Source organism: Ziziphus jujuba, chromosome 1 (genome assembly GCF_031755915.1).
Source record: "Ziziphus jujuba cultivar Dongzao chromosome 1, ASM3175591v1".
Lineage (NCBI taxonomy): Eukaryota > Viridiplantae > Streptophyta > Magnoliopsida > Rosales > Rhamnaceae > Ziziphus > Ziziphus jujuba.
The window spans coordinates 29,372,255-29,516,433 of NC_083379.1; the positions used below are offsets into that span (position 1 = coordinate 29,372,255).

Sequence of the window (144,179 nt, forward strand, 5' to 3'; positions counted from 1 at the left end):
GTTATAATTTTGTTTAAAATAATTCATTCGAAAAATTTACACGCATTAATGGTAATTACAATAGTGAAGGATAACAAGAAAAAAATAATTAAAAAAAAGAGGGCTACGCCGATGCTGGTACATGTCAAATGTGTTGGCTTTGGTATTTTTCTAATTTTTCCAACATTTTTTTAAAATTTTTTTTTTAAATGATTTTCTTACTTTTCTTTAAATTCCTTTATTATAATTTTGTCTAAAATAATTCATTCGAAAAATTTACAAGCATCAATGCCAATCACAATAGAGTAGAAAGGATAACAAGAGAAAAAAAAAATTAAAAAGGGAGGCATAAGCCGATGCCGGGATATATCAAAAGCGTTGGCTTTGGTACTATATTAAGTTTTTCAATTTTCTTTTAAAATTTTTTATTTTTTAACGATTTTCTTACTTTTGTTTAAATTTCGTTGTTATAATTTTATCTAAAATAATTCATTTGAAGAATTTACAAGCATCTATGGTAATTACAATAGTGAAGAATAACAAGGAAAAAAAAAATAAAAAAAGGAGGCCTAAGCCAACGCCGGTAGATGTCAAAGCATTGGCTTTGGTATTTTATTAATTTTTTCAATTTTCTTTCAAAATTTGTTATTTTTTTAAATGATTTTCTAACTTTTGTTTAAATTTCTTTGTTATAATTTTATCTAAAATATTTCATTCGAAAATTTACAAGCATCAATGGTAATTACAACAGTGAAGGATAACAAGAAAAAAAAAATTAAAAAAGAAGGCCTACACAAGAATAGGACGCAGTATGAAATAATGGCCCTGTGCCTGGTGCAGGTGAATGAGATCGCTGCTGGTACATGCCAAAAGCGTTGGCTTTGGTTTTTTTTTTTAATTTTTTTCAAAATTTTTTATTTTTTTAATGATTTTCTTACTTTTGTTTAAATTCCTTTGCTATAATTTTGTCTAAAATAATTCATTCAAAAAATTTACAAGCATAAATGGTAATTGTGAAGGATAACAGGAAAAAAAAAATTAAAAAAAGAAGGCCTATGCCGATGCTGGTACATGTCAAAAGCACTGGTTTTGATTTTATTTAATTTTTTCAATTTTCTTCCAAAATTTGTTATTTTTTTTAATGATTTTGTTACTTTTGTTTAAATTCCTTTGTTATAATTTGGTCTAAAATAATTCATTCGAAAAATTTACAAGCATCAATGGTAATTACAATAGTGAAGGAAGGATAACAAGAAGAAAAAAAAAATTTTAAAAGGAGGCCTAAGCCGATGCGGGTACAAATTAAACACGTTGGCTTTGGTTTTTTTTTTAATTCTTTCAATTTTCTGTGAAAATTTGTTATTTTTTTAATGATTTTCTCACTTTTGTTTAAATTCCTTTGTTATAATTTCTCTAAAACAATTCATTCGGAAAATTTACAAGTATCAATGATAATTACAATAATGAAAGATAATAAGAAGAAAAAAAAATTTAAAAGGGAGGCATAAGCCGATGCCGAGACATGTCAAAAGCGTTAGCTTTGGTATTTTATTAATTTTTCCAAATTTCTTTTAAAATTTGTTTTTTTTTTAAATGATTTTCTTACTTTTGTCTAAATTCCTTTGTTACAATTTTGTCTAAAATAATTCATTCGAAAAATTTACAAGCATCAATAGAAATTACAATAGTGAAGGATAACAAGAAAAAAAAATTTTAAAGGGATGCCTACAACGACGCTGGTACATGTCAGAAGCGTTGGCGTTGGTATTTCTTAATTTTTTCAATTTTCTTTTAAAATTTGTTAGTTTTTTTATGATTTTCTCACTTTTGTTTAAATTCCTTTGTTATAAATTTTTCTAAAATAATTCATTTGAAAAATTTACAAGCATCAATGGTAATTACAATGGTGATGGAAAACAAGAAAAGGAGAACAAAGCCAATACGTTTACATGTCCATAGTGTCGGCTTTGGTGCATTTTTAATTTTTGGAGTTTATATATATCTATATATATATATATATATATATTTAATGATTTTGTATATTTATTTAAAATTCTTGGTCATTATTTTGTCTAAAATCATTAAAACAATTTACAAGATAAATGGAAATTACAATAGTGAAGGATAACATTCAAAAATAAGTAATAAAAAGAAGGGGGTAAGCTTTCACATGTCAACAACATCGGCTTTGTTGATTGATTTAATTTTTTGAATTATTGTAAATTTTGAGGTTTTTTTAATGGCTTTTGTAACTTTTCTTTTAAATTCTTTGTCATTATTTTGTCTAAAATCATTAAAAAAAAATTTACAAATATCAATAGAAATTTCAATAGTGAAGAATAAGAAGAAAAAAAATAAAAAAATAAAAAAACAAAGTGGTCCAATTTTACATGTCAATAGCAGTGGCTTTGGTGTACTTTTTTATTTTTTGATTTTTTTATATTTTATTTTTTTAATGATTTTGTAACTTTTGTTTAAAATCCTTTGTAATTATTTTGTTTAAAATCATTAAAAATTTTACAAGCATCAATAGAAATTACAATAGTAAAGGATAACAAGAAAAAATAAATAAAAGAAAGTGGGCTAAAATCGATGCTTTTATATGTCAAAAGCATCAGCTTTGGTGCATGTTTTTATTTTTTGATCTTTTATTATGATCTTGTAACTTTTGTTTAGAATCCTTTATCATTATTTTGTCTAAAATCATTAAAAATATTTACAACCATCAATGGAATGAGTGATGGTTAGACACAACATATTTACATTTAGCTTAGACACGATATATTGTGCTAAACAAGTATAATTGAATGAGTGACAAGATGTTAAACCATTGTATTGCACGTTTTAAATGCAACATTTATCAATATAGCTTGTAACATTAACTAAACAATCAATCTAGCTTAGACACAATAATTTTGACAAATTATAAACACCATGCAAAATAAAATTAAAAATTAAAAAAACAATTAATAAAGTAAATAAAAACATAGATTTTATCAAAACCGACGCTTTCAACATATAAAAATGTCGGCTTTAACACAATTTTCAAATTTATATTCTTTCTTTTATTTGCTTGAAAACCATCTTTATTTCTCTTGCATCTACCTAGCTTTTAAACATACCATATTTGACAAAGTTTCAAAATCAAAGTCATGGAAAATATATATATATATATTAGGGAAATCCAACACAAGCGTCAGCTTTAGTCGTTTCATGAAAAAATAATAGGAAAAAACATTTTTATGTTTTACTTCGAGTTGCTAAAATTAATATACTTAAGTGAGTAACAAGATGTTAAACCATCTTGAATGAGTAACTTGCCCCCTCCATTGTGTTAGAGAATACCCTTTGTTCCTGGTGGATCCCATAGAAATTGAACAATTGCTTTACAGTTGCATTGAACCTTACCAAGTGTATCCATTAGTACCCTTTTCTATGATTCATTTGGAATTGCCAACAAATAGAGTTTCAACAAAATAAGTCATATTTTTGTGGGATGCATATGGTTCTTAACAAGCACATAGCAGCATATAGTACATAATTAGTTTACCAACAGACACATATATGGTCACTTGGTCAATAGCCAAACATTTTAAACAAATGAAATAATAAAATTACAGCAACTATAATAGTCTTAAGGTCATATTGGTGGCTCCTTTTAGTATTCTTTTGAATTGCTTCAAGAATATTATTAGATTTTTCCACTTGCAAAGACAAACGATGAATTTCACCCATAAGTATATCCATTTTCTCAAGCTTACGTTCTCCTTCTGTTGCCCAAATGAATTTACCACATAATTTTTCCTATGTCAATTAAAAATATAAAATGTAATTATTTGATAAGTGAAAACAAATGAAAATTCAACACATTAACAATTCTGTACGACCTATTCTTCACTAAACATTTCCAAAATTGACGATTTGGATTCTTATCTATCATTGATGTTTTTAAATGCATATTGTCCACATGAGCACATCCGGATCGGTTGAATTTCACTATTACTTGTTGACATGCTTACACAATTAATCTCCAACTGACTTCTGAAGAAGACAATGCAAGATTTAATAAGCTATTGGTTCAAATTAAAAAACAAAAAAAACAAAAACAAAGGCTCACAATAACTAACCTTTAGGATTTTCGAGGAGAAGGCTCGGGCAGTGGAAACAAAGAATATCTAGGAGTGGAACTGATACGAATCTAGGACGATCTGTGCCTAAACCCGTATTATATTAGCCCAGATCTAATTATGTTCAAGTTCTAATGGTCACCTTGACCCCTAACCAACCTATAATTAGAAACATTGGTATATAATGAAGACGCCATAATAGGTGAGGAAAGACATATTGATAAATCAAACTAAAACATTCATTCACCAATGGTGTTTTAGATGTTCAAAAGAACAAAAAGAATTCAATCTCCCAAATAATTTTCTGTATAAAATTCAAGCTTGATTTCTCATTGAAAATAAGCCTTTAAATAGGTTTTGAATGAACAAAATAAAACCCTAAAAGGATTAGAAAATTTTGGCCAATATAGATTGATTAATTCTCTTATTTTGAATTAGGAATTAATTAATTTACAATAAAAATAATAAAATAACAACTTTCCTAAACTTATTTGTCCAGCAAATAAATAAATAAAAACCAAAAGTAAAAGTAATTTCCTAAAACAAAAAGTATAAATCAAATTAGGAAACTAGAATACTAGCTTTTTAAGTAAGTTGACTATGACCAATCTTTTACCAATTTAAACTCCAAATCAGGTTCTATATGCTTTGTATGATACCAAATAAGATTATTATAGAGTCCCACATGTTGCCTTTGCTTGGAGGAAAGAGAAAAAGGCAACTCAGCAAAACCGGCCCAGCTTCCTCTTATGCGCATACCACCTGTTTAATTGTCTTTGAAGCTGCCTTGACTTGATTCCATGGCCTCTTAGAGATATGTATTGAATCCATAAAGTGTTAGAACCATTTCATGCTGCTCGAACTCCATAAATGCACCAAAACAGCTATTCAGGTCCGTATCAATTTCCACCACTTGTATGCTCAAAACAGATCTTGGATCTTCGGGTATAGACAAGCCCTCTTGAGAATGAATTACTCCCTTGATTAAAGCAGCAAGGTTGTCCTTAAACCTCTTGGCTTGAGCTCTAATAATCGGTTCGGTCTTCATCCTTATCGAGTCAGCACCCCAGGGGGTTATCGGTTGTGCGAATATGGGCGGATTCGCATCAAGAACGGTGGTGAGAGCAGGAAATGGTGGATTTTATTTGGGAACTTCGAAATGGTGAGAGATTGTGAATTTGAATGGGAATTTCGAAACAGTTAGAGATTGTGGATTTTATAGAAAATATTGAAATAGTGAGAGATGAATTTGGAAATTTTGAAATGGTGAAATCTATAAAACGGTGGTGCGAACGGAAAAAGAAATGATATTTTAAAGTGGGATGGTTGTAATTTTATCACGTGTAATAAGGAAGTATCTAAATCGTTCATTGGATAAGTTGAAATCCAATGACTGAACATTTTTCCACGTTTTTGGACCGCATCCATTTTAATTAGATCGGTTATCACCTTAGAATCTCTCTCTCTCTCTCTTTCTCTCTCTCTCTCTAACTTTTTGTAAAGGAAAAAAGAAATTACTAATTATGGAACAAAAGATATTTCATCAAACAAAAAGATATTTCATCATTCATAAAGATACTTTCCAGTCAAATACAAGAAGTTTTAATTCACAGAGTAACATAAAAAAAACAAATAAAACCATGGCCCGGTTCATCACTTCTCTCCTGGTTCTCCATTCCTTTTGCAACATATTTTATTCAGAAACCTAATCACATATGAAATAGCCAAACAACACCATAAATATGATCTGCTTGCTCTTCATGTAAATGTGTGACCTTGCCATGGGTCTTATACTAAAGCCACCTCCTAAGAGGAGTTCTTCACAACCCATTCAACCAAAGTTGCAACGCCAAACCCTGTAGCGGAGCGTTTCTTGTCGCTATAGACGGGACCAGCAAGGTCAATGTGCATCCATTGAACTTTTTCATCAACAAACTGCACATAGCCATAGTTTAAGTTACAAATTTGCGAAAAACAATTCCAAGAAAATTTCATTTACAAAGTGAGGCACTAGCAAACTAATCATCACAGACAAAAAATTAAGGGTTTCTAGTCGATAAAAATTGGAGAAATGGCTTCTAGATTAGTTCTTCTGGCACTTAAATTTGGAAAACCAATTTATCACCCTTTGATATAATGCTATAAATCTAAATACCATGCCAACCCAACCCCCTTTCATCCCACTCCTAAAAGCACATAGAAATCAAGTAGAATCCACTAAAGTATCCTCAAATGAAAAGCCAGATGATTAATATAATTCATATGACCTGTTTCAAGAAGAGTGCTGCAGTGATTGCACCACCTGGACGACCGCCAGTGTTGACCATATCAGCTATCCCTGATTTCATTGACTCCCAATAACTCTCCTCCAATGGCATCCTCCAAAATTTCTCCCCACTGATCTCTGAAGCAGTAAGTACCTCAATTGCCAGGTCATCACTGGGCGTAAAGACACCTAAAGGGAAAAGTTTTACCATTGTTAAGCTGCCACAACTCTTAAAAGCTTAAATGTTTTAGATGTAGCCCAACTATCAATATTAATCAAACACGTTAGACAGTTTTTCACATGATTATAATGTAGATGTCGTTTACTACAACTGTAGTTCTTTGAACATGCTATACTAATATTTTAATTCATCTGTTGCTTAAAACCTCAAACAATGCAACTTTGGAAATTCCTGATTTCTCAGAACTTTTTCCCAATAGGACATGAAAATGCATAGAGAATTCAATGTGATGGTTATAAGAGTATGCACATACCTGCGATTGATGGTCCAAGAGCGACAATGCAAGCACCAGTCAAGGTAGCAAGGTCAACAACCTATAGAACAGTTTGTGAAGGTGTTGGCAGAAATACAAAATAATAGAAAGAAACATAGAATGCGATTCATATTTTTCTCTTTAACTCTACTTTATATATTGCAAAAGCAGAATTCTGAAACAGCTTGTTGGTCCAAACCATAAACAAGGACACTTATATTTAACCAAGAAATAACATCATCAGATAGTTTTGAGTGAATTTCAATCTGATACAGATATGACATAATACAACCTAATACAATACAATTACTTCTGGGCGAATAATCACAAGCCAAGCTTATCCCATGGTCAATTTAAGTCAGAAATTTGAATATTTGGAAAGAATTACCAATGAGAATACCTCCCCCCGCCCTCTTTTTTTTCTTTTTTTTCTTTTTGCCTTTTTTTATTTTGTCTTTCTGGTTTTTGAAGTTGAAAGAGCACATAAAAGATCTCAAGAAGAGTACACACTTGAATCTGTTTAGAGAGCCATAGTAAAGTATTTCAATGTACCTTCTCAACACCTTGATTACAAGTATATACCAAAGCATCCGCCAGTGTAAGTCTGCCTTCAGCATCAGTGTTATTCACCTGAGATTTAAATTAAGGCCAATATAATATTTAAAATTATAACCAAAATATGCATAAATTTATAGTTTAAAAACAAATATGGGGAATTCAAGGACAGGGACCAGAAAATATAATCACTACTCTTAAGGGTGTAAGACAATAATAAAAAGTAAAATGCAACAGGAAGGACAGACTGGCATGAGCCAAGTCACCAGATCCAAGCCAGATATTTAAGCTGGCTATTATGTTTCAATATTCTAATGAAGCATATTAAATGAAAGTTTTGCACAATTCTAGAAACTTGCTGTCTCACCTATTCAATTTTAGTCCCAATTCTCTAAAGGCCTCATCTCTTCAGGTGAATATCATGCTATAATAAGAACTTGTTTTGATAAAAAGGAAGGATAGCAAGAGGGCAAATTGATGGTAAATATCCATATCCAAAGGTCTAAAGACTTCACCAGAATGGTACCCTACCTACTAGAGAACCAATGACAAGGGCATAGAGGAAAGAAACCACAGGCTTCCCAGCCCCCACAATGAATAAAGTTTGAAGCCAGTAGGTAGGGAATTGGTGGTATAAGTTTATTGTCCCTTGACCAATCTGAAGGTTAAAATTAAATTAATCGAGCCTAAGCACTTGAAAGTTAAAGCTCTTATCGCTAAGCTACAACCTTAACAAAAAGTTTTCACTAAATCAACATAGATAAATATAACCCAAACACACTGTTTTCATCATTTTTATCATGGTCCTACCAACTGATAGAAGACCTATCACAATTTTATGCATTTCCTCTTCTGCAAATAAAAGAGAGTATACCTCAATGGTCTTTCCATTTGATGCTGTTATAATATCTCCAGGTCTCATACCAGTTCCACTTATCATATTCTCACAAGCTGCAACAATGAAATGAACCTGCATGTAGGAGAATATCTATTAAAACAGAATGTTGTAAATTACTAAATTTAATTGCTCAAGGCTGGACTATTACGACCAAAAAGCTGCATATCAATAGACTGTTATATTGTTCCAAACATCAGATACCAGTATATACAAACTAACTCACCTCTACGCCAGGAGGTTTGATTTGACCAATAGCTTTTGCTGCACCCAAAACTGCTGCAGCACCTCCCATATCAGTTTTCATGAGTTCAATGGAACAGCCAGGTCCAGTCTTGATGTTGTAACCACCACTGATGAAATAATAAATAAACATTTAGAAACCACCATCCAGGACCGGAGCCAAAAGTTAGCTTGGTAAAAAGAAAAAAAATAAATAAAGAATAAAAAAAAATTATACATAAAAACAGACTAGGAAATAAGTTATCCTATAAAGTTAACATTTACCTGTCAAATGTAAGCCCTTTTCCGACCAACCCCAACTTGACTTTAACAGGTCCACTTGAGGGTTTGTAGGACAAATGGATAAAATGTGGGGGATTAGCTGAAGCAGCAGCAACACCCAAGTAGGAACCCATTTTCAATTCTTTGATTTCTTCTACAGTCAAGATTTTTGCAGACAGCACATCGCTGTAAGTGGCAGCAATTTTTGAAGCTTCCTCAGCAAGTGCCCCTGAGGTTTAGTTGTAATCATCACAGACAGTTAAACACTAGGATTTATCTGATTATGTAATGATCAAGGGAAGATGCAAAATCAGATGAAATTGAATTCATGGTCCATCAAAATTATAATAGCAGTAAACTAAATGATTCAAGATGGTCATGCTAGATAACCATCAGGGTAAAAATAACCAAAAAAGAACTGCACGCTAATAAGAAAAGAAAGAATAGCATGATCAAGAACAGGACTGATACTAACCAGGAGTAAGAACATTGGCTGGAGAATTTACAAGCTCTTTTCCAAAAATAATTGCAGAAGAAACATCTTCAGCATACTTGAGCTTTTTCTCTAGATCAGGCCCAGTACCAAGACCGAGAATATCCACAGATTTAAGAAATGATTTCTTAAACTCTGATCGATACCTATTATCATCATGTACCCCCAGTACAGTTCCTATAACAAGATATCCAATTCAAACAAACAAAAATTTTCAATGGACTACATCAAATATCAATTCAGAATGCAAAAGTTCTAGACCAAGTACCAGTTGCTATTGCCGAAGCTGTATTAATCTTTGATTCAGCAGAAAGCCCCTCTGACGAGGCAAGAACAATACCAACGTCACTGGCTTGAGCAGTCTTGGCCGCTGCTGCAACAGCCTCACCAAGACCCCGGAAAGCAGCAGTACATGAAGCAGATTGTCCAAGCCCAATCAAGCCAACCCTCTTCGAGCCAAGGCCAGGAAGCCTAAGAATCGTTGATTGACCTGTCTTTCCTGTGAAATCCTCCTCGGATGAGGCTTCAGCTAAGAGGCCACCCAAATGAGAATCTAGCTCCTTCAATATGGGATTCTCAAACTTGGAATTCTCATCCTTTGCCAAATCTTTCTCTGTAACACCTACTGCGAGTATGTCTCCTTTCCATTCCGTCACACCAATCTCTTTTGCGGTAAAAGATATCTTTCAGAAAAACCCACAAACAGTTAACAGACGTCACAGTGATCCACTCAACACACAGCCAAAAGAACTCAATTTTACAAAAAATGAACCCAATATCACCAACAAATTTATACATAAATCATGAATACCGATCCAAGTATGGGAATTTACAGAGTTAAATAAAAACCCATGAACAAAAACCAAACTTTTTAGTATTTTTCGTGTATTTAGACAAACCCCACAAAAATCCAAGATAATCAAAGTTAAAAAAAAAAAAAAAAAAAAAAAAAAAAAAAAAAAACCCCAAGACTCAGCATAATAACAGCAAACAAAAATCACAAAAACGATTTTCAAAATCAGCCATGTGAATGAAAAAATTAAAAAAAAATAAAATAATAAAATCGGAAAGGAGATTACTTTTACAGGCTCAAGACTAGAAGGGAGAGTGAGGCCGAGAGTGGCCCGAGCAATAGTGTGAGCCATGAGCTTCCCTCTCCGAGAATTCAAGGGCGACAGTGAAGTAAAAGAAAGTCGAAGAGTAGGAGAAGACCGCAACTTCGTAAAAAGCGAGGAAGAAGATGAAGGAGAAGCAGCAGCAGCAAATAGCGTAGAGGCCAAGGACACACCAATGGCGACCATTTTCCAGTGTACAAGTCCTTATCTATTTATAATGAACCCGCAATGCCAAACTGCATAAAAATGACGCCACACGGCCTATTCCCTCTGTTTTACCTTTTCAAGATTCTTTTTTGAGTTAATGCAATGTTACAAGCATTGGGCTACGTCAGTCCATGGGCTTATTGTAATGTTTTTCTATTTTTTTTTTTTCCACCAAAAAATAATGTTTTTTATTTTAATAAATTATTGTAAATAAACACTCATCCAGTATTATGATATTAAAACACTTTTGCTATTTTAATCTACTGACGGAAAGGTTAATATTAATGATCATTCTTTAAAAAGAACAATATTCCTTTTATTACCATTAAAAAAAAAAAAAAAAGCAATATTCTATTGAGCTTGATAAAAACTTATGCTGTAATTTTTGAGGTTTAGCTCTTCACTTTAAACTAACCAATATAGCAATGGTGGTTTAGCTTTTCACTTTTAACGAGCTAATCTTGCAATGGTTTGGTTAGGACACCATCAAAGAAAAGCACTTATACCATGCAAAGAATTAGATACTTCATGCTATCTTTTGCGTGAATGTGTTTTTATCTTTTTTTTTTTTTTTAACTTATTCTTGACGTCGTACGTTGAATTATTGTTATTTTACGAATGTGTTAGTGAATTTTTTTTTTTTTAAAAAGAAATCTTAATATTCCCCTTTCTATAGGTTTGGCAATATTTTGGATTTAAATTAAATTATTGGAATTTTTTTTTTTTTTTTTAGGGGTTTGTAGGTAAAAAAGCTAGCCAAATTGTTGCAGCCTCCAAAATAGTAAATGTAGACGTGCTATTTTCTATTTGAATGAAAATAAATAAAAGCAAATAAAAAAAATGTAGAAATGTAACTTTAATTAGATAATTATATTTAAAAATATAAAAAAAAATTCTTAATAGTTTGTTGAATGCAATTTTGAATGGTTGATTTGAGAGTTTGCGTACTTTCTTCATTATATATGTTCTTTTATATAAGACTGTTTGAAACTCACTCCATGTTAAGGCAACCAATTAATAGATAAAATCAGATACAAATAAAATGTAAATAAATAGATAAGTTTGATCTTTATCTTGGGCTAAATTTCATCTTCATTGTAATTCCTTATGTTGCCGAAAATACATTTTTTTCCCAAAAAATAAAATCCAAACAGCATTTCACCATATACCAAGTCTGTTTTTGTTTATAAGGTGTTGAAGACTATTTGCCCATGATTATTACAAAACAAAAGACAATGCAATCTGTATTCACATATCAGGTATAGTTAAAAAAAGAGAGTAAATAAATAAATTATTTTCCTATATTACTACAAAAAGTTTAAATCATCAAGCACACGTCTAGCCCTCAATTCTCATCTAAAAAATACAAAAATGTTACACATCTAGCCTTTAATTCGTTCCATTCCCATCTGAAATACAAAGCTGTATTTATATAAGCATATTTTTACTGGTAGAACTTGCCCCGGAATTCCCTTCAAGAACCCAGAGTAGTGCAATATGTTTTTTTTCCTTTTTTTTTTTTTCTTTTTTTTTTTTCTTTTTTAAATACAAGTTGTTATATTTACTCTTCTATTTCAAAACATTAATGTTCCATTAGCTGGTCAGAGTGCACCGTCACAAAACAATTAGCTATCGCCAACACAAGAGCATTGGAGCAACTTTGAAAATTTGGTACACTTAAATTCTATCGTTCCACTAAATCATTGGTATCCTTTCCTTCGAGATCTACAAATCTGTACAGCTTGTTGCTCATAAGACCCCTCAGACATCTAGGTAGGGTGGGATTTATGGGACAACGAGGGTAGATGAGGTACTTGTTCCTGAATAAGAGGTGGTGTAGGCTCACCAGAACATGATTTCCAATGCCACTGATCTTCTGTATTTGAAATTCATTTTATCCCAACTTTAGGCTTTGATTTTTGAACCTTACTCTTTTAATCCAACATTAACTTTTGAATCCATATTAACCTTGGTAACGTAGACATTCTTCATATTAGTGTCACCTAAGGTGATTATTTGCATAAGATATTTTACTTGTATCTTCCAAGATCGCTCGGGGCTTCACGTAAGAGAAACATGTTTTCAACTGTGTGAAGGGAAGTAAAATAATGCTTATGCTCATATATATTCACAATCAGATTCATATTCATCGTATTCACGACCGTTAAGTTGTTCGTACTCTTTCTTACTTTCACAATGACACGGCTCTTCATATTCATCTTCAATCAAATCTCTTATTAACTCATATCCAGTTTGCAATTGCCTCTTAGCCTCAATACGCAGGGCAAGTGCAATTATAGGTTGACGTTCAACTAACATAGCCCTCATGTCTTAATTGAATTTTTGGTGAAATTCAATATTCTTTCATTGTCTTTCACAAATATATCTTTGAAAACCATGTAGTCCATAAGCCATTGTTTTTTTTTTTTTAAACCAAAAATTAAATTCCAAATTGCATTTCACATATGTGGGGTATTTTTTTTTTTTTTTTTAAACCAAAAATTGAATTCCAAATAGCATTTCACATATGTGGGGTAGAAATAATAAGCACTGCATTATGTTGTCCACCTTCGAATGTGTGAGATGCCAATCACTAAATTTGGATTATTTAATATATTACACCCTTATTATTCGGAATGTCAAACGAACGTGACTTTAAAAATGTCTAAAAAAGTGTTAGGATGTTTAATTAAGATTTTTTAAAACTATATAAAAAGTTAGGGGATATTTATTTTGCTAACGAATTTCAAAGATTTTTATAAGCCAAAGCCTAGGTTGGGGTGGGTTTATATAATACGACACATGAGGTATAAATAGTAGGCACTGTATTGTCCACCTTGAAATGTGTGAGATTTTTTTTTTTTTTGGCCAAACATTGAGTTTGGTTTATTTAATACATTACACCATTGTTATCCCGCATGTCAAACGAGTTATAAAGACTTAAAAAAGGTTGAGCAAAGGATTAAGATGTTTAATTAAGAATTTTTAAAAGTCGATCAAAAGTTAGTGGTGATTCCAAAAAGTTTTAAATTCACAAATCAAATTTCATCTATACTCTATTAGGAGTATAAAAGTTTATTAAATTAAGGTTTAACCTGTATAATCTTTAATTACAATCCTTTTGGTGTAGAGAACAGTGAAAAAAATATCGATGTCGATGAAAATATCGAAGGTATGAATTTACAAAAATATCAATGGAAATATCGATAAGATTATGGAAACTGTAAATTTTTAATTTAAAATACAATTTTTGATATATAAAATAATTAATATAATAAAATAATATAAAAATTCAATAATTAGAGTACAATAATAATAAAATATAATAAAATACTCATCCAATTAAATATATATACTAAAATCTTATATATTATATAACAAAAAAACTAACAATATTATTTATTTATTTTTAAATAGATAAAATTAAATTTATTAAATAAATAAATAAAATTAAATTAAACACTAAAATAAAAAAATAAAAATATATATATTAAAATATTATCATAGTAAAAATCAAGCATATTAAAAATGATAACTAAAAGCAATAACATGAATTAGATGAGGTAAAAGCTAAGAATATAATTGAATTAGTTGCTTCTCACTTTTTCATACCACCACGACAAATCACCATCACATAGATTTTTATTTTTTTTTTATTTTATTCTTTCTCTTTCCTTCCCCCACGTGAAAGAAAAATTTCTTTCTTATCTTTTTTTCTTTTCTTCTTTCTCTTTCCCTTCCCCCACGTGAAAGAAAGATTTCTTTCTTATCTTTTTTTCTTTTCTTCTTTCTCTTTCCCTTCCCCCACATGGAAGAAAGATTTCTTTCATATCCTTTCTTCTTCTTCCTCTCTTCCCTTCGTCTTCTTCCTCCCTCTCTTCTGTGCCAGATCAGTTAACAACCAAAAACAAAAAAAACCAAAATTTTCAATTTCGGCCCTCTCTTTTCTCTTCTCTTCTCTTCTCTTCTCTCTGTGTATCCCCATCTTTTCCCCCTTCAGTTTTTCTCCGACCGATTACCACAAACCAAACACACACACAAATCAACACAAACACACCCAACCAGTCCGGCCAATATATCCTAGAAATTTCTACCTTTTCCTATCGACAACCGGCCGATCTTTCCATCTTATCCACCCAAAACCCGAAATCTTCACGACAATGGACGATTCCGTTGACTTCCATCGATTCCGACGACAAATAAACGACACGCGTGCAAGAAACTTCTTCCCCCCCCCCCCTGTCGGTGTCGGACGGGGTCGACAACGGAAACTGTCGCCGACATTTCCACTGTCTCGACGATTTTTGCTTCCCTGGTAAAGACACACCCATTGATTCCGATTATATTTTATGAAAAAATGGTATTCAAAATAATTTGTAGCTGCAGTTAATTGAAACCACTCAATTGCCTACATTCCCCTTTTAAAAGAATCAAGCCACTTGTAGTTCTAAAAAAGATTTTTGTTAGTTTATTATAATTTAATGTTGAAAACTTGAAAATTTTAAATTTGGATAATTTGTTTGAAAGTTTAAACTGCATCTAGCATTGGACTAGGTTGTCTAAGTCTCCTTTCAGAATCAAGTCAACTATAATTCATTGAAATAGTTTTGCAAAACTTTGGAGTTTTTAGAATTTGATTTATAACCCAATTTGATTTGTTTAGGTTATTTGATTGGGAAAATTTGGAGAAATAATTTTATTAAATTTTAAGCTAAAAGACTTATACATCACAAGAATGAAGAAATGCCCTAACTAGGTTGGTACCCCTCAAAATCTCAATCACATTTCAACATCTTTTAGCATTTAATTTGACTACTCTTGATCTGGTAAACATAATTAAATAATTTTAGTTTTTTCCACTTAGCAACTCTTGGTTTGGTTAAGTTAAGCAAGTTTTTTTAAATAGCCGGCTGTTTGATATGATTATTAATTTAAAAGCTCTTTTTGGATTGTTATTAAAACATTTAGTACCCCTTTTTAATTTTATTGGACCATTAATATATTTGGGAATTAATAGTTCTCTAAAATTAATTCAATATTTTCTTTGTTTATTTGATACTTGATATGTCAAATTAATCTTAATTGGCAACATTTCATTTCCATAATTGAAAGCCAATTAATTTTAAATTAAAGTCTAATTGATCTATCAAACAATTTAATTTAGGATTTTTTGCAAAGGTGCACCTTGAACTTTCAGATTTTTTACAAAATTATACCCCGAATATCATATTCACCACCATGTCTTCTAAATATACATGTTTTTTGCGCTAATTCCCTTAGCCTTGATTCTATCTAGGTTTAGGCGTCAAGTGTCACGTGACTTGCACTCAGGGATAAATGATTATTTCATCACCTTTTTCTTGCTTTATGAAAAACTTAATCACATCCATTAATAGCTTTTTTAATGCTTTGGAAATTAAGAAAACCAGAAATTTCCAACACAATGAATAAAAGATAAAAATAAAGCAAGAAATACCAATTCTGGGTAAAAATACACCAAAAATCGTCTTTTTTTTCTCTAGGCATTTTTTATGTTTGTTTTTCTATTTATTGCCTTTATTTTTTATGTTTATTTTTTCTTTCTAAGCATTTTTTGGAATTCAAGCCAAATTAAACAACTCCACAGCCGACAATCTTTTTTTCTAGTGTCCAATTCTAAGTCACATTGTCGCAAACCGCCACCATCAACAAACCAAACAGTTGATGATCTCTCCGGTCATTTAGCTCTGTGTCTCGTCCACTGTTAGAATCTCCCTCATACACAAGTCAAAGTTATCCACTACGTCTAAAGTCTTCTAACATGTACTATTCAAAATTATGTTAAGTAACACCTTTAGATCAAGCAGATGTTCATGACAATAAGGATACTATAGGTTCCACTCAATATCTAACAAATACTCATCAAGGATTAATTACTATGTGAATTTCTAAAGTCATGTTATTAGCTATCTATAGCAATTTCATCCATATCTTAATCTGTATAGTCAAAGTTTACATGTAAAACTATATTTTCTATATTTGTACAAAGCTATAAGTATTTAAGTTTACCCATTGACTATCAATGAAATTTGGCCTAGATTTTCCCTCATATCCATTAACAACAAGAGTAGGTCGGTTACAAAGAAAAGTAAAAACCCAAACTTTCTATAGATTTATTATGGAAAAAAGACAATTTTAAGTTAAACAAGCGATCCAAACGGGTTAGAACTAGAATCCAAAACTTCCCCATCTCCACACATTTGTTTATACACCTTTTTGAGAAACAAATAGGAAAAAAAAAAAAAGGAAGATTTTATCAACATTCCAACAAGAAAAAAGATTCAATAAATGCTAATGTGATAAAATGAAAAAACTAGGTGTTTCAAGAAAATGTATAGAAGATAAAATGGAAAAAGAAAAAATAGTTTTCTAATGGTTTCCTCTATTTTCTATGCAATCAAACACTTGAATAGGGGGAGGAAAAGACGGAGGAGAGAGAATGAGAGATGGACTTGAATTTCCAAAATTATTAGTAATGATACACATGACCCATGAAAAATACCTTAAAATCTTAAAATCCATAATTAAGAAAAACAAATGTTATTCCAATTAAAACACAGAAGTAAAATCAAAGAGAAAAAAATTACATAAAAAAATCAAAATCATAGAGAAAAAACATTGTCCATTGTAGCTTGATTTTAATATGTTAATGTTGGAAATAATGTATGAATATATATATATATATATATATATGTGTGTGTGTGTGGAAATATTAATATAAATAAATGAAATTACATAAAATAATTAAAATATTTAGAACTTATATTTCCTTAATAAATCTGCTTTTTGGAAATCTAACCGAGACCTATGTGGTACCACAGTCTCCTTAAGACAATTTCCACTCCACCGGTGCAGATGTTTTCTGATGGTCGTCTCCCAGAATACAACGGCTGCAAAAGGTTTCAAATCTAGCACCTCTGAAACTTTTTTCTTCGAACTTTTAGTGTACCTTCGCTTTATCACACTGATAAAAATTACTGTTATTTTTCTCTCTATGTTTTTCAAGCATTTTTCTTTTTCTCTGAAAACCTTTTTTTCTCTGTATTTTCTAAAATTGAAAAATACATTGAAAAGAACGTTGAAAGAATGTGTGTGCTTAAACCTCTCAAAACAAAGAGTTATTATTCCCATGAAACTCTCAACCCATCTAGTTCAAAATATTATTATTTATTTTAAAAAAAAAATAATCAAAACCCACTACTTTCCTCAATTACCAACCGTAACGGAAACAAACATTTAAGGCCCAAGGCCCACTAACAAATCATTCACACTCAAGTTGGGCCCAAACTACAACAATCCCCAACATGAATGATTTGACTTTTAAAACAAAGCATGACTCTAGTGGTAAAGCTCTGCAGTTAGAACCTACATAGGATAGGTAGATGTTACTCTTTGAACCTTCCTTTGTGAGACTACATCTTCTTTACTGACTTCTAGTAGATGCGATATCTTTGAACCATTTCGTCCTTTGTGTAAATGACAACATAGCCCACACATGATTCCTTCCTGATACACTTCAGTTCTCATTGTTGTGTTCAATTTGGCTCTGACCACCTCCCTGGTTCTGCGAGAGTTTCTAAAGAGTTGCACCCCCAACAATTCTCCTTTGAAGTGGCCACTCTTCTCTCTCACATAGGTGATTCTTATTTCCAATGTAATCAGCATGACTATGCTTAGATTACCAAAAACACACTTGTAGGAATCATTAAAAGCATACTTTATGCTTAACTTATTTCTATCACTGTTTCATCATAGAAATGGGCAGAGGATTAACCCCCATAGTGATCCATATCAGTCTTTACAATTGCGTTGTTCCATTGAACCTAGATCTTGGGATCTCCAATCAACTAGGTTGGGTTTCCATCATATTGACTTTATTCACGGGCTTCAATCCCATTCCCCTCGACGACTTCTCTATTAATTCTCTATTTAACCATTTGGTTAGCGGATCTGCAATGTTATCTTTTGACTTTACATAGTCCATTGAGATAACTCCAATTGAAATTAACTGTCTGATGGAATTGTGTGTACGACGAATGTGTCTAAACTTTCCATTATACATAATATTTTGTGCCTTGTCAATCGGAGATTGACTATCACAACGTAAATTTATTGCTGGCATAGATTTAGGCCACCTAGGAATGTCCTTTAAAAATTGGCATAGCCATTCTGCCTCTTCACCACATTTATCTAATACGATAAACTCAGATTCCATCGTGAATCGAGCTATCACTGTTTGTTTTGAGGAATTCCACATTACGGCTGCACCCGCTAATGTGAACACATAGCCACTAGTGGATTTTGAATCCTTTATATCTGATATCCAATTTGCATCACTATATCTTTCTAATACAGCAGGATATCTTGTATAGTACAGTCCGTATTCACAAGTATATCGCAAGTATCTTATTACTCTGACGATCCCTTTCTAATGATCTTCATTTGGATTACTCGTGTATCTACTCAGTTTACTTATTACGTAGGCTAAGTCTGGTCTGGTACAACTCATCAAGTACATCAAATTTTTGATGCCATTGCTTTGGAGCTTGTTTAAGTCCATATAAGGACTTTACCAATCTACAGACTTTCTTTTCTTATCCTAGACCGGTGAAACCCCCAGGCTGCTCCATGTAGATCTCTTCATCTAGATCTCCATTTAGAAAAGCTGTTTTCACATCCATTTGATACACTTCAAGATCCCGCAAAACAGCAATCGCAAGTACCATTCTTATGGAATTTATTCTCGTTACTGGAGAATAAGTATCAAAATAATCAAGACCTTCCTTTTACTTATATCCCTTAATTACAAGCCTTGCCTTGTATTTATATATTGTTCCATCTGCTTTCATCTTCCTTTTAAATATTCATTTGTAACCCAAAGGTTTACAACCTAGAGGAAGATCTGCTAATTCCCAAATGTGATTCTGCAAGATGGAATCAATCTCACGTTTTACAACTTCTTTCCATAAATTCCCTTCACGAGAATTTATAGCTTCTTGGAAGCTTTGAGGTTCACTTTTTAGCATATAAGTAAAAACATCCAGATCGTAGGATTTTTCGGTTCTTACTCTTTTGCTACGTCTAATCTCATCCTCAGTCTCATCTTCATTCTCTTGCTCTTAATCACTATCATTATTATCATCATCACTGATATCATCGTAAGTTTGTTTAGATGAACTCGGTCCTTCTTCCACTTTATATAGAAAAATATGTTCAAAAAATGATGCATTTCTCGATTCCATTATTGTGTTCTTGTGAATATCAGAAATTTCTGACCTATACACAAGAAACCGATACACACTACTATTCTGTGCATATCCTATGAATATGTAATCAACAATTTTGGGACCTATCTTCACCTTCTTAGGTGTAGGTACTACTACTTTGGCTAGATACCCCCACACTCGTAAATATTTGTAGGAAGGTTGTCTTCCTTTCCACAACTCATAGGGTGTCTTTACCTTATTTTTCTGGGACACCTTATTTAAAAGGTCATTCGCCGATAAAATGGCTTCCCCCCATAAGTTCTGACGTACTCCAGAACTTATTAGCATTGCATTCATCATTTCTTTTAAAGTTTTATTTTTCCATTCAGCCACACCATTTGATTGTGGTGAATATGGTGGAGTAACTTCATGTATTATATCTTGTTAAGCACAATACTCTCCAAATGGAGTCACATACTCCCCACCACGATCACTTCTGATCATTTTAACCTTTTTGTTAAGTTGATTCTCAACTTCCGTTTTATAGAGAATAAATTTCTCTATAGCCTCATCCTTGCTCTTTAGCAGGTATCAATATTTCATGCTATCATCAATAAAAGTGATAAAATACTTATTACTACCTCTAGTCAGTGTGAATTTCAAATCACATACATCACTGCGTATTAAATCCAAAGGTTCATTATTTCTATCAATTGTTTGATATGATGACCTTGTTGATTTTGCTTCCACACAAGTCTCACACTTATGATTGCAATCAATTTCAAACGTGGAAATATGATCTAAGTTAATTAACCTCCGCAAAGAATTAAAATTAACATATCCTAGTCTACCATGCCACAAAATGGAAGACTCAAGCAAGTAAACAGAAGAACTACTAGCTTTATTCATTTCTTTAGGCTTTATAGTCATTACATTAAGTTTAAATAAACCATTGACTCCATGGCCCTTTCCTACAAACATTCCAAATTTGGACAAAATAACCTTATCTGACTCAAACACTAAGCGAAAACCATATTTGCTCAGCAGCGATCCAAATAGCAGATTCTTGCCAATGTCTAGAACATACAGTATGTTATTTAGAGTCAGTTTTTTTCCCGAGGTCATCTTCAAGATTACTTTACCCTCACCTTGTATTTATGAGATAGTAGAGTTCCCCATGAACAACTTCTCCCCATTCTTCTTTGGTTTGAAGGAAGTGAACATACTCCTATCTGAACAAACATGGCGAGTCACACCAGTATCTACCCACCACTCTTTAGGATTGGATCCCACCAAGTTCACCTCAGATACCATAGCACTAAGGTCAAACTCATCAACCTCTCGAGTGATGTCCTCCATCACCTATGCCTGGTTCCTTTTTCTTTTTGGCAGCCTGCATTCCGTAGCTCTGTGACCCATCTTGTCACAGTTAAAGCACCTGCCTTAAAACTTGGTCTTTTTGGAGATTCCTCCTTTAGGCCTCAACTTGGAAGCTTTTCCAGTCTTTGTCTTGTTATTGGAGCTTTGACCATGCTTCACAATATTAGCCTTCAATCCAGCCTTCGAAGCTCTCTTATCAGACTTTCTACTGTCATCTTCAATGTAAAGCTCGCCAATAAGAACTTCCATATCGATCTTTTTTCTTTTGTGCTTCAGATAATTCCTGAAGTCACTCCAACTTAGAGATAGCTTCTCAATCATATAAGCCACTTGTAAGGCTTCATTCATGATCATCCCTTCAGCAAGCATTTCCTGAATCAGCACTTACAACTCATGTACTTGATTCATTAATGGCTTCGTATCCACCATCATGCAGTCCAAGAATCGGCCTGTAATAAATTTTTTGGACCCAGCATTCTCAGTCTTGTACTTGCGGTCCAGTGTTTCCCACAGCTCCTTAGCTGACTTTGTGCCACAGTATACTCCATAAAGGACATCAAAAAGGCCATTCAAGACATAATTCTGACATAAGTAATCGGAATTATTCCATGCATCCACCGCTATGAGTGTCTCCCTATCACTCTCTTCATCACTGGGTGGTGCATCTTCAGTCAAGTACTTCCCAAGTCCTAGGGTGATCAGGTAAAATAGCATCTTTTGCTGCCATATCTTGAAGTTTGCTCCATTAAATTTCTCAGGCTTCTCTGCATGACTAGCAGAATGAGGCATCTGAATCCCAAAAGTCTGAGTAGGCACAGTTCTATTGTCTCCACTTGCCAGTTCTGTAAAATCACAAAACAGAAAATCAATTAGTTGTTATTTTCTATCTCAACAAACTAATTATAAGCAATTTCCAATAGGAAAACAAAAAATATGCAATTTTTAGGGCTTCTGTATACACCAAAAAAATTACTGTATACACCCAAAAAAATACTGTTCACGTATACTGTTTGCGACACTGTTCATAGGTATTGTTCACAACCATGTGTCACCACAGAATACCGCCACTTATCGCCATAAGACTTTGCTACGTAGGCCGACACATGTCACCTGAACTAAGTTGACACATGGCATTCTCAGAAACCACGATCTGATAGATATCTATCTAAGTATCTAAAATAGATACTTATAAATTATGAAATATATATATAATAAAATAGAAAGTGATCTTGTCTTATGTGCTGGAATCAAAGAAAGGTATTTTAAACGTCTCTTATGTATGTTGTGCTTGGAATAAATCTTTCGCTGTAAAGTAAAAGAATGGCATTCCTATACAACATCTAGAAACAAGAAGATTTAATCGGAAATATAGTTGACACGTGACACGTTCGAAAATGACATGTGGCACGCTTCGAGTCCGACACATGGCATTCGTAGAGCCTGACACGTGGTATGATCCAGAACTGACATGTGGCGCTCGTATAGATTGACATGTGTCACCTGTAACAGGTCAACACATGGCTCACTCGTTGCGCGACTCGTGGCTGAACTTCTATTGAACACATGGCCTTGCCACGATCCGCCACTTGTCAATGTTTTGTCTTTCCATGTGGCGCTCTGTCATCGAGACAAGTGACGAGTCTATTTTCAATTGGGACATTTCTCTTGGGTCTGGATCTTAATCGGGCCTATTCTTGGGCTGAACATTAGTTTGTTCTAACTACAGACTGGGCTTTGAAGCTGGGCCAAGTCCAACAAAATTTAAAATAGGCCCATTAATCCAAGATCAGCCCAAACCTATTTTTGACCATTCTTCAACCCTTCAACCGGGTCAATTGTGACCCATTTTCTTGGTAAATGGGTCAGCCGACCTGGTTGCAATTTTCCAGCCAATTTTTACTGTTCCAGCAAAAAATCACCAAAAGGTTTAGAAATTCATGGGCAAATCAATTTAGAAAACAATTTTTATTTAAAACAAAATTTAATAATTGCCTAAAATTTTTAAACCTCATGGGTTTGATGCAATTTTTTTTTTCCACTCATAGCAGTCAGAAAGTATGTACAAACACATAAAACAAACATCCAACTCGAACTATAAAGTCAAGGGCTCTTATATCAATGATTAGACAAACAAAAATAAATTAATAAATAAAATAAAATAATGTACATCCATCACATACACACGGGTTTGATGGTTTTTTTTTTTTTTTAATGTGAAACATACAGAAGCACATATCCCAAAAAAAATGTATACATATGAACATATACACATATGTATGCATTATAACCACAACGATCAACTAACATAATAAATAAATCAAATCTCAACTTATATATACATATATAAAATTTTGAGGTCGTCTTAAGATTGTTGGAAATAATATATGAATATATATATATATATATATATATGTAGATACATGTGGAAATATTAATATAAATAAATGAAATTATACAAAATAATTAAAATATTTAGAACTTGTATTTCCTTAATAAATCTGCTTTCTGGAAATCTAATCGAGGCATGTGTGGTACCACAGTCTCCTTAAAACGATTTCCACCCCACCGGTGCAGATGTTTTCTGACAGTCGTCTCCCAGGATACAACGGCTGCAGAAGCTTTCAGATCTAGCACCTCCGAAACTTTTTTCTTCGAACTTTCAGCGTACCTTCGCTTTACCACACTGATAAAAATTACTATTATTTTTCTCTCTATGTTTTTCACGTATTTTTCTTTTTCTCTGAAAACCATTTTTTCTCTGTATTTTCTAAAACTGAAAATACGTTGAAAAGAATGTTGAAAGAACGTGTGTGCTTAAACCTCTCAAAACAAAGAGTTATTATTCCCATGAAACTCTCAACCCATCTAATTCAAAATATTATTATTTATTTTTAAAAAAAATAATCAAAACCCACTACTTTCCTTAATTACCAATCGTAAGGGAAACAAACATTTAAAGCCTAAGGCCCACTAACAAATCATTCACACTCAAGTTGGGCCCAAACTACAACAATTAAAACCCAAACTCCATGGCTTCTGAATCGTGTCTTCCACTTCAACTTTTTCAATTTCTCACTACTTCCCATCTCTCATTGTTCTCTCTCGTCATATTCCTTAGCTCTCTCCTCTCTCTTTAGTTGCTTGCAAATCAGCAAACAAGAGGACCTTTTTTTTTAATTTTTTATTTTTTATTTTATTGAAAAAGAAAAAGTTAAAAAGACAATTATACCCTTGATTGCATAAAAGAAAATAGGTCATGTGTGTTTCATATGACATTTAAGAAGGAAAAGTGGATGGAGTCAAGGACAGAGGGCATTGGTAGAAAAAACCTACAAGTTCAAAGGGTATAGGTAGTAAATATGAAGTTCAGGGTGTAATTTATGAAAAACCTAAAAGTTCAGGATGCCACTGTAAAAAAATCCTTTAATTTAATTAAAATAAATGATTGATTAAAATTGAATCTCTGAAAATGTGATCTAATAAAATAGTGGGCCAAAAAGTTACCAAGCTTCAATTCACAGCCTTTAGAAATGAATCCATGTAACCTTAATTGGATCAATTAATTAAGTGGTATCCATTTCAATTAATTTAGGCTTTAAAGATCTAAACTTTGAGTGTTACACTTAATTGCTACCAAATATTAAATTGGGATATTGGCAGCTAAGCATCTCCTACTTTATCGAAGTTAACATACTGCACCCTAAATTATTTTCCCTAGCAATATGCACCCCAAACTTCATTTTTGCTTGCACCATTGGTTCTTCTGTTAAAATACATAACGAAATGATCACGTGTTGCGCATGTGCTCATCAAGTGAGCGTAGATCAGGTAATTACACAGGCCTTGTCACATGCCTCTCATGTGTATGATCAGGGATCAAAAATTGATCTCTTCAGATTGGGATTTTGACCATGAAAAAGGATTGAGATTCATCTGAGGGATTCACTGATTGATCAGATTGAGTATAGTTTGATTAGAGTTAGAGTTTGGTGAAGGAAATTTGCGCAGAGTGAACAAAAGTTGGAGAGGAGTTTTATGCAAACAAAAATTGAAGCTAAGCTAATAAGAGGAGGAGCCTTACTGAGAAGTGAAGTTAGGAGATGAAGAAAGTGGAGAATGAGATCCCCATATATTGTAAATGGTTTTGAAATTTTTTGTCTTTATTTGGGTTGTAGGTTCTATACTCTGGACTTTCGTATATGGTTAAAAAAGTGAAAATGACAAGAGATTGGTGTTGGTTCTAGGTCCCATATCCCATCTTTTTTAAAAAAATTGTTCCCCACTACACACACATGTTATGTATTAAATTGATTTTATCGTTGGGTTTATGGGTGAAGCGTGATCCTAAATTTGGGTTTCCCTAGGTCGGTTGTGTCCAAGGTTTGGGTTATTTTAGAAAGTTTGTGTTTGTATGTGTGTAAATTGAATTAAAAAAATGATGTTAACTTCATTGTGGTTGGTATATGTAATACGCCTAAATTAATTATTAAAATACTTTAAATTTCAAATGAATAAGGCAATATGCCAAATAAAGGTGTAATTGGTAGAGAAATAAGAATCTAATTGTTTACAACTATGTTTTCTTATCTAGCATCTATGTTACTACATGTCTTTTTACTTATTTTTTGTTTGTATTTTAAAATACGACTGTAGCGACTGGGTCACCATGGTGATGGCTTGTTTAACAGAATGAGTAAGACAATATACTTAGAAGGGAGTTTTAGTTTTATTAACTATTGCCCGGTGACACTATGTATTACTTTAGCTTTAATAAGTTTACAAAGCTATTAGGAAGCAAAGGTCAATGTTGTTACTTCTATCAGATTCCTAAGAAGACCTAAATTATGGTTTGGTAAGGATACTAGAAAATTAGGATGTGGTAGACATGTACAGTTTGTGCCTAATAGTAGACTTATGGAAATATATTTCATTCAGCAAGTACCTTTGGGGTTTTTGTCTAATGATCCTAACAATTATGAGGGGGAACTAGCCATCCAACAAATTGATCCACACCAAGCTAAAGAACTAGGTTTAGATATCCCTCCCCAACCAGAAAATGATATTCTTGATTTTAACCTGCATGTTAAGAGGTGAAAAGAGTGATTAGGGTAATGTTGGTGGCAATAGGCCACAATCACAAAATGATTGATTTGATTTTGACATGCATGTTAGTGGAGGTGAAGAGAGAGATCATGTTAGGAGAGGTAAAGAAAATGATTAGGGCAATATTGGTGGCAACGAGTATAAGGGCAATAGTCATTGCAATTTCAATGATAATGATCATGATGAGGATACTGATGATTCTTATTTTCAACAACTTGATTATGAGTTGTAAGATGATGAGATTATGTTTAGGGATAATGTGGATAGTAACGTTGAGTTCGCAGGTGTTCAACCATTTAGAAATCCCACTACTTCCACTGATGAAGTACATGTTGAGTCTGATCATGAGTATGATGATGATGTATTGATGAGCGGGTCATCTAGTGATGAAAAAGACATTAATAGGTATTTTTCTGAGTTTAATGCTCAGACAAATATGAGATATCCTAAGTTTGAGGTTGGCATGTCGTTTACTGTGTAGATGATTTTAGAAAAGCAATGAGGGAGTATGCAATCATTGAACAAAAACCAATAAAGTTTAAAAAGAATTACAGTGACAAAGTTAGAGTTGTGTGTGCCAGCTACAAATGTAAGTGGTCTGTATATGCTTCAATGTTGACAGATAAAAGGACATTTCAGATTAAAACTTTGAATAATATACATATAGACAAATGTGCTAAGTTGTTTGAGAATTAAAATGTCACATTTACTTGGCTAGCTAAGAAGTATATAAATAATTTTAGAGCCGATCCCAATTGGAAGTTAAATCATTTTTTAACAACTGTCAAAGGTGAGTTTAATACCGAGGCGAGTGAATGGCAATATTACAGTTTAAGAAGAAATGTCATTGCTACTATACAAGGAACTGTCGAAGAGCAATGCTACAGACTATAGGACTACTGTAAGTAGTTGAGGAAAACTAACCTAAACAATACTGTGATGATAAAAAGTGAGTCCAAAGATAATGTAGACAAGTTTAAAAGGATTTATATATGCCTAGGAGCCTGTAAACAAGGTTATAAAGAAGGATATAAACCAGTAATTGGCCTTGATGGTTGTCATATAAAAGGTTACTATCAAGGTTAATTACTGGCAGCTGTTGGCATTGATGGTGACAATGCAATGGTTCCATTTGCATATGCATTGGTAGAATCAAAGAATAAGGACACCTAGAGTTGGTTTCTTGAATTTTTGAAAGAAGATATTAAGATAAGGAATTCTTATAAGATGACATTCATTTCTAATAAGCAGAAGGGCTTGGTTAATGTATTGAAGGAGTTACTACCTAAATCTAAACACAAACACTGTGTTAGGCACTTGTATAAGAATTTTAGCCTCACATTAAAAGGCTTAACTTTGAAACAAAGGTTGTGGTTTGCTGTCAAGATAAAAACAGTGCAATAGTTTTTCGTTGAGATGAAAAAAGTAAAGGAATTGTCACATGATGCATTTAAGTGGCAGAATGAAAAACCTCCTAGATATTAGTTTAGGTCATATTTTAGCACTTGGCCAAAATATAATATCCTTTTGAACAGTCTCTATGAGGCATTCAATGGATCAATAGTGGAGGCAAAAGACAAGCCTACTCTAACTTTATTGGAGAAGACTAGGTGTAAGATCATGAGAAAAATGACATTCAAAAGAAATGTAGTCACTAAGCGGAATGGAGAGATTGGACCAAGAATTTTCAAAAAACTAGAGTTTTTGAAGGTTGATAATAGGTATTGTATATTAGTATGGGCTTGTGAGATGAAATATCGATTACAGTTGTCTCTGGCAATCAATATATTGTCGATTTAAAGGTAAACACATTCTGCCATTTTTAGTAGAAATATGGAATATGAATCCTTTGTACACCATTGGTACAAAAATTATGTTTATTTCAAAACATACAGTTCCATTGTCAATCCAGTGAGTGGTCTAGATTTGTGGCTTAATACTGAAATACCCATTTTGCATCTACCAATGTTTAGAAAACAAACAAATAGGCTAAGGAAAGTAAGAACAAGAGAGCCAGAGGAGCAACAACATGGTACCATGAAGAAATTGGGGAGAAAAAGAGTCGTGATGACATGCAATAAATGTGGACAACAAGCGCATAATATGAAAGGTTGTGTAGAGTATCGACAAGCAATAAATGTGGATAACAAGGGCATAATATGAAGGGTTGTGTAGAGTATCCAGAACCAAATCTAAGTTCTAGGTAATTGTGTTCAATTCTTTTAATTTTAATATCAGCAACGACATTATTTTAACAATTTACATGTTTCTATTCAATTTCAAACATCAAGTAGCTTAGTAGTCCTATCTGAGGCAATGAGGAGCACAATCAACAGAGCAACCCCATCTCAGCAAACAAGGAGTACAAATTAATGAGTACTAGTTTGTGCATGTAGGTTAAGAGATCACCTAGGACAACCAATGGCTATTTATTTGTGCTATTAATACAACTTGTTTGTTTGTGTTGTAAAACTCAGCTAGCCATTTAAGGTAGTTTGTGAATTTTGTGAAGTTAATCTTTTATGACTATTTAGGACATTTTTATTATGGTCGGGTTGTTTATGTGTTGTTTAGGATAGTTTATGTGCGTAGTGGCATGGATTGGGCACAATTATATCGTATACATGTATTTTAGGTTTGTAAAAAGGTTATCATATATTTTAACACTTGGACATATATTCTGGGATATATTTATAAATTTGCTTCTATGATATTGTCTTGTATTACTTTTTCCATACATTACTTTTAATTCTTTAGCCAGACTAAATTTATAAGGTGGACAAATAGGCTAAATATTTTACAAGGTGGACAAATCCTAAAAATATCAACAAGAATACTAAATACAATGTTCGAATATATTTGATATAAACAAGAAGCTGGTAAATACAAGCTATTAAATATATTCACAAGGTTGAAATAAATACAATAAAGCATTTATAAAAGTTGTGTTGCTAATTATATATATAGATACTAAATACAAAGTTGGTACAAGCATACTAACATATGCTATCGTCTTGATCAACTCTAGTACACATAATATAACATAGTACCACTAATCAACTATCCCCTATTTACATTTTCTATTTGTCATCATTATATACATAACCAATAGTACGCATACAACAAATCCAACATAAACTATTTTCTCCAATCTGGCCTTATTTTCCTCCAACATTGTAATATCTCTTAGTAGTTCAGGTATTATCCTTATTGAATGTTAACACATTGGTGGATCATACCATTCAAAGAATCCACATTCTTTTCTCACAACTTTCTGCAAATCCAAAAACTTTAACAAATAGTTACTAGTAATAGAATTAAGAAACAAAATTTTCTGTTGTATAATGATCTCAAATTGACATTTAACTCAACAATATAAAATATGCAATATTTTTAAAAGATGAAAATATGAAAAGATCTCTTTTTTTTTCTCTCTGTTTTCTTCTACATTTATTTTAAAAAAATGTTTACAGATTTTTTTAAACATTTTTTATAAATGCTTAAACTTAAACATGAATGATAATACACCTTACATTTTGGACACCCATCACTTCTTCCTGGGTTAATGTTAGTCCATGAAATTCTTTCCATGATTGGCATTCTACAATGGCAGAAAATTTGCTCCATCAATTCTTTGTTAATGTTCTTCAATGAAAATTCATTCATGTGCTACAACTTGAGCTGTAATATCTCCACAAGGTGCATTCTTCTACAACTTGAGCTATGATAAAGAAATTATTTATCAATTTTCTCGAGTTTTACTGTCTCTTTCTTACATTGGTTCCGCATTTTTTCATAATTTCACTATGCCTCATGTATTTAAAATTGAGGATAAAATTCCGCTTTTGAAGCCCTTATTTCTAACCTAAGAATAGTGAAATTACCTAACCTACCTCGCTTGATAAGCACATGCGCGATACGTGATCATTCCGTTATGTATTTTTAACAGAAGAACCAATGGTGAAAGCAAAAATGATATTTAGGATCCATATTATTAGGAAAAAAAGTTTATGGTACAATGTATCAATCTCATAAAATTCGAGGTACTTAACTGCTAATATCCTTATTAAATTTTATTAGGAAAGTGTCGAATTTTTCCTAGTTTCCTAAACTAATTTTTGCAGCAAATAATAAAATAAAAACAAAAATAAAAGACTATTTCTTAAAACAAAAGTCAAAATTTCAAATTAAGAAACTAGTTAACTAAACTAAATTACCAAACAAGCTCTCTTTGTCTATTACCAACTTTTTGAGGCTCCAAATCAGCTCCAATATGCCATGTAGGATGCAAAATAGGATTAGAATTGGTTCCCATATGTTGCTATTGATTGGACTAAGCAAAGCTTGCTTGGAATGCAAGAAAGGAACCTCCCAGTGCCAAAAGGGTAATTTTCAGCCAAATTGAAGGCTTGTGTGCAAATGATGAACTTGGATGCTTTTGCTTCTACCTTGACATGATCTCATGGTCTCTTGGTGATCTCAATCATGTTCATAGGCTAACAAACTAATTCTTTACTGCCCGAAGTCCATAAATGCACCAAAACAGCTTCCCAGGTCCATTTCTGCCCTCATAACTTGGATGCAAAGTACAAGCTTTGAATTTTCGGGTATTATCATGCCTTCTTGAGATTTAATAATATTTTGGATGAAACTAACCAGATTTTCCTTAAATCTCTTAGCTTGTGCCCTAGTAATTGGTCCCATCTTCAGTTGCACAGGATCAGCAAACCAGTGGACTGTAGATTGTATGAGTAGAGGCAGATTCTCATCAACCTAGTTAAACACTAATTGTAGTACAAATTCCAAATTTTGTTGCAGAGCAAATAACATAGTTCTTTTCAAGAAGTTGAAGTGACCTGATCATTTTAAAAAGGGTATGTATGTCGCTCAGTATTTCCAAATGAGTGTAGCCACAAAATTATTTTCAAAATCTTTTCTCTAAAGATATAATTGCAATCAAAAGGTATTCCTTTGTACCAATGGATTGTATTTAAGGGTTATACATTCTTTTATGGGTCAAACCATAATTTTAATAAACACTTATGCCCTAATAAGGTATAGTTGAAATATTAATTTGAGAATATTAAATTTTTTGCAATCATGCATTTGACACGCTAGATAGGAGATTCATTTTCCCTTTTATTTTCAATTATTTTAAATTAACCATGTTTTTATTTTGATACAGATAACATGGCACCAAAGATAACAATATTCTTCCACAAGCTACTCACTACAATCAATAGGGGGATAGGAAAAAAGAAGCTTTTGAGTTACCTATTTTGTTGTTGAAAGTCTTGTATACTTGCAAAAACAAAGTAGTCTGGGGTCTCTAAAGCTACTTGCATTTCCCAAGTTGTAAAAGGGAAAGTTACAAAGGGCTTGAATAAGAGCAAATTAGGAGTTACATTATTACCAACAATGCTTGTTTAGGAGTTACACTAGTGTTTGCTCCAACTGTAACAACAAAGGCAAAAGAAGAAGTTATAAAAAGCTGAGGATCAACCCATGACTCAAATTATGGTTAGCCTTATCACAATCAACATTGTCACTACAAAATCTGAAATGGTCACACATGCTGAAGAGAATGATACTCCTTATTATTTAGCTTAATAAAAGACCCTCAACTCAAAAGGATGATCCTAAAGCTATGCCAGTTTTAGTTATAAGGACGTTAAGTGTTGAAGAACATCTACAAGAAATACGACGAGAAATGCAAAGAGTCCATGGCTTTTAAAAAAGAAAGTTTGTCATGGATAGGGAAATCGATGCTTCCAATTTGACAAAATCGCATGATACATTAAGGCGAAATTGTTATGGATGTTGATGTATTGTTTACAAATGTCTTGCATATCTTATGAACTACAGGAAAGTATACAAAAGTAAAGAACTTAACACTAGTTGATCTCGGTCAATATGTAAAAGCTAAATATACCAAGGCAATATGAAGAGTTAGAATATACAACTTCAGTTCATTAGTATGAAAAGTTAGAATATACGACTTCAGTTCATTAATACTATCTACACAAATTTGCCGAAGAATGGATGAAGATGTAATCAAGTCATGAGTGTTTTAAGAGTTAACAACAAGTCAATTAATGTACTAGGATTTCTCTTCCAATTTAACTGTTAGGTCCAAATTCGTGAGGTTTAGTGTTGTGATAAATAGTGGCTCACTAACAAATAAAACCACTTATTTCCATACTTCACAATATATGGATTCGACCAGCTACACAAAGAAGTTGCTTGAAAGTTGAAAGTATTATATCTAACTAATCAAATAGCTACATCTTGCTTGATTGTACCATTTTTATAAAAAAAAAATCACCTATCCTAGTAACACCACATATATTAATGCCTATTCAGGAGCTGTTATCGGGTATCATCTCATTTTGGTATGTCCTTTTCAATTAAATAATAATAATATGTACGTACATGTGTGGAAAATTTCTATGATATCAGGTGAAGATTTATTATGCTTCTACCACAACATCTCGTAAAAAAATGATTATAAAGCTCATTCAAAGCTTCCTAAAGCACTCTTCTAAAGCCACAAAGACACATATTGCACACTTATCAATAGACTTATCGGCCAATTAAATAACTAAATTATCAGCATCAACTCATCATAAAAAGCAAGGAAAAAATTGAAGCAGTTTGTGGTATAGTAGTATAATACTAAGGTTATGACTAGATAGCTTCAGGTTAGTGATCTCATTCTTAGTGAATGTAAGGCTAATTAGGCATCATTCGAATGAGAAGACCCAAAACACACCAATTCCTTTTGATGTATGAGCATTCATTAAGTGTTATTTCATTTTTCATTCACTTTTATTAGGTTTCGATCTCATTAATCATTCATATCATTTACATTTTGTGTGCATAACCCGACACTAAACCTTCAATGCAAAATGAGTTGGTACTACATTGTTTAGTCTTCCTGCAAGCAATGAAAGCTACAAGCCATATGCATTATATTAAGACTACAAGCTAGTCTCGAATCAAAATGACTACAAGCCAATCTCATACATCAGTTTCAAATTGGAATGATTACAGTATGAGGGGCGATCTCAACTATCCTTTTTCACACCTAGTAAAGACGACATACTGGCCTTGGACCAATAAAGACTTTAAACTACATACATTGTGGGGAATTTAACATGTCTTAGGCTAGTTCTCGACCTTAAGTAAGTTGCTAACTTGGCAATTTAGGTGGTGGAATAATAGTGAAGTCTACAGTCTCATACTACATGCTAGTCCTTAACATGTAATTAATACTCGAGGAGCAATTATTAGTGTCGACATATTCAAACTCTATTAATTAATCAGCAATATGTTTGATATCAGTTAAGTTAGTACTGATATAACAATAGAATATAAAATAAGAAAGATAAATATGGAATCGACATGAAGATGTTTGTCAACTTAAACAAATAAAAAAATCCGCCTCGATTGGGAAATCAACATTCATAACTCCATTGAGTGAATTATTCACTCACACTAGTAGGGGGCTAACTATGTGGGTGTATTTTGTCACTCTCTAAATATTTGGATAAAAAAGGAAGGTAAATCTAAATTTTCTAAAACAATTAAAATTCTATGATCCAATCTATTTGGATTGTCTAAATCTAAATAGATTAGGGATCGTGATTAAAATATTTTCTTTCCTAAAATAATATATTTTTATTTATTTATGTTTTCTTATTGAAGCCCTAATTATGAATCTATATAAAAGCATAAAGCCATAAAAAAAGGTACATAATAATAATATTCTATATACCTCTTATGTGTTCTTTTTCTCTAGGTTTTTCATAGGAAAGTCTAATGGCCTCACCTTTTGACTTAATTGTCGGAGGGTCTTTGGCCGTCACCAGATTAGCACCTTTAAAGACCTTCTAACATAGTTTTTCCTATTTTACAGGATTATCGATAGTGAAAAAGAATGTGCTTTATTGTTGATTTTAGCATTAACAAGTATCACCTTTAATACTTATATGATCCATCATATCCGTGAATTGACCTAAGAGCTCCTTCGACTATTTGCAATGCCTTCAATTGATTTCTCTAACTCGTTGACCTGTTCTTGCAATTGCTCCATTCAACCAGGTTTTGATATCAAAAAGTGATATACTCCAAAAAAATAAACTAAAATAAGCGCAAGAAAAATCTGGCACATCAAGAGTCCAGCAACCTCCTAAATGATCATTTCAAATTGATATCGATTTTCAAGTTACTTTTATTGTGTTTTATTAAGGTATTTAAAGATATCCCAACAACTATATCATACTTTTAACTAACTAGATTATACTCAACCATACAAGACTAAGGGTCCATTTGGTATAACTGATGAAAATAGAGCTTTAATCCTACAGCTTTGTATAATATATTTTTTTGAAAAAAAACTTTTATTAAAAATTTAGTAAGTGTTTGATTATAAATAAAAAAGCTGCATTAAATGCTTACTAAGCTGTATTAAATGTTTATTAAATTTCTATACAAGGTAAAAAAAAAAAAAAGATTTTTTTAAAGAAGAATCTCATTTTTTGGTCAATAAATACTTATTGGTTTTTGCCAAATACTTTTATTTTTTTATAAAAGAATTTTTTACCCTCAAGTAGAACTTTTAAGCAAAAAAGAAAAAAAAAAAACTCTGCCAAACATAGACCAAGTCAATTAAGAAAAAATCTTTATTGAATCTACAACAAAACAGAACACTATTATATTTATTAAACCTTTCTAAATTGACTAGTCCAGAAGTTGCCAAAAACCTTCTCTAAACCTCTACATGTACTTTCTTTAAACCTCCACGTAGGTCACCTTGAATGTCAAGACCACTTGTCATATTATGATTATAATAGAGGTCCATTCAAGAGAAGAAAATCTTCGGTGCCACCGCGGTACCACATCAGACTGTGCAACATGTGTTTTAATATTTGCCTTATGTTGCCATCTGTTGCCTTTTCATTTAAATTTTCCAGCTCATAATTGAGATTTTCCTTTTAAAAACTTAAAATTTTCAAAAGGTTTCTTTGCACAGAACGACGTTTTAGAAAAAACCCAAAGAGAAATGAAGAATGCAGAATACCCAAGTCAAGCTGACGAATAATTTCTCTTAGAAAAGCCAACCAAGCTGCATAAAAATCATATTTGCCAAACCAAAAATCTTATTGCTCTTTTTGAGTTGAATTGCTTGCAAGATGATTTTGAAAGAAGAGATAATACTTTTGAGCTCAAACATAACTAACAATGGACAAATGAAACCATGGACAAAAACTTTAGTTCAGAACATGAAACGTCACTCTTTTAGAATGTGCAAGGAAACCTTTTTTGAAATTTTAAGTTTTGAAAGGAAAAATCTTAAGTTTGAACTGGAAAGTTTAAAACGAAAGGGGTGGCAACATATGGCAATATTAAACCACATGGCAATAAATATTTTGATGTTGCATATTCTGACGTGATATTGCGTTAGCACTGAAGATTTCCTTGTTCAAGACACAAAAATTATGTGTATATATATATATATATATTTTTTTTTTCATCTGAAAATATATGTATCTAAATTATCACTATTATTATTACAAATTTTATTCATTCTTTAATTTTATCATAATTATATTCAAATTCTATATTTTTTTTTAAAATCATCATTAATTTTTTTTATTATATATATATTGAAATAAATTTATTTATTAATAATTAAAATAAATTAAAAATTAATATTTTATAATTAAATAATATTATAAAAACACAATATAATTTTAACCTTCTATTATTTTTAAGAGATAGAATCTATTTTTATTGACCAGAAATCCAGAGGATGTTATTGAAGATTTTTCAAAATATGGAGTATAAATATAACTGGGATAAAATCTAAATATTCACTTATTATTATTATTATTATATATTTTTTGGATTTAAATCACAGCAGGTTGCCCCGACTTCCACATTACCGCCGCTCACTCGCAGTTCAAGTCCAAGGCAAAGAAGAGGGAAGAAGGAAGAAGGAAGAAAGAAAAAGAAAAAGAGAGAAAAATGGTGGCGACGAATTTGAAAGCGAAGACAATGGATCTGATGGAGAAGAGGACAGCCATGGAAGCTGAGATGAACTCCATCATCGACCGCCTTTGCCAGCCCGGTGGCCCTGGTCTCTCTGGCAATCTCCTTGACTCCGAGGTCTCCTTTCTCATTCTCTTTCTCCAACTTCTTTTCTTTTTCTTATCAAATACAAAAAATATATATATAATAATAAAAATAATCGGTTTTTTTTTTTTTTTTTTTGGGGTCAATCAAACATCTCTAGGGCTTTCCTCGCTCAGATATTGAAATCGCAGTCGTGCGAGAACAACGCCATCGTCTTACTGGTACATTGTTTATAATCATCCCCTTTCGTCTTTTGGTGTACGTTCCTGTATATTTTCTTTGACGAGTTTAATCGAACATATAGTATGCGTTCTTAATTATTCTATTTGTGCTTGCTGCAAAGGAAATTCATGAGAAGGGTGCAAATCACTTGCATGATTCGAGAATCTATAATTTTGTTTCTTAGGACAGTTTTCCTTGCATAAATTTAGGGTTTGATGTTCTTCAATAAATGTATTGTATGGTCCACCATGCTTAACCTCATAAGGTAGCTTCGATCAACTTTTCTTTTTCTATCATGCGTTGCATTTGAATATAGTTGAGGAAAACATTTTGCTCCTTGTAATTCCAAAAGGTATACTACGATCGTCAAAAAGTAATTTTATTTCCATTCATTTACAGTATATATACATATATATAAATGACTGGAAGGGATGAGATTTTGCATTTTCTTTTTTCTGCTTATAATGTATTTACCATTGTAATTAGTAGAGGTGGAAGTGGTAATGTCTTGCAACGGCTAGTGTGCAGTGGCTTTTCAACTTGGTGCCTTTGTAATTGTTTATCGTCTTTCTTATAATTGCAGAATTGCGAAATGATCACAGTGCAATTACAGAAAAAATAAATGAAAATATTCAAGTTCTGCATTCTGCAAGGCTTGCTCCAAGATCTTCGTTCGTCAAAGAATCAGGTTTGTGGCTGACTATAAACGTGGAATATAGTGCTTTAAGGAGCAGGGTTTACCTTTCCAGTGTGCATTGATTCTGTTTTGATAGATATTTTACTCATGCCAGACTTCGTCTTTTTGTTGAGTTGTTCAGTGGGGGAACATTGTTGTTTTGTATTTGAATTTGAAGTACTGTCTGTCATTTTTTTCTTGTTTCTTCACAAAATTAGATCTTGAATTTTTTTGCTGGATTGGCATAAAGTGGCAACTACATTTATGCTTTCTAGGTCTTGGTGAGGGGTCTGATAATCAAACCTCATTGGCTCTTGACGATGTTGCATCTGCATCCTCAAACAATGTGACCAGAGATTCGATTAGTCAAACTTCATCGGCCATGGATATTGATGTTATTGTGAACATACCATTTGCAATGGTCGATGAAATAGCAGATGCATCACCAGCAGCGGAAGATGGTTTACAGCTTGGAGATCAAATTGTAAAGTTTGGAAATGTGGAAGCTGGTGATAATTTGTTGCAGAGACTCGCTTTGGAAGCCCAGACCAATCAGGGTTCTGAAATACCTGTTGCAGTTATGAGGCAAGGTGCTTTTGTCAACATAAAGGTGACACCTAGAACTTGGCAAGGCAGAGGTCTACTTGGGTATGTTTCCTTTCTTTTTGTTGTGCTTTTATTTTACCTATGCTTTCAAGGGTATAGAAAGACAATGGGAAAAGGTTAAGCTTATATCATATGTTCAAGTCGTGGTCACTTTTCAATTATATATCTGCTTTGCTGTGTTTCTTTTCATATTGATGCCAAGTATTTAAATTTTCTGAACTTGAGTTGTACTCAGTCTTTTTTTTAAAATTTGTTTTCCCAAAAGAAGGGTTGCCAACTACTTTTGAGATTTTTTTAGGTTTATATGAAGAACTTAGATGAAGAATTTAACCTATATGAAGAACTTAGATGAAGAATTTAACGTTTTTGCCCCCAGTTACCAAGTATCATTCATCTACTCCCTTTTTCTAAAGAAATAAAAGTTGGCCATAGAATAGTAATATAGTTGTGTGTTTGTACGTCTTTCTTGAAGTGAATAATAATCTTATTGGTACATGATTAAATATATAACCGAGTAGAACTAATGTCTCTTCCAATTAAGAAGATAAGTTCAACAAGAAAACTTGTGGTTCTTAAAACTCGTGGTTCGTTTCTTCATCAAGTTTGGAGGTTGTCCATTTACACCTAAGATTGTATTAACGTTTGTCCAAAAAAGCCGGTCTTTGAAGTTGGTTATTGTATCATAACTCTGGTGCCAGTGGTAAAAAGCTTGTACACATGACTTAGAGTGTGATAATCTTTCTACTTTTGGCTTGGTGCTCTGTTTCTTTGCATTTTGACTAGCCCACTCTAGTTCTTTTAGAATTTGGTGATACTTTGTATTTTGTGTTCTTGATTTTGTCAACCTGTGGATAGCGATATCCATGATAATGGTGTAACTAACCCATTTGATTGTTTTTGTTAACCCTTCTTTGATATTGCTTATAATACATCAATTTGGTGAAAATAGATGTTATTGTCTCATGCTTTTAATTTTGGCTATTGAAAAATATTAGTTATTTTTGAATTTGTTGCTGTGCTATTACCATTAAGAATCCTCATTGGTACAGAATTCTATAAACTTTGATTGAAACTGCAAAGAAAAGTCTTAATACAACAAATCATTAGCAGTTATTTTCAATAAACGAGCTGCATTTATATATATACATATATATATTTTCTCCTTTTCATTGGAAGAATCACTTCCTCCTGTGTTATACATATTCTGTCCATCCGATCTCGCATAGATGTCAGATATTTACATTTTCTTTTTTCTGTTACCAACAGAGAAGCGTTCACAAATGAATAATATTCCACCACTTGTTAGAGTTGTTGTTGGTGCTGCTGCTATTAGTTTATCTTAAATCCTTTGCTGTACTGAATGAAGTTTCCATAATAATTTCACCTTGCCCCTTTCTCCACTTCGATAGAATTCCCAACCCTTATTTTTTCATTCAAGTCTACTTTACTAATTGTTTGTAATATGGATGCTTGCAGATGCCATTTCCGGATCCTGTAACTTGTTATCTTTACAAGTGTGCTGGAAGCTGAAGGATGCAGTTTAGTCGTTTTTGTCTTTTACCAAATTGCAAGATAGTGCTTAAATACTCAGTATAGGAGTTGTATGCATTTCAATTATCCTTACAAATTTTGCACATGCACTCTTTCTTCCTATGTACTAGTGAACCTCTCCGTGGTCCTTTGTCTCCTATATGGCTCTAATTAAGTTTCTGTTGTGTGCTTCTGATGTACAAGTGAATATCTGTGCAGTGTTGTAATTGGCTCTTGTTAAGTTTGTTCTCTGTGTGTGTGGGTGGTGTCTCAATGCACGTGGTTTCCCTTTTCCAAAAGTTTGGGTTTCATTTTGTTGATTTAATTTTAAAAGGTACAAGATTATAACCTTAAGTGGGGCCATTATAAGAGAGAGCTATAATCCTATTTTTTTTTTCATGAAATTAGGACCCCCGTAGATAATCTTTGATGATGGATTGTGACGATAGATAGCATGATAGCGAGATGATGGTGAGAGTATTGTACAAAGATATAAATAGGATGCAAGTTGACAATTTAAAAGACTTATCATTTTAGCATTCATTTTTCACCTGTGGTTTTTCAGTTGACCTCCATTATTGATGCTAGGATTGATCATAGCACTAGTACAGTTAAGTCTGAGGCAAAATTTCCTTGTTAGTGATTGCAAGTTTTTGTTGTCTAGTCGAACTGTTTTCTTTCCTGAAAGAAATAAATATGATTCATAATTTCATACAGAAACGGCAGGAAAATAGTATTGTTCATTCGTGTCATGGAAATTATTGATAGAATGGAAATGTAGTGAATGATATATATGGGGAAAAAGTCTTAGCAAGGTTGCTGGTGCTTTTGACATGTCACATGACTACAAGTTTAGTAAAGCTATAAGTGACGTATCATAAACGTAATAATGTAATTCATTCAAAACAATTGTCGCCTTACTGAATATATTTATTTGTTACTGAATCCGTATAGAATTTTACTGAACTTGTTTTGAGCATTACTAAATTTATGGTCATATTAAAAAGGAGAAAATTTTCATTTAAATTTTTTTATTTTATTTTAATTATAGTTAAATTCATATTGATGATAAATTATATTCAAAATGCATCTGTTCATTATTTTCAATTACTTTATATCATTAAAAATTATAAATATAATTATAATAAAACTAATTTAAACCAAATTTATCCTATTAGAAACACAGCAACTTATTTAGCCTGAAAGGAAAATCTAGACCAGATGACGACTAATTCTTGTTTTGGGTCTGATTTGTAAAACCCAATATCTATCACAGTGATTTCACAAGAAATTGACATAAGGAAAAATAAATAAACAAAATAAAAAATCTTCAAGAAATCCATCTAAGGACAATCGAATATGAAAGTCATACAAAAAAAAAAAAAAATCCTGGCCTACTGACACGCACATGAACCGCACACGCAGTAGAAAACCATTGTAGGCTGGACCAATAGCAGCATGCCAAAGATGCTGCCGACTTTTTACAATTCAAGAATGAAATCTTTCTCTTTTTCTTTTTTTTTACTCCACTCAACCAAACAATAAATGAGAAGGAATATATATATAGAAGGAATATATATATATATATACTATTGTAATTTGTACCTTTCTTTTACCTTTTGTTTTCTCAAATTCCACTCTGCCACTCGCTTTTTTCCTTCTCTCACTTTTATGCTGTACTACTAAAACTTAGGATTAGTCCATCAAAAATGACACTTCTAATGTAGCTTGATTATTGGGAACATCTACATGTCCTCAGGATATTGGACTGTGTTTTCGAGTTTTTGCAAGCTTTTGAATCTCCCAGGGAAATCATCGTTTAGTCTCCTGGTAATTGCATAAATTTTACTCAAAATTTACTTTTGCAAGAAGTTGGTAGGGCAGAGATATATCAAAATCATCAAAACATGAAATCATATGTGTGTGTATATATATATATATAATATATAATATTATGTAAATTATTTGTTCTCAGTCAAGGAAAGGAGCTATTTCTCAGCATTATTCAGATCCAAAACATTCTCAATGTAATTGTATTGTAAGACTTGAACATTAGAGATAGGTGATTTGAATTTAAAATTATTATTTAAAAAAAAAAAAAATTTGTCATTAAGTTATCCTCATTTATACAACAACATTTCCAAATACTCCAATGGATTATTAATCTTGATATCGAAATTATATATATATATGTAAATATATAATCCATCGCAATCTACAAGTTGGATGGAATTGAAACATTTCTTTTTTCCAATCTTTTTTTTTCCAATCTTTTTCTATATAGTAATTTCTTATTAGGGAAAGCTCAAGATACTGAAGTTTTCCATGACCCATTTGTATTTAGTTGGATAGTTTTGAAGCATTTTGGTGTAGCCAAATAATCCTAAAGAGTTTATAAAGATGGAGGAAGAGAGAATTGGGTCTGATTTTTGTGGAAGACAAAGGGCGTGACACAAGGCCTTGTCTTTTATTTAGACTTTGGAAAGGAATAAATCCAAATAGGAGCAGACCAGAGTGGCTGTGGTCCATGAATAAAAGGTTCTGACTGTCTCTTTTCTTGGTAGTTTAGCCATGGTTATTGTCTACTAGTATATACTAGCGGCAGCTTCACTTTATTTATTTATTTTTTTATTTTTTTTTTAATAATTTTTTCTTCTCCCTTTTTACCATGTAAGAGGTCCATGCAAGATCTTAATCTGTCCAATTGCTAGTTTATCTTAGACTTTAGAAATAATATATGCACCAACTTTGTTTTGTCATTTTTTTTTTTTTTTTTTTTTTTGGGTTTGGGACATCAATTAGTGATAAACCGAGTTATCTATCTTTTAGATGCTAACTTATGTGTGAGAGTACTTTCTATTCAATTAACAAAGGTTATGTATTTTTAACAATTGAAATATTTTCATGCACAATGCAATTTCTATTCACAAAAATATCTATATATATATATATATATATATACACACATGAAATATTGGCACATCACTAATATCTAATAATTGAATAACACATTTTGATAATTATATATCATAGAGATTTTACTAACGTATAATAGATGGTCCTTTTATCTCTTTCACCATTTTTTTTTTATTATATATAGTTTAAATTTAAAGTATTTAAATATAACTACTTCACAGTGCACGTATAAATAAATGATTGGTAATGAACGCAAAAAAGACAAACAGTGAGACAAATAAGTTGAATTAATATTTGAATTCTACTATAATTTGCATTAAGAAAAACCCTTAACAAACATTTTCCACAGTTACTTGTTGTAATCCGTTAAAGTCAATAGTTACATTCTTTTTTTTTTTTTTTTTAATAGACGATCAATAATTTAAATTCCTGTATTACATAATCTAGATATTAATTTTTTGATTGGTATAGTTATTTTATAGCAAAAAGCATTTATTGATTGTCATTAAAAAAATTTTATTTAAAAAAGAAAGGGTGTTTGACCACAAATCAATAAATGCTTGTTGGCTAAAAAAAAATTTTTTTTAAATCAAAATAGAGAAGTTAAAGTTTTAAGTTTTAAAAAAAAAAAAAAAAAAACTCTACTTTGAACTGAAATAGAAAAGTTATAAGAGAGTTAAATGAAAGGTAAAAATACTTTTTAAACTAATAACTAACACTTATTAGATTTTTAATAAAAAAATTTCTTGTATAAGTATTTTTTCAAAAAATTCTGCAATCAAAAACTCTTTTTATATAAACTATATCAAATAAACGTTGATATAAAATCTAGAAAAAAGAAGGAAAAAAAAAAAAAAACGTTGATTCACAATGAGTATACAAGTTCATGAGTAAGAACTTTGAAAGTGAAGCAAGTATATGGATTTTGGATTTCTGAAATTATTCATGGTTACGTATGTCAATTTATCTAATAATGTAACCATATTCCCTACATTAACTTACAAAAGAGTACATGGATGCAGATTGCTACATTATATTCTGTGTTTGATGACCGTTCCTTAATGAGTGCTTCCTTACACTTCAAGAATCTTTTTCAAAGCAACCTCAATTGGCCTACTTCAATTGTCTCATTTTTTACCAGAACATGAGATTCTCCGAAAAAGTTACTTTTTCAATGTTTGCATAATGTTCTATAAGAAAAATATGGATTCTACTAGATAGTAATTTCAAAATGAAAAAAAAATTAGTAACTGAATCTTCCATATAATCAAGTGTGATATTTTCAAATTATTCTGAAAAAATAAATAATGTGTTTATTTATTTTTATATTACCTTTACGTTTAAAAAATACAATTCTTTTATTATATTTTAATCCCTATCTACATATTACATTTTTAATATTTATTAAACATCGATAATGAAAACTAAATTTTAAAGAACTAACTTTTAAAAAATTAAATTTTATGGTATGTTTGGATAATTGTAAAGTTAATATAACCCAATTCTTTAGAAAAAATGATAATTTTATTTTGTTTTGATATTTATTATAAGATGAAAAAATATGGATTCAAGGAATTAGATTCCCACCAATATAAAAAAAAATGTAGAAAAGTTGTTCTCATTTATAAAGGTATTATTTTGAAAATCCCAGAAAAAATAATTTAAATTTTTTTTAAAATACATATTTATTTTTAATTTATTATAAAACATTAAATTTAATTACTTATAGGTTCAAAATTTTCTATTATTCATCAAACATATCAGGAAAAAAATTAATTTTCAGAAAACTAAATTTCAAAAAACTAAATCATAGAAATTAATTTTTTTTTCAAATTTAACACTTTCCAAAGGGTACTTTAGTTTTTTAGTGCTGCCCCAAAAGAAAATAGTATAGATGCTTTTATTTTTGGGAAAAATGGAAATGCTAGATGTCTCCTGTAACATTTTGTAATTTTTTTTTTTTTTTACCAAATGTAGTTAGCTACCTATTTCTTAATATAGAATTTGAAAAAAAAAAAATTGGAAATATTATTCAAAATGCAGACAAATTGAAAAAAAATCTGAGAGACATTTTAAATGTATTTTGAAATTTTTTTTTTTTTGAAGAAAGTATTTGAAAAGTTTGAAAAAAAAAAACTATGATAAAATGTGGATAATGCTTATAATTTTCATTAACAAAATATTTCTTTTATACAATGTTTATAATTTCCACTATCAAAATATTTGTTTTATATAAATACAGAACATAATTAAAATATACCATATACTTTTACTATTTTCATTCGCATGGAATTTTTTTTTTTGAGAACTTCTCATATAATTTTTTTTAAAAATATTTTTCCACATATATTCTTAAGTTCTAAAATATAAATAACGCTTCTTTTGTTCTATAAAAATTGTTTTACAAAACATTATGGAACGGACCCTAACTATTCATAATTTTATTTTATTTTTTGAGAACTTATAACTTGTATATATTTATATAGTAAGGTCTATTGGATTTTTTTTTTCTTGTGCCTGCTAATGTTTATTTTTATTTTTATTTTGACATTTAGATGAGAAATTCGAATTTATGATGAATGTCTTATAAAAAAATAAATTTTGCCACGGACGACTACTAATTATTTCTGAACTATGATAAATTAAATATGATTATAATAAATTATAAAATTGAATGACAATGTTAAGTATATTAAACTCTTTTTTTTTTTTAATTTTTATTTGTATTATTGTTATTTATTTTATTTTTTTGAGAGGCTTTGGTTTTTAGGATAAGAGGGAGAGGTATTGAATTTATTAATAGAATAGACGCCCCTTCATTCATCAAATGTCAATTTCTAAATGCAAAATCCATTTTATTGTGTGTACTTTTTTTATTTTTTAATGGTATTATTGATTATTAAATATTTATTGCGTGAACATCAAAAAAATAATTATTGCGTGGTACAAAAGAATTACCCAAAAAGAGAATAAAAAACAAAAAAAAAAAAATCAGAAAAGCAAGCATCTGTGCCTGTAAAACTCAGCTAGAAACCGGCTGTGCCGGTGAGCAAGAAACAATAAACAAATCCCAATCCATCGCACACAGTGTCTCTCTGTCTCTGTGTTTCAACCATTCTCATCCCACTTCAATTTTTCTCTCTCTAATAAAGAAAAAAGCTTTGTTGTGAGAGAGAGAGAGAGAGTGTGTGTGTGTGTGTGTGTGTGTGTGTGTGAGAGAAATTCAACAACACCTCTTTTAGATCGAATTCTCGCTAAGCGGCTTTTACTCACCCCGCATTTTCTCGGAAAACTTTCTCTTTCCCATCATTTTCTCGGAAAAAGTATGGGAATTGCTAAAGACACGCTGTTCTGTCAGCTTTTCTCTCTCCCATGTGTGTGAGAGAGAGTGAGAGACTGAAACGACATAGTTTCATAACCTCCCCTTCCCTCCCTTCACCCTTCCTGCTTTTCTTTTGAGAATTGCAGTCAGAGCCAACCCCCCTCCCCCCTCTCGTTTTTCCACGAATTGTAGAATGGGAATCTCTGGGTTTCGAGGCTCTTTGAAAGCTCATTTTCTTTTTTTTTTTTCTTTTTTGGTCTCTACTGAATTAACCAAACTGTGTGTATAAAGCCCTAGCTTTGACATCAAAAGGTGAAACCATTTTCTGTCCTTATTATTAATTTTTTTCCCCCCTCATTTCCTAAAATGGGTCTTTGCTTTTTAGGGGTTTTGGGCTGGTTTGAAATCTGAGATTTTGGTATAAAAAAATTAAAAACAATAAATGGGGGTTTTAGTCGTTTATTTTTTGTGGGTTTGATGAGTTTGAAAGTTTGGGTTTAGTGAACTTCAGCATTTTATCGTAAATCAATTTTTGGGGTTGCTAAAGAGTGGATTTTGTTGATTTGGTGCGGTTGAAAATTTGAGATCTATGTTGGGGCTTTGCAGAGCTGGGTATATGAATATATACCTCTTGGAAGCTTAATGTGATTGTTCGTTTATGGGAGTTTGTGCAGTGATCTGAGCTTTGGATTGAATGTATCTGAAAATGGATGTTTCAGTGCATTTTCGTATATGGGTTTTGATGAAATACTGAGGATTTGAGGGAGCCCATAAAGGTTGGAAATTCTCAGTGATTATAAAAAGGTCGCTGCCTCTTTCAAAATTTTGTTGTTGAACCAGAAGGTATCTATCAATGTCAGGAGCTCCAAGAGTGAGGTCCATGAATGTGGCTGATTCAGAGTCAAGGCCTGTCCTAGGACCGGCTGGGAACAAGGCTGGGTCATGGGGTACCCGAAAAACTGCTTCAAAGCCACTGAGAAAGGTTGAGAAGACGCCTGAGGAGGTTACATCCGCTGAAGAGAAGAGAACCCGCCAATCTTCCACAGTCACTACTACGTCTCCTCAGCTACATTCACTCAGTGTTCCATCGGTTCTTCGCCGGCACGAGCAGTTATTGCATTCCAATTTATCGCTGAACGCTTCTTGTTCCTCTGATGCGTCTACGGATTCCTTTCACAGTAGAGCATCAACTGGTAGATTGACTCGGTCATATAGTGTAGGGAGTAGGAGAAAGCAGCATGTTTCGAAGCCACGAAGTGTTGCTTCTGATGGAGGATTGGACTCTCCTCCTGGTGATTCGCAGCAGAAGAAGAGGTGTGCGTGGGTGACGCCTAATACAGGTTCTTGTTTTTTATTCTCTTGATTGAATGAAAAATCTTTGATTTGTTTTACATGGTGTATGTTGCATTTAATATATTTATATTGTTGATTAAGTTGTTCATCTGTGATGATGAGAAGAAATTAAGTTTTTTGGAATTGGAGTAACACATCTATTTTATATGTAGTATATAGAACAGAAAGAAATTGCTAAATTCTGGACAAGTTTATTCATGGTGAACGGAATGGCTTCTTTTATTTGAGAATTCAGTATGCTGTTAGACAATTCTTCCTGCAAGATCGGTTTTTTGAGGCGAGTGGGTACCTTTTTGTAAAATTGGATTTGATAATTAAGATATGCGTTAAGCTATATCTTAGCAATTCTTCTGTACAATTTATTCTTGCTAGTTGCCACATGCTCAGTTCAGAATGAACCTGTGGCGAAAGTGACTATCTAGCAGATTACTTGAAAGTGACTTTTAACTGAAAGAAAGCATCTTTCTTCCCATAGCTTGAAGGAATTTAATTTAATATGAGGATTTAGGTGCTTAAATCCGAGGTTTCTACTTTCTTGTTTTACTTTTACATGTAAACAAAATGCATGGTTGAATTTTTTTTATCTTAATTTTGTAAAGCTCCAAGCCTAATTTCATAATATTTGGACTAGGTTGAGGATTAATTGCATGTCCTAAAATTCTAATCAAGTTTACCTTATTGCAGTGTAGTTTCTTTACCATGGATCTTTTTTTCTTTGGCCAATATTAGTTGCCATGAATTTGCTAAGCAGAAGTTTCCTGATATTTTTACCTTTATGGGAGAAATAAGATAGCTCTCAAGCTCTTTGGTTTTGGAATAGTTCAAATTTTGCCTTTACTTGGTGTAAAAGTTGAATGTTACAACTCAACTAAGACATCAATAATTTAGAAAAGGACATATCCTTCCATGCAAGCTGTGATATTTGCTATCTCCCTTAGCGATTCTTTTGTGTGATTTGTTTTCTATTTATTGGTATTAGCATCTATTGTTATGTGGCTGACATGCTTCTTTCAGGTTTTATTTTCTAATTAAAGTTATCATATGTTGAAATCAGATCCCTGTTATGCTGCTTTCCACGATGAAGAATGGGGAGTTCCGGTACATGATGATAAGTATGTGATAATGAAATTGGTTGCATCCCGTATTAATTGAAATAGTTGCTCCTTCCTCCTTAAAAACTCTGACAGTCTGTTTGCTTGATTGTCTTGACCACACATAGGAAATTATTTGAGCTCCTTGTCCTTTCTGGTGCTTTGTCTGAACTTGCATGGCCTGCCATTCTAAGCAAAAGGCACATCTTTAGGTAAATTGTTTTCTGAGTAGTTTCTATTTTGAATTCATCGACAGAAAATCTTTGAGCTGGCCGCTATAATACATTTTGATTTTTGGAGTAGTGGCCTCGACTCAAAAACCTTTCTGCTATATGTTACTCATCAGCAAATTTCATTTTGCAGGGAAGTTTTTGCAGATTTTGATCCAGTAGCTGTCGCAAATTTTAATGAGAAGAAGATGATAGCACCAGGAAGCACCGCAAGCTCCCTGTTATCGGAACTAAAGTTGCGCGCTATCATAGAGAATGCACGGCAAATATCTAAGGTTTACATTTTCTTCTAGTATGCTTTAAAGTTGAGTTACTGACACTGCACTCTACATAGGATCTATAGATTGTTTTTTTTGATAAAATAGGATCTATAGATTGTCATTCGTTTATTTAAGGGTATTATGAATAGGTCCTGTGCATAGACCTGCCTGGCACCATTTAGCATGAAATAAAAGTCAAAATCTTGAAATATGGTGGTAAACTATTGCTTGTACAAGTGGAGCCATATTATGGGCATCAATCTCCTGAGGCTGCATAGCCTGATTGGCTATATTAAACCATATAAAATGGGGACCACTTGTTTTCTATTATTTGTACAAAGTAAATTCGATGACATAATAATGCTTGGTAATAAATCGGGTAGGTTGGGTGAAAAATGGAGTTTTAATGATGCGCTTGTAAATTTGCATCACACACTGGACAAAAAACTATAATACTACCATCTTCCACTGAGGCCTAACATTATTATTGTATGTCAAGATTTACTTTTTGACAGCCTAATAATTCCTTTTTAAAAAATAAAAAAAATCTCAGCAAGCCAAGTTGCTGAAGCAGTACTGGGTCATTTTTTATTTTATTTTATTTTTTTAAAATTTTTTTGAGCTCAGAAAATTGTTGTCATTAACCGTTACCCACTAAACTTCTTACTGAAAAGGCTGTAATTATCTGTCCCATTATTGCTGTAATTATCATTTGCAACCAACTTTTTACAGGTTTTGCTGATGACAGGTGATAGCTGAGTTCGGATCGTTCGACAAGTACATTTGGAACTTTGTGAACAGCAAGCCTATAGTTAGCAGATTCCGCTATCCTCGCCAGGTTCCTGTAAAAACTCCAAAAGCAGATTTGATAAGCAAAGACCTAATGAGGCGGGGGTTTCGAAGTGTAGGGCCCACGGTCGTATACTCTTTCATGCAGGTTGCTGGAATAACAAATGATCACCTCATTAGTTGTTTTAGGTTTCAGGAGTGTCTAAATGCAGCAGAAGGGAAGGAAGAGAATGGCATTGAGAATGAGGCAGAGGAGAAAAAAACCGAAAACGGAACAGAATCAGACTTATCCATTGCTATTGATGAATTGAGTTTCTCCTCAGAATGATGAAAAGGAAAATTGGATTGGTTTGTGGCAGATGGAAACCTCCACTCCCAAGTTCAATCATCAGTTTTACTGAATTGACCGTTTCACAGCGTTCTTCTACATCAGGTAGTAAGGAAGGTGATTTCTGTAAGGAAGGTGATTTGTGTATAAATTCCATGTATTCTTAATCTTCATGATGGATTTTTAGAAAATTAGATTACTTCCAAGTGAATTGTGCTGTCGGTGCGGCTTCTTGACAGAGCCATCGAAAACTGATGTACAATTTTTTGTACAGTTGAAAGGTGTTTAGTAACCAGAATTTTCATTTTTAAAAACCTGGAGTTTTTGGTGTGGGAAAAATGAAAAATTTTGTTGTGCATGCTGATTTGCCATCTGTTCATGACCTCTACAAATTGGTGTGGTTGGACAGGTTGATGATGTCCATGTCCCAATGGAAACCCAACCCTAGAATGTGGTGGACAGCTAGAACTTAATGTAACTTGTCAAATTAGCTTTTAATAATGAGAGTATCGTATCACTGGCACAATGTTTATGTGTCTCTATAGGACCGGGAAGGCCTCCCAATTAATAGACATGTTTGTACTGCTGGCTAGACATCATCAAATAATGTAGGGCATCCCTGTTTCAAGCGTGATTTAAGATTCTTATAATTGTTTGACAAAAGCGTCTGGTAAGTTGGGGCTCAAGATTTAAGCGATCCCACCAAACATGGATAAAATAGTAAGCTTTTTATAGGGTTGGCACTGTTTGTGCCTGTTTGGCCGAAGAAATTCCATGTGTGGTTATTAATGTGATATGTAAGATTGTTTAGCTACGCAAGGAAACATGTTTGGCACGTCGTGTTTGTATGGAAAATGAATATGATATCTGAAAGAGTATAGTTGGGAAACAGCCAATCACTTCCAATAATGCCAGGAGTTAAAAATTGAAAAAATGATCCATAACCTAACCATTAAAAGTAATGTGGGTTCAGTGGACGACAGATCAATGCATTAAACTGGTAGAACTCCCAAGACAGAGACCAATCTAACTAATTCAATTAAATCCAGCACTAGCAAAGTTAAAGCCACCTTCAATTGGCTTCTTCGAATAAAACATACGTGTAAACCATACACGTAATAGATTTGACTTGACAAGTCACAGCCATGTAATTTTCAATTATGACATAAGACGCATGCTTTAAAATAATTGTTAAATGTCCAATTATAAACAGCTTTAAAAAGAGGTATGATTACATTAAAAAAGTATTTTTTTGACAACCAGACCCAAAATGCACTGTGAAAGTAGCAATCGGCAGCGAAAACTTTAGAGATTTTTTGAGTAATTTCCATAATTATCTATTCACCAAATGTGTGCAAGGCAGATCGGAGAAATGTGTTAAAGAGTGCCAGCCTCGACATTAAATCGACCAAAAAAGTTACAACCCGATTCTATATTGCGCAACTACAACAGCCCTATTCCAAACAAGTTGCAAGACAATACCAAATATACACGACTACGGACTGAGAAACTACAGCCAAAAAGGGAAAATAAATAAATTAAAAACAAACAGGAAAATAGAGAAGAAAGGACAAAAATTAAAAAAGAAAAAAAAAAAAGAAAATGGAAACCAAACCTGCCAATCAGATAATTTATATGTATACAGCTTCATAATTTTCTAAGAGGCCTTTCAACAATCATGCCTAGGCATAAAAGGAGCTTTCAACAAGGCTTGATTTCAAATCCTATGCTCAGTAGCGTTCGAGCTGATTCCATGGCCTTCTCACCTCCAAGGTCTAAGGCTTCACCGGTCAATTCTCCCTCATTGTCGACTGACCACTGTGTCGAAGATGTTTGGTTTTGGTGTGTTTCGGTTTTTTTTAACTGCAAATTGCTCATGGAAGCAGGTGCAGCAGCAGCAACAAGAGGAGCACTTGGAGGACCATGTCGCTTCTTTGGCACAGGCATGTCATGATCATGAATCCCCTTGTATGTTATAACAACAGCATTTGTGTTATCCACGGCTGTTTCAATGTGCTTCCTAACAGGACATCCAGCAGAAGTGCATCTATAGTAGTTTCTGAAAATTATTCAAGCAAATCATCAACATAAACAGAGAATTTTTTTCTTTTTTGATCATTACAATAATTTTTCCCTCACCCCCGTGTCTTGAACCAGGACCTCCCAGTCATAGAGCATGCAAAGACTAATATATATATATATATATATATATGTATAAAAGAGAGATAGCGAGATGGGGGAGAAAAAAAGAGGGGGTGGGAGGGAGGAGAATACGCCTACGAAGATAATAACTCAGCTCCTGAAAGGAACTAGTGGCTTGAAAAGTGTTTCAATGATTGTTATTGTACATGACTACTTCCTAAAAAGTATTGAAATTAAATACTAAGAAAACAACAAGAGGCTGCTTCTTCTTAATGCATTACATAAGGAGAAAAAAGCAAACAAAAGAACCAATTTATCATTCTGCTCGAACTCAAACAATTATGCCACTATTAGGCTTGGAAAGATGGTTAAAGTGCAACACCATCATTAAAACAATGCAATGGCTCTGTGGAACAAAAGAATACTGATCATTAGTCACTCATCAATATTCTAGATAGTTTCCAGTCTTATAAGGCACTTCATAGCCTGTTTAGAGGTGTTATTTGATATGATTCATTTTAGTGCAGGCTTGACATTTGAAAATAATGTACATCCATTAGTACATTAACAGCTGAAGATCTATAATCGATTCAATATTGAACTTAAAAGTTCTCATGATTCAATGTTCTTCTACGTGGGTCTGTCACAACATAGCCAAAAAACAGAACAGGATCTTTCTCCTTCACACACCTTAGTCAGCATCCTTGTTGATCATCCTATTTATTGAAAAGAGTGAAAAAAAAAAGGGATGAACTATAGGGAAAAATGATCTCTGTATAAGGTCATCCTATAATGTTTGTCGAGTTACCCTCCAAATTAATGTCACCCAAATAACCAACTTTAAAGCATCTTTTACCTGTTTACAAGCCAGATAACAGTACCCGATCAATCATCTGGATCTTTAAAAAGAAATGTTATAGGTGTTAACAGCTTAGCATGAATGAACCAAATTCTGAGGTAAGGTCTTTTTGCAGACTATGGCAAGTAACATTGGAAAGAAAAGACAAAATACTGGTACTTGTGGAAGTCCTAACATGAGTGTGATACTGCATAAACAATAGAGGCAAGATCATGTACGACAATGGAGAAAAGAAGAGTGGAATGTGGATGGTCAAGACCATTTAAGATTTTTCGTTGTCACAAACTATTGGACAGTCAATGTATCACTGATAATCAGATAATCACTATCCGCTAAATTTTGCAAGCCGAATAATCACCAAAACTCATCAAAAAAATTAGTCATGCAAATTGTTCCACACAAAGAAGATTATTAACTTATGTATTTAATTTCAATGCCATAAATAATAGGTTCCAATCCAAGTACGAAATACATCTATTTTATGAGAGAGGCATTCATGAAAGGTACTTAAAAAACTGCATTTTGCAGATTAAACAAGTCTGTCCCATTGAAGTCCTTAAGGATTTAGCAGAAGGTGAATTGTATTATTGAAGCTTAGATATTGCTTCAAAACAGGGTGCATGATTATATTATGCAATTCCCTTCAACTCGCAAATTCTTAGAAACTGAAAACATTGTTGTCTCTAGGAATTTGTTTAGGGGGCAAGTTGTTGGTGCCATCAAAGAGCAGGATGAAAAGATCATACATGGCATGGTGGCATTTCCTTAGAATATTATGTGTACCAGGAAGCTTTGGTTATAACTAGTGTAAAATGAGAACCTAGAAGATATATTCTCCTTTTAAACATAAACACTGAACATTCAGCGGCAGATCGATAAACATTCTGAATGACCAAAGAGTTACAAGTAGCTCATAGTAGTGGCTGCCAATGTACACAGCTCATCTATACATTCCTTTGCTCCACCCTTATATAAAAAACCAAAGAGAAGTTCTGGTGAGGAGCATCCTGGTGGCACACATCATGTTTACTAAATTGAGAGCTAGATGCTTAGGACCACACTCATCTGAAACTGTAGACAACTATTTTCATGGGTGACGAAAAAATCCACAATGCAAAATTATGACACATAATTTATACTTCCTGGAACTTCTAAATTATTTTTCACCAGGGAAATTTTAAGCTTCCATTTGCACGAAAGAATAGTGAAAGATGCTAGCAGCTAAGGCATGAAAGCATTCAAGTGCAAAGAGAACTCTATACATGAACAATCAAAGCGTCTTTCGCAGCATGTTTTGTGTTATGATGTGGCTAAACCATTGTGCTTTCCAGTTAATCCTATGGTCTATATAAAAACACATAACTAAAATTATATATCTCTAAACATAGTGGTATCAAGGATTGGCACTGACTAATCATGTTAGTTGATAATTACTAGGTAAATAACCAAAGATATAAGAATGCACCTGGGATGAGGATTTCCTTTCACCATTTTTTGTCCATATTTGCGCCATCTGTATCCATCACCTGAGATTCCCACATCACCAGCTGCATGCACAACGAATTTAGGTTTCTTGCCAGGTTTCAAGAGAGAACCTGGATATTCTACGTTGCTTTTCTTCATTCTGGTCATTGAAAAAGAGAGTAAATTATAACCAGATTAGCACCCCCTTAAACCATTAAAGTAAAGAGTGGACTTAACAAAAACAAATGCTGGGGAAACAAACTTAAAGGGAAAACTTACCTTCGTTTTGGCTCTGGTTCATTGCCGTGCTCCTCCTTGACCTTAATATCACCATTTTCCTCAGGGGTGATTGAATTCTGTCGTTTTCTTTCAGGAAGTGGAAGAGTTTCATGTGTTAGTTCTTTTGATGATGTGGATGGATCTGAATCATTAAGAGTTCTGCTGGACTGTTGATGTTCTGTAACATTATTCCCCAATACACGCTCAGTTGCCAATGAAAGCTTACTTTCCCTTGTACAATTACTCTTTCTAGGGGGATCATGAGTATGCTGGTTCTTATAAACAATTTCTGTTACATGTCCTGAATGATCACAGCATTCAATCTTCTTAGCAAAACATTCAGAATATGTACATTTATAGTAGCTTCTGGAACCTTTAGGACTCTTCACTTGCTTCTGACCATATTTCCGCCAGTTGTAACCATCAGAAGCAGCTGACTTCAATACTGGAATAGAAGGTAGAGTTTTAACATCCAAAGAATTATGCTGGTCTGCCTCTAGCATACATGAACCAGTGACCTTTGGAGGTGATAATCTTTGTTCAAGTAGGGTTGGACTTGGAGCAGCTGAAATGGATTGGGTAACAGAAGTTGGGGATAGTTCTGACAAAGGAGCTGGACATGCAGAGAACTGCTGCCGATTTTCTGTCTTGGCCCTAGCATCCTGAGGCGCGACACTTGCCAAAACTTCAGGCTGCGGTTCCGTAACTTGCTCCTGAGAAAGAATAAGCAGAACTTAAATTTGGCAAAAGTAAATAATAATCATGCACCCCCTAAAGGGCACAAGGAATTAGATATTGCTTATCAAAGTGACAGAATAATATTCTCGAACTGTTTTAACAAACATAATGTCATAATTCTGTGTACTTTACGGAACAGGATTTTTCCACATGTTTTCAATATGCTTTCAAACTTTAAAAATGTTAACAGTGTTTTACAAGTTTGTTTCTGAATACTATAAGTAGTTGCCGTAATTGTTCTGAACAATTAACTTACTTGTTGCAAAAGAATATCCAAAATAAAGTAGCTGTTTTAGATACTTTTTAATGAAAAAAAGTTCCTGCAACACAAACATACTTTTAAGGAAAAAAAGATCTAAAGATGCTTCAGAATCCTTCTTGGCCAAGTGCAGTTTTTGGCACAAACACCTAAAGTAATGAGAAGCTAGCTTCTTGCAACCATGTAATAATAAGATGTATTTATATCGAGGGTATAAACATTTATATGAGCCCTATAATTTCGCTTCTGCTTCACCTATGGTTAATATTTGAATTTTTACCTACAGAGAAGCAGTTGACCTTTCTATTACCCTGGATGTGCTCCGTTTTTGTCCAGAGATCAATCCCTTCTTGAGAAATCCTAATGAGGAAGTACTGGCTTTAATTAAGTTTATTTACCGCTCACAATTTTTCTATAAGTTCTCATCGTTCATTTATTAACTCAAAACATTTTTCTTATCCTTAGAAAAATTCCAATTTCAATCAGAACTTCCATTTCTCTTAATCATTCACTCAGTTGATTCACGATCATTGTTGATTACTTTTTCTTCTTAGTATGTTCTTTGTTCTTTTTTGCATCTAGAGAGCTCTTAATTATATTTAAAAGAAACACGAAAAGGTTAGACAATTTATTTTGTTATTAAAATTTTGTCAAGGATGTGATTTAAGGAACGAGACCAACAAAAAAATTCTTCCCAAATACAGAGATAGAAGGCTTGAAGAAATTAGAATGCATCTAGTATTCTGGATTTAGTTCAATTAAATTAGTTCAACCACAGAGTCCAGCATTTTATCAGTACTGGGGATTCCTGCCCCAAAATGCATTCAAATTTTCTATTCCTTGGAGGAAAAAAAAAAAAAACCAACATAACAAAACCAAATGTATGAATCATTGCACTAATACCTATGAAATAGCCTAAAAATCAGAACCATTTCCAAGGAAAAACACCGCGAGAACGATGAAACATTTCCACCAGCATGGTAGTGCACTTGAATCCTCCCAGGAAATTTCCTAATTCAAATTATATCCAGAGGAAGCACAAACATGCACTAGTTCCAAAACACATAAAAAAACGGATCCAAGACGCAAAGAGCCAGTAAGAATACGGAAACAAAGCGCTTAGAAACCCAAACGCAAAAAAGAAAAAAAGGAAAATCAAGCATTCAATTAAAAAAAAAAAAAAAAGTTACTTACTTCAAATTGAGCGCCAGCGTTAGACTGTGAAGTAGAATTCATCAGCAAAACTGTAAAGATCAACCACACACAGATCATCACCTCTTACCAGAATTCCAACAAAAGCAAACAGAACAAAATACAAAAACACCGAAACCGCTGTAGGAAAAATCGAACATACTATTTCCGGAAAAAGACCTACCAGCTCGCTGATCGTCCTCCGAGGATGGCACCGCTAGGGTTTCTACTGCGGACTGTTTTACCTCCACTTCGACCAGCTGTTCAGAGCTCTGAAACTCACCGACTTGCAATTCACCTCCTCCATCTCCTCCTACCTCCTCTTCTTCTGCTTCTTCCTCATCATCTTCATCACCACCTTCCAATTCATCTTCATCGTCTTCCTCCGGCTCCTCTTCCTCTTCCACTTGTTCGTTTGTCGTCTTTGTGTTCTCTGCTTCGGGAGCTTTGAAGCTCTGCTGCTCAGCCATGGCCGATTCTCTTCTCAGACGGAGACAGATAGAGAGAGAGAAAGAGAGAGTAAAGTTTCGTAGCTGTTGGTGTATGCCTTTTAATAGTGTCCGAACCCAAACCCGAAACCCAAACCCGAAACCCAAACCGGAACCGAAACGGGAAGCGTGTGTCGGATTGTTTTCTACTGGCTTTTTTTTAGTAGATTAGGATATATAATATATATATATAGAGAGAGAGAGAGAGAGAAAGAAACGTTTCTAGAGAGAGAGAAAGTATTAATAAGTGAGAGGAGGCTGCTTTTAAGAGAGTGTCTGTAGGGGATAAAAAAGGAGGGTATATGTGTCTTTGACTGGGATTGACTCAGATGGTTTCTTAGGTGACGGTGTAACTGACGCCGTTAAATTCTCCATCACATTTGGTGCGGGGGATCACCGTTCGTTTAGTTGACTTGACGGTTTCCTTTCTGATGTCCGTCTATTACTGCTTTCTTTGACTCGGACATAGTGTCCCCATTTTCATACTATTTTATTGGCTTAAGGAAATGTGTGTGTTTGTGTTTGTATATAGGAGTGGTCGTTTGACCCATTTCGATACCCAAATGGGCCATCCATGACCCATGCATGTCAATATAAAATCCACAACATCATCCTTATAATTATTAAATGAAAAATTATAAATATTAAATAGTTCTAAATTTTATTTTATTTTATTTTTTTCATTTTGGCCATACATCTTGCTTTGTTTGAGACGTAGTTCTTGAAGAGCAATAAATTTGAAAAATGCTTTTGTGTCACAACTTGTGAAGGTTTCATGAGTGACATGGCCAATTGAAATTGGTAGACAACTGAAAATTTAATAAATGTTTATGATGACAAATTATCTCTAAATTCTCACAGCTTATAGAAAAAAATTTCAAATGCTCTGTAGCACTGCTCTCACTTTTCACAAAAAGGTGATTTTCCCACATATGGATCGGATCCCACTTCTCTATGAGAGGCAGGAGCAGTATTCCAATAAACATAAAAATTGCTCAATGTATGAATACTATAGCGTCCAGTAATTTTTAATATTTGGAAAAAAAAAATTATGTCCAGTAGAAGTAGTGCGTTTTTTCATCTATGGGAATATGTGATATATCCTTAATTAGTAAAGACAATGTTGTTTTTTATTACTTGGAATCAAAATGGGGAAGTTAGTCTAACCTGTGCTGAAAGTCTGAAGCCACTAAAATTATGTATTATTTTTCATATTTTTATAACCAAGCAAAGTGAAAGCAAGAAGTGCAACTTTCAATCACTTATGTTTATGTCCGCTCAAAAAACACCATCTTTATGTGGAGTTGTCTTCAACTTTTTATTTTTTATTTTAATGGTTTTCTTTTTGTTTAACCCATTGCTTTTTCTCAAATAAATATTATCACTTTAACAAATATTTTGGTCAAAAAGTTGGATTTCCTTTTTTAATTTTTCCAAATTCCTTTTTTGGATTGAAAAGGATATATGTGAATGCGCTAATGAAAATGAAGAGAATGTCGACAATGAGATCAGATTTATATTGCAAGATTGATAACAATGACCCAAAAAGAATACAACAATTAAATAAGTTATTATATTAAAAATTAATAATTAAATAAATATTATATTGTCTTACCGAAGAAAATAAATATTATAACTACATCAAATCAATCAGGCTCATATAACAACAATCTAAAGTTTTAATATCACATCTAAAGCTAACATTTAAAAGTTAAAAATAATAAATATATAGTTAATAATATACTAAAATTCTATTAAAAAAAATAAATACTGTCAGAATTTAGTAATTAATATATATATATATATATAATTTTAAATTTTAATTTTTAAACGATTTAAGAGCTGAAAAATAAAATTTTGATATTAGTTTTGATATCAAAAATCTTATCTAAATTTGGTTAACATCAAATTAATAATATCTTAATGTGTATAATTTAGTAAATGTATTTGATCAATTTTATGGCTATAGTATTCATGGACTTAAATTGGACTTCCATTTTATTATTATTATTATTTTCAAGGAAATTAAAAATAAAGCTATTATCTACTATTAAGCCAATTATGTCAATTATAAGAATTAAATAAAATGTTTAAAAAACCAACTAGCTATGGCATGAGTAGCAAGGAGCTCGGTGCACCTCAATCAAGGTCTCGGGTTCAGCCTTTATGGATGGAGTTTGTTTGAGTCTTGTAGATGGAGTTCAATCACTGGGAGAACTCGCCGCTCGTTTGGGGTTCAACCTAGGTAGAATAATCCCAGGTCGAATCCGAGGTAGTCAGAGCCAATGAAAAAAATATCGATATCGATGAAAATATTGAAGGTATGAATTTACAGAAATATCGATGGAAATATCGATATCGATGGAAATATTCATAAAGTTACGGAAACTGTAAATTTTTAATTTAAAATACAAATTTTGAGATATAAAATAATTAATATAATAAAATAATATAAAAATTCAATAATTAGAATATCATAATAATAAAATACTCATCCAATTAAGTATATATACTAAAATCTTATATATTATATAACAAAAAAACTAATAATATTATTTATTTATTTTTAAATAGATAAAATCAAATTTCTTAAAAAAAATAAATTAAATTAAATGAAATACTAAGATAAAAAAATAAAAAAATAAAAAAATAAAAAAAAATATGTATTAAAATACCACATATAAAAAAAATCATGTATTATCTTTTATATAATATAATATTATCATATTATTATTTTATATTATTTTATTATAAAATATTATCATATTTTATTTATTTTTTTCTTTTTTTCCTTCTCTTTCTTTCCCCCATGTGGAAGAAAGAATTCTATCTTTCCTTTCGTCTTCTTCCTCCCTCTCTTCTCTGCGCGCCAGATTAGTTAACAACCAAAAAAAAAAAAAAAACCAAAATTTCAATTTCAGCCCTCTCCCTTCTCTTGTCTTCTCTTCTCTTCAAACTTCTCCATTCACGGCCGATCTCTTCTCTCCTCTTTCTCTTCTCTTCTCTCTGTGTATCCCCATCTCTTCCCCCTTCAGTTCTTCTCCCGGCCGATTACCACAAACCAAACACACACACAAATCAACACAAACACACCCAACCAGTCCGGCCGACATATCGCAGAAATTTCCACCTTCTTCTGTCGACAACTGGTCGATCTTTCCACCTTATCCACCCAAAACCCGAAATCTTCACCGACAATGGACGATTCCGTCGACTTCCATCGATTTCGATGACAAATCGACGACACATGTGCAAGAAACTTCTTCCCCCCCGTCCGTGTCAGACGGATGGAAACTATTGCCGACATTTCCACCATCTCGACGATTTTTGCTTCCCTGGTCAGAGGGCAATGTGGTCATCGAACATCGGATGGAAAGATCCAAAATAAAATAAAATCTTAACAACAAAATAGAAAATCAAAAACCAAAAACACAAAAGAGTGAAAAAAAATAAAAACTTTACGCATATATTCAATGAAGCAAATAGTTTGAATCTCAGTTCAAGAAAGACTTTTCACCTAGCTATGTTAAATTGAAAACTATTTCAATTGTTTATAAAATGGGGTTTATTTTGATAAATATTTTTTTTTACATCCTTATAAATTATTAAAATAATATTTTAAAACAATAATCATTTATCATTCATGTATGTTTTAATCTTTTAAATAAAATAAAAAATGAAAACCAAAAACAAAAACATTAGGTATGGTTTATTTGTGGTTCTTCTACTCAATTTGTTTATTTTAATATTTATTAATGATAATTAAAATTTATTAAACACCTTAATCAATTACAAATTTAAAAGAACAAAAAAAAAATATCAAATAAAATTTTAATCGTTGACAAAAAAAATATTAATAATTTTGTCAAATCGGATGAGTACAAGTAAATAGTAAATATTAAAATAAAAAACTTATTTATATATCATTTTCAAACTGTGATATTTAAAATTAAATATAAAAAGAACCCAAAAAAAAAAAAAAAAAAACAATGAAGACACCAATTGATATTTTTTTAAAATTTTTTTAAAAAAAAAAATCGGGGCCACTAGCGTTTGGACTGCAGTACAATATTTGGGCTCGGCAAAATGCAGTGGTGGAGTTATGTGACACCACACACTCAACTCTTCGCCCTCACTAATAAATTAAAAAAATAATAATAATAAAAGTTCAAAGCTATATATAATGTGAAAGCTATATATAATGTTTTTATTATTATTATTATTATTATTATTATTATTTTGAGGAAATATATAAAGTTTAGATTTTCAATTTATTTATAATATTTAACTAAATTATAAAATTTGAAATAATATTTTTCTTGGCATTTTGCGTATTCATCAAAAATACAATAATTTATTTTTGACCATGTTTAAAATAATGAGTAGAAAACATAAACAAAAAATAAATAAAAAAAAGAGTTGCGTAAGGAATTTGTATAATAAATTGAAACCATGATGCACAAGGGAACAAACATTCCAATGTAAAGGAGGTAATGTTTTATGTTTAATAAAATAGGAAACAAAATAGCCTGGCAGAGACAACAACGTCTAATATGGTTTTGTAATGATCAACTTGCGCTGTTGCCTCCGCTGATCTCTGCCAGTTTGCCACCTACTCTCTACCATTTCTCGTCCTTCTCACGCAACCCCTGATGGAGTCAGGTCAGTTTTTTTTTTTTTTTTTTTGAGGTAGCCCTGCTGTTCTTTATTTTACCCATCAATTTTTTTAATTTTCCACTTGAATTAATCCATGATATTTGCGTGTGCTTATCAATTTATTTGTATGGGATGGAAAATCCCAGAGATCATGTTTGGTACGTAGGAAAAGCAAGGAAGAACAAACACTTAAATAGCAGTCCTTTGAGGACCCAAAATCTAATAAATATTGAACTCCGGCTGCTTTTTAGAGTTATATTGGCTTAGATTTTACTGGATAATGGAATTTCTTAATTTTATTTATTATTGGAAGTTTTAGATTGGCGGATGGGAAACAGAAGCTAATTAGGTAGGTACCTACCTTTGAAAACGAGGTCAAATTTGAAAATTGATTTTTTAAATTTAGTTTTTTTTTTATAATTAATTTTCTATAATCAATTTTTTCTTATAATTTTTTATTAGCAATAAAAATTTTAAAATTTGAAAGAAATTAAATTAATTTTTTAGTTATCAATTAAATGGAAATATATATATATATATATATATACATATATATAAATAAATTTGTATACTTTATAAAATCACATAATTAATTTTTTTAAACATTAAAACAACTTTTTCAGTTTAATTTTTTTTTTTAAATTGAGAATATAAACTCTAGTTCGATACTTTCTCATCTACTAATGACTATCCGAACAGAAGTTATCATTTTAAGTTTTCACTGACTTGATGTATTATCAAACTAGCTTTTAAGAGTGGCAAACTTTTCAGTGCTTTTCTTAATTAGGGAATAAATTGGGTTGAGAATTGTACAAGTTTACTTGAGGATAGATCAAAAACTGGGTTACTGGGAATTTTCTTATAACCAAGATTGTTTTTTTATTTTATTTTTTATCTGTGGCTTTCAACTGAAATTAAATTTTTTGGTATTTTATCAGTGACTTTTCTACTTTTTCATTCATTGAATTTCCCTTTCCAAAAGCATATTATTTCCATAGCCCGAAACGATGCCTAGAATTTGGAAATTACCACTAACATAATTAATTGAGTTTATCAAATTCAGTTATCATTGAGGGCTAGTTTTTTTTTTTTTTTTTTTGGTTAAATTGGAAAGGAAACATTTAATTACCAAAATTTGGACCTAGAACTTGGGGTTATGGATTATTGGTAACTGAAAAAGATTGCTTAGACAGAGTTAAAAGTGATTTAAAATGGCTAATATTGTTTTTAACTAAAAGTCCATTTAGGAATGAATTCGTACAAATTATTTTTCCTTTGATTAGTAAGTCATTCCAAAAAATCATTTGATTGATGTTTCTTTTAAAACCATTAAATAATTAACTTATTTGAAATAAAATTGCTAAAAATTACTATTATATATATAAATATATATATATAAATTTTTAAGAAACACAATAAGAAATTTTTTTTATCCCCTTTGCAATGTTTTTAGAATTTTAGAAGTCACTCCCAAGTTAAGTAATCGCACATTTTCAGTGTTTGGAAAAAGAAAGTAACCCATTCAGTTGATTTGTTAAAAAAACATGTAATATGTGATTTATTAAAAACCACTTTTTTCAATAAAAAACACTTCCCAACAGACTACTTCCAAATGAGTCCTGAATAATAAAATACCAAATTTTCGCAAATAATAATAATAATAATAAAATACCAAGTCGGCTTAAGTTGACCAAACAATTGGGACAGGGAAGATAATTCAATAAAGAATCCCAGCCTTGTGTTTGGTGTTTGGATTTTGGAAAGGATACACTCGGTATTGATAATGAACCTCAGTCGACCCACCCAACATTTCAGCTCCGCCAAAATTGTGAGCTAACCTCTCACAATTAGAAAAAAAAAGAAAAAAAAAGAAAAGAAAAAAAAAGTGATAATTAAAAATTTTATAGACTTTAAGGTTTCGATTTTTTAAAATATAATTTCAATTATATAGTTCATTACATTAATTTATCAATAACATTTAAAATACATTAACTTTTTTGATTGCGAAATGACAAAACATATAATAAATGCAAAAGGAAATTTATAAAAAAAAAAAAAAAAAGGAAATCGTGGTACTGGTGAAAACTGTACGAGGTATAAAAGATAATTATGTAACTTAAATAATAAAGAAAAATATAGTAATGGTCCATTATTAATGGAAATGGGCCGGGCAGTAGCAGTGACTGAACTCTGAATGGCAGGCAGAGGTTGCGGCCGCCATAGCCAAGCTCTTGCATGTTTGCAGTAATTGTGTATTGGGTTTTTTTCTCTTGTATACCACAACTTCTTCCTTCTTACTTATCATGCAGCAGCAGCAGCCACTGCTTGAGCTGGGTTTGTCTTTGAATTTCTCTCTGTCTGATCGATTCTTCTTATTTATTTTTTCCTAGAAATTATGTTTTGCCGTTTGGGTTTTTCAAATATTTGTATTTTTAATATTTATAAACATGTGTGTGTGTATATATATATATATGTATTGGGTCCCGAGGTCCTGTTTGGTCGGTGGGAAAGCGAGGGAAGAGAATTAAACAAAATAAAATAAAATGAAATGAAAAATTGAAGGTGGGTTAGAAAGATTTGGAATGTTTGGTATATATCATGTAAAACAGGACTTGAGGTTACAGAAGCTAATAATGAACTCTTATATAACCAAGACTTGGATTTTATTTGTTTGTTTTCATCTAGGTTTTTGGAACCCTGAGACTGGTGGATGGGAAACTGGAGCTAAGAGTGACATTTGCTATTGCTTTGTTATTTGCTTAGATTCAGTTAGGCTTTTAGCCTGTTAGAAGGTGGACTTGTGAAACCAGGGAAGAAATTGGCCATCAAGCGTATAGTGAAAATGTTTACCGCAGAGAGATCCAAAAGAGGGTTACTGGGAATCTCTTGAACAGACATCAAACCGTTTGCTTCAAGAAATGGAAGTGCAGAAAACTTGTCTTTCGAGGAAATTTCAGTTAATAGCGTGATAAATTCTAGTAGAGTTACTGGTAGGCCACATAGCCAAGCAATTAGGAAAACGATAAAGGGATGATGACAAAGTGCTTGTTCTAAATTATTGTGTGGCTGCTATATGGACATTTGGATTGCTATTCTCCTCACTTGTTCTAACCATTATTTGTGAATGTTGATCGTGAGATTTCCCACCTCTTCTGTTCATTTTTTTTTGCTTTTAACTGAAGATATGGCCTTAAAAAGAGCAAAACGTTGGAATAGAGGTTTTTTGTTTGCAAAGTGGATTGGCTGAGTATAGATATGCTGCAAAATTAGTCGTTTGAACCAGAACATTCTGGTCCTCAGGGAATTTCTAGCTATTATATTGTTTTGCTGCTCGTTAGTCATTACTGCGTAATCTTTTGGGTAGGATCCAATCTTTCATTGTAGTTTAATATTTTTGAACAAAAACACAGATTATAGATTCTGCTAGAGTAAATATATAAATAGATGATTTTATGGGTTTTGATGGGTTTATCTCATGCTTTTTAGTTTCTATCAGGTGAAGGAATGGATGAGCTATGTCCATTGCCTTCTGTTTCGCTCTGGTCTCAGATCTCCAAATTTCAGACAGCAGCCTGGGAAGAATTCAAGAGAAAACCGATCTCATATTGGATTCTTCTGCTTCTGAGCAGCAGTGCGATGCTTGTGGCCTTCCCTGCTTCATCCATTCTTTCCCGTGTCTATTACAACGATGGTGGCACCAGTAAGTGGATCATTTCATGGGTTGCAGTTGCTGGCTGGCCTCTAACTGCTCTTATCTTATTTCCTACATGTTTCATCTGCAAAACCTTTCCTACCCCTCTGAATTTACAGCTCACTCTTGCATACATCATGCTCGGATTCTTAAGTGCTGCTGATAACCTTATGTATGCATATGCGTATGCCTATCTTCCAGCATCTACTGCTGCTCTTCTGGCATCATCTTCACTGATATTTTCTGCACTATTTGGATATCTTATTGTGAAAAATAAGATTACCATGTCAATAGTTAATGCTATTGTGGTCATCACATTTGCTGTGGTCATCATAGCCTTGGACTCCAGTTCAGACAGATATGGAAATGTCACTGATAGCCAATATATCATGGGCTTTGTATGGGACATTCTGGGATCTGCTCTTCATGGTCTGATTTTTGCTCTTTCAGAGCTTGTTTTTGTAAAATTACTCGGTAGAAGATCCTTCCATGTTGTGTTGGAGCAACAGGTTATGGTTTCGTTATTTGCGTTCATATTTACCAGTATTGGGATGATTGCGAATAACGACTTTCAAGGGATGGTATCCGAGGCTAGAGTTTTCGAGGGTGGTAAAGCTTCCTATTACCTCGTTCTTGTATGGAGTGCAATCACATTCCAGTTGGGAGTGTTGGGAGGTACTGCTATGCTGTTTTTATCTTCAACCGTGCTTACTGGTGTTCTAAATGCAGTAAGGGTACCCATAACAGGCATTGCAGCCGTCATATTGTTACATGATCCCATGAGCGGTTTCAAGATCCTCTCTCTTGTCGCAACATTTTGGGGATTCACCTCCTATATTTATGGCAGTTCTTCTGCAAGTAAAGATTTCCCTTGATAATTTATAATGATCTCTCCCCTCTACTATTATTTTTTTCTCCTTTTTGGTTTACCTGTATGTCTAATTTGTATTTTTAGTAAAGTGGTTGGATATTGAGAGTTATGTTAGATATAATGAGTTCAGTATATGCATTAAGAAATGTAATTGTATATTTTAAATACAATAATCTTCGTAAGTTTTGAAGTTTTTTCAATGAAAGATCTGTAGATTGTATGCTAATCTGAATACATGTTCATGAATGACACCACTTCTACGTTCTAAGTAATGTGTACCTGCAGGAAGAGTCTAGACCAGTGGCGAGTACGTTGTTTCCTTGGACAAATTGTAAAACATGAAAACAAAAAAGAAAGTTCTAAGTAATAGGGATTTTGTGTTTCGGGACTATAATTGACTAGAATCTGCCACTCTCGAATTGAATGGTTAAATGATAGTGTTACTGAATAGTATTCTATCACTAAGTGGTTGAAACCAATTTCTTTCAAGTGTTTTTCTCTCCAGAGTATTTACTTCTTTGCCTTGTTGCATGTGATGCCCATGGAGCCCTAAAAAGAAGATTGGTTCTTATTTCTTTTCTTCTCTGTTTTGATTTTGTTCTTCCCCAAACTCATAGAATTTATACTGATATTACAATATTCTATGAACTTGCATAATCTTCAAATATTCTCTATGTTAATATGTTATTTCATTTTTAAGATAATCTAAAATTTGCAAAAAAGAGAAACACAAAATTCAAAAGAAATTTATAGATAACGAACTAAAACCGGTTAGGATTTTATTTGTTAATAATACTCCAACTGTTTCAACATGCTAGGAAGGAAGAATGTCTGAAAAAGAAATAAAAACAAATACAAGGAAATATTAAAAAAGAAAAAAAAAATCATGATATGTAACATTTTCGATTTTTTTTTTTTTTTTTTTTTTTTTTTCATGGACTAACAATTTTAGCCGAGTTCAGGAATGATAGCAGCAACAAGAATTTGTATATGCATCATGATGAAACAATTGTATAAAATAGTGGAATGATCCTAAGTTTGAATTCTCATACTTCAAAAATAATGAAGAAAAAAACTTTGCATTTAATTTATCCTGCTGTAAGCACAAGTTCCCTCAACTGTAGCATCATAATTAATTCTAAAGTTCAAATGTTCTTGGTAGCACAGGTTTGCTCCTCCCCCATTGCTGTCATGACTGTCACCACAAGTTCTTTTCCCTCAGCAAACCCATCCTTAATCTATAAAATACAAAATGTTAAACGAGATAATCTCTGAAAACAAGCAGAGAATCAATCACAGATGGAGGCAAAAACTCTAATGGGGATTTTTATGCAAACCAAAGTGTGTTTTTACAAGAAAACTGAAGTTTCAGTCTAATTAAAAACTCAAAAATATCATCCCAGATGTTCCACACTCATTATAAACCTAAAAGAATATTATATATAGAAACTCTATGAAGCTAATGTTTTGCTATCAATTAACAAAGAGAACTTTCAAACCATCTTCGGAGATGTCTATCAGCTGTTAGCTGGCACGATTAACATGAGGAACCTGTAAAAATAACAACGATTAGCAAATTGAAAACCGAAAAACAGACTTGCAATGCAGAAGGAAAACCCATGAAAGGCAAAACGGAAACAGAAATTTGCCATAACACTTGTGGTATGAAGGAACAATATCTTCAAGTTTCTTCCCATTAAACATATCAATGGCTAAAAAGTGGCACTTTGCATGTCCATGCTTGCCGGTTTTTGAAGTGGAAACTTCAACAATCTATTTTAAAACATTCACCAAATACAAACAGGTTATGAAGAACCGAGAAGACCTTAAGAGTGAATAGTTATAGAACACAAAAAGAGAATTATACATAAACCACATTGTCAGCGAGAGAAAGTTAGAAAGTTTAGCATGCACAGACAATTGCTTCACAAATTGTTGATGACAATTGGAGGCTACATTATAGACCAAGTAATTAAGGTAGGAAATATTACCAAAAGCTTGTTTTAAAATTGCCCCTCACATAGAGTACCAGAATTCCAGTTCGTTTAATTGCCTACTCAGAAGAGCACGTAATACATACACATAGACATGTTTCCACTCTAGTAATGTCAAAAAAATAAAATAAAATAAAATATAAAATAAAAAAATACATGACCTGTTTAAATTTCAAAACAGACCAAGAAAACGTAACCTATTGTGACATAGCTAAGAAAAAAAAAAATAGGGGAAGAAATATGAAAACAGAGCAACGGAACAAATTTTGACAGTTTGCGCTGTACACATGAAAAGCAACCATCATGGATTTAATTATTACAAACGGTTGAAAGAATCTGTTTTGGCTTTAGTTATGAATATATGACTGCTTCTGAGTTTCTTTTGTCAATTCTCAAACACAGGAATTTTGACGTGGGAATCAGAGTTTCTATGAAGTTTCAAAATCTACTTATAATGCTTCTGTTTTTTTAGTAATTTATGTATACATGCTTCTGTAACAATATCCAAAGCATTGTAAGGAATTATTGCCCAAACACTAATCATATATATATATATATATATATATATATTTATGATAGAAATTAACATGAAAATTGAAAAACCAATATGAAGTTTGTGACAAAGGAAAGGACCTCGCAAGGCCTGTTCTTGATGATGATGAAACCATTCTGGCGAATTGGTACCAGTTTGCCAAGGGAATGTCTTGGAAGGCCCTTCATCTCCCTTTGACTCGAACTGCTGCTCTTCGTCCGACATTCTCTCTCTCTCTCTCTCTCTCTCTCTCTGTGTCTTGGCCTTGCAGGTAGACTTTCTAGGCTAAAGGAGCTTAGTTCGTTTTTTTATTTGCAATAATGCTAGGCACCAACAAGTTGTCTACTTGTTTACTAAGTTTCTCGTGTCATTAATTCATTGGTTTGTATTTAATTTTACTTGTTACCTTTATAAAATAATAAATATATATATATATATATATATATATATATAAATTTTATGGTGTGTCCATCTTAAAAAACTATAGTTAATATTCATGTTTGTGTGATAGTATTGACAGCAGTTTCTTCAAAAATCATCGTCTTTATAGATGTTCGCATAAGAAAAACGTATGGACGATTGCGCTATAGACAAACTATATATATATATATATATATATTTGGTATTTGATCATAGAGTATCCTTACCTGAGGATTAAAAAATAATAAATATTATGGATTAAAAAATAATAAATATTATCTTTGTCACATGGTTGCCTGATCAAATTTGGTAAGCTACTTGATTCATGTAAAACTTTTGAGGAAAAAAGCAGCTACACATCAAATCCTGATCTCCAGTTATTTGAATGCTTAGACAAGCTCTCCATCCATGGTCCATCATCCATGCAAGACTTTTGACGTAAAAAGTAGCATAAATTACTCTTTACTTTGCATGTTTGTCAATGGATTTATGCTATATTTGTTTTCAGTGGTGGTGATTATTATCGGTAGAACTCATTGATTTGATAAATATTAATTAATTGTATTTAATTTTTTATTATTTTTTAAATTAAAATTTCAAAAAATGAACTTGAATTATAACCCATCTATCAGCATGTAAAACCAGTTGATGATGTGTCACTATCGATGACAAATAGTACGTTTTTGTTTTGTTTTTTTTTTTTTTTTTTTGAGAGAAATTGTAGCAGTTATATTACCTAAGATATATAGTTACAAATATCAGCTTGAAGGACATGGTTTAGCCACACAGGCCCATCCTCTAGCCAAGTTTCATACATTGATAAACTAGTTGCATAGATAGCAAGACAATGTGTTGCATTATTCGTTTCTCTAACATTGAAAGAGCACACAAGGTTTGTATGAGCCAATAGCAAACCTTTAATTTCTTCAACTAGAAAACAGGAAGGATCCAAATGATCCCCACCATTATCAGAAGCCACCAGATTAACTGCAGATAAGTAGTCACTGACAATGTCACCACAAGTGAAACCTGCCTCCATACAAAAGTTGATAGCCTCTCGAATTGCAGTAAGCTCTGCATGAAGAATTGACCAAGATGCTTGAAAAGGTTTAGCTATAGCCCCTCAGAAGATCTCCAGAAGCAATCCTCACAACAACTCCCACTCCAATCTTAAAATTACATGGTTTGATTGAAGCATCAACATTTATTTTAAGTATTTCTCCTTGCGGTGGTGACTAATACTGTCTGTTACGTGGTTGACTTCTCTGAACCGAGACCCTCATTGCTTCTTTATATTCACCATGCAGACAAGTGATAGAGTCCAACAGAATAGCATCAGTTTTAACAAAATTGCCATGCAGAAAAGCATTTCTTCTATTCTACAAACTCCAACACGTCCACATAAATTTCTCACATTGGAAATCTTTCAGATCTGTCAAGACCGCACTACACAGAGTACCAAACGAATCATAGATACTACCCTTTAGTTTGTGATAGAAATCAATTTGTTTCCAGAGCTTCACCACACTTTTACATCCCCATAAAGCATGTAAAACAGTATCATCGGCATATAAGCAAATGGGGCACTTACCACTGTCAGCTATGTGCCTTGATTTTAAAGAGTACAAACAAGGAATTGCTTGATTGCAAGAACGCCAAAGGAGCATCTTCACTTTGTTGGGGACATCCAACTTCCAGAGAGATCACCACCATCTCATGATCTGAGGGTTACTAGAACCAGTACAAGTGTTACCTGAGCCGATCTTCCTAGCCTTCCAGTAAACTGTTTTAACAGTGTAGACACCATTAGCATCATATTTCCATGCAAAAAGATCAGAGCATCCAATGTTGTGGTTCTCTGACCACTTTAGAGAAGAAATATGAGAAGAAAAATAAAAAGAATTCTATTACTCTCTTGGAAATAAAATACAAAAATACAAAAAACTTCTCTCTTGGATTCTCACGTGGAATCTCTCTCTACACTCTCCAATTCTCTCTGGAATTGCTCACTCTTCTCTCAAGCTCTCTCTGGAACTTATTGAGCTTGCTCTCTTGGCTTGTGTTTTGCATGGAACGGGAAGGAGCCTATTTATAGGCAAGCATGGCCACAATCTTCAACAGCTTAGCCCACAATTGTTGATCGGTGCAGCAATGGTGTCAAGAATGGTGACTGTCAAAAATGGTGGCTGTGGTTGGTGTGGTTGGTGCGGCTGTGGTTGGTGCGGCTGGACTTCACAATTCTCCCCCTCCAGCCGCATTTAAAACTGATGGTCATCTGCCATCTATTCCAGCTATGTCTCTGCATAGCTTCAGCTTCTCTTGAGCAACAACTTTTGTTAGCATATCTGCTGGATTCTCTTTTGTGTGAATCTTCATCAGTTTCAGCAACTGTTGATCTATTACTTCGCGTATCCAATGATAGCGGATGTCAATGTGCTTTGTACGGGAATGATACATTGAGTTTTTGCTCAAATCCATGGCACTTTGATTATCACAATGTATCTTGTAGTCTTCTTGCTTGATGCCCAATTCTGTGAGAAAACGCTTTAACCACAACATTTCCTTACCCGCTTCTGCTGCGGCAATGTACTCTGCTTCAGTAGTGGATAAAGCAACACACTTCTGCAATCTTGACTGCCATGACACAGCTCCCCCTGCAAAAGTGTAGAGATAACCTGATGTAGACTTTCTATTATCAGGGTCTCCAGCCATATCTGCATCTGTATAGCCTTCTAAGATTGGATCACCTCCCCCGTAGCTCAAGCACAGCTTCGATGTACCTTTAAGATACCTGAGAATCCATTTGACTGCTTCCCAGTGTTTCTTTCCAGGATTTGAAAGAAATCTGCTCACAACACCTACTGCATGAGCAATGTCTGGTCTGGTACACACCATTGCATACATCAGACTTCCTACCGCTGAAGAATATGGTACTGAAGCCATCTCCTCTATCTCTTCTTTGGATGAGGGGCACAATCTCTTACTCAACTTGAAATGATTTGCAAGTGGAATGCTGACTGGTTTGGCTTTATCCATGTTGAATCTCTTTATTACCCGTTCAACATACTTCTCTTGAGATAGCCATAACCTTCTATTTTTCCTGTCTCGGATTATTTGCATTCCCAAAATTTGTTGAGCTGGTCCTAAGTCTTTCATATCAAAAGACTTAGACAATTCTTTCTTCAGCTTACTAATCTTCATTGCATCTTGTCCAACGATCAACATGTCGTCCACATATAGCAAAAGTGCAATGAAGTTTCCACCTGAAAATTTTTGAATATAAACACACTGGTCTGCTGCAGTCCTTTTATAACCTTGACTCACCATAAACGAGTCAAACTTCTTATACCATTGTCTTGGTGCTTGCTTGAGGCCATACAAGCTTTTCTTTAGCTTGCATACGAGGTTTTCTTTCCCTGAAACCTCAAATCCTTCTGGCTGCTACATGTAGATTTCTTCATGTAAATCACCGTGAAGAAATGCTGTCTTCACATCCATCTGCTCAAGCTCTAGGTTTAGACTTGCTACTAAACCAAAAATGACTCGAATTGAAGTCATTTTTACCACTGGTGAAAAAATCTCATCAAAGTCAATTCCTTTCTTCTGAAGAAATCCTTTGACCACCAATCGGGCTTTGTGTTTCACCACCCTTCCGCTGCCATCTTTCTTGAGCTTGAACACCCATTTATTTTTTAGTGCCTTCTTTCCTGTTGGAAGCTCAACCAACTCATAAGTATGATTTTTCTGCAAGGATTCCATCTCATCTTCCATTGCTTGCAGCCACTTTTCCTTCTCTTGATGAGAAACAGCTTCCTGGAAACTCTCTGGCTCCCCCTCTTCAGTAAGCAGAATATACTCAGATTCTGGAAATCTCTTTGATGGAATTCGGCCTCGCTCAGATCTCCGAACTTGTAAACCACTGGTTTCAGGAGGTGTACCATCATCTGATCGCTGTGATGGCCCTGCAGCTGCTTGAGAGGATTGAGTCTCCCCCTGCTCAATATCCCCTTCTTCCTCCTGGTCTGCTTCTGGTATATCTTCATGCACCTCATTATCTTCTGTGGCTATTTGTGCTGGTGCTGGATTAGGACAAAAATTCTCGGCACTAGAACTACAATTAGGAGACATTTTGGGCTTTTCAATGTCTTCCATTTTCTGGTTTTCATGGAATACTACATCCCTGCTTCTAATAACCTTCTTTGTTTTCGGGTCCCATAACCTGTATCCGAATTCTTCATCTCCATATCCTATAAAGATGCATGGAGTAGATCTTGCATCGAGCTTCTGTCTGAGCTCCTTGGATACATGTACATAAGCTAAACAACCAAACACTCTTAAATGAGAGTAGGAGGGAATCTTACCCGACCACATTTTCTCCGGAATTTCAAAATTCAACGGTACTGACGGTGATCTGTTGATTAAATAGCAGGCGGCACGAACAGCTTCTCCCCAGAATGGCTTTGGCAGCTTAGCCATATTGATCATACTTCTGACCTTTTCCATAATGGTTCGGTTCATTCTTTCGGCTATTCCATTATGTTGTGGGGTGCGAGGGACCGTCTTCTCATGTCGAATGCCGTGTCTTCTGCAGTAGGCATCGAACTCCTTGGAAGTATACTCGCCTCCATTATCTGAACGGAGACATTTCAGCTTCTTTCCTGTTTCACGCTCTACCATGGTATGAAACAGTTTGAAGTAATCCAGTACCTGGTCCTTTGTCTTCAGGAAATATACCCACACCTTCCGTGAAGCATCATCAATGAAGGTCAGGAAATACTTGTTGCCACCTAATGATTCCACCTCCATGGGACCACAAACATCAGAGTGCACCAGACTAAGCAACTCTGATCTTCTCAATGCAGAGGAACTGAAGGAGACTCTATGTTGGTTACCAAACAAGCAGTGATTACAAGGATCTAGCGCAGCATCCTTGCAAACAGTGATAAGCTTCTTCCTTGCCAAAGTGGACAATCCTTTTTCACTCATGTGACCGAGTCTCTGGTGCCACAGATTTTGAGACGCCTCTCCTTCTACAATATTGAGGCTGTCTACACATATCTTCACATGAGTCTTGTACAACGTTCCACAAATATGTCCTCGGGCGACAACTATGGCACCTTTCGTCATTTTCCATGTGCCTTTGCTGAAGTAGTTGTCATAGTCTTGCTTGTCTAAGGCTGCTCCCGAAAGTAGATTAAGCCGAAGGTCTGGAACATGACGGACATCCTTCAAAGTGATTGTACAACCAATATTCGTTTTTATCTGAATATCACCAGTTCCCATAATCTTTGCGAAACTGGAATTTCCCATCTTTACCGTACCAAAGTCTCCTGCTTTGTACGTTTTGAAGAAATATCTGTGTGGAGTGACATGGTAGGATGCTGCAGTATCGACTACCCACTCAACATCTTGGGTTGATATATGAAGGCATGTTTCTTCTTCGGTGGAGCAGAGCGCCACTTCTCCTGTACAAGTGACTAGTGTCTCTCCATCCTTCTTCGGCTGATTACCTTGGAGTCTCTGCTCTCTCAACAACTTTCTGCAGTTCTTCTTCATGTGACCCTCCAGGCCACAATGATAGTACTTATACGATGATTTTCTGCCGTCTGTAGATCTGCCTCTGCTCTTGCTCCTGCCTCTCCCCCTATCTCGACCACCTCTTTGCTGTCTTCCTCTCTCTGTGACGAGGGCATGTGACTGATCCATGCCAATGTCCTTTCTCCTGGCCTCTTCATTAAATAGGGCATCCTTAACCATAGACAGAGTAAGTTTGCCATTCGGGGCCGAATTGCTGAGAGAGACTACTAATGTCTCCCAACTGTCTGGAAGAGAGCTTAGAAGTAGGAGGGCCTGATCCTCATCCCCTAGTTGGTAATCCACAGCAGATAGTTGATTTACCAAGCTCTGGAACTCACTGGTATGCTCGGCTACAGAAGTTCCACTCTGTAATGTTAGATGTACCAATCGCTTAAGCAACAGGGCTTTGTTCCGAGCAGTCTTGGCCTGGTACATGTCCTCCAATTTTGTCCAGAGGGCATATGCATCTGTTTCCTTCACTACATGATGGAAGACACTGTGGTCGATCCATTGCCTGATCTGACCGATCGTTTTCTTGTTTAATTTCTTCCATTCTGCTACTTTGTTGGGATCGGGGTTTTCTCCTTTAGCTTCTATAGGATCAAACAGATCCTTACAATTGAGGAGATCTTCCATCCGAGGTCTCCAAAGTATATAATTTGTGGCAGTGAGCTTAACCATAGCTCCCGAAGATGATTCTTCCATTGACATTATGGCTTGACCAAAAAATGGAGCTGAATTTGGCAAAACGGAGTTAACTGTTGCGTCCGGAATGGCCGAAAATGGTGGACTTGACTCTTCCGGGGTCAAAATATAATTACCAGAAATTTTGGGGCAAAACTGTAATTTTACAAAATTTCTGGGTCAACCTGAAAATACAGCAACTTCAGGGGGTCAATCTGTAATTTTCAATACTTCAGGGGCTTTTCCGTAATTTCAGAAACTACAGGGGTCAATCTGTAATTTCCAATAATTCAGGGGCTGTTCTGTAATTTCAGAAAATATAGGGGTCAATATGTAATTTCAAATAATTCAGGGGCTGTTCCGTAATTTCAGAAAATATTGATGACGTGGCAGATGGTGCTGACGTGGCACAACGTGGCAGATGACGTGGCGGCTGGCATGGCAGATGACGTGGGCGGTGTGCTGACGTGGCTGCTGACGTGGTCGTCTTCAACCTCCAGACGGCGCGTGCGGCGCGTGAACAGTTGCAGAAAAATTTCAGTCGGCGCGTGCGGGCGCGTGGGACGTCAGTTTTCTCTCCGGCGAACTTCGTTGTTCTCCTCTCGTCGGGTACGTTCACCTGGGATTGTCAAATTAATTATTTGAGCAACTTTCCGAAATACCAACTTGAAGAACAGTGGCTCTGTTTCTTCAAATTTTGAACCCAAGCTCTCAACCTGGAGCTCTGATACCACTTGTTGTGGTTCTCTGACCACTTTAGAGAAGAAATATGAGAAGAAAAATAAAAAAAATTCTATTACTCTCTTGGAAATAAAATACAAAAATACAAAAAACTTCTCTCTTGGATTCTCACGTGGAATCTCTCTCTACACTCTCCAATTCTCTCTGAAATTGCTCACTCTTCTCTCAAGCTCTCTCTGGAACTTATTGAGCTTGCTCTCTTGGCTTGTGTTTTGCATGGAACGGGAAGGAGCCTATTTATAGGCAAGCATGGCCACAATCTTCAACAGCTTAGCCCACAATTGTTGATCGGTGCAGCAATGGTGTCAAGAATGGTGGCTGTCAAAAATGGTGGCTGTGGTTGGTGTGGTTGGTGCGGCTGGACTTCACATCCAACACCACCGATCAAAATATGTTGAATTAAAATAGCTTCCTGTTCAGAGAAAACAGAATGAAGTAAATTCATGTCCCAGCCACCAGACACGGTTAACAAACTAGATACATAGGAGTTTTCATTCAGGACTAATGGTGATAAGACATGAGAAGCTCCTAATCTTGGCAACCAGGGATCCTTATAAATGCAAATAGATTGCCCATCACCAACACGCCAGATTTCACCACTTTGTAGTACGCTTCTACCCCATAAAATGCTACTCCATAAATGAAATGGATTGCCACGAAATTTTGCTTCCCAAAAAGAGCACCTTGGAAAATACTTTGCCTTCAATACCTTAGCTACCAAAGAGTTCGGGAATCTAATAAAATTAGTTATTTCAACCTAAAGAAAAGGTTGTAACTATATTTTTGAATTCTCTTTTAAAAACTTTTCATTGCCCAGTTTTACTAATAATAATTGAAACATTTGAATATTAATATTGGAGTGGAATAAAATTATTTTTAATATGCTTTTCCTTTTAAAAGTTTACACGGTTTTCTTTTTTTTCCTTTTTCCTTTTTTTTTCTTGAAAATACAAATTTTCACGGTAAGAGAGACAGAAGAATACATAAAAGCCATAAATACTAAAAATAACAAGCTAATAAGCTCTAGATAATTTTGTGACAATATTTAAACCAAAAATAAGCCGTTTGTTAAAAGTGTTTAATTTTTGTTTTTTGTTTTTGTTTTTTGGTTCTAAATAATGTATAGTTGCTTAATTTAATAGTTTATTAATGTTAGTTGTTGATAATTAGATATTTCAAAAAACCATAAACAAAAAATAAAACACAACTTACACAATCTACAGTTGAATATTAACCCAACGGTATCTTAACTATTAATTTAAAATTATGTGTTTCCAAGATTTAATATTACATTCTTCAGTATACAACAATATTCTATGAAATTACATAATTTTAAAATATTCTCTATATCACTATATTAAGATAATATATGTAGCGTATTTGCCTTTCTTTGTTCTTTTTTTGAGCAAGTTCAAGAATGATAACAGTAACAAGAATTTGTATAGGCCTCATATGATAAGACAATTGTATGAATTAGTCCAATAAACATCCTAAGTTCGAATTTCCGTACTCCCAAAATAATTACATAAAAAGAAAAATAGTAATATGTCATTTATCCTGCGGTAAATGCAAGTTCCCTGTGATAACGGATTAGAACTTTTAACAATTTTTTCCATACAAGTCTGGAAAATACACTATGTAAACCATCTCCTTTGTTGGGTATTATAGTATATATGATCTTAGTATAAGCTTTATTGGGCACACACATATTGTTGATAAAACCACTGTCAGCAGAGCATTAACAGGAAAACATGAGTAAAAAAGGTTTCCGAGTTTCATCAGCTATAGCTAATGCTATAGCATCATATATATGTAGTTCTTAGGTCTAATGTCCTTGACAGCACAGATCTGCTCCTCTCCCATTGTTGTCATGACTGTCACCACAAGGTCTTTTCCTTCAGCAAGCCCATCTTTAATCTATAAAACACAAAATTTTAATGGATATTCTGAGAAAACAAACACAGAATCAAATCTGAATGAAGAAATTTATGCATATGCAAGTACTTGTTTTAGAAGAAAATTTTCTCAGTTTGAGGTATACCTGGGTGAGCAGATTTTCATCGTTGGGAAGCCTCAGATCATCCTTGGTGTTTCCAGAATCGGTTAGAAGACTCACCTACAGAATATCAAACTCTAGTAGGTTTAGCTCAAGCTTCAGTCTGATTAAAACCTCAAGATCATCCTTGATGTTCTTCCACACTTAACAAATTATAGCAATTCCATGAAGCAAATGTTTTGTTATCAAGTAATTATAAGAGAACTTAAAAAACCATCTTCTGAGATGTCAATCAGTTGATAGTCGGTACGATTAACATGAGGAACCTGTAAACAACATTGATGATGAGCGAATTGAAAACCAAAAATAATTCCCATGAAGAAGGAAAATCAATGAAAGGTGAAAACAAAAACAGCAATGCCCATATACATCACAGTTGTGGGATGAAGGAACAATACCTTTAAGTTTCTTCCCATTAAATATATCAATCCCCACAAAGAGGCATTTTGCATGTCCATGCTTGCCGGTTTTTGAAGTGGAAACTTCAACAACCTACATGAAAAAAGTCACCAAAAACAAACAGGTTATCAAGACTTGAGAAGACTTTATGAGTGAATAGTTATAGAACACGAGATGGCAATCCAATCTACATGGTTATGTATAAAAATTTAACAGCCAAACACATGTAGAAACGAGTCAACATCACCGCAACAATCCAGGTTGTTTTTGCATATGAGCCACACGATATATTAAGCAACCCCAGTACTTTATAGATTCTTTAGAGAAATATTGTATAGATTAAACACTTAAACCTTGCTCCATGGTCAGTGAGAGAAAGTAAGTCCAGCATATATATATGGACAATTTGTTTTACGCTTCTTGACCAAGAAATTAAAGCAGATAATATTACCAAAAGCTTGTTATAAAAACGGCTATACCAGGTTGTTTAATTGCCTTCATTTTGAGGAGCGCACGTGCTATAATATATATATATATATATATATATATATAAACTACTTACTCCCACTAATTCTATGATATTAGATATGCTTCCAAATTATTGATATAAAAAAAATACATGACCTAGTGTTGCCTCTCTGTTCAAGTACAATTGGTTTTTGAAATTAATCATTTACAACATTAGAGAAGTTTTTCTAGTTACCTCCTTTATAATTTGGGGCTTTCATCGTAATAAAAGTATAGATAAGAAAAGAAATAGGGGGACAAATATGAAAACAGAGTAAGAGAACCAATTCGACATTTACCCTCTCTACATATGAAAAGCAACATTTTATCAAAAGAAAAAAATACATATGAAAAGCAACATTTTATCAAAAGAAAAAAATACATATGAAAAGCAACAGATGGAGTTGTAGAGGAAACGAAATGACCCCAAATATCTAGTTGCGGATACGACTGCTTGTGAGTTATTGACTGCTAAATAGTTTTAGTTGCCTAATTACGATTGAAGATAGACTTGAATAATTAAAGCGGTAAATGAACACACCCAAAAAGACCAACAAAGACGTAAGCAAGCACGTGTTTCATGTGAAGCTCACTGTAAATTATCATTCTCAGTCAACGATTTCTGACACTCACTGTAAATTATCATTCTCAATCAACGATTTCTTACATATGAATTAGGAGTTTCCTATTTCCATTGATTAAAGCTTCAAAATCAGCCTAAAAAATTACACATGCAAGCAAATATGCATACATGCTTGTCTGATTACCAAACAGTTTTTTTTTTTTTTTTTTTTTATTTACGAATCTTTGCTAGAGAACCCATATAGGAATTATTGCCCAAAAGATTCTGATTGAATCCGAGAAAACCCAGTGATGATGATAGAGAAACATAGAAACCCCGATGAAAAAAATTGAGAATTAAGGAAGATCATCAACTTGCAAGGTCTGTTCTTGATGACGATGAAACCATTCTTGCGAATGGTACCAGCTTGCTGAGGGAATGTTTTGGAGGCTCCAGCATCGACCTTGGACTTGAAGTGCTGTTCGTCGTCCGACATTTCTCTCCCTCAACCTACTTTCTCTCTCTCCCCAGTTTCTTTCTCTTTCTTTCTAAACGAATATGGAGGAGCAGACACTTCTCGGAGCTCACTTGGGCTCTATATGGGTCCATCTGGGATTAATCCATTTATTCCTCCATACAAAATAATATATTTTTTCAAAGAAGAATATTATTTGATAAAATCCCAAATAAAAAAATATATATTTATTATTATAAGATCACCACGTGGATTCTTTTTTTGCTTGCTTGGCTTACTGGATTCATTGTCAATTTGGGAAGCGCAAGTTGTATTCTTGCTGAAGTATAAGGTCTGTTTTTATGGTTTAAAGATTGTTCAAGCTATACATTTTCACAAAGTAGCTTTTAAGTTAGATTCTACAGTTGTGATTTCTTGGATAAAAAAAGATTTGGATAGTAATTATCTTTGACTAGAAATCATTAGTAATTTACCAAGATATTCTTAAATAGGAGGTTGATTTTTCTATTTCTCATGTTTTCCGCGAGTATAACTCGATGACGGATGGTCTATCTCAACTTTAATTATGATCTTGGATTTCATTACCTTAGTTGCTCTCACAGAAATCTCTCATCAATTTTCTTTAAATGGAAAAGAAAATGTCCTGTCTCATGATATTCTTATGATGTAGTTTGTTTGTTTATTTTCCTTTGTAATTAAAAAAATTAATAACTTGTTTTTAAATACATTATTATTAAAAATAATTATCATCATTAGAATCTATAAAAACAAAAATAAATGAAAATAAAATAATATAAATTGATTTATCAAAAATAAAAAATAAAAGCTAGATTTACACGTAAACCAATTTCACCATCATAATGATTCATGCAGTGTAATTTTGGATGCTAATAATAGAGTATTCCACTTTTAAGATCGATCAAGGGACTTCCATTTTACTATATATGGTGTTCAATATTCCAATCTATAGTATACTGTTTATTATTATTGTTATTTATATATATATATATATATATAGAGGGGAAAGAGGTACATATATAAATGAATGTTTTACTAGCAAATATATAAGTAAAATAATAATGCTTAGAATTTACTACAAAATGTTTAAATTTTGCTTAGATTTTATAAGTAGATGCAATTCAAGTAAATTATTAATTTAGAGGGTCAAATTACCCCAAAAAAAATAGAGAGGCAAAGAAAGAAAAATATTTTCAAAATATAAAGAGTGAGAGGAAATAAAAGGACTCTATGAGACTTGCTTTTTCTTTAATTAAGTTGACTTGAAGTGTGAAGACACACATAATAAATTAGTGATGTCAATTTTGTTTGGCATCTATTTTCTTGAGCTTGTCATCAATGGATGATTTTTCGGCCGACCAACATGAGGACAAGAAAAATCATAAAAAAGAAAAAGAAAAAGGCATGATGAAAAGATTTGATTTAAACTTATAAAGTAAATGTATTAATAAGTTTGATTTACTAACAAAATAATAAAATTATTATAGAAAATTAACAAGATTAACCGTCATTTTATGGGGGGGGGGGGGGGGGGGGTGGTTTGGAAGTGTAAAGGATCATAATCTCATTTTGTATATTGTGTTGACACTATATAATCAATTCCATCGTGTTTTGAAATCTATTTATGGCATGTAAATCAAAGTAGATATATTGTAGATAGTACATATATTGTACTAGGTTGATTAATGAAATGTGCTTAGCTTCACAATATTCTTTACACTTTACATGGTATCAGAGCGTCTCACAAGCTTGAAAGTTGTTCTCGGCCCCATGTTTTAATCTGATACCCCCTCCAACACAACTCGTATAAATGTCATGATCTTTCCACTAATAAGACTTTTGTGTCTAGATTGTACACACAATGACTCCCAATCCTCTACTTCTTCGTCATATCCTCACAATTCATGTGCCATCCCGTTCCTGCGACTTCTACTCTAAGTTCGCCACTGTCTCCAGTAGTTGTCTAGCCATTAGTTCCTTTTGCTCAAATCAATACTGCTCCAACACCCATTCAGCCCACATCAGACTAATGTCCCTGTTCCCGCTGAGGATGTGCAGGTACGTCCTCCTCCGTCACCTTTCTCTTCTAATCACCTTCATTCTATGATCATTCGTTCCAAGAATAATATTTTTAAACCAAGACTCTCTATCTTACTCAAATGAAGAACATACTTAATAGGTTTTATGAAAGTATTTTTCAAAATAAACCTTTAAAAAAGAGAAAGTAAGATTTTAAGATAAATAGATTCTCGAGTATATATATATATATATATATAAATAGATTTATATACATTTATATATTCTTATATATTGATATTCCTTCGTTTAACATGTCTTGTTCTTCTCCGATACTACTTATAGGTACCACGCCACACATTTATCTTCCACTATCAATGTATATATTTATATTTCTTTTACTGCTCTGATGACTTAAATATATATATTTTCCTCCCTTGTATCAAATACTTGTGCGCGTAGAACTACTATGGTAGACAAAACTTGATGTGTACTATGACCCCATGTTACTTATCTTTCTTTCTTTATAATGATCGAGTCTGAGAGCCATTACTTATGACATTTGAAAATATATTTATATTTAAAGTTGTAATGGCTAATGAGATTGTTGTTATCCTTGAACATTATTAAAAGTGTTCTTATCCATAGATATAATTGGGATTATATCCAAATTATAGGGAGGTTCTTGAACATTATTAAAAGTGTTCTTATCCATAGATATAATTGGGATTATATCCAAATTATAGGGAGGTTCTGTAGAAATTTCAATAGAAAATTTGGTACGATTGCCCTAGTCAGAACTTTTTTGGATGTTCGAAAAGGAACTTGAGGGCATTCCTATCAAAATTAGATTCTCATTTATGTGGAAAAATATATGAAAAAGTTATTCTCACCTATAAAAATGTTATTTTTAACATCCAGTAAAAGTAATTTTAGGATTTTTTTTAAAGTACAAATTTATCCTTATTTATTATACAATATTAAATTTAATTATTTACAAGTTTTAACTTTATTATTTTTTTATCAAATATAATATTAGAAAAATTATTTAATTGGAAATTAATTTTCGAGAAACTAAATCTTAAAAATCAGTTTTCTTTTAAATTTTAATACTTTCCAAAAGAGCCTAAAGGTAAAATACAAAACTTTATTAAGAAACATAAAAACGAACATTAAATTGGATCAAAGGTTGATCCAAGATGGTCCCTCCTCCATTAAAATTGCAGCATATTCATTAGAAACATAATATCTTACCGGTTTATGTGACACTTTGTTGATATTCTTAGAAGAAAAAACACAATTGAAATGACATGAATCAACAAATTTTTTTATATATCATCAACCAAAGACAATATAGAATTAAAGTTGGGTTATTTCAAAAAATAGCCACCCCGCGCCGTAACATGATTTTTGAAGAATAGCAAATTTTTTTTTTTTTTAAAAAGTAGCCACCTTGGGACAAAAATATCCTTGATAAAATTGAAAATTATGCAAAAAGTTTTTTTTTACCCTTTTCTTCTTCTTCTACACAACCGTTCATGTAAGGGTTTCTCTAACAGGCCACTTTTTGCATCTCATCTCCTCTCACTCTCATTTTTTTGTATTTTCTCATATCTGAAACTAAACTCAGGTAAAAATTTTATTTTTTTTCTTATTAGATGAAAGTAAGGAAATATGTGTTTTTTTTCTTTTTTTTGTTTCTTTTTTTTCTTGTATTTTTTGTTAGTTTGGAATTTTTAAGCTTTTTATTTAATATGGGTATGCAAGAAATTAATTTATGAGCTGTTATATGTGATTTTAAAGATACTTAGATGACATATGGCTTGAAAATGGGGGAAAATTTGTGTAAAACTGAAAAATTGCGAAAAACAGTAAAAACGGAGGAAATTTGGCGAAAAAGATGAACTTCCGCCATTTTCCTCCAGTTTGTCAGTTTTCGCAAGTTTTTCGCTAATTTTTCGCCAATTTTCCGCAAGTTTTCCGCCAGTAGGAAAAAACTATATTTGGCCGAAAAAAAAAAACCAGAATCAACTTTTTTAATATAGTTAATATGTTTGTTTAGTATTATTCAAAATTTTATATATTTATTGATTTAGTTTAACATTATTCATTTAATTTTGTAGTAAAATGGAAGATGATGATATTGTAATTGCGGTTTTATATAATGGAACATTGGTACAAAATGATGGTGGTAATTGGGAATATAGAAATGGTAAAAATATAATGGTTTCCGTCGGCAAGAGATGCACAAAATCAGAGTTAGATGATGAGATTTTTAATTCTATTGAGATAGATCGAAATGAATATTTGCTAAAGCTAAAATGAATATATGGACGATGTGTAGAAAAGTTGGATCCTACATAAATATGCTGTGATAGGGATGTGAAATGCTTTCTTCAAGAAGTGAGGAATGGAGGGATGACAATGATGCGGCCTCCATTGTATGTTGAGGGGATTTCGAAAATTGAACATGTATGTAGAAATGTTCATCAAACAGCATTTGCTTCGGATAGTGGGAGTAATCTTCATTATTTTTCTTGTCCTCCAATTGGCGTTCGTCTACCACAAGTTTCCGGTACTGAACCTATTCAGGCTACATCTCAGGAAATTATGGTTCAAGAAACTCAGTTTAGAGATCAAGTTGATGTTCATGGGGCCTGGACATCATTTAACATCCACGAAGGAGTTGATGTTGGAGGTGACTATGCTGAACGGTTTCCTAACGATGAGGAGTATAAGCAGTTGCATAATATTGATCATGATGAGAATTACAATGTAGCAGGGGATGATGTTGATCATAATGATGTAGATTTTGATCATGAGTTGCCGGACAATGATAATGACATGCATCCTGAAATAAACAATGAAGGAGTTGATGATGTTAGGGTTCATCGTGCTACAAGTGACCACATATCATCGAGCAACAGAAGTGGTTCTATGGCCATTTTTTTGTCAAAGTTCACTGGCTGTGAGAGCACAGTAGTTGGACAATTATTTCGCAACAAATATGACTTACAGAATAAACTGAGTGTCTATTGCACACGAGAAAATAAGGAGTTCAAGGTGACACGGTCAACTATACAATGGTATAAGGTTGTATGCTTGGAAAATACTTGTAAATGGTGACTACGTGCAACCACATTTAAAAATGGAGAAATATTTGTTGTGAGAATTTTTGATAATGTACACAGTTGCTCGTTAGATATCGTGCATCGAGAACATAAGCAGGCCAGTAGCCAGGTTATCGGGCAATGTATCAGATCTAAATATGAAGGTATTGCATGTGTTTACAAACCCAAAGAAATTCAACATGATTTTTTGCAGAAATATGGGGTGAATATAAGCTACAACAAAGCATGGAGAGGTAAAGAGTATGCACTTAACAGTGTTAGGGGATCTCCAGAGGAGAATTTTGCTAAGTTACCTGCCTACTGTTATGAGTTAGTGTCAAAGAACCCTGGGATAGTTACATGTATCAAAATAGACAATAATAACAATTTTGTATATTTCTTTATGGCGATTGGAGCAAGCATTAGGGGATTTAAATCCCACATAAGACTCGTGTTGGCTATTGATGCAACTACATTGAAAGGGAAATACAAAAGGTACATGTATATTGCATCGGGCATGGATGGCAATAAGCAAATATATCCTTTGGCTTTCGGCATTGGAGATGGAGAGAACGAGCAAGCATATACATGGTTTTTCCAAAACCTCAAGGATGCCATCGGAGATTTTCCGGATTTGGTGTTTGTGAATAATAGATACCCTGCTATTGAAAGGGCATTACGTAAAGTTTTTCCCAATGCATATCATGCGTTATGCACATACCATATAAGCAGAAATATTAAAGCAAATGGACATGTGAAAGATGAATCAATAATACAATGTTCCATGCTCGCAGCTAATGCATATTTGGTTGAAGATTTTGAGTTTTATATGGGGCAAATTGAGGCAAAAAACAGTAGGGCTGCCCAGTACATTCGATCATGTGACCCATCAAGGTGGGCATGTTCTCTTTGTCCATGTAGAAGGTACACTATCATGACCACCAATATTGTAGAAAGCTTGAATGGCATTTTGTTAGATGCTAGAGAGATGCCAATAGTAGCGTTAATAGAGCACATACGGGATTTACTGCAAAGGTGGTTTTATGAGCGACGTACTGCAGGTGCAAAATTGACGAAGCCTATGACTGACCATATGGAAGAGCAACTCAAACTATGAAATTTGGAGTCCATCGGACTACGTATGAAAGCCATTAATATGCATGAATTTCTTATGGAAGGTGGGAGTTTGAGGGGTACAGTTAATCTCTAATCAAAAACATGATCATGCAAAGTCTTCGATCTTGATCAATATCCTTGTGATCATTGTATTGCCGCTTGCAGAGACCATAAAATTGCTCCTTATGGCATGTGTTCTCATTACTACACCGCAGAAGCATATCGTGCAGCTTATGTTGAGTCCATTTATCCTTTCTTAGATAAAAAACAATGGCATGCCCCGGATGACGTGGCAAGTAGTATTGTTCTTCTACCAAGATGAACACGTAGGCAAGCCGGTAGGCCGAGGATGCAACGCATACCATCCGAAGGTGAAGATGTTATTGGACGTAGATGTAGCCGATGCGGTGGTGTTGGACATTATAGGCAGAGATGTATGAATCCATTGTCTTATGCTTAGAATTAGAAAGTTTTAATTTAGTGTTATGGTTTAATATGTTTTGATAATTATTTCATATATTGGATATAATATTTTCTACTCCACGGTGGAAGATTTATTAGCAATCTTTTTTTTTTTTTTGAACTTAATCCCAAATGAAAAGAGGCTTTCTGGAGTTGATTTTAAATCTTTAGTTTACATACCATTTTATGAAATATCCAAATGATTTTGAAAAGAAAAACAAACATATATCATTTTTTCTTTTATTTAAAATGGTTATTGATTTTAAATGTCAATACATTTTTTGTTAATTCCATCTTCATCTTATATAATATTTGTCTCCACTTTCAATTTTTTTACCACACTATTAACTTAAATAATCTATTAGAAATTGATTTTCCAAGTGGAGGAAATTAGTTTCTGATAGGAGTAAAAATTATTCAACGATTGTTGCTTGAAGGAAATTTTTTCCAACAGGAGGAAAACTATTTCCGCTTGGAGGAAAAATTTTCCACTTGGCGGAAATTTATCCAGAGGCTTCAATTGATCTCCATATGGGATTTCCGACTGGAGGAAAATTTTTTCTCCAGGAGGAAAATTTTTCCGCCTAGAGGAAATATTTTCCAACAAGAGGAATTTTTTTTAAAATTTGCAATTAAGCTCGTAAGACGTTTGTGCATAACGGAATTCTAATAAATAAACATGGTACATTTCCTATAAGGTTAATTACTTATCCTTACATCAATACCACATCGTTATCTTTGTTAAATGAATATTATAAGCCACCATTATCTTTACAATTAAAAGTCTAATATAATAAAGAATATGAATCTATAAACATGACAAAAGGAAAGAAAAATGCTCCACCACCCAGCTCATATGCTTAGTTCTTTGTTGTAAGCCTCATGAGCATACTTCCTCCTTAGGAACTCTATGTCATCTTGTGTGAAAGTCAATAGTAATCTAGCATGTAAAAACTCCATGGACTTGAGCGTTAAAATGCCACAGTCACCACTGCAACAAAACAACTCATACAGAAATATATTAAGGATTACATTATGCTTTACAGTGCAAATTTTTTAAAAACTCCATTTTTTAATGTCGGTCATTTATTTTCGAACGCTTAGATCACTTGCATTGCAGATCACTTATTCCCATAATGGCTTCATTCTGGGAGTGACTCTGTACCTTCAAATCGTACCGTATTCAATATTAATGCATTAATGTAGCATCAACATGCATAACATTTTCTATTTTGTTCAAAATAGAAACTTACATTAATGGAAAACAAACCACCACCAATGCTTCTCTATCTCTCCCTCTCTCTATTTCTTTATCTTTGTGAGTATGTATGTGTGTGTGTGTATGTGAGAGCTTCAAATCCTTATTTTTAATTTTCTCAGCAGTCATTTGCAACTATACGATCTCAAATTTTGTGCTTGGTCCATCACTTGCTTCTTTAGTGCTAAAAAAATAAAAAATCAATATTAGTAAAAAAACTAAAATGAGTTAATTTTATTCTTGTATAATGGGTAGGTCTTATAATGTAACTCGCCTATTCTCTCAATATATCTAACTTATCAATAATTCCTCTTTCAGTTTTGATATAAAAAAAATTTTTTGTGAGCCCAAGCCATAGTAGGTCTAGCATAGGATTATCATTAATAGAGGATCACATGATTCATTAAAGGGGAAGCACTTATTATCTCTAATCTTAAACTCTAAGAATAATTTGCATGCTAACTTTGTTGAGATTGGTTTGCAAAGCCAACTGGGTATAAAATTGTTTGGAAAAGGATCATAACAAATATAAGACACTAGCATATGCATAAGACGACTAACGAATAACATTAGCCTAAATGCAGAAATATGTGCCACTAAACGCATCAATGGATTTCATTTTCTTTGCAATAAACATAAATACATAAATAATAGAAATATAAAACCATCCCCACCTCCAAACTATGGATCACAAATAAGCAATCATCATGATAAGTCACAAAATATCGTACATGTTAGAATTGTGTTTAAGCAAATATCATTTTCAAATTAAGTTTCTGAATTACCATATTATAAACGTGGTTAGAGAGGAAGAAGAAGAAGTAGAAATAAAAGCAATAAATATAATTTGACATTTACCTGATTCTTTTGGGAACTAATGCTGGACTTTCTATCCTACAACTCTTTTTGAAACCAAGGCTGGGGTAAAAAAAGAAGCAATTCAATCTGACTCAATTGGCAAATGAGCTTTAATATTGTTTATGAAAAATATAAATAAAAAGATTTATATAAATCTAGAAAAAAAAAAAAAAACAAAGTTCACTTCTTGCAATATAGCACCTAGTTGCTTACATAAAAATTAAAAAAAATAAATTGCAATGAAGTCAAGCCAATAATCTAAGCTTATATCAGTACTCAATAATTTAAGTATTTATGTAAATCATCCATCTTGTATTGAAATCCCATCTAGACTCTATAGCCAAAACCACCTCATAAAAGAAATGATGCTTGTTTTCATCATTTGGGATCTTGGAAGTAACTTCCTTGTCCCGATGCAGTCAATGCACCAACCAAAGTCCACTCCTTGTATAATTTGCTGCTCAAAGAACAATCCCTCTGTAAATCAATGCTTATGGGAGCCCGAGTTGCACCATTTTCACCAGTTGGCTGAAAGTAAATGAGAAATACAACTTCAGAATAAAGAAGAACCTTCTACACAGTCTTATCAGATAGAAAAAATAATCAAAAAGAATCCCACTCTTAAAATACAAATTCAACGTACCAAAACAGGATGTCCAATTAAACTGTTCAAAACTGCTGATTCATTGACACCCTGAACATTATGAGCACCAAAAAATGTTCAAAGAAGATACATAAGGATCTCCAAACAGTTAAGAGAACAAAAAGTGTAATAAAATTGTCAAGATTTAACACTTTGCAATATAGACTAATCATCAAATAGCTCCTCATAGTTCATAAGGAAAAAATATATAAAAAACTTCAATGTTTCAGAGAACCACAAATGCGAGCATTGATACTTATGAAAAGAGGGAAAAGATCACGATATAATGGTTGGACCCATTTGATATCATTTTCCATGCAAAGACCAAGTCTACAATTCAATAGACAAAATAAGATGCACTATCCGACTATCTCGGAAGGCAACAACATTTAATTCTTGAAAAATTGAAAATTAAAAAGAAAAAACAAAACAAAACAATACTAAAAAAGAACTCTGAAATTAAATGAGTAAGAGAAAATATAAGATGTCCTCAAGTTCGAAGCTATCTTCCGCTGCAATGACCCATTTCCTTTCTTAAGTCCTCAGTTCCTCGCCAAAAAGATAAATTTCGTATGAGGAACTGACCTCAAAATCGATGCAGTTATCAATCCTAACCACATGAACCAACATCGCCAAAGATCCAAACACAAACCAGATTTAAAGATCTATACATTAAAAAGAGAAAAGCAAATCCAACCAAATTCTAATGTGCTCTCTGAAAGTATAAAGACCCAACCACCCAAACTACTATACTAACACGAAAATGAATCAAAGCTAAGAGAGAAAAATAAAAATAAAAAATAACATTGATAATTTATGGTATAGAAACCAGAAAAGCGGTGATAACGTAGAAAAGAAAAACGGTGATAACGTAGAAAAGGACGAGGTTCACTCACAACATTGTCGAGAACGACAACATTTAGGAAAGTAGAGACACATTGAGAGGAACCGCCCGAACTAGAATTCTCATCAACTGTGGCGACAACAGTGGTGCGACGATGGTGGCAACGACAAATGACAGATCGAAGTAGAGCTGACAATGGTGTGTTTCTCCTCTGTCTCTGGGTGGCAACAATGATTGAGTTTCCGAAAGGGAAAGAAAGGGAAAGTAGAAAGAAACCCTAGATGAGTCGATGGATTCGAAGGTAGAGGAAAGGAAAAAAAAAAACAAAAACAAAAACAAAAACAAGAAAAGAAAAAAAGAAGTGTTTTGATAGAGAGAGAGAGAAAAAAAAAAAAAAGAACAAAACCCATTATGAAAGGGTATTTTCGTCCAGGCGAGTAAAAGTGGGCTACTTTTTTAAAAAAAAAAAAATTGCCATTTTTCAAAAATTGGTTAGTAGGGTGGTTATTTTTCAAAAAAACCCATTAAAGTTTTGGACTTAAAGTTCCTTCAAGTGAAAGTAATACATCCTGTATCACTATCTATTATTCCTCTGAAAATTTCTGCTCCACTACCAAGGTTTATAGCCAATTATTCAATATTAAAGTGGTTCGAGGAATATTTAACCAATTAAATTATATGTCTTTTTAGACAATCTAATAGCAAAGTTATTATTTTTTAATAAGTAATAAAATTTGTCAAACAATCATGTAGGAGTTAGATGATAAAGTTAATATAATTTTGGTTAAAAAATCTTAAGTTAAATGATTGTTATAAACTCATTCAAATTTTAAATATTATTTTAAGTTTCAACTTTTAAAATAATTGAAAAACTAATTAAAAAAAAAGGTTTCTAATAATTTTTCATTAGTATGATTTTGAAGTGAGTCTATATATTTTTAAGATGTCTCCTTCAATTAATTTAAAGTTTAATTCTTCCTGAAAACATTAATGGAACAATATTGTCCATAAAACACGTCGAAATATGCTATTGTGATCCCAAGTTCTTTTGCACATGATGTTAATTGGCAAAACTAGAGGCAATTAAAGTTAAAAGCAAACATATATTGTCAAAAATTATTGTATCCTGAATAATACCTGAATTTCAAACAAGTATTGAAGCTAATTATTTCATAAATTACAAAGATAGAAACAAAAATTGAACCCCAACCGTGAGAAATTGAATAAGCACAAACACAATTAGTAAGGAAAGTTTGGCCCATTGCTCCTGTTGGCAGGACCCTAAGGATTTATATCCACTTCTTCGGTAACTTTTTTGTTTATCCTCTTATTTTTTAATATTTCTAAAATACCTTTCATATCAAAATTAAATGACAAAGGATTATTTCTTTTTTATTTTTTATTTTTTATTTTTTTTCTTTCTTTCACCTTCGAAAACCTTTCAAAGTCTTCCAAAAACTCCTTCAAAATCTTTGCCGGCTCTTTTTTTCTCCTTCCTAACCCTTCCCCTAAAAACCTGGTTCTTCTCTTCTCATTCATCAAGTTTTCTTCACTAACTTTCCCTTTTTGCCAAACAGCCCCATTTTGTCTCTTCAGTCACCAAAATTCCATACAAATTCCATCAATTCCCAGTTCAAGTAGGGTGTCCAAAGACTCTGCTGTGAGTCTCTCTAAGTGGGAAAATGTTTCTAATTTTGGTTTCCCATTTTTGTTTTTATGATATAAGTGGGAACCATTATTGTAGTCTTAGATAGTGGGTTTATTTGGTTTGCACTGAACAAGGCCTTCTCTTCTTGCTTTTGCCATTTCCCGATCTCGCCCAAGGTATGAATTTTCAGGCTTTTCAATCTTTTTTTTTTTTTCTTTTCCTAATCCATTTTTCCTTTGCGTGGTATTGTTTTTATGCAAGATTATAAGAAGCTAAGTGTTCAATTGGGGATTCTTTGGATCTGTGGTTTTTTTTTTTTTTTTAATTCATCTGGGCTTCTCTTTTTGCTTTTGCCATTTTTGATCTCCCTCAAGGTATGAATCAAGCTTTTCAAGTTTCAGGTTTTTTATTTTTATTTTTTATTTTTTTATTTCTTTATTTTTTGTCTAAAACAATTTTCTTTTGCCTGGGACTATTTTTATGCAAGATTATAAGAAGTTAAGTGTTCATTTGGGGTTCTTTAGATCTATGGTGTGTTTTTTGTTTTTAATTTATTTATCTAGGCTTCTCTTCTTGCTTTTTCCATTCTTCAAATTCGCTCAAGGTATGAATTTTCAGGGTTTTCAAGCTTCATTTTTTTTTTTCCCGTCTAATCCCATTTTCCTTTTTTGGTATTGTTTTTATGCAAGATTATAAGAAGCTAAGTGTTCAATTGGGTGTTCTTTTTATCTGTGGTTTTTTTATTCATCTGGGCATTCCTTATTATCTTCTTTTGTTGATGTTTTGCTAGTTTTGCAGTGGTTTTGATAAGTTCCTGGTCGACTGGGAAATGGGTTTTTAGTATATAAGCTCTATTAGGTGGTTCATATTTGTTTATCAGTTTATATTTCTACTAAATCTGAGATCTGAGATAGGATTGCTCTCCATAAATTTTGGTGCACCAGTAGTGTTCCTCTTGGCCTTTTGTATAATGTATATATCTCAATTTCTTGGCTGTTCAGTTTCTAACTTTTACAACTTCTTGGAGTCGAACAAACTGGAAATACAATCATAATCTGGCAGCTAATAGGCCATAAAAATTTCACTTATTTATTTATTTTTTTGAAAGAAATTGCAAACCATTTCATTAAGTAGAACCATTACACATAGTCATCCTGAATAATACTGAATAATAAATATTTCTCTCTTTTAAACTATTTGTTCGAAAATTAGCTGAAGGTTTGCTAACAAAGTTACACCACACTCTCGTGTTGGATAAGCGAAGCAATATTGGCTTGCATTTGGTTGAAGTATTGTTTTTTAGTTCTGAATTTTATGCATGTTAGTTGACGGCATCTAAATGCATTCTTGATGATGTATGTGTGTAGCTTTTTTACAAAGGAAATATTTCTCTCTTTCTCATATAAAAAACGTGTATCGGTTCTAATTTATGCATTTCATTAAGCTTATCGTTTTTCAGGTTGGTGATGAAAATTTTAAAGCTCATTAGTTGATACTTGCCACTCGCTTTCCTATATTTAAAGCATAATTCTTTGGACTTGTTGGGGATCCTAGCATGGATAAAGTAGAAGTGAACGATGTTAAGCCTTTCATTTTCAAGGTAATTCCTCTTCATAAGGATTTGATGATGGGAATTTTTAGTATGTTTTAATATTCGTGATATAATGTATTCCACTTTTTATATGTTTTTAGCATTTAAGAAATTTTGAATGTGCCCATTGGAACAGGATAAAAACATATTTGAATGTGGTTGTTATGAATTAAAATATAATCAACGAACAAGTAAGACTACTTTTGGAAATTAAAATTGCCTTACAGATATTTGTCTATTACCTTGACTTTTGTAACCTGCATTTCACATTAAACACTAGGTATAGGTTCTTATAAAATCATAAAGACAAGCAAAATATGAAATTAAGTGCGGAATTGGATGAAAACATATTTATTCAATGTTTTCATTTAAAAGGTGTCATTTATTTATGTGAGTAGCGACCCTGATCTAATACATTTACTGTACCATTCTATCATGTGCACCATTCTTTAGGGTTTGAGCTTTCAATTCTTCTTTCTCCTATTTGTTATCCAATTTAGTAAAACAACATTTGTGAAATTTATGTTCAGATTTTCAAATTACTATCATGATCATGATTTGTTATGCTAGTAAGAAGGAAAAATTACTTTGATCTAATTGAGCAAAAGCCAATTTTACACAATTAAAATGAAAGATGTTTAGGGAAAATTTAAAACCACAATATTATAGTGTTCGGATGGTTAGACATCATTACACTGCTTGCAATAACATTCTTTGCTTATTTGGCAGGTCAACATTGTCCTTTGGTCTCGCTTGAAGATTGTACTTGACATGCATTAGAAAATGAATAAGCCAGAGGACAATTGGGCCACGGCCTTGGGCGAACAAGAAGAAGAACAAGTATTAGAAATATTGTTGTGTAAAGCCAAAACGATGTTGTTTACTGCTGGTTCGACTTGTAGTGTTATTCGGTTCATGCAGGATTTGCAAGAAGTGGAGCACTCAGAAATTTCCACTTTAATGTTCAAGAATATTAACAATAGGGTGATAAAAGTGGCCATGGGATTTAGCGAACAAGAAGAAGAACAAGTATTAGAAATTTTGTCGTCCAAGGCCAAAATGTGTCATTTACTGCTGATCTGACTTGTAGTGTTATTCGGTTGATGGAGGATTCGCAAGAAATCAAGCGCTCAGGAATTTCCGCCTTAATGTTCAAGAATATTAACAATAGGGTGATAGAAGTCTATAACCCTATTGTTAATATTCTTGATCATTACAGCGGCAATACTTGATTACTCGAGCTTCTGCAAATCTTTCGGGAATGGAATAACATTACTTGGAGGTCTCATCTTAAATGGCATCGTTTTGGCCTTCAAAAACAAAGAAAAACCATTGTTATTGTGTCTTTCCATTCAATTTTTACAAAGATTGAAAGTAACTAACAATGGAATTTTGAAAGATTTCTGTTCAATGTTGAAATGAATGCTTTGCATATGTCAGATGTCCTAAAATATGACATGATTTATCTATTTTGATATCCTAATATATTGATTTTCGAGAATACTAATATAGCATGGTTTATCTCTTTTGACATCCTAACATTCTTGCCAATAAGAAAATGCACAATTATTTTCTATGTATTTTTAAAACAGCCAATTTATTGGAACTAAGCAATCCATCAAGGTGAAAAAAAAAGGAATGGAGCATTAAGGTGCATCAATTCTGTGTTCCAACAGTAAAAAATATGGAGCTGGTAATTAGAAAACAGTACATAACAAGCATTACTCAATTACCACTGTTATTAGGATTGCCAACTTAGGGGTTCCATTAAATAGATTGACTCTTGATCATTTATACTTCATAAAATAGAGTCTGTACATGGCAGAAGAAATTAATTGTGAAGCTGTAGAAAATAATAAAAGGGTATGAAAGTGTCAAATAAATGAATTCAGGAACAAATGGGTCATGTTGTGGTAAACTCTACTGAAGCGGCTTTTCTCGACAAATTTATGCATCAAAGATTTCACGTCACTCTCCCCTTCCATAGATGGGTCACGCTGTGGACTATCGGCCGAAGTAGCAATATCCTAGCCCATTTGTAATGGCTGATATGACACAAAAGCCCATGAATTATCTACATGGGATCCACCAAGTACGATAGGATCGAGTAGTGTTTTACAGTCCTCATCCATCTTGTTACCACTGGCATCGTCTATAGGTGCATCAAATTCTTCTTCTTCTTCAGAATCCATTCATCTGTGCTTGCCATAAGATGGTGCCAAAGGGGATGACCGTCACACCGAAAATAGCAGTGACTGTGTGTGCACTTGATGTTTGGCCTGCATAGCACAATGGTTATTTTGCTGTTTTCAAAAACTAACAACAAATCATCATTGAATTACAGTATATAATTTAATAATAATGAAATCCTAAAGTATACTGTAACTCTAAATGATACCTGATGCTTTAGGTAGTCAATAACAGAACCAAGCAAGTCCTTAAAGCAGCCATCTCCTGCTTGACCTCATCAAATTAATCAACCACATGTTTCTTTAATTCATCAACTTTGGCCTCCACGCGATTAATCTAATCAATATCAATATCCAAAAATAAGTAAATATATATTAGTACAACATTCATTAACTTATGTAATACATATTTTGCAAGTAACAGTTGCATAACCTTACATTAACATTTAGTGGCGCACTAGAATGCTTTTCAGCTTTAGATGCATCTTTACCACCAACGCCTGTCTCAGATGCTCTCGACTCTACAAGTGGTGATTCTGCATTAAAAACCTCATGTATGTTAACTGTTACTATTCTCCAATAATCCACATTTTCCTCATTGTCAGTAGCATCTAACCTCTAATGCGCAACATATTACATGAAATTAAGAAAGAAAGAAAAAAAACAAACAAAGCAAAACGGAAAACCAAAAATTATATATTAGAAACAAAAAATGTAATGTAATTTGAATGAAATAGCAATCAAGTTCAATTTCGTATGACAAACATAAGTTTGGTAAAACATGTAGTTAAAATAAATTTGTCTTACATCGCTATTTAAGGTGAACCAAGAATGCACAACACTATGGTTCAATTGACTTCTTAAATACCATCCAACGATCCTAGGACAACGGGTTTCCCACCACTCTCTAAATGTTTACCAAAATTTGGATTTGCTTCAAAACCCCACACCTATAAAATATTAAATATAGGTTATCAAATACAAGTTTTAATTCAACCCTTAATTTATATTTAATGTTAACATGTACCTGAAAAGCTAACGGAAAACCTTTTAGATCATATGAGCATAATTTATTTTTTACTTCATCTTCTCTGTGATGGAATGCATTGTGCAACAACTCAATCATCTTCTTGTAGCTCAGAATACCCTAAGGGTAGGAATTAAAAAGATGGATATCACCAACCAATTCAACAAACTTTCTATTGATTTAAACCCTCGGATCCATTCTAAATACACCATGAACTAGGAAATATAGTCAGGCAATTTTAACTGCATCCCAATCATCTCCAAAATGTGTACTCTTGAATATTCATTCCATTCGGGGGTTTCAAGTCAGACTTATCTTCGAGCAACTTCTTATGTAGCTCCATTGGTTTAAGATTTTGCATTTCAAATGTAGAAGGATACCGACAAAACTTTAAGCCAGTAATAAGTGCAAATTTCGACTTTGTAAACCGAACTCCAGATCCACCAAAGTTAAACTCAAGTACCTGAGAATCGTTGGACACAACTCATCTGCATAGCAGGTTATGAACTACGTGATCAGAGAACCTAAGGTTCTTCACTTCAAGTAAGGGTCCAAAACATGTCTGCCTGTACTTTTTCAGTTGATCACCTCTGAGCACACTTTTAATTACTTCATTGGCTTCCATTGGATTCCCTAAAGAATGCACCCTGGTTTTAAATATATCAGCATCCTTGAAAATTCATTCCCTTGGAGCGTCATTGACCTACAAAATAATTTACATAAATGGAATGGAAGTCAACCATTTACTCATACATTGTTTTCCCACCCCAACTTGATAATAATAATGTTCAAGCAAATCTTAAAACATCTGTGTTAATATTTTTGCACTAGTAGTATTACCAATACAGCCATCGGTAATCAAGATACAATGAACTAAAAAAAAAAAAAAAATTCCAATGGCCTATCGGCAATTATCGATGACCATCGGGCAAAGTTTATTTGGAGTATTCACATTCATGAATAAATAGTTAAAGACATCTTATCATTTACAAAACTTACCATCTCAAATGAGCAAGAGGAGATTGGAACATGGCCTGGAAATTTGGTGCTTTCCTTCTCAGATTTGGATTGCTGTCTAGAAGTTCGTCAACGCTTAGGTGCTAATGTGCTTACACTGCGTCTCTTAGCTTGCACCTTTTTACCTCCCTTCTTTGATTGAGATGCAGGTTCCTCTTTGATGTTATTCTATAGTACAACCTATAAATGTAAATTGACAACATCAATAAATTTTTATCTACCTTTAAGCACATAGTCAACTATGTATATATATATATAGATAACCATAACCATAAATTACGAATACAAAATATATATAATTCAAAACATTATAAAATAAGCATTTAAATTTAAATTGCCAATGCTACTCATTTTTCATCCACATTCAAGGTGTATATATGTGTATGTATGTATGTATGTATGTATGTATGTATGTATATAACTATGTATGACCAACTTTAATAATATAAAAATTGATCAAACACATTTATTCATTCAAACTATTCCATCTTTTTTATCACTTATGAACCATACATGAATTTTATAAAACGAATGAAAAAATATCAAAACAATGCATATCAATGTACCATATTCATTAAAAGATATCCCAATTGACTTAAAAAAAAAATTTATATCTGTTTTTATTTTAATGCTCGTCTAAAGGTTTGATAATAACAAAAAATAATTATATTTTTTTGAACCCCAAAAAAAATTTTAAAAAAAATTTTGAAAAAAGTTGTTGACATCATCGATAATGTCAGCAAACGCGCATGTCGTCTGGGATAGACGACTTGTTGTACGTGTCGTCCAGACCAAGTGACATGTTGTTCAAAACTAAGGACGTGCCGTCTGGTCTGCACGACACAAACAACACAGATGACACGTCGTACGGCTCTCCTTCTACCTCTAACCGGGTCGACTTGAATCCATCGGATTGGGTTTCACACCCGAATTCCGATCCGACTATAACTCCCACCTTCAGCCATATTTTCCGGCCAAATCGGTCCCCTTTTTTCCATCTTTTCATTTCCTAGTGCTATCCAATATCATTTTATCCTAAAACCTAGTTTATAATAACTTCCAAACCTAAAACTTAATCTAACATAAATTTATAAAATTTCTTATTTTCAACCGGTTTTAAACCCAAATCAAATTATTCAAACTCCTAAATTTATTATAAAGTGCTAAAAAATTGTAATGTATACCGAAAATTCAAAGTATTTTAACTCTACAATATATATACAAACACACAGCAAATACATAAAAAAAATAAAAAATAAAATAAAACCTTACCTGATGCTTTTTGCTTTTCGAGAAATAATTTGAAAGCCAAGATTAGGTTTTGTCTTTATTGAATCAAAAAATAACGATTACAACTAAATGACAAAAGTGGATTTTTGTTTTTTTGAGTTAAAAAGTTTTAAAAAATTACAATGGTGTGGTGTGAAATTAGACAAAGGAAAAGTGAAAACAGAAGGATATGTAGGTCTTTTGAAAGTTTTTTAAAGGTACAATTGACATTCAAAGGTAAAATAAAAAAGTTAGCAAAGGAGTAGATATAACTCTTTAGGACCCTACCAACAGGGACAATAGACTAAATTATATACCCCTCATTTCATACAACATATTAAGGCATTCATATTTTCCTAGGGTCTTTTCTGTCATCAGATTTTCAGTAGATAGAGACCATTCTGATGGGACTATCCTATCATTAGTTCCTTGGTAGATAATGACTATTTTGGTATCATGTAGGTATGGGTGAGTTCTACATATAAATTGTCTCTTCTATATACGTACATAAGTCCTTTTTTTCCCCTCCTAATTGAAAATAAGATATTGAATAATTATTGCGATTCTGATTGATTTTATCAGATCTATTGTAAATACTTGTTTACAAGTGGAAAAGGAAGAGGAAATTAACCCATCAACTAATGAGAAATTAAACTTGGTTTTAGGGTTTGGGTTAAGATTATGATCTAAATTAATGATTTAAACTATGTAATGTGGGTGAAGCCCTTCAGTGGGAAAACATGAGGAAAGCTCTTGAACATGATTGTGGTCCAAAATACTTTCCCATACATTTAGCTAATTAAAAAAAAAAAAAGAAAATCAACTAAACAAATCATTTTTCCTACAAGTGCCAGCCTGCCATTTCCAAGATTCTAAGTGGCTGTGGGAATTTCTGCGTCCAAATAAGGAGCAGTGCAACACAGATCTCTTCCATAGATTTGTGATATATATTTATGTATAATTTGATTATATCTTACAAAGAAAAATATGGAGTTGAATTTACTGGATTACCCCTTATTTCTTCTATCTTGGTCAAACTTATTTCAAGTAAAATTGCTTAATAGAGCAGGCTGATGAAACAAATGATGGAATCATTCCATTTTAGAAACCATATTCGACCCTTCTGTCCTTATTCAAGTTATGATTGAAGCCACCTTTGTATTTATGAGATAAGCATGCGTGCTCTTAGCCTCTTACTACATCATGGTCTTGGTTGGAATTACGATCAGATTCAAAACCCCATTAAAAATATAATCATGGACAACCTCAACAACATGCATGAAATATTTTATTATTTTCTTACACTACTTTCTAAGATTATACATGTATAAAAAAAAATTGTTGAGCCAATTAATCTTCTAAAAATTATAAAATTAAGAAGCATGCTGTCACTAGTTCAATGAAACTTCCTGTCTTGCTAGTATTTCTAAATAAAAGTAATATCCAGTCCGAACCGTTAAAATTATGACCAATGTCAAACGGCACAATGATAACGGTCAAACTCGACCATGAATTTTATACACAAAATGGACAGCATAATGATGACACATTCAAAATACAGTCAAGTAGGCCATTGATATTCGATTCTGCTGGAAGTAATCTTTCTCGCAGTCTTTATCAATTCTGCAACATAATTCATAAGAAATTGAAATCTATGATGTTGAATCTACCTCCTCAATGACAAACAGATAAATATAGTAGAATGAAACAAATAGACAAATCTAGGCACAGATTTCCGGGTTGAATTCTGGCATGGTGGGAATAGCGGTTGGAATGGAGATGGTTTTGTTAAAGATGGGTCTGTACCGAAGATGCTATAAACATATACCCCCCTAGTGGCTTGCACATGCATCGTACTCTTCGATTCCATCATAGACCAACTACTTTATTCATGGAACAATGTTGCAGAAGTGGTCCATGCCATGACAGGTCCAGATAATACAGCATAGCACAGAATGTTTTACAATGAGTACAGTTAACTAAAATACAGAGGTAACATAATCTACGTTCTTACAAGCATTTCGTTTCTGAAACAAACCCCAAAATCTTTAACTCAGGGTATAAGGGGGGGGGGGGGGGGGGGGGGGGGGGGGCGCAAATAGAAAAGGTGACATTTCAGCATAGAAGTTTACACGAATTTATAGAAAGAAAAAACATTGCTTCTTTTCACTGTTTATATCAACTAAAGTTGTTTAAGCTTGTCTTCTTATGGACTTTTGTATAATGAATGAAATGTAAATTAAATATTAAAAGGAGTAGATGGTAAGGAAAATGCAAATTTCAGGGATCAAACTCAGAGGTATATAAATTAAACGTCGATGCCATCAAGAATGGCGACAAAAAGATGGACATTCCAAAGATCAAACAGAATATCAAGGACTACTGTACATTATCCCCATGGAAGCACAGAAAAATAACAAATAAAGAAAAGAAGATAAAGAAGAAAACTTCCATTCTTTTTCCTCTTTTTTTTTTTTTTTTTTTTCTTCCCCACTTTGTTCCTTACTGATTACCAGATGGTTCCATATCTTTAAGAAGTCCAACTATTTGCTGCATGCTAGGTCTCTTTGAAGGAAGATCAGCTGTGCACAGATAGCCAATCTTGAGGGCCTCCACCATTTGCTCTTCTGGACCTGTTTCACGAATTTTCGGATCAATAGCTACTGACCCTTTGTTCTTCCTCACCAATTCTCTAACCCAACTAACCAAAGTGGATTCTTTTTCCTCAGGATAATCATCACCAATTGGTTTTTTCCCAGTAATTAGCTCAAACAGAACAATGCCAAAGCAATATACATCAGATTTTGGTGTTGGGGATTCATTTTCAAGCTTAAAAAACTCTGGAGGCACATACCCAGGTGAACCATGAGAGATCTCATCCAAATCATTTCCAAAGATCTTAGCCAATCCAAAATCAGATAATCTTGGCTCCAAATTGTAATCCAAATAAACACTGCTAGCTTTAATGTCTATGTGAATAATTGGAGGTGAGCAACCATGGTGGAGAAAAGCCAATGCTCGTGCAGTGCCAAGTGCAATCTTATGACGGAATCTCCATGTTGTTAACAACCCTCCAGAACCAACATTTTGAATCCCATTGTTGTCATCTTCTTCCCATGTATCAGTGCTCCAGTCATCTGTTGTCTGAACTCCAAGTGGCAAGTCATGGAGCAAATTCTGCAAGTTCCCATTCTCCATGTAATCATAGATAGCAATCCTTTGATCCCCAGCTAAGCAATATCCAGTCAGTGGTACAAGATTTGGGTGTTTGATTCGACCAAGATATTCAAGCTCTCTTGCAGCTTCCTGGTCTGTCAACGTAGAACCATGGACAAGAACTTTTACTGCTACATGAATCCCGCCCGGTAGGAATCCTCTATAAACAGGCCCAAATTTACCTTCAGCCAAAAGGGTGCCTCGGTCGAAATTTGAAGTTGCAGATAAGAGGTCTGCAAATGTTATATTCAACAGTGGCTTCTCAAAAATTACCACTTGGACTGATGTTGCTTGCTTAACATCGGCAACCCAAGTGGTCGAATCAGTCTGGAATGAGAACGGGCCAGAAATGTTTTGTTCTTCTTTCCAAGCAGTCTGTTTTACTGCCCACATACTGGTTTTCCTTCTGCAACCAAATGCTAGAAAAAGCAAAGCAGCAAGCAAGCATACCATTGAGAGGGTCAAAACCAAAGCAAGATTTAGACCCTTGTTGTGCCTGGTGGATCGTCTCTTGAAAAGGCTCGGATTTGCAGCAATGGGGCAGCTGTTTAATGACCCATAGAAAGATGATTGGAGGGTTTCAGGGGTAATTTCAGAAGCACAAAGGGTCAAATTATTGTAGGAAAAGTTGAACCTTTCCATCCAAGGCAGTTTTTCTAAGAGTGAAACTGGGATATCTCCACTCATGTTATTGATTGAAACATCAAGAACTTGGAGATTCTTTACACTCAATAATGGAATTTGGCCAATAAGATGGTTATCAGAAATATCTAGCGTATGCAAGTTACTCAACCGTGATACTGCGGCAGGAACTTGACCGATGAGACTAGTTTTAGACAAATTAAGGTATTCTAAACTGGAGAGCATTTCAATCTGTGGGAATTCCTGCCTTGTAAATCGATTGAATGCTAAATTAAGGTGTTTAAGATTCCGAGCTTGATTTAAATTATGAAAAAGTTCACCATTGAGCTGATTCTCAGATAGGTCTAGATAAACCAAATGTGACCAATTATAGCTAGTATTGAGTTGTACCTGAGAAATGTGACCTTGAAACTGGTTCCTGCTCAGGTCGATCACCTCCAACGGCTCCTTAAATATTTCTATCACTGAATCCTGAAACAGATTCCCAGAAATGTTAAGAGTAGTGATCGATTTCAGCTCCAAGAAATCAGACCCCCTGCCATAAATCTCATTTCCTGCAAGATTTAAAGTTTTGAGCTTTGGAAATGCAGCAAAAAAACCATCTGGAAGAGACCCATTTAGCCGATTTGATGAAAGATCAATATGAACCAGAGATTCACAGCCCAAAATGCCTATGGGAATGCTCTGTTCGAACCTATTCCGGTCCAGTCTAAGTTCCTGCAGACTCACAAGGGAGGTTATAGATTCAGGAATTTCACCAGACAAATTATTGCTAGAAAGATCGATGCTTTGCAAAAGACCAAAATTGCCAATGTTGTTTGGTAACGACCCAGAAATCTGGTTAAGGGAGAGATTAAGGATTTTGAGTGAGCCTAAACTCCATAAATCTGAAGGCAAGCCTGTGATTCTATTGTTGCTAAGGTCCAGAATCTGAAGCTTAGTGAGCTTTCCAATTGTGGTATCAGGAATAGTTCCAGAGAGGCCCAAACCAGACGCCCCAAGCTCAATGACCTGTTCTTTACTGGCATCACAGAAGACTCCACGCCATGAACAAAAGTGAACGGAAGAGTTGTAAATTTGCGAAGAAGGAGGTAAACCCATCTTCTTGAAGAACTCAGAGACAAAATACCCATCTGTGTTTTGTTGTTGAAAAGACAGAGGCTTTAAGAAGAATGACAGAACCAACATGGAAACAAAAAGACCAAAACCCATCGTGGAAAACAGTCTGCAAACTGAGAAATGAGTGGGATAATGTTTTTATTCACAGAACCTTGTAACAACACCAAAGCCTATCACAAAAGCCTCTCTCTCAGAAAATACTTCTCTCCCTCCAGCTCCATGAAACTCAACACCACCACCATAGCCAAAGCAGTGTAAAAATGGTTTTGAGTTTCAGAAAAAAATATGACCTTTGATCTAAACTCTCCAAAGAAGACAAAATTTTGCCGGCGGTATATGGTCCTTGTGTTGCTCTGGAAAACCCCAAAAAAACTGATTGTACAAAACGCAATAAGCTAAGTAATAGTATTCAGATAACAAATGGGTTTTCTAAGGACTATGAAGTTTCCTGGGGTTTTAAGAGAGAATGTGAGCTCACCTTGTGTGGTTCAACCGGTCCTTGAAAGCCAACAGAAAGAAACAAGCCAAAGGTTGGAAGCACTTTTCGTCTTTGTGCAGAACAGGAGAAAGCTCTATTTTTTGCAGCAAATCTTGAAAAGCGTTAATTTATTTTATATTAAAAAGCCAAGGAGAATTTGCCTTTCTCTCCTCCTTTGAAGCCCAGAAAAGTGAGAGAAAAGTGAGAGAGAGGAAGAGAACATGCATAGAGAAGAGGGTAATATTGGGAAGGTAAAGAATCCAGCATGGATGGGTCAGAGGACTTGGGGGGTTTCATAAATGAGATAATGGATTTAATACAAAAAAAATCTTGTTGGGTTGGTGAAATTTATCATATCTTTCTTGGTGGGAATTCAATGATTCTTCATTGAGTGTTTTTTTTTTTTTTTTTCCACCATTAATATCTTTATTTTCTCCTAATGGCAGTTGTTCTGATTTGCTTTCCTATCTCTGAAGTGGAATATTGGATTTTTGTTAATAAAATGTGCATTGGAATGTATGCTTTGTATTTATCATTTTTATATCTAACATGGAAAAATAGGGTTCTTTCTTTCTCTTTTGCTTTCTTGTTCCAAAATAGAAAAATTGACTTCTCGATAAGGTAACTGCACTTCACTGTTTCTTCTGCCTGAGGGTTTCAAGGTTTTTTTTTTTTTTTTTTGTTTCCTCCTCCTTTTTTAGATTCTTCTTCTTTTTATTATTATTTTAAAAAAAATTATTGCTGTAATCATGTTCACATTCTATGAAAAATCCATATAATTATTTTTTTAATTTGCTAAGTCACTTTTGTCCTCCTAATTAATATTTTTTTTGTACAGTTCCTTCTAAATAATATTAAGATTGAATGGTATTTACATTTATATCCTTCGAGACAGCATGTAAACTAATTTAATGCAGTAAAATCTTTATAAATAAATATTCTATAAATAAATAATTTTGTTAAATAAATAAAATTGTTTGGTTTTCAACTTAAATTAACGTATTAAATGACTAAATTAGTCAAATATATAAGATAATAAATTTTTTGAAAAAACTTTTTAAAACCCATTGAATATATAAATTAATAATTAATTAAAGGTGTTTTACAAAAATATTTATAGATGTAGAACAAAAAAAGAAAACTAGATTTGAAATAGTTAACCAACTCAATAACAGTATTCTTTGCATTTTTTAGTAAGACGCATTCCGTTAATAAACTTCTCTGCATGGCGAAATATTATATTGGCTTTTTTTTTTTTTTTTTCAAATTTGCATTTATAATGGGATTCCTTTTATTAATTGACTTCTCCATATGGTGAAATTATATATATATTTTCATTTGTTGACTGAGTGGTGGTGATCAATCTCATTATTGTAGATTTTATTAAGTTTAACTGAATTTTTTCTTTATTGATATATATATATATATATATATATATATTAAATAGTTAGTAAAATTATTCCAAAAAAAGTATAAAATTTCTTTTAAGATTAATAAATATTTACTTATTAATAAATTGATAAATTATTCATTTATTGATAAATAAATAATCTCTTTAAAGGAATAATTCTTCATGAATATAGTTTTAATGTAGAAGCTTTTAATAAAAATTTGTATTTTCTCAATTTATTTTTCTTAAGAGTATATTAAAATAATGTCTTTTTTTCTTGTAAAAAAAGAATAAATAAAATGTAAATATTGTTTTAGTGCATTGAATCAATTACAAGCGAACGACATGATAGAAAAATGAATAGTTATCCGCTGTAACACTTACATCAAAAATCATTTTATGTCTATTGGAAACAATCATAAAATTTCATTTTGTTTCTTTTATGTGAAGGACCATAAACGCCTCCCACTTGAACCATAAACCCATCATAACCAACTCCAAATGTGTAATCCGAGAGAGTTATTATTATTTTTTTTAAAGTAAAACTAAATAATTTAAACAACAATCAAAGCATAACATGATCTTACAATGAGATGACTATTCTTTCTAAAAAATAAATGTGGGAGATGATGAGAGTAATTGAGTAAAATACGACTCTCTTATAATTTTACAATTCTCATATAGTTTTTGTGACTAAAAAAAATTCTCAAACAAGTTTTATATTTTATTTTATTTTTTTTGTTTTTGGTTATTGGGATTACTATAAAGTATTTTTGTTTTCATACTTTTCTTCGAAGATAAGTGAGAAGTTATTAGACTCACGGATGTTTCATTTGAGACTTGATGAAATTTATCACTATCATGTCAGGATAATGTATTCCCATCATTTTCTGATTAACCAATCGTTTATCAAATGCATTTTTATAGGAAATCAAAAACAAAAAGCTCTTTTGCCACTGCAGTTGGATTTTTTCTAATATATATATAATTAGGTTGGATTTGTCTTTTTAAATTATTGATTTAATAGGTATTTAAGTATATTATTATCAAGTTGATCTTTACTATGATGATCTTTTTTATTTGTTTATCGCTTCAATAACTATATTTAAAAAAAAAAATGCATTAGTGATATGTTAGGGTTTGGTGGAATTACCAAAATTCTATATGGCTAAAATGAGCATTACACAAATTTATATAGAACATTAATACAATATTTTTAAATGAGGTAAAAAATACCAATTAAAAAAATTATTATATTATAACCATCAAATCCAATGTGAATGTATATATTATATACATTTATTCTCTTATTACCATAGTTATTTTAGGAGAATGACTTTTTAAATATATAATTATATATAATTTATCTTTGATTAGGACATTTTAATAAAAATACTATCATAACATTTATCGTTTATTTTTTAATAGCTTCAAAAACTAAAATTTATATCTATTTTACTGATCTAATTATGTTAGGTAATATATTAAAATTATAAAAGGACAAAATGAATTTGTAAAACTCATTTTAACTTAAAAAATAATTTACGTATTAATTCTTCAAAGAATTTAATGAGTTGTATTCAATCTAAAATTTAATAGATTTAAAATAAGTTATAGATTTTAAATGATTTGATGGATTGTAATGGAATCTGTAGATTTTATAAAAAATTTATAAGAATCCAATAAAATCTTTGAGATTAAATTTGAATTTCATATTGACAATTTTTTTCATAATTTTACTGTTAAAATCCTTTCAAATCTATTAAAATCCATTATTTTTTTATAATCTTTTAAAATCAATGACTTTTTAAATATCATTAGATTTAAAAAGAATTCTATAAAATTCAAATTGAATACAAATAGATTTTAATGAATTTTTATAAAATCTATTAAAATCTGAATTGAATATTATTAGATTTGTATAGATTCTTTTAAAATTTAAATAGAATACCTCCAAACTTATAAACACTTTTAAAATTCTTCAAATTCTAGATTGAATACACCTTTCTAAATACTCCAAAATGAAATCTTGATTTGAAAAAAAAAAAAAAATCATCAAAAATTGTGATAGAAAAATCTTCCATTATATAATATTGAACATTTCAATGGATTAGTTATAGAGTACTGATGGGAAGTTGCCCATTTTGTTGACTTTAACCTTGAAAAAGTTTCTCCTAACTCGTTTTTCTTAAAGTGAACTTTCATTTTCCCTTAATCCATGCTTCACCAAGAAACATGAGGTGGGGTTATCCTCCAAGTAAGTTTCAAGAGGGCAGTTGCTTTCACCCAGTGTGATCCATCTGGGCCATTCACTTCGTGGGCCATCCTTTGATCAAACAAAAGTATAGACTATTTTTTTATATTTTTGGGGGAAAAAGCAAAATTATAGTTCAATACTGTCTTTTCTTTCCCATATTATTATTATTATTATATATATAATATTTATATATTTTTCACTTTCTTGGAAAGTTCAATGTTTGTCTTCTCATGCACATACCTAAACACAGTTCAAGGTCATATCTAGGGTTGGACAAAATCCAATCCAACCCGTTCAACCCGCCCAATCCAATCCATTTTTAACGGTTTGGATTGGATTTTTACATCAATTGGATTGGATTGGGTTCAAAATATTATATTTTGTATGGATTGGATTGGTTATGGATTGGAAATATAAATCCAATCCAATCCAATCCAATCCAAATAATATATTATATAACTAAAAAACTATATATTTTTTATTTTTTCATTTTTATATATTAATTTTAGTATATTTTTTTCATTTTTATATATTAATTTTTAAAATTATTTTCCATTTTTATATATTGATTTTTAATATATATATATATATATTTTTTTTTTCTTTTACATCTGCATATACCAAATCTCAAATTAAATTGTAAGTTGTAACCATAAACTAAACATTTACCTTTGTTACCACCCACCACCAGTCCATCACCATCACTATAATATATATATTTTTTTTACATCCTCATCATATATATATATATATATATATCTACATATATTGTATCCAATTGTTTTATATATATATAAATGTTTAAATATAATTTATTGCTAATTTTATTATTTTGATCTTTGTAGAGCTTACAGAATTAACTAAAATTAATAAACCTGTCAATGTTGATTAACTTATAATTTACCAAAGTTTTAAGGTTAAAAAAAAATTATGCATTGATTCTTGAGTAAATGAATTTTAACGAATGTATTATTTTACATTATTTATTCTAACAATTTTAATTTGATTTTATAGGAGTGAGATGATGACATTAATGTTTGCTATTTAATAAGTGCATGATGTGTATCATTTGCTACATTTTCTTCTTTATTTTCTATTGTAGACTATGTTGTATTATTCTAATTATATTTTATATTTGAATAATTATAATTTATTATTTATATTTTATATTTGGAAAATTTTATATTTGTATTATATATTTATAAATTAGTAAGTTTCAAACCGATCAACCAATCCAAACCAAACCGATCATAAATGGTTTGGTTTGGTTTGGATTTAATACTTTAATGGTTTGGTTTGGATTGTAAATTAGAAAAACCGATATATATGGATTGGGTTGTATTTCGATCCAAAACCGAACCAACCCAATCCATACCCACCCCTAGTCATACCATAATGTAATTTTAGGTTGCTCTTCAAGTCCTAGTGGTCTTTATCATTGAGTTAGTAATTTAGGACCCCATCACACTTTTTTGCCTATCCACTTCCTTGTACATTTTCTTTTTCTATTTGGCCTTGATGGATTATTAATGAAGCATATTAGATTAATCGTTAATAAGGGCACCTCCCAAATCCCATTTTAAGGGCACATGAGAGCTTTGGTAATTTTTTCTTTAGGTTCAAAAACAGGATGATAGATCTTTAGGCTTCTACAATAATTTAAAATGAAGCCGTGTGAAACCTAGTTTTTCAATAGACTCTTCTAAGAAGCAAAATAATATATATATATATATATATATATATATATATATATATATATATATATATTATAGAATAGAATATTTGAAAAAGGGTAACATGGTCTTTGAACATGGGTAGGTGTCCCTCTCAGGAAACCTCATTGGCATGACTTTTGCATGAAGAAGGAGGTGACCATTACAAAACCAGGCAGCAAAGGAAGTGGGGCGTGAGAAACAGTGAATGAGTCTTTAATGATTTGCATTGATTGAGGGGAGATATGGGACTAAAGGAGTAACAATAACTCAACCGACATAATCACCCATAATAATTAATTAAACATTCCCCTTAAACATTTATTATTTTATTTATGTTGTTTTATCATTCTTAAAGTACCTTAATCATGCCACCAAACTTGTTCTTTTAACAATCTTCTAAATCAAACTCCATTATTTTTTAATAGTGAAGTTCAAGTAGTGGTAAGTCCTTTTCCATCTATTAGATTCAAATCATACTTTCTTTCTTTTTCTTCTTTTCTGGAAAATATTATAATCTAGACAAAAAAAAAAAAAATAATTCCATTGTTTTCTAACACTATTTTAACACTGACTGAATCATGAGCTCAGCTGACAGCTCTATGACAATGAACTATTTCATGCTTACCTTTTTTTTTTTTTTTTTAATCATTGTTGGATTTTCTTTTTCTTTGAAAAAAAAATCATTTTAAATACACTTGATATTGGAATTCAAAATATAATCTTAAGACATGCGACAATAAGATGTTTTTATACTTCTGTGGAGCCTTCTTTTCTCTATCAATTTATATTCATCATTACTGCTGTTTTTCTGCAATTTAGTGGGGAGAGAGAGAGAGAGAGAGAAAGAAAAAACGATTTTGAGAAATAAAGTAAAATATGATTACTTACTTCAATTTTCTTTTTCCCCTTCCAGAAGTTCTTTAAATTAATAGTTATAATGTATCCAGTCCAATATCTTATCTCAAAAGTATGATGTAGTTTTACAACATGAACTATGCCACAAAAAATAATAATAATAATAATAATGCTACAAAACTACAGTTTAGTTGATGGTAAAGTGAAAAAGGGTATCAGAAAAGCAGTAATACTAGCAAGGAAAATTGTACAGTTCTCAGTTGTCATTGTTTTTAATAGCAAGAGGATCCAAAAGCCAGTCCATGGCACAAAACAAAGTGTGGAAAGTGTGGAAGGTTAAGACCAAAACATATTTGTTTGTTTGTGTGTGTTGGCTTTTTGTGTACATTCTCTTACAAGTAGCTCGTGAAGTTTGATTCTGAGAGGCCCAAAAGGATTCGCCAAACTGAAGCTCACTGTCCTAAATTTGTGTTTCCAATGTGGTCCAGATTACCCTCCAAAAATGTGGCCCCAAGTTAACAAACCAGACTCCTCACAAGTTTTCAAAATTTTTTACCATTCACAAGGGCATAGCATCAGTTTTAAAAGCTAGAAACCCTGCACTTTTGTTTTTTGTTTTTTTGAGACTTCGATATAATCGAGGTTTAATTTTTATGTCTGACAGTTAGAATGTGCTGGATCCTAGTACCATTGCACAAGAGAGTAGTTTTATTTTAATTTGTGTTTATAAGTTCACTTTTCAAGAATTCACAAGAATAAAACAAAAAAAAAGAGAGAGAAAAAAAAATCATTTTCGAAGATGGGTGACTGCATCTTTGAGTAGATACTTAGAAAATGAAAATCATTTTGGATGACATAACATATATATATATATATATATATATACATTTAAGTGTATAAATTGTTAGGAATATTTTTTCAAAACCACGTTTATTAAATTATAAAAGCATCACTTCAATTAATGATTTACAATTAAAATTTTAGTTGGGAAAAATTATAATACTGCAGTTATATCAAAAAATTCTCAACATAAGATAAAATGTGTCCAACATATTAAAATTATATATGGGCTTATATAAAAACCTCTATTTTTAGTTTTAAAATTAAAAAATGCATTAATGGTTTTATAAATCCATACAGATTTTATGTTGTCTGAAAAGGATTTTAATATTCCATTACCATAGTAGACTACTAATGCAAGTCCAAATAAGTTTTGATATTAAAACCATTAAGTTAATTTAATGTGAACCTAGCTATGTATCTATAGTACAACTTAAACTAATTAACCAAAGAAAGGAGTGTACGAGTATGGATTAAAGAAGATTAGACTCCTAAGCAGCATTATGAATTAAATCAACAAAAGGAAATAGAGAACCAAACCAGAAAGGTTTCATTTAGAAAAGTGCAAGGTAATATGAATAAATTATTAACAATAAAAATTTTTAAGCAACAAGAGGGTATCATAGGAAAGGCTAAAGGTCTTTCAAATTTAAAAATACATTACTGACCACAAAAACAGATTAATTCTTCTTTAAATAAAAGAGATACCTAGTACAGTTGTCCTATACCAGAAACGATCCTACAGAATTAAGGTATATAGAATCCTCCCCAAACCCTCTTCCTCTCCAACAATTAGCACAAACCAATAAGGAATACGAAAAATAATGCTTCCATCTCGTACAGTTTCAGGCTTTCAGCTCAACATAACAATTGCTCCAAGAATATAACAGCAGGTCAAAATTATGAACATGGTTCGATTTTCTTCATATCATATCCGGAACGGTCGATTTCCAGAACTATACCTGTCAACCTTTGCCTGCTTCAACTTCATTTTCTTGGTTGCAATTTCTTGGAAAGGGTTTTGCCCACCAAAAATATGCTTAGATTCCCTCACCTTCTTTCTCTTTCCCCGGTCATACTCTTCATCCCTGTAGGAGATTAAAATCGCATATTGGATATCAGAAGCATATAGAGCCACGCTACATTTGGTTAGAGCATGATTCTCCCACTTCAATTCAAAATGAGCATTTCAAAAACTTACCCAAAAGAATTTCATTAACAACAAATAAAATTCAAAAACTGTTTATGTCTATTTATACCATACAATGAAATAACATGTTCAATGAATTTTAAGGAAAAATATGTAGCTCCTTGTAATCGATGTTCACGGCCACTAAAGCTGAATTATTGCAGATAAAAACAGCAACACTGTGAGTGTCATATAAAATTTTCTCAAGCAAATTGGGTATCAAGATGACTGCAGTTTTACTGTGATAGTACTGCACTACAGGTCTTTTTACTTTTCATTTAAAAAGAAAGTTTCAACATTTCACTTCTTGAGCTTTCACATCCTTAAAGTTGTAAACTGCACAAAGAGCTCGAATCTTTCCTATGACCTGATCAGGTTTTAAGAAGCCTGTATAGCATAAACAAGATAAGGAACATTCTATCTTACCATTCATCTCCTATGTAACCAATGCTGACACTCTCCATAGCACTAGATTCAACAGTCTGAGAAGGTAATTCTATCCCATCCCAGCGTGCAACTGCATCCAAATATAAGAAGAAAATAAACAAGGAAACCCAAAATAAGGTAAATACAAATCCAACGTTTCTCATCCCTTTGCAGCTAAGCACATCTCCAATGAGCTACCATTGCTACAATATAGTAATGTTCCCCATTAGCTTCTCCAATGGGAAGTGCCAAAATTTGGCAATGGACCTCAGAACCATGGGGAAATTGATTTCTATACCATCTGTGGGCCCCATAAAAATAGATTTTTATACATTTGTAGGCCCCATAAGAATAAAAAAAATTGGTATTGCTATTTTTAGCATTTACCATTGGAGTGCTAACACTAAAATTTGGCATTAGCATTGTCATTTTGCATTGAAGAGCTCATGACAATACCAAAAGACAATGCCAAAATGACATTTGACATTGGAGATGCTCTAAAGGTTCTTGGAAAAGGGAAGACCAATCTTTAAATCAGAACTCCGCCTCGTAAACTAATGAATTACAAATCCCCGCCCAAAGTCAAATCAGCAATTTATTTCTAAACTTGGGCACCATTTTCGGACTGATCTCAATAGTGGAAATTTATCATACAGAGAGCTTCCGTAGAAAAAATAAGGGTCAAACAAAGATGGATGTATCCTTTGTGAATTTCCTAAAATTCCCAACCACAGCCCACCTCTGCAGTAATAAGGGAAAATATAGCAACTCAAAAATGTGAAAACAAGGCCACACCAGCCAAATATTAAAAAAACACTTCCTGATATGAGATGTAACACCCAAAACTTTCCAGGGATAATATCTATTTTGATTGACAACGAGGTATAATCCCAAAGCCTTGCACATGGAAATGGACAATATGAATGTAGAAATGGTGAGTGTAAAATGATTAAAAGAAGCAATGTCCAATGGTCATATGCTAATAAAAAATCCAGATAAACATGGAAACCCAAAATTAAGAACCAATTCAAGGTTTCTCATCCCTTCGCACCTAAGAGCATCTCCAATGGTATGCCATTGCTATAATATAGCAATATTCCCCATTTAGCTTCTCCAATGGGAAGTGCCAAAATTGGGCAATGAGCCCCATAACCATAAGGAAATTGATTTTTATACATGTGGGCCCCATAAAAATAAAGATTTTTTTTTTTTTTTTTTTTAAAACCATATGTAGGCCACAAAAGAATAAAGAAATTTGGCATTGCTATTTTTCAGCATTTACCATTGGAGTGCTAATGCTAAAATGTGGCATTAGCATTGGCATTTTGCATTGGCGAGCTCATGTCAATAACACATTTTAGCAATGGTGAATGCCAAATGACATTTACTATTGGTGATGCTCTAAGGATTTTAGGCAAAAGGGGAGATCAATGTTAAAATCAGAACCTTGCCCATGTAAAATATTGGATCGCAAATCCCTGCCCAAAGCCAATTCAGCAATTTGTTTCTAAACTTGGGCACCATTTCCTGACTAATCAATAATGGAAATTTACCATACAGAAAACTTCCATCGAAAAAATGAGGGTCAAACAAAGATGGATGTTATCCTATGTGAATTTCCTATAATTCCCAACCACACCCCCTACACTTCAGTAATAGAGGAAACTACAGCAACTCCTTAAAAATGTGAAAACAAGACCACACCAGCTAAATTTTAAAAAAAAGTAAATAATAAAATAACATTTTCTGATATAAAATGAAGGTGTAACACCTAAAACTTTTCCGGTAAAATATCTATTTTGATTGAGAACAAGGTAGATTTCCCAAAGCCTTGCAAATGGAAATGGAAAATGTAAATGTACAAGAAATGATGAGTGTACAATGATTAAAATAAGTAATGCCCAGTGGTCAGATAGATGAGAATAAAAAATCCAGATAAACTACTTAACTACTTACCAACTGTCTCCTCCATACCTCGTGTAAGAACACCCATCCAACCATTTTGCATTTTCTCTCTACTGCAATCTTGTGAAATACCATTTCCCCTAGCATTCGACTTTTTCACTGAGAAGCTAAAGCGAGAACTGCTGTCTAGTTGCTTATCACTTGCAAGAACAGTATTATTTTGAGCAATCCTTTCTCCTAGTTCTCCATCTACAAAATTTACCAAAGAATCACCCAGAGAATTTCCTTCATCAATCATACCAGCACCATTTGCTTCCTTTTTAGAGCCAGATTTAGGTTTCTTTCTATGAGAACAAGATGAAACCAAACAATCTGTATGAGTTTTCTCAGATGTAGATGGCCCCAAATCTGATGGGAAGCAACGAGGTTCCATTAAGAGTTCCTTTTTGAGATTCTTGGTATCTAAGTTTCTGTGTTTACTCCTTTTAAGTTTCTTCTTTTTCCGAAGGCCCAAGGATGCCCTGAAAAGGATGCTTGAGTGGAAACTTGCAACCTGACTCTTAGAAATCTTCTTTTTCAATTTTTTGCGGGACCTGCACTCAAAATCTTCCACATGTAAAGCTTCATTTTTCACAACTGATGAGTCCGATGATTTCTCCAACTCATCGTGCATCAGCTTTTTACTATAGTCACCACCCTTGTCACCGATTGAATTGCCAACTGCAGGTCCATTGGTAATACTTCCAACCTGAAAAAAAAAAGAAACCAGAGAACAAGGTCAACAATTGCCGAAACAAAAAATAACTTAGCCAAACATATACTCAAATAGAGAAAAAAGAGTTACCTTTTCATAATTTGGTTGATCAACTGATTTTACAGGGTCAACTTTTTCTGATGTTACACAGGACTTTATGGATGAAACCATCTTGGAGTCCTCCAAAGCAGGTTTATTCTGTCATACAGTTTGAAAATTCATAAGTAAAAACCAAGGTAGCTATAACAAGAAGCAATAATGTGCAACAAGGGAATAATATATTCATTTACCTTCTGAGAGGTCTCATCTATAACATTCTTAGCAGTGTCAAAGCTTTGGAGGTCCTTACAATTCGGTGATGTGGATATTAAGGTACTAAAGTCTTTATTTGAATTTCCCCCCTCATTTGAGTCATTAACATTAGAGCCAACGTTTACAGTAGTACCAACTTCCAGATTAGATGCATCAACATTATTGTTGCTAGGAGATGAAGAAGATGGTATCAAGCATTGTCCTAAACTTGGAGGTGGAAAAGAAAGCCTCTCTGATGGGTCCTTTGACAATGATGCCTTTAGAGATGGTTCTGACATTGGGCAATCTGATACTTTGCTTGAAAAGGATTCCCTTGGTGGACCAATATCAAATGCATTTTTTTTTTCTGTAGTAGACGAGACAGTATTTTTTAATCTGTCATCAACTAAACCATTTTGAACTGGTTTCTTTAAACCCTGGTTATAAGTGGAATAGGTTTTAGTTCCAATCTCATTTACTTTATTCTCTTTCTGAGCAATATCAAAGGGTTTCCATGAAACAATATTTTTTCTATCACGCACATAAAACAACATGTAAGCCTTCTGTTCTAGGACTGTCTTCTCGCTAACTTGGACAACCTGTTACATCAAAATTGTGTCTTACATAAATATATCATGCACAACTGCAACAATATTAACCAGATCAGATAGAATTTCCCATACATTACGCAGAACCAAAATAAGAAGCTTCTCTTTACTTCCTAATTCTTTGCAGTACATAAAAAACTAACTTCCAGATTGAGTTGTCAATAGATAGAAGTCAACAGGCAGCTTCAGTAGCAAGTGATAATAGTAAAATGAAGAATAAAATATAAAACAAAGAAACTTCTCAAATTTCTAAAGTAATACAGCGATTCCAATCCACTATCCAGTTTTCTCTAGTGAAAGTACAATCCCAATTTCACAACAAAGATATATGGATAAATACAGAAACATAAATGTAACATTTTTAGGAGTGGAATATAATATATGAAACTCAAAAGACACTCCCATCCCCTGCACAATTATATAAAGGGATTATATTTATCTCAGAAGCCCACATATGCACATCTAAGTAGAAACAGTATAGATAATCTTAAGTCAATACACATACCCGATTGTCATCAAGGGAATACCACATGCCACTAGATGTGCGAACATAGCAATAATAGTGACCAGAATGTGTGCTCCAACCATAATGAACTAAAACCCCATAAAGAGTGTATTTCAAATCTCCTTCCTGCCGAACAAAAGAAATTTAACAGTAGATAAATAGCACAGTAAACCTTTAAAGAAAGTCTTATAGCAGTCAAAATAACAGGGTAATACACACAGATGTATGTATGTATGTATGTATGTACACACCTCATACACCAAAAACTGGTCAGTACAGGGCTAGAAACAATTGAAATACTTATAAAGAAACAACACAATCATCAAACAAGATTTGTTAGGACCAAATTATTTTCTAATGGAAAATGATCCAATTACTTAATCAATAAACAATATATTAAGTTGTTTCCCCTACCGATTCAACCACATTCCACTAAGCATATGCAAAATAGGATACATAAATCAATCAGAACAGGAACAAGTTATAAATAGCATTAACACAGAAAAGAATCAGCAGAGAGCCTTAAAATGCCTAGGTGTAAAATTAATTGCCATATTTAGAATTTCAATTGTTCCTTTAAAATTTGAGTTAGATAAATTGTTAACACCACACTGGAAAAAGTTGCTCGACTTACATAGGAACCACTAACAAATGGTTTCAAATCCAATGTAGGACCAAACTGAACTTTCTTGTCTATTTTTTGGCCAGGATCATGTGCACGAAATCGCTTCAGGTGGATGGTAAGAACATAGGGTGCCTTGTGAACTGTAAGCTGTTTGAGGGCCCTAACTTTCTGCTTGCATTGTTGGCACTGATACTGCCTTTCTCCTCCATCTAATTGTTCTGCAGCAGTGAAGTACAAAAATGCTTTTTGCAAGGAATCAGCCTTGGCTATATCAAGACTTAAATCCAAGAATGGATCAAACTTATTTGAGCAAGATGAGCACTGCAAGCATTTGACCTGAAGAAGCAACATAAAACTGCTTATACTTGCAAATTCTGAAGAACAACTCATATGCTGAAAATTTCGATTTAAATTTCAAAACTTCTCCAAACTTCTAATAGGGAATTCACAGTCTCCCAAAATGTAGACAACAATCAAACAGACATATTCACCAGCTACAAACTTATAAGTTCTAAAAGGAAGTACCAAAAGGCTACCTGACTCCTAAGGCGGCCACCAAAGATCTTATGCACCAAACTTTTCTCATAGGCACTAGGTGATTCACTTGGCACTCCTGAAGGCAAGCAGCATTTATGCATGGATTCCAACAAGTTTACCATGTATTCATGTGCATCTTCCTGTCTGGCATTACGGAAATTTCGAGATATGCCTATTTGGGTGGTCAAGGACTACAAATATTGAGACATGAAATACAAAAAAATAGCTAACCACAAAAAGTAATTAACTACTCAATGAAATTGACCTTCAAAAGATTAATTGCTAGAACATGACTAATGCAATAACATCGTAAAGTTTTTTTTCACCATAAACCATCTGTTACATTGAGTTCTGTACTCAACCCCAAATAACAATTAAGGGAACTTGCATAGCCTCATTACAACATATCACTTAAATGGAAGCTATAAAGAAAACTAGAAAACAAAAGAAAAAGGCTCTGTAGAAACAAAATAAATAAATAAATAAAAGAGTATGCACCTAAGACCTAGTCTTAGTACTAACCAAGCACCAGAACAAGCTTATCTACTGATAAAAATAAATAAATAAATAAATAAATCATTTACGTCAATCTTTTAAATTTTGAAGTTTAACTTCAAAATCCAAATGTGAAAATAAATCACAATAAAATATTAAGGATACAACGCAAGTTCGAGACCAGATCCTTAGGTGCTAAAATTCTCCCAGTTGATTGCAGAGCACGACTAACATGTTTCTGGATGGCACATAAAGCACAAAAACCAGCAACATGGCCTTCACAAAGAAATAAGTGAAATTAGAAATTTCAACATTGATGAAGCTCTAATATTGTGCAAGCAACCATATCCTTCTTCATAGAAATTTATTAACTTCGAAAATCCATAATCAATATAAAATTATGTTCCTAAAAAAATCGAATTAGCAATTAAATTAACAGCATGAATTCCTCACCACCTCAATAATACTGGATAAATTTAAAGCAGTACAATGTGGTAAATTCTGCAAGCAATTAAAGTGTCCATAAATTAATCACATTAAACGATTGATAGTCGCACTGCAGGCCCTTTGACACCAAGGGATCTAATTTGCTTCACAAGAGGCCCTAGATCTAAAATGAGATTTAAGCGACATGCAAAGGGCAGACTGGGTGCCAAATTAAAGCTTCTGGTTTATCTAACCATTCAATTTTGTATAGGAAGATGAAGTAACATGGATCAGTTATCCTACAACACAAAGTCAAAAGCATAGTTTTCCTGCTCAGCACAATAACAAGAAATCTTAAGTTTAGAACATAAGTAACATAGTAAATATGGAACCATCAATCGCATTTTAAATAAGGATAAAACATGCGTAACAACAGAGTAATTATGGAGCCATCAATCAGCATTTTAAATAAGGTTAACAACTACAATTTTTGGACTTACAATTTTACACTTTAAACTAATTAAACACATTGATTTGGTAATACTATATGCCATTATAAAATTGTCCCAAGTACATGTCCCACTCTAAACAAATTCCATTCCATGTATGCATATGTGCTCAATGATATGTGCATATATAACTTTTTTATGCTTGTTGAGAGAGAAGGGTAATTGACAAGGGAGAGCCACTCACAAGAATTTTGATGCTTTCCACTTTGTAAGTATGCTGCTAAAGGCTCAGTGTACGTTAGACACTGCAATACCGAATTGAGGAAACAAGTATTCCCAAGATTTTCTAAACCTGCACCCTGGAAATATTCACTCCATCCTCTTAGTTAAGCAAATTTATCACCAAACTTAAGAAAGTAGAATATTCGCATTCAACATATAAACACATAATAATGACCACCACATAACATAATAATTATTAATGGATCAATTATGAATTAACAGTTTGCAACCTCTGATATATGACAAGAAAAAATTCTATATACCACTACAACTAAGATGACCAGTATAAGTGTTAACTTTAACAAGAAATTAAAAAAATAATTATAATAATAAAAGACAGATATTGCATGGGGCTGGAAGTGTATTACAAGAAACTTTTGAGTATTCTTTGAGGATTTATCATCCTCTGTAATTTTATTTAATGTGTTTTTATGAATAAAGTAAAGTTTTTGATTCAAAATATAATAATAAAAACGAGAAACTTCAAAATAGAAGTATGAAATAATCCTTAAAAAAAAAAAAAAATCTTAATAACCTCAAACATATTAAAAGAAGAAACCAAGTAATAAAATTAGGTCCGTGAAAAAATGAAAATAAAAACCAAAATAAATTTGGGACAAACAAGCCATATAAACATCTGAAACAAGTTAAAACTGAAAAACAAAAACATTAATTGATTAAAATAATTATTAAAAAAAAAAAAAAAACATCAGAGAAGTAAAAGTGTGCGACATGGAAACAAGCTCAAAATTTGAAGAACGCTGCCAAAAGAAAGATTTTTACATCCATGAGTTGCTCAATGGTTGGAACATGAACATGCCAACATAACCATACATGTCCAAAGGAAAGTTGTTAAATATTGGACCTGAAAACCAACTTTGCCCGAAAGGAAAAACCAATGAAAACCATTAAATTGAAAAGCGCCAATCTAATGCATAACAAGAGCATGCTAAAAATTAAGAAAATAAAAATAAAATATCAAATAAAAATAAAAAACTGTACACGACCATATTGCCAAAGACCATAAAACAATCTTCAAGAGCACATAAAGTGTATGCAAACAGGTCAACGGCCACTTAAAAAAAAAAAAAAAAAAACACTCACAATTCTCCGAAAGGTAATTCCAAAACTGAGCTCCGGATCCAACCCATTTTCCAAAAATTCAGACCCATCAGCTTTCTTCCCACCCAAAACCGATTGACCCAAATTAGAACCAGTTCTACGAGGATCCGAACTGCTGGGGTTTAAGGTTTCAAGCCGAAAATCACCATCCCCTTTACTAAACGGCCTGAAGGGCTTCCTCGCCTGGTGGAACTCGATTCTCCTCTGAAACAGAGAAGACCCATTTGATGACGAATCGGGCATGCGATCCGAATACCCATCTGACATAACTTTCGTCTCCGTGATGCGTATCATACCCTCCGCCATTTTTGAAAAGCCCTTAAACAGCAAAAAGCTTTCTTTTTTTTTTTTTTTTTCCCCAAAGAAAGTTGTGGTTTTCCTCCAACTTTTTCTTTTTATAAATCTATAAACGATGGGCTTTCTCTCAGAAAAGCTGTTCCTTCCTCTTCTGCGTTGTTTGGTCTCAAAAGGTTTAGGAGCAGAGAGCGTCTGGGGCTTCTGTGAAAGAGAACGAGCGGTGAACAAGTAGTGGCACTAATAAACCCTACACACAGACACTGACCAAGATTTTTGGGTACATGTGAGACTACGGTAGGGCGCGACACACATGATTATTTCCACATGGATCATATTTGCTTTGGACAAATGGGATTAGATATATTCACTGAACCGGTGCGGCGTAAAGGTAGTTAGGATTTACCAATCAAAGAGCTCCACGTAAGGAAATAATTTCTTCTTCAAGAATGTTGAACGTTTTCTGTTTTCTTGAAATCACATTGGAGTCCACAAGTGATTGACGTGGAGTGATATTATTGGATGGAAATATACAATTTCGATGGCATTGGAAGGTCTGAGCAAACGTGGCAGGTGTGTTATGGTGACAAATAATCCAAAAAAAAAATGGCAGAATGCTAGAGAGGGGCCCAGGGCGATATTGAACGGCCCAGAAGGTAACTATAAAAGATCCAATTCATTTTGGGCCACCAGATTTCACTGATCTTTGATGCATTTTCATAACTTTTTTTTTTTCATTTTTTAATAAAGAAAAGTTTAGGGATAATCTACTTCTTTTGTTTGAAGTACTGTGAAAAATTTGTCATTTATTAGTTTCAACACTTAACAACCTACTATTCGCAAAAAAAAATAAATAAAAAAAAAATAAAACTTATAATCTACTAAATTATATAATATAATGCATATTACCTATAAGGTTAATCCCCTTTTGATAAGGGAAGGCATTCCATTTTCTTGTGTGCCAACTATAGCACTCTAAAAAAGTTTTATAAGCCAAGTTAATAATTTAAAGTAATTTTTCTATAATTTCAAATCTACTTTGAGAAGATTTTATGGTGCCAGCAAATCCAGAGCCAAAAACTACTTCTTGCATGAACTTTGCAAGCCTCTAATTAATTTTGGTTGCATTACTTTCAACTATTGGTGTGCTTAGGGTTGTTATTTGGAAGAAAATATGTGGAATTGGCAATTGGCATGTGGTTGATATTTCAAGGAGTATGGTGGACATTGAATATGGACTTGTTTTTGTTTGAAAGGACATTGATAGAGACTTTGTGAACGCGGTTTCCTTCAATTCAGCGACCGCAAGTTCTCATTTTTTGGACCCCATAAAAAGAAAGGGACATTCATATTGGCCTTCTCGTCTGTGGTAATTTTTTGGTGAATTATGATGAATCATACCCAAGTCCATAAATTACAATTAAAGATTGTATTCAATAAAAATTTTAAAAAGACTTTTACAAATTTTTGTGGAATTAAAAAGTATAAATGTATCAAATATAGATTTTTATTTACTCTATAAAAGTTAAGGGCATTTAATATAGATTTTTAAAAACTTATAAATGTCTATAAAAATTACAATCTATTTAATTTTTAAAAATCCAAACTTTTATAGATTTTTTATTCAAAAATATAAATTTTTTTTTCCTTACAAAACTAATCCCTACCTCCAAAACTTTTTCATAATTTTCTTGAAACTTTTAACAATACATCCATTTTCTTTCTCCCTCCAACTGAAAAACTTATAAGGATTTGAGAATGCACCTTTGTTTTTTTTCTTTTTTCCAATTTTTCATATTAGTATAAATGTGAAAATATAAATAAAGAATAAATTATATTATTTTTTTCATTTAGTTTACCAAATAAATTTATAGAATTCATGGTTAGATCATTTCCATTCATTAATTTTCTTTATATTGTTTTTATTTTATACATACCTCTCTAAAACTCTAATTCAACTATAACTGGAAAAAACTTTTGGATTTTATAGACTGTGGTTATTTTTTTCTCCTATTTTTCTATTTTGTTGTATATCTCGGTCAAACAATTATTTTTCTGAATAAAAAAGAGGTAATAATTGAATATTTATATATATATACATATTTTTATTGTTTTAATAACATATATGCATAATGAAATGCAATAAACTTATGATTTGGATAGAAAGAGGGCTGAATACTTCTACTTTCTTTACTATTATTATTATTATTATTTACTTATATGTAGCATAAGAAGTAAAATGTTTTATTTTTTTCTTTATGAATTTTTACTCTTATTTTTTTATAAGAAATAAGAGTAAAAATTCATAAAGAAATCTATGAAATCTGCAAAAATCACTAGCTTAAAAAAATCAATAAAATTTTTTTAAAATCTTGATTGAATGTATATTCTAAAAGTTAGCTAAAATTTTAAAATTAGAGAAAATGAAATATTAGTATGTAAGAAATAATAAGGAAGATGAAGTTGAGAAAATTTAAAAATTTAGATGTGGTTTGGTAATGCGGTTACTTTTTAGTTTTTATATTTTTATCTAATTATATGTAATTTATTTTTAACAAATATCAGTTTGTATTAATTATAGTTTATTAAATATTTTAAATAGCTATAAATTTAAAGAAAAGAAAAAAAATTAAAACTAAAACCCAATACAATTTAGAAGTTGTGTTTAATTTCATGTTTATGTTTTTTTTTTTCCCTTTAATTTTAAAATTAACTTATATGCTTAATAAACTCTAGCTATCCAATATTTGAAATAAATAAAATGTACTTAATTAAATAAAAAGTTAATCAACATTATTAACAAACAACATATAAAATTTATATAGAAAGTTAATGACCCCTTCCTTGGAAATCTTCTTCAATCTTCATTATATATATATATAGAGAGAGAGATAGAGAGAGAGAGAGAGAGAGAGAGAGAGAGAGAGAGAGAGAGGTATTATTAATATTGTTCATGAACAGTTAGAATAGGTAGCATTTTGGTAAAGAGATGTTAATTTTAATGGAAACTTTATACGCACCTCAACCAAGTAAAAATAGTTTCTTTAACCTTATAAAGAATTTTAAGTAAGTGGAGGGTGTATAGAGTCCATGGTGAAGTGCAAATTGAACTGAATTGAAATTTTAGAATCATGATAATGGGTTTTCTTAACTTTGGGCTGATCTTCCAACCATGTGTTTTGATGGCCTTTCAGAGCTGTTCGAACTTGGTATTTGCTTCTAAACAAGATGACTGGGATGTGCTAGATCCATAATTTTCTTTTTGTTTTATTTTATTTTTTTTACTTTAAGGATGACAAATGGATGGGCACGGCCAAGCCTCTTATGTTCCCCGGCCCGATTAAATTTTCCATTTCCATCTCCGTCCTAACTCTAATTCCATCTATTGGGAGGCGGAGCAAAGATTCCCAATTAACAGAGGAATTTCATGTCTAAATTTTTAAAAGATTAATATTAAAAAATTTCAATTTTTATTTTTTAAATAATATTTTAAAATCTAGTAATATTTTTTATTCTATTTTTCAAGAAAAAAAAAAGATTATAATGAAAATGTATAAAAATATTATAAAATAATAATTTTTATTATATATCCATACAAAGTAGGAATTATATTGAAAAAGTCTCACATTGTACGATAATACGATAAAAATCCATAAATAATTTACAAATTTAGGTTAATAATATCATATATTAACAAATTTAGGTTAATAAATAAAACATGATAATACATGGTAAACACATTAGACTCATAAAAAAATGTATTTTATCATCATACAAGTATAATATTTTAAAAAATATTTAATTTTATATTTAAACATGTATAGATTCCTTTTTTACTTTAAATTTATTTGTTTAGACACATCAAACAATCAAATACTTTATGTAATATAATTACCCCAAAAAAAAAAAAAAGATACCTTATGCAAGATTAAAAAAAAATCATTTTATCATTTGAATGCTATGTCAAAATTTGAATTTTTAAATTTATATATACATATAATGTGTTAATTGATTAAGTGATGGGTTACATGATAAATGAATAAATAGGTTTATATTTACCTATTTTCATACAATATTTAATAACTTGTGTCCAAATGGGTTAAATTTCACATGAACATAATAAATACGACACATTGCTAATCTAATGGGAAATACAGTCCCTTTTTTGTCCTATCACTTTGATTAAGTAAGGAATCCCTGCCTTATTAAAGACAAGATACCGTAAGGATGCGGCGATTCAACAAATTACAATCATTAATTAAAAAAGTGCATTTAATTTATAAATTGATTTGAAAGGAATTATGAATTATTATATAATTTCATAACATTCTATTTAGAAAATATCAAAATTTTTAAGGAAACAGATTCACAAGAATCATTTTCTTAAGAATCATTTACTTAGAATTTAGTTTTGTTAGCGCTTGATTTGTAATGGAAAACTTAGGACATATAAATAATTAAATTTACTTGTGTTTTAAAATTAGGAAAAATTTTGTCCTTGATAATAATATATAAAGTAAATTTTCCGTAGAGAATGACAACGTTTTGGAAGGATTTTCTTTCTATCTTATTTTCCATGTTTCCAGGAAATTCAATTTTCATCGGCCCATATTTTTCCACTTTTAAAAACTTCCTATACATTAGAAAAATATTTTTTTTTTCCAAAGAATATCAAATTCCCAATAACTTTGACATAATTCAAACAGACCTAAATTCTATATATATTTTGTAGAGTTCTTGGATAAATCTAATGAAATCTTTAGGATGTATGTTGGATTTGATACATAAACATACATATATATATATATCTATATATATATTATATTAGTTATATCATCTATTGTAAAATCCTATGAAATCCATTAAAATTTATGATTTTTTTAAACCTTTAAATTTTTCAATTTTTTGATTACTCTCAAATTTTTATTGGTTAGAGCAACTCCAATGGTAAATACGGATTGTTGTTTATATGGCATTGAAATTAATATTGTCTAAATCTAGGTTATATAAATATACGGTTAATTTTAAAATTGTTCTCCAATTGTAATGTGCAAAAAGCTATTTATGTCTATTAATTATATATAGTTTATTTTTTTTTCTTGTTTTATAAAAAAAAAAATTGACTTTGTAAGAAAAATTTTATTTTTAAAGAAAGTTCACAATGTTTGACAGACCCTCTAAAAGTAAAAAGGTGTATTGACAATTCTCTTTTTTTTTTTTTTTTTTTTTTGGGTCAAATTAGCTTAACAGAGTATTTAAGCAGATCCATTGAAGAGATTTTTTTATGTGGCTATTTATTTTTCTAATATAGCCAAAAAAAAAAAAAAGAATTTAATAGAAGACAAAGCCATTGGAAATATTTTTAGTAGTGTGTATTCAATTTAAAATTTAATAGACTTAAAAGGAATATAAACTTTGGAATTCAAAATTTGTTAAAAAAAATCTAAATATTCTATATGCAATATGTAAAATATTGGATAAATCCAATAAAATACTTAAAATGGAGGCATGGTTTGAAATGAAGATCTTTACTCATATTTTTCCTTTTAAAATATGTTAAAATTCTATTACTTTTAAAAGCCATTAAATGTTAATGACTTTTTAAATGAAAAAAATGATATTTGTGACAATTTAAATAATTATCATTAAATGATTCATTTTTATTATTTTAGTACAAAAAATAATAGAATGAAATGTCTCAATTAAGATTTGTCAAATAAGCTAGTGATTATAACTAATGGTGACAAATAATAAGACACTTTTGAATATGCCTGTATTTTAAAAAATACCTATAAAGTCTTAATTGAGTATATATAAATTTTAATAGATTTTTATAAAATTCATTATAAATTTGAATTGAATATTCTTTTATTCGCATAGATTCTATTAAAATCTAAATTAAATATCCTTAAACTTTAATAGCTTGTTCGATAACGTTTTATAAAAATGAACAATTTTTATAAATTAATTTTGCAAAATTGATTTATTGTTTGTTTTATAAATTAATTATGTAAAATGACAATGATATGTTTGATTTTATATAAAAATTTAAAACATGTACTGAAATATATTTAAAAGTATTTTAGAAGAATAGAAATGATAAAATTATGTTTGGTAAATGTTAAATATACTATATATCTATAGAAAAATAAAATATTATTGCAAATAATAAATATCATTCATATTTATGCATTATATATGTTAAATATGATATATATATATATATATACACACACTATAAAACCTCTCTATAATCATTATTATTTGGACCAGATTAATTTTATAATCATGAAAATGTTATAACTTAGAAGAGAAGTAATAAAAAATACTATTGTTTAATGCATTCTATGCAATATCCAATTAATCAAGTTTTACATATTTTTATTAGGAAAAAATCTGTAAAAAGTTTAATCTATATTTAACTATAATTTTAAGGATGATAATATGGAAATACAAAAAGTTTTATGTCAATTAGCTCTCAACATGCTTGAAAAGTTAGTAATATTTTGAGTTACAAAAAGGTATTTATGTGATGAGTTATTACATAACTACAAATTCTTAAATATTGTAACAATTCTATAGAATCAATTAATGTCCCAAAAGCTTTATATTTTATGTCATGTTAAACATTTAATTTAACTCTATTTTTTGCAATATAGAGATAGTTATTATGTGGAGGTAAATTTTTTTTTGCAATATAGAGATAATTATTATGTGAAGGCAAATTTTTTTAGTACGAAACCTTAAAAACTTTTAACTTATTATAATGCGGAATCTATTTTTATTTATAATTGACTCAAGTTGAGACTATTATTTTTTATAATTAGATGAAGGTTATTCCATTATAGGATATTATTATAAAGAGGTTGAAATATGTATTTATATGTAGTCAGATTCATATCAAGTAGATCTGATTTTATAATTAAGTTTTTTGTTGTAAACAATTGAATTACTTTAATAGTTAAAATTTAACCAAAAAACAAAATGATATAATATAGATTTAGTGACATATTAATTTTTTTTGAAGAAAGTAAACACTATTAAAGTCCGATGAATTATAAATGAAATTTAAAATATTAGCTTTTGGAGCAACCTAGTGGCTTATAATGGAGGATTTGACAATGACATTATTATATTGACTTGATATAAACCTGATTATATATATTTATACAAATTTTGTTCAAAATGATAAATATTATTTATATCCTTTTATATCTTTATTTCCAAGATTTTTCCAAATATAATTTTTTTTGGAAGTTTTCTAAATTTATCTATATTTTAAAGAATATGTCCAACTTTTTCCATATCCTAAATTTCAAATAAAGCTACCAAATACAATTGTCATCATTTTTTGATTTATAAAATGACAAAAAAATGTTTTTGCAAAATAGTACATGATATATATACTTTTAAATTCTTTTAAAATCCATCAAATTTAAAATTGAATCCATCTGTTTAGTTGTATATCCTTAAATCTTATTAGACTTTTTATAAAACTAATTAAAATTTAAATTGAGTATATCTAATCTTTTATAAACTCCATTACAAAAAAAGAAAAAAGAAAAAGGAATTGAATACCCTTAAAATTTTAAACTTTTTTAAATTCATTAAACTTCCAAATTGAATACACCTGTAAGATGTAGTTACTTATTTAAACTTCAGATTAGTTGGATAATAAAAAATCAGGCCATCTGATCTAGGTTTGCAAAGTCCTAATCTATAGCTATAAAAAATATTATTTGTCACTATTGATGATAATTATCAACGGAACTCACATATTTTATGATAATTTAATTGATTATCTCGAAAAATTTACTTTTTCATGTTATATTTTTGGTTTAAAAAGTTAAAACAAATAAATAAGTAAATACAATTAATTAAGAGCTTACGATGTCTTACATAATAGAGGGCTTAACCAGATGCAAAGAAAAAGTTTCCTTTCTTTAATATTCAGCAGCGAGCAATGACCCCTATCCTAATACAATTAGTTAGCAAACCCATAAGTAGTCCGTTTGCGGTGTCCTAATCAATTGTTATAGTACCTTCGAGATAGCTCTAATCGCTAACCAATTTGTAGCTTTATCATTAATATGTATAGGCACCAAAGAAAAGCTATAACAAGACAGCATATTTCTTTTAGGTTAAAAAAAAAAAAAAAAAAAACAAGATAGCATATTTCTCTAATACATATCCTTCCAGAGAGAAAAAGAAAAAACATCTCCAAATAACGCAAAATGCTAAACCATTACTGATTAAAAAAAAAAAAACACAAAATACTAAAACAAAAACTCCCTAAATCTATTAAAATTTGTTACCTAACAATTTTTTAGGGCCATGAAATTTGTTCCCAAGTTAGAATTTCTTAAACTCTGAACTTTACTGCGTAGTTTTGTTTTTGGAAGATAAACTTCACATTTTTTTCAAGTTAATATTACTAATTAAATTGTATGCCTTATATATTAACTATGTGTACTTAATCATCAACTTAAACATAAGATCACAAACCATTAATTACAGGAATTGTTAACATAAATAATTCAAAATTTTAAAAAGATCATAGCAAAATCATTGTATTCTTGCAATTTTAACTTCACTATCATATATTGCACGTACCAAATACATTTCTTATATTATCATGTTTTTCCATGTTAAAAGAACCTATAACAAATTTTATTAAGGTATTGTTAAATTTTATAAAGCTACATTACAACAATTGTAAGCTTTTATAGCATTTAATGATGGCATTTTAGAAATATGCTATTGCTAATATAAAATACTAGTATTTTTACTTCACTTTATATGGTTTAAAATTAATCTAACACAATTTTATTTTTTAATAGCATTTATTAAGTATATAATAGCATTATTAAAGAAAACAAAAATCTCCTTTACACGTCCTTTCTTAACATGCACACATTCGCACAATTTTTTTTAAGCATGTTTTCCAATGAAATTCCATTTACTCACAGTGATAAAGGTGTTTTGTTTTTTAATCTTTTTTTTTTAACAAACGTAATACTCTTTTTCTTTTTTAAATATATGGTTTCGAGAAAAAGAAAAAAAAAAAAGAGAAAAGAAACATGTACATCTCTCTCTATCCCTTGCCTTATCTCTCTAGACTTCTCTATTATGCAAATACTTTCATGGCAGATTGTCATTGTTGGAAGTAAGGATCATTGGAATTGAGTGACCATTAAAATTGGCAATCAAAAATTTCGGTGAAGCTATTCACACAAGAACGGTGGCCAACCAAGGAGGAATCCTTGAAGCTACTTTCAAACAACGAATGAGGTAGCTTATGCTTTTATTTATAGATTTCAAAATGTTGCTTCTTGTATTATCAAAATATATCTTTTTATCATTCACGATGGATGAGTTGAAATTATTCTTTTATAAATTTTTGAGGAGATATATAGCATTCCTTTCAAAGTTTAATATTCTTAATTTTCTTTATATTTAGTGTGAATTGGTTGCAAATGCTATATTAGCTATGTCAATTACTGCATGCAAAGCTGGTGCTGCTGAAAAGGAGGCATGTCATTTTGTCTTTTTTTTTTTTTTTTTTTTTTTTAATGTCCACATTAAGTTCACATCGTTTATATGTTGGAAATTGTCTGCTTTACATAAAGTTACTAAGAAAAGATAAACTTCAGATTCTACTTTACAAACATGTTGGAGATCTTTCTGGAAAAAACCAGCCTATCTCTTCCTGTCCCTGCTTTCACTATTAAGTGGAGGAAAACATGTTGGAAATAATTTAGCTATCTAGGTAGCTCTGTTATGCTCTGTTACATGTGCCTTTCAAACTATTAAAGTAATATGGGGTGTGATGTGTGTTTGCTGGGAGTAATGTTTTTAAAAGCGCACCTTGGGTTTGCCTTGTGTAAAGTATGATATGAAAACTCTATGGTGAAAATTATACCAAAAGACCCTTCCTTTTTGGTAGTATATTTTGAATGTCTCATTCTCAATTTGCATCACCAGATATCCAGAGAGAAGAAAAAGAATTGTTTTGTTATACAGGGACCAAGATTGTTGAATTTGATTTGTTAGAAAATGTGGCCATGATTTTAAATGTGTTGAAGTTATTGAGTTACTTAATGTGTTGTTCATCTTTTTTTTCTTACTTTTTTTTTATTTCATATTTTTTAAGGAAGCAATTGTTTCATCAATAACCACCAAATAGTTCTTCTCTTCCTCCTTTTTAAGAATTTATATGTATGCTTGCTTGAGCTACATACTCATCTATCTTCCTTTCTTTCAATTTTTAAATTTATTTGAAATATGTAATTTTGACTTTGTTAGATGTGTTGTCTTATTTAAACTTAAACTGTAGTCAGAAAATCATGATTCTTCCTATTAAAGCCAGTAGGTTTGAGGAGCATTGCAAATGGGCTCTGAAACTTATCATCATTTGAAGGTATTATTTTCATCCAAAGTATTTGATTGATGATATGACTTTGATGCTTTTGTTTCTTATGACATAAAAATTAATTGCTGTCTGAGAAACATATTGACTTCTTGTCAACTTTCCAGTTTATTTTAATATTCGACACCTACCAATTATAGATGGAAACTTTGAGAAATGACAATGATTTAAGATCCTATGGTCACGTTTATTACATGGGATTGGCCAGGTCAGGACAGGTTATAGTCCCAGTCTGCTATTTGGGAAGCAAAATGGAGGACGGGACAAACTTATCTCGCTAATCAATTTATCCCATTTGAAGAAGACAAACCTAACCCACCGAAACACTGGGTCACTTTTGTCCTACTCTCTTGAAGAAGCTCTCGTAAAGAAGCTCTCGACCTCCCACTCGAAGGTGTCTCTGGCTGGACCATTCGTCGCCTCGCTTTGAGTTCTCGCCAGATTGTTCTCCACCTTTTTTCGGTTTGAAACCCCCGGTGAGTATTGTTCTTCTTCTTTGATCTGTTCACTTTCTTGTTCTTGTTCTTTTTCTTTGATTTGTTCATTTTCCTTCTTCTTCTTCTTCATCTTTTTCATCATTTAATTTGTTTAGGGATTTGGTTCATAAAATTAGGGCTTCCATTTCGCAGCAATTAGGCTTCAATTTGTGAGATTAAGGTATCGATCTACAAGGAAAAGGGTTTAAATTTGTGGTTAATGTCTACAGTGCAACTTCTACGAATTTGAAAGGTAAGATAGTCATGTTTTGAATGACCATGTTTTGAGACCATGTTTTGAATGACCATGGCTTAAATTTGTGGTTATATTCGAGACCATGTTTTGAATGTGTTTTGGTCACACTTCATATGGCATCTATGAACCTTGTTTTAGGCTTTTTTGGTGGTGTTGGTTTTTGTTAGTTTGTCTTGTTGTAGAGGAATTTGCTAGTTTGTCTTGTCTAGTTTATGGTGGTGTTAGATTTTGTTAGTTTATCTTGTCTGGTGGTGGTGTTGGTGATGGAGAGGAATTTGCTGTTTGTAAAAATGTGGTTGTTGCATTCCCTGAGAAATAATTATGTGCACAAATATGCAAGTTCGGTTTGCAGAGGAGACACATTTTCCTTTATGTGACCATGAATGCTTTATTTAGCTTTATAGCTGCTAAGATCCACCTGCTAATGGGGTGAGGATTACTTAATTAAATGGAAAATTGGGACGAAGCAAGCAAAGACAGAGCAAAAAACTATGTGAGATGTCTAGACTAAGTAGAGTTTCTTTTAAGTGTTCTTTGTTAAAAAAGAAAAGAAAAAATACATAAGTATACCCATAGAGAAAGAACATATAACAAAATAGTTATATATTTTGGAAACTGAAAAATGGGAATATGATGATTTTGGCATGTATGGAGGCCTCCTCTCCAGGATGCAACTTTTGGCATGTATGGTGGTTTCACTGCTTTGATTTAACAATTTGAACCCTGAAAATTTAGGAAGATATAGGCATTAAAAATCCCAATTGATGTTGCCTATCGTAGAATTGATTTAGTTACTGAAATCTATTTGAACAGGAATGTGGTATATATCTGTAGGCACAGATAGCCATCTTTCTTTATGCTAAAGTTCTTTTCTTTCTTTATACTAAAGTTCTTTTAGGTTTGCGTTGTTTTTCATCTGCTGCACAAAAGACTTCTTTGTGTGGTATAGTCATATAAATAAAAGCAAAACTAAAAGTGATGCATAGTATATAAATGAAATAGGCTTTTTTACTTTTTTAATTTTTTGGAAAATGCAATCAAGCTGGCAGCTACTCTGTTTCATATAATTTCTTGGTAGGCAAGGGACTGAATATTAGCTTTTTGAGGAATTTTGCAGAGATATTCAACTAGACCAAGAAGAATAATATCAAACATATTCATAGCTAGGAATTGGTGAGATTTCGATACGATTAACATGTACAATTGATTTCCAAATCTTATAAAGCTCATTGTTCTTAGAAATATGTGATTGAATGGTAATCTGCCTTAACTTGCACTCATATTTAATTTTGTTATTTTTTTAAATAAGAAAACTTAACCTTGCTCTTATTAGTTTCAGCTGTACCTATTTTTCTTTCATATATAGAGTACCAATCTTCCCCGATGGAAAACCTAATGTCTTCTGGTTTTTTGATTAAAAATGAGGCCGCTAATCATTGTTTGAAAACGTTACAAAAAATAAAAATGAAAAAAATAAAAACATGCCACAAATTTTATATATAAAAAAAAAAAAAAAACTAGACAATGAAACAGATTGCTATTCATATATATATATATATATGCTATTACCAAAGCTAAGAAACAATCACGAGGGTGAAAATAAATAAATCTTTATAATATTACATTTCTTAGTGTGCTTCTTTTCTTCTAAGTTGTATACCCTGACACCAGGTCCTACTGGAAAACCCTTTATAATGACTGGTATTTGTTATATATGATTTTGTTCTTGACTACTGATATGGAAGTTGTTGTTAAAATAAAATATGTGCTTGATAGGTAGATGATTGATTTAGACTTAGCAATCATACTGCATTAAGTTATAGAGGTTTCTTGTTATATGATTTGGTTATATTTACTTGAATTTTTAAATGACCATATTGAGTTGTTGGTACAATGTGTTTTTCACTAGTTTATACCAGTGTTTTCTCTTTTGCATTAGATTATGGCATTGCCTATTAACTCTGTCATAATGTCCTGATGCTTAGCTTTGTGTTGCTAGTACTGGTGTTCTGTATGGAAGCTTTTAACAATTATATGGTTCGGATCTTATTGAAGCTTTTAACAGCTGATGGTGAGAGATTGGCTTGGTTGTTAAGCCATGTACATCAATGAATTTTTTGAGCTACCAAGTGGGGGTGGATGAATGTTAATAGTTGTATATGATAAAAAAATGTAAACAAATGCTGTTATCCTCAGATATTATTTTATTAATTTAACTCGTATGAAATGTCAATTACGCTTAAAGCAGGTTATAAAAGTTTAACTTATCCAACATATGCTTTTAAGTATAAAAATTTTGTTTGATGGACAAATAATTATTATATATATATATATATATTATATTTATATGTGGTCAGAATCATGATTACCAAATGATATTGTGATTTGTATATTAAAAAAACTAAATGTCCTTATTTGTATATTAAAAAAAATATTATTATTATTGAAGTCCATAAAAGTAGTTTAGGATTTTAAATTATTATTTTGTAACTATTTAATATTGTTTGATAGAATTAGTATGTTGTGACTTATTAATATTGTAAGTTAGGAATAGGAAGTGAGGAAAGAGGCAACACTCTGCCTTTCTTTCCAATAGAGTTATTATTACATGCTTTAGCAACTCACATATGCACAAAATATTTTATCCTTTATTATAACCGAAATGATTACCTCGACAATATTTATGTTAAGCTTAAAGGGCACAATTAAAATCTAGATTTTTTTTTCTGTTATTATTTATGTGGTCAATGAAAAATGAACATAATCAAATCCATGACCATCTTTAAACCAACAAAAATAAGCCACTTTATTTCTCCATAGTTGCATATAAACATTAAAAAGAACCATAGCTAGTATATAATGGGTTCCATCACTTGTACAACATTTTATAATTATGCAATTATTCATTCGGCTCCATCATTATTAATAAAAAAAAAAATTGATGATATACATATATATATTGAGTTTGAAGAGCTTAAAAAAAAACTTAAATCTACCTTTTACTTTGACATTTCAAATATATATAATGTTTATAGTGAAGGATAATATATAAATATACTATTTATGGAAGATTTTTGTTTGCTGTGTATTTTTAATTTTATTAGCAATAGCAACTCAATTTAATGTGTTTTTTTTTTGTTTTTTTTTTTTGGTAGAGATTGATGGAAGAAAATTAGCTGTAATAGAATCTTTTTGTTGGGACTTTATGTTTGTCTTCATTATGTACATGTATGTAGCTTGGCGAAGGAGAAATGATAGAGGTGTTAGGAATAGAATAAGTAGGAGTATAGAATTGCGTACATATTTTATAAATAGTTTGCTGGACAATGATGTGACTTATAGTAGTCAAACGAAGATGTATAGGAGAATATTTGGTATTTTATGTTGGTTATTACGCTAGGATAGATATGTGAAAAGAGATGGTACTGTTATATTGGAAGAGCAAGTGAGCATATTTTTGCACATAATTGCTCATCATATAAAGAACCGTACAATTATCAGTAGATTCTATAGATCGGGAGATACAGTTAGTAGATATTTCAATTCAGTATTGAATGGGGTGTTACGCTTACATGAGATTTTGTTGAGGCATCTTGAACCTGTGTCGGATAATTGTTCGGATGATAGATGGAAAATGTTTAAGGTACATTTGTGGACTAGTTTAGTTAATAAATTTATAGTTAGATTATTTGTACCATTATCTGATGTGAGTAAATTTGTTTGTGTCGTAGAATTGTTTGGGAGCATTAGATGGAACTTATATTAAGGTGAAAATACCTGAAATCAATTAGTCAAGATATTGAACAAGAAAGGGTGAGATATCCACAAATGTCTTAGGTGTATGTAACCCAAATATGGAATTTATATTTGTATTACCTGGTTGGGAAGGATCTGCTTTGGATTCTAGAGTACTTCGAGATGCAATAAGTAGGCCAATCAGATTAAAAGTACCAATTGGTAAGACCAATTCTTAAATATTTCATCGAGTGGATTAACATTGCATATACTAATAGGAGATATTTTTCTGTGTTAGGTTGTTATTACTTAGTGGATACTGGTTACACAAATGGTGAAAGATTTCTTGCACCATATAAGGGAACGAGATATCACATTTCCGAATGAAAAGATGGTTGTGCACCCATAAATCATCAAGAGTATTTCAACATGAAGCATGCATTTGCTAGGAATATCATAGAAAGATGCTTTGGGGTTCTTAAAATGCGATGGACAATTTTAAGAAGTCCATCTTTGTTTCCAATCTCAATGCAAATCAAGACCATTATTGCATGTTGTCTTATACATAATCTAATTAGAAGAGAAATGACACTTGATCCTGATGGAAAATGTGGACATCCTCGGATCAATGGACGAACTAGAGAGATGAGTTAGCTAAGCAAATGTTTGATGAGTGGAGAGGTTGTCATGATTAGTAGTTGATTGCTTTGTATAATATTATGTTCTAACTGCTTATTTAATATTGTTTGTTAAATCTTTTGGATAATATGTATGAAGACCAACTTGTATTATATTAAGTGCAACATTTGAGATTCTTGTTATTTTGTTTGCATCTTGTTATACTAATGTTGGAATCATGGAATGTTTACCTGAATAGCAATAGAAGTTGGGGGTAGTAGTAACGATAATAGGAGGAGGTGAATCTAGGTGTACATGGAGTAAAGATGAGGAAGAAGCTTTGCTGGTTATTTTAGATGAAGCTGTAGCTTGTGGGCAATGTTGTGAAATGGGAGCATTTAAACTTGAGACACTCAATATGATTGAACAGCAAAAGGCTGAGATGTGTCCTAACTTGGGATTGCGAGCAACTTCACATATTGAATCAAAGATGAAAAAGTGGAAGAAGCAATATGGTATAATATACAACATGCGGAACAAAAGTGGATTTGGATGGAATGACACTCTTAAATATATGGAGGTTAACAGTGATGAAGCTTGGAAAGCATATGTGCAGGTTTTGAATTTTTTAGGAAATATACTTTTATTGAATTTTTTGTTTGTTATGTTAAAACTATTTTTTTTAACTATATGTTGTCTTTTTTTATTTTAGAGTAAGTCAAGTGCAAAAGGTTGGAGAGGTAAACCTTTTCTGATGTATGAGAGGCTTGCTAATATTTTTGGGAAGGATCGGGCAATAAGACATGGAGCATAAACTCTAACTGATTTAGTTAATGATATAAATACGGAGGCTGATAATGACTAATTTGATGATGTGTGTTCTCCAATGTCTATGAATCAAATACATAGTCAACTGCCCACACAATCCCAATTAAAAGGTAAGAGGAAAGTTAAATCAAAGGATGTTGACATCGTTAGCAGGTTAAACAATATAGCAGATAAGTTTATTGATAAATTAGCTATGCAGTTGGACAAGTTGGAGAAATCTGATATCAACTATCCACAATACTTAGCTATGGAGCTTGACAGGTTCGGATTCTCTATTACTGACAATCTAAAAATCTCTAAGGCAATAAGATCGGATCCATTGAACGTAGAGGTTTTCAAGATTATTAAAACGGATGCGCAGAAAATTGAATTTGCTAGTGGATTTTTAGATAACTAAATTAGTATTGTTGTGGATTATATATTTATGGATATGTATGAGAGAATGACATTTATTATTATATGCAGGAATATTGAATGGCAAAGAGAAGAGTATATGTTGTGTTTAAAGGTAGACAACCAGGGATATATAATTCTTGGCCTGAATGTCATCAACAAGTACAAGGATTTACAGATAATTTATATCAAGCCTATAATACAATTAAAGAAGCTGAAATTGCATATGTTGAGTTTGTAGAACAAATGATGAGGAATCGTAATGAAGCAAATCTAATACAAAATACCACCACTGCACATACACGTGCTCAATTTTACAACAAGTGGCATAATGGTTTTATATTAGGTTGTTTATTTGACTTACTATCAATGGTTGTATTTACTTATTTGTTATATAAGTAGATTATCCTTATAAATATATATATATATATATATATATATATATATATACGGATGCCATACTTGTTAAAAGTAAAACAACATGTGAAATTTATTTATATATGTATATGTATATGTATGAAGTGGAGATGGATATTTTATGCTATCAACAAGTTCTTAATTAAATATAGTGTTAACTTTTTTTATTTGTAGTTAATTATTATTTATGATTTACCATGACTGGTAATTTTATTTTAATTGGTTTTGAAAACAATATTTTAAGTAGTTTATGGGTGTTAAAAAAAAATTACAAATGTCTTATAAATATCATTAAATTATTTTTATTATTAATTAATCGTACATATAAATATATACATATAAATAATACAAAATTTTAATTAATATTAAAAATTTAATTAAATATAATATTTAATTATTTTGTAAATATAAATATAAATTTAAAATTTTTCATATTAAACAAAATAAAAACTATAATTATAAAAATAATTCAATCCAGTTCGATCCTGCACCAAACATTAGATAACTAATCTACCATTCAGTTCAGAACTATAGCAAAAATAGCATTGCACTATTTTATCCTGTTCGATTCAAACCTGTCATATTTGATCCTATCCGATTTGGACCTGTCCTGCATACCAAATGCCACCTACGTGTTTAACAACCTTTACAAGAACTAAAACAAATGTATTATTTTTTTATCAGATTATTTAAATTATTGGATAAAAAATTTTTGAAAATAATCATGCTGATTTTATTAATTTTGTTTCATTTACTTTTAGTATTAACAAATCAAAAATATTAACTCTTTAATAGAAAAATTAGCTTTTAATTGACTATGAACGTGATCTATTTTTCGTTTTGATTTGTCTAGTAGTAAGTTTAAATTTATGTTTATTCTTTTTCGAATGTTTAGTTTCATTGTTGTAATATTTTTCTTTGGAATGTATATATATTATAATTGTATAAAATAAGGCCATGTAATTCTTAAATTACACCAAACCAACCAATTTTAGGGGTATATGTTGTATGCTCATACTTTATTTTGAGTCAACATTCAGTTTTAATCCACTACAAAATGCTCTATGATTATAATTTTCTCTTAATCATTCATGTCATATACTCAATTTTATGGGTATATATTGTCATTTTTTCTGTTATTATTATTATTATTATTTTGTTCTTGGATAGATTCTAAATTGGTGCTCGTTAGTTTGAGTTGTCTTGGTGATTTAAGGAACAAATAACTTACATTTGCAATATATGATGGATAAAAGTTGGGTGCATCTTAATAGGTATTGATAATCATCGCCAATTTTATATTTTATGAAGTTTAAGATTTTGCAATTCATTGTCTTCATAGATTTGTTTTATCTTTTATTGGTAGAGCAACAAAGGAATATATAAATGCAGCGTGGAATTTTGTTAAGATAGTTGAAAGTAATGCACCAAATAAAAAGATGTTATGTCCTTGTAGGAATTATCGAAACTTAAATCATCATTATGGAGAGATTGTACATGAACACTTAGTTATTAAGGGAATGGACCCTACATACATTAATTGGTTTTACCGTGGAAAACCAATTCATGATAGTGTTGAGGAAAAAAAAAAGTGTCTGAAATATATAACTTATTTAAAGCTACACACATGAATGATGAAGATTTTGCTGACCACATAGAAGATAGAATGGATGACAATCTTACTAAACTTTTAGAAGATGCAGAAACACCTTTATATCTGGGTTGTATAAAATACAATAAATTTTCTGCCATTGTATCTTTATTTAGGCTCAAAAGCTCAAATGACTAGTCTGATAAGAGTTTCACTAGACTTTGAAAGATTTTTCATGATATGTTACCTATCAATAATTTAATTCCTAAGTCCACAAACTCATATAGGAGATTTTTTAAAACGTTTGATTTCCAATATGAAAAAATTCATACTTGCATTAATAATTATTGCTTGTTTAGGAAGGATAAAGAAATTTTAGAAAACTATCCAAAATGTGTTTCTTCAAGACAGACGATGGATAAACGAACAAAAAAATTCAAGAAATGTATGCCAGCTAAAGTTTTAAATGCTTTCCTATAAAATTGAGATTTGAGAGAATGTTTAAATCACCAAAAAAGTCTGAACTTTTAAGATGGCATTTAACTCATAAAAGTGCTGATGGCAAGATGCGTCATCTAGTAGATTCTTTGTTTTGGGATCTAATAAATGAGAAATGGCTTAATTTTGCAATGCATCCATGTAATTTGAGACTTGGTCTTGCTACAGATAGTTTAAATCTTTAGTAATCTAAGCTCTACTTATAGCTGCTGGCCAGTATTTCTTATTATCTATAAGTTGCATCCATGGTTATGTATGGAAAAAAGAAAAAATTTTGTTGACACTATTCATTCCTAGACCTAAACAACCTGATAATGACATTGATGTATATTTGCAACCTCTTGTAGAGGATTTGCATGATTTTTGGAGTAATGAAGTTAGCGTTTATGATACTTTCATTAATTCTATTTTTAATTTGAGAGATATTCTAATGTGGACAATTAATGATTTTCCTGCCTATGGAAATCTTGTTGGATATACCATAAAAGGCAAAATAGCATGTCCTATATGTGGTGAGAATACACATTCACGATGGTTAAAATTTAGTAAGAAGTTTGTATATATGAGTCATAGACGGTTTTTACCACTAATGTATTCTTTTCAAAAAAAGAAAGCTTGGTTTGATGGAAATGAAGAAAAAGAGAGGAAACCTAGTATCCTTAATGGTAGCAACATTCTATTGAGTGTTAAAGATTTTGCCAATGAATGGGGAAAACGTAATAAGAGCAAAAGGAAAAAAGACAATGGAAGTATACAAATGTAGAAAAAGAGATCAATATTTTTTGCTTTGCTATATTGGGAGGTAAATGCCTCTAAGCACTATTGTATTTAATATTTATTCATGTTTTATTTATATTTTCTACAATAATAGCTTATATCATATTTCCAATACTATCATTACTTTTTTTTTTTTTTTAGGTATTGCTGCTGTATCATAATTTGGATGTAACACATGTTTAGGAAAAATATTTGTGAAAGCATAATTAGCAATATTTTGGATTTCAATGGAAAATCAAAGGATGGACTAAATGTTGGTATGAACTTAAAAAACATAAAAATTTGACCAGATTTATATCTTGAAGATCGAGGCTATAGAATATACATTCCTCTAGCCCCACATGCACTATCAAAGTTTGAAAAAAATATATTCTGCAAAAGGTTGTTTGACCTAAAGTTTCCAGACGGTTATAGTTCAAATATTGGAAATTGTGTTTCTATAGAGGAATATAAAATTGGAGGCCTTAAATCTCATGATTACCATGTTTTAATGCAACAATTATTACCTACGGCATTAAATGGGTTGTTACCTAAAGGACCAAGGAATGCAATTTTTGGATTATGTTCATTCTCCAATAGATTATGCCAAAAAGTTATTGACAGAGAAAAGTTGATTACTCTTGAAGATAAGATTATTGAAATTTTATGTATGTTTGAAATTGTTCAAATTTTATGCATGTTTGACAGATATTTTCCCCCATCATTTTTGATATAATAGTTCACTTAGTAATTCATTTAGGAAGAGAATCATGATTATGTGGACCAGTCCAATATCAATGGATGTATCCTTTTGAGAGGTACATATTTATTTGTAACAATATTATTAACAATTTATTATTGAAGTTTCTAAGTTTTACAATTTATTTATTGATGCAAGTATATGAAAATTTTGGGTATGTTAGAAATCATGCAAGACCTGAAGGTTGTATTGTAGAATGCTATATTGCAAAAGAATGCATGAATTTTTGCAATGAATTTGTGATACAATCAATTGAAGTAAACCATCAATAGTGTCACAATCAAGATTATCTGAGTGATACAGTTATAGAAGGTCAATCAATTTCAGTAGGAACATCGCTAACTTTAAGTGATGAAATGTTAGAAATTGCACATTGTTATGTATTGTTCAATTCAGCTATAATGGAGCCTTTTCTTAAGTAAGTTTTGTTATTATTGAAAATATATTTAGTTACTTATGTTATGCAATTATTATTATTTTATTTTTCTCAAGTATTTAGGATGCATGTGGAGGAGCTTAAAAAATCAGATCGATGTTTGGGAAAAAATTCAAGTTTACTTTTGACAAGGCATTCAAAAAAATTTGCATCATGGATAAAAGAAAATTTTAGATCTAATCATTTAAATTTGTTTATACTTTACACATGCTGTCAGGACCCGTCCAGAATTCCTTCCCCGGAACCCTAGACAGCCCTGATCCCAGGAAACCCTACCGGACCCTCCAAAGGAAAATCCGACAGAGCCTCCCCTAAGGGATTTACTTACCACAAATTACCTGCACTGAAAACATACTTCTAACAACATCCCCTTATTCCTCCCACAAACTACAAATTGTTTCCACAAATTGCAGCACTTCAAAAATAAAATAACAGCAGCAACCCAGTGCATAAAGAACAACCACACGTCCAATACAGTATACAGAGCATTATACAACAAATGTGGAATTTATAAAAATAACAGATAAGAATGTAATACAAGATAGAGAGGAAAAAGGGAAGAAAAACTTCTTGAACCTTCGGCAACGAACTGAGACGTCGGGCTCGCCCCGGACAATCAACGTCTCCAACCTGAACCTAGGGGAACGGAATTTAAGAGTGTGAGATGCTAATCATCTCAGTGAGTGACCCTAACTACTGAACACCTTTAATAATAATAATATAAAAATAAGGGAATTTAATTAAGCAATACCGAACAATTAAATAAATAAATAAATAAACAATTGAAGTAATACTTTCTCTCAAAATCCTCACTAGTCACTCCGTTAGAAAAGTTCCCCTTTTTAAAACATTTTCACAAAACCCGATATACGTACTTCCCGAAAACCAAGGGACCAAATAATTTAACAAACAACAAATAAATAAATAAATACCCCAAATATAAATAAACTATAATAAATTATAGTAAATAATTTTTTGAACACCTTTGGGGTTTAAACATTATTTGCAATTTACACCGACAATTACACCTGACGCACCACACCATATACCGGTGATGCCCTCCGATACCCAGCGTCCCGAGCACCGACTGGC

At 32.1% G+C, this 144,179-nt stretch overlaps 9 protein-coding genes, 2 long non-coding RNA genes and 1 pseudogene across 19 annotated transcripts in view; 5 read left to right on the forward strand and 7 right to left on the reverse strand.

Moving 5' to 3' along the window:
- Positions 1-5,644: 5,644 nt before the first annotated feature.
- On the reverse strand, positions 5,645-10,678 carry LOC107426924 (leucine aminopeptidase 1). The gene is made up of 10 exons (XM_016037237.3): positions 10,393-10,678; positions 9,582-9,996; positions 9,296-9,490; positions 8,824-9,049; positions 8,543-8,669; positions 8,296-8,391; positions 7,419-7,496; positions 6,867-6,927; positions 6,374-6,561; positions 5,645-6,041 (listed from the first exon to the last, which is right to left on the reverse strand). The coding sequence occupies exons 1-10, from the start codon at positions 10,612-10,614 to the stop codon at positions 5,913-5,915; spliced, it is 1,737 nt and encodes a 578-aa protein (XP_015892723.3). The 5' UTR covers positions 10,615-10,678; the 3' UTR covers positions 5,645-5,912.
- A 25,575-nt stretch (positions 10,679-36,253) lies between these two features.
- Positions 36,254-39,785, forward strand: LOC107426821 (uncharacterized). Its single transcript, XM_048467627.2, has 5 exons — positions 36,254-36,533; positions 36,661-36,721; positions 37,306-37,410; positions 37,674-38,046; positions 39,481-39,785. The coding sequence occupies exons 1-5, from the start codon at positions 36,393-36,395 to the stop codon at positions 39,500-39,502; spliced, it is 702 nt and encodes a 233-aa protein (XP_048323584.1). The 5' UTR covers positions 36,254-36,392; the 3' UTR covers positions 39,503-39,785.
- Positions 39,786-45,505: 5,720 nt separating this feature from the next.
- LOC107426861 (uncharacterized) lies at positions 45,506-50,137 on the forward strand. The gene is made up of 5 exons (XM_016037155.4): positions 45,506-47,112; positions 48,180-48,237; positions 48,345-48,428; positions 48,580-48,721; positions 49,455-50,137. The coding sequence occupies exons 1-5, from the start codon at positions 46,626-46,628 to the stop codon at positions 49,821-49,823; spliced, it is 1,140 nt and encodes a 379-aa protein (XP_015892641.1). The 5' UTR covers positions 45,506-46,625; the 3' UTR covers positions 49,824-50,137.
- Positions 50,138-51,196: 1,059 nt separating this feature from the next.
- On the reverse strand, positions 51,197-57,377 carry LOC107426870 (probable WRKY transcription factor 32). 2 transcript variants are annotated; one of them, XR_007241853.2, is made up of 6 exons: positions 56,940-57,377; positions 56,759-56,808; positions 54,568-55,280; positions 54,290-54,448; positions 51,439-51,882; positions 51,197-51,333 (listed from the first exon to the last, which is right to left on the reverse strand). XR_007241853.2 is itself a non-coding variant. In XM_016037165.4 (5 exons), the coding sequence occupies exons 1-5, from the start codon at positions 57,223-57,225 to the stop codon at positions 51,525-51,527; spliced, it is 1,566 nt and encodes a 521-aa protein (XP_015892651.1). In that variant the 5' UTR covers positions 57,226-57,377; the 3' UTR covers positions 51,197-51,524. The 2 variants fall into 2 exon arrangements, 1 of the variants encoding a protein (XP_015892651.1); XM_016037165.4 differs by having other exon boundaries at positions 51,197-51,882.
- Positions 57,378-63,983: 6,606 nt separating this feature from the next.
- Positions 63,984-66,687, forward strand: LOC107426807 (probable purine permease 5). Of its 4 annotated transcripts, none has more exons than XM_025079138.3 (2): positions 63,984-64,233; positions 65,386-66,687. In XM_025079138.3, the coding sequence occupies exons 1-2, from the start codon at positions 64,135-64,137 to the stop codon at positions 66,463-66,465; spliced, it is 1,179 nt and encodes a 392-aa protein (XP_024934906.3). In that variant the 5' UTR covers positions 63,984-64,134; the 3' UTR covers positions 66,466-66,687. The 4 variants fall into 4 exon arrangements, with proteins under 4 accessions (XP_024934906.3, XP_015892583.1, XP_015892598.1 ...); XM_016037097.4 differs by having other exon boundaries at positions 63,998-64,233; positions 65,396-66,687; XM_016037112.4 differs by lacking the exon at positions 63,984-64,233 and adding an exon at positions 64,255-65,259.
- A 919-nt stretch (positions 66,688-67,606) lies between these two features.
- Positions 67,607-69,212, reverse strand: LOC132800081 (eukaryotic translation initiation factor 5A-2-like). The gene is made up of 3 exons (XM_060813032.1): positions 69,089-69,212; positions 68,079-68,224; positions 67,607-67,699 (listed from the first exon to the last, which is right to left on the reverse strand). Exons 1-3 carry the CDS (start codon positions 69,210-69,212, stop codon positions 67,607-67,609), a joined length of 363 nt encoding a protein of 120 aa, XP_060669015.1.
- An 8,913-nt stretch (positions 69,213-78,125) lies between these two features.
- Positions 78,126-80,481, reverse strand: LOC112490380 (eukaryotic translation initiation factor 5A-like; annotated as a pseudogene).
- Positions 80,482-92,197: 11,716 nt separating this feature from the next.
- Positions 92,198-95,406, forward strand: LOC125420643 (uncharacterized). Its single transcript, XR_009635383.1, has 3 exons — positions 92,198-92,557; positions 93,841-93,981; positions 94,702-95,406. It is a non-coding gene; the product is annotated as an uncharacterized LOC125420643 (long non-coding RNA).
- A 6,346-nt stretch (positions 95,407-101,752) lies between these two features.
- On the reverse strand, positions 101,753-105,487 carry LOC107426929 (probable LRR receptor-like serine/threonine-protein kinase At2g24230). 2 transcript variants are annotated; one of them, XM_016037257.4, is made up of 2 exons: positions 104,930-105,487; positions 101,753-104,804 (listed from the first exon to the last, which is right to left on the reverse strand). In XM_016037257.4, exon 2 carries the CDS (start codon positions 104,542-104,544, stop codon positions 101,977-101,979), a length of 2,568 nt encoding a protein of 855 aa, XP_015892743.3. In that variant the 5' UTR covers positions 104,545-104,804; positions 104,930-105,487; the 3' UTR covers positions 101,753-101,976. The 2 variants fall into 2 exon arrangements, with proteins under 2 accessions (XP_015892743.3, XP_015892737.3); XM_016037251.4 differs by having other exon boundaries at positions 101,753-104,823.
- Positions 105,488-112,556: 7,069 nt separating this feature from the next.
- Positions 112,557-122,120, reverse strand: LOC107426878 (ubiquitin carboxyl-terminal hydrolase 23). 4 transcript variants are annotated; one of them, XM_016037184.4, is made up of 11 exons: positions 121,583-122,120; positions 120,441-120,555; positions 119,487-119,597; positions 118,826-118,998; positions 118,299-118,625; positions 117,665-117,790; positions 116,551-117,150; positions 116,351-116,458; positions 115,576-116,254; positions 113,602-113,692; positions 112,557-113,074 (listed from the first exon to the last, which is right to left on the reverse strand). In XM_016037184.4, exons 1-11 carry the CDS (start codon positions 121,904-121,906, stop codon positions 112,915-112,917), a joined length of 2,814 nt encoding a protein of 937 aa, XP_015892670.2. In that variant the 5' UTR covers positions 121,907-122,120; the 3' UTR covers positions 112,557-112,914. The 4 variants fall into 4 exon arrangements, with proteins under 4 accessions (XP_015892670.2, XP_015892663.2, XP_048326340.1 ...); XM_016037177.4 differs by having other exon boundaries at positions 115,558-116,254; XM_060814789.1 differs by lacking the exon at positions 112,557-113,074 and adding an exon at positions 115,048-115,132 and having other exon boundaries at positions 113,596-113,692; positions 115,558-116,254.
- A 15,560-nt stretch (positions 122,121-137,680) lies between these two features.
- Positions 137,681-138,487, forward strand: LOC132803237 (uncharacterized). The gene is made up of 2 exons (XM_060815651.1): positions 137,681-138,024; positions 138,121-138,487. The coding sequence occupies exons 1-2, from the start codon at positions 137,797-137,799 to the stop codon at positions 138,220-138,222; spliced, it is 330 nt and encodes a 109-aa protein (XP_060671634.1). The 5' UTR covers positions 137,681-137,796; the 3' UTR covers positions 138,223-138,487.
- A 5,024-nt stretch (positions 138,488-143,511) lies between these two features.
- The window catches only part of LOC132800354 (uncharacterized), a 1,961-nt gene continuing 1,293 nt past the window's right edge, over positions 143,512-144,179 (reverse strand). Inside the window, exon 3 of the long non-coding RNA XR_009635389.1 lies at positions 143,512-143,723. This is a non-coding gene — a long non-coding RNA (uncharacterized LOC132800354). The remainder of the gene's footprint in view (positions 143,724-144,179) is intronic.

Bases quoted from the DNA above. Each gene is read 5' to 3' on its own strand.
- LOC107426924 (XM_016037237.3), bottom strand. From the start codon at position 10,614: ATGGTCGCCATTGGTGTGTCCTTGGCCTCTACGCTATTTGCTGCTGCT. The intron at 8,670-8,823 runs GTAAATGTTAAC...TTATTTCATCAG, and splicing joins AAAGGGCTTACATTTGACAG to TGGTGGTTACAACATCAAGA. The intron at 6,928-7,418 runs GTACATTGAAAT...ACTGTTCTATAG, and splicing joins GTAATCAAGGTGTTGAGAAG to GTTGTTGACCTTGCTACCTT.
- LOC107426821 (XM_048467627.2), top strand. From the start codon at position 36,393: ATGGTGGCGACGAATTTGAAAGCGAAGACAATGGATCTGATGGAGAAG. The intron at 37,411-37,673 runs GTTTGTGGCTGA...TATGCTTTCTAG, and splicing joins TTCGTTCGTCAAAGAATCAG to GTCTTGGTGAGGGGTCTGAT. The intron at 38,047-39,480 runs GTATGTTTCCTT...GGATGCTTGCAG, and splicing joins CAAGGCAGAGGTCTACTTGG to ATGCCATTTCCGGATCCTGT.
- LOC107426861 (XM_016037155.4), top strand. From the start codon at position 46,626: ATGTCAGGAGCTCCAAGAGTGAGGTCCATGAATGTGGCTGATTCAGAG. The intron at 47,113-48,179 runs GTTCTTGTTTTT...TGTTGAAATCAG, and splicing joins GTGGGTGACGCCTAATACAG to ATCCCTGTTATGCTGCTTTC. The intron at 48,238-48,344 runs GTATGTGATAAT...GACCACACATAG, and splicing joins GTTCCGGTACATGATGATAA to GAAATTATTTGAGCTCCTTG.
- LOC107426870 (XM_016037165.4), bottom strand. From the start codon at position 57,225: ATGGCTGAGCAGCAGAGCTTCAAAGCTCCCGAAGCAGAGAACACAAAG. The intron at 54,449-54,567 runs GTAAGTTTTCCC...TTCAATGACCAG, and splicing joins GAACCAGAGCCAAAACGAAG to AATGAAGAAAAGCAACGTAG. The intron at 51,883-54,289 runs GTGCATTCTTAT...AATAATTTTCAG, and splicing joins AAAGGAAATCCTCATCCCAG to AAACTACTATAGATGCACTT.
- LOC107426807 (XM_025079138.3), top strand. From the start codon at position 64,135: ATGTTTGCAGTAATTGTGTATTGGGTTTTTTTCTCTTGTATACCACAA. The intron at 64,234-65,385 runs GTTTGTCTTTGA...CATGCTTTTTAG, and splicing joins GCAGCCACTGCTTGAGCTGG to TTTCTATCAGGTGAAGGAAT.
- LOC132800081 (XM_060813032.1), bottom strand. From the start codon at position 69,212: ATGTCGGACGAAGAGCAGCAGTTCGAGTCAAAGGGAGATGAAGGGCCT. The intron at 68,225-69,088 runs GTCCTTTCCTTT...AGATTGTTGAAG, and splicing joins TCAAGAACAGGCCTTGCGAG to TTTCCACTTCAAAAACCGGC. The intron at 67,700-68,078 runs GTTTTCCTTCTG...TGTATTTTATAG, and splicing joins TTCCGTTTTGCCTTTCATGG to ATTAAGGATGGGTTTGCTGA.
- LOC107426929 (XM_016037257.4), bottom strand. From the start codon at position 104,544: ATGGGTTTTGGTCTTTTTGTTTCCATGTTGGTTCTGTCATTCTTCTTA.
- LOC107426878 (XM_016037177.4), bottom strand. From the start codon at position 121,906: ATGGCGGAGGGTATGATACGCATCACGGAGACGAAAGTTATGTCAGAT. The intron at 117,151-117,664 runs GTATGTGTATTG...TTGATGTAACAG, and splicing joins ATTCCCTTGATGACAATCGG to GTTGTCCAAGTTAGCGAGAA. The intron at 116,459-116,550 runs GTAAATGAATAT...ACTGTATGACAG, and splicing joins TAGATGAGACCTCTCAGAAG to AATAAACCTGCTTTGGAGGA.
- LOC132803237 (XM_060815651.1), top strand. From the start codon at position 137,797: ATGGGAGCATTTAAACTTGAGACACTCAATATGATTGAACAGCAAAAG. The intron at 138,025-138,120 runs GTTTTGAATTTT...TTTTTATTTTAG, and splicing joins CTTGGAAAGCATATGTGCAG to AGTAAGTCAAGTGCAAAAGG.